This window comes from Eptesicus fuscus, chromosome 13 (assembly GCF_027574615.1).
Source record: "Eptesicus fuscus isolate TK198812 chromosome 13, DD_ASM_mEF_20220401, whole genome shotgun sequence".
Classification (NCBI taxonomy): Eukaryota; Metazoa; Chordata; class Mammalia; order Chiroptera; family Vespertilionidae; genus Eptesicus; species Eptesicus fuscus.
This window is the reverse complement of record NC_072485.1, coordinates 55,347,351-55,491,529: the sequence shown is the minus strand read 5'-3', so window position 1 is coordinate 55,491,529 and position 144,179 is coordinate 55,347,351. Positions and strand designations below refer to the sequence as shown.

General features: G+C 45.9%; 1 long non-coding RNA gene across 3 annotated transcripts; it reads right to left on the bottom strand.

Moving 5' to 3' along the window:
- Positions 1 to 70,069: 70,069 nt before the first annotated feature.
- Positions 70,070 to 126,456, bottom strand: LOC129151227 (uncharacterized). Of its 3 annotated transcripts, none has more exons than XR_008557963.1 (3): positions 126,137 to 126,296; positions 103,262 to 103,376; positions 70,070 to 70,299 (listed from the first exon to the last, which is right to left on the bottom strand). It is a non-coding gene; the product is annotated as an uncharacterized LOC129151227 (long non-coding RNA). The 3 variants fall into 3 exon arrangements; XR_008557962.1 differs by lacking the exons at positions 70,070 to 70,299; positions 126,137 to 126,296 and adding exons at positions 94,765 to 94,908; positions 126,320 to 126,456; XR_008557961.1 differs by lacking the exon at positions 70,070 to 70,299 and adding an exon at positions 94,765 to 94,908.
- Positions 126,457 to 144,179: the final 17,723 nt, after the last annotated feature.

Below are 144,179 nucleotides of genomic sequence, written 5' to 3'. Positions count from 1 at the left end.
CTGCTGTATGCCTACAGCCCGGCACAGAGCTGTAGTAGGTGCTCAATAGACACCTGTGGGAAGGAAGGAGGGGACAACGTGGGGGAGGAGAAAAGGTAGAACATGTACCACTGGGGAGAGGTGTAGATGGGCAACCAGAGGGCAGTAAGCTTCCCTTTCATTCGTGTCACAGGGTCTGTACTGCTTGGGGGAGAGAAGATCTCTAGAAATATCTGTGAGTCATAAAAGAGAAGAGGGATAGACAGGGAAATGAGAGGAGACACACAATACACAGCAGCCTTGGGACTCAGCAAGAGAGACAGAGAGGGCTGCAGATATGAATGAGGGCAGACACGCTCAGTCCCTTTGTCCCGACTGCTTCTTCCAGGTTAGCATTCATTAGGAATGGCTAAGGCTCTTTATCCCTGTGTACTACGGGAGGGTAACTGGAGAAGTCCCAACCAGGCAGTTGTTCACTAAGTAGCCACTCCTATCACAGAACTCCAGGTTGTTCCATCTTCTCTGTCCCTAGGTCCATACCTTATTCAGAAATTGCTACAGACCTCCACCCCACCCAGCAGGTCCAAACAAGCACCCGCCAGTTGGCATCCACAGTGTGAGGCATCAGATACCCCGGGCACAGGCCCATCACATGCACGACTCTGCTCTTGAGAGAGGGAATCAATGCCACTTGGTGGACACTGTATGTGACCGTGACCCTGCCCCAAACCAGACCCAGTGAGCCAATCCAGCGCGTGATTTCACTGTGAATGACCAAGTTGCACAGGTTATGCAGACAACTCTTATTAATTCAAAAACTCAGGAGACCAGACATTAATTCAAAAGCCAAAACTAGACTACAGATGTGCCAGTTTCTAATTTTTTTTATTAACGGGGCATTTTTCTTGTCAGCTGGGAAATAGCAAAGGTTCTGAATTATGCACTGCTTTGAATAAACCATTAATGGATTAGGAACGTTTTTTGCCATTCATGCTACAGGACTTAACAGATGACCTCGGGGCTTAGAACCAGTGATTTGCTCGGGCCGGCTCTGGCCAGAAAATGACAGACCAAGCCATTTTCTGGCTACCCCATGGTTTTCCTCCGGTGCTCCGTGACTCGGAGGAGCTGGCTTTAGACACTGATAAACAGGGAAATGAAAGGGGGAGGAGATGAGGTGACACTGCGGTTCTGAATGCTGCTGATTACAAGTGACCCTCGCCATCAGAGACTCAAATCATCGTATGATGTGCAAGGACATCGGCTGCTGGGCGGCTCCCAATGTGCCTGAGGAGGGGATGTTTTAAAAATCCGTACATACCACACTGCCACTCACCCTGCAGCTCCACTGTGTAACAGCACACGGACTCCCAAGCTCCCCGCACAGACCTCACTGTCCTCGTGAAAGGTCTTTTCTCCTCCATTCCAAACACTTAGGCAGTTTTTTTGTTTGTTTGTTTGTTTTTATGAAGTCCCAGTGTGAACTGAAAATGAGGTGATTGTCAGGTCAGCGTCCCTTCCTGTCATGCCCGTCCCTAGAAAAGCAAAGAAGGCTCCTCGCTGCCCTCCGCTCAGGATGACTGCTTGGCTCTCACCACAAATCTTCAGGGGTGAGGTCGACGCCAGGGAAGATTGCAGAAAGAGGAGGAGTCCCTGGAGCCCACGGTTGTTTTCTTAGCACAACCACTGACTTGCTCTGGGCCGGACCCTGTGCCAGGCACTGGGAACACAGAAGGCACTGCTATGGCCCAGCCCTGCCCTCAGGGATCACACAGCCTGACGGGAAGGCAGACATGAAAACAGACTGTAATAATAAGGAAGTACCCACCCCATGTCCCCCACTCCCAACTTCCCCCCCCCCCACACACACACACACATTCCACCCCACTGCTCACTTTGCTCTCAGTCAAGAGAGAGGAGGGTCAGGCCTGTAATCAGGCAGTCTCCGCCTGGGAAGATGGAGACAGATAGGCATCGAAGTGATCTCCCTGGGGGGGTGGTACCCACACATTCTGCCTGTGGCTGTCACTTCTCATCTCCCACATTCCTCGGAATCCTCTCTTGGGGGCTCTTTCAAGAAGCCCCTACTCCACTTACACCACTGTGGACAAAGCCCTGTGTGTGTGTTTCCTGAGCACAGAGCCCACTGGGCCCAGCTCCCCACACTGGGGGCAAAGACCGGGATAGCTTATCAGACCCAGGGGCTGGCGCAGGGAATGAGCATGGAAGGAAGTAAATATAATCGGTCGATTTCAGGCTTTCTCAAAGGCTAAGTGAATTTAATAATCCATAGTTCACAGCTGGAAAAAAATAACCACACACTGTGTACAATCCTGAGTGGTTTATTTTACAGATAAATAACCACAGTCTAAACAGCTCTATTTCCTCAGCCATCACTCTTAGAAAGCAGATTGTCTCTCTGGCTTCCTTCTCTCCTTCACAGACCTAATCTCATTGCAGAAGAGGTCTTTTTTATACAGCTCATCACTGTGTGAACAAAATAGAAAACATATGGTATCTACTGAGTGCTTACCATATGCTAGGTAATATGCAGCATGTTATACATACTTTATTGCATTTAGCACTCATAATATGAAGGACTGTTGTCTCATTTTGCATGTGAAGAAACGGAGGATCAGAGAGGTTAGGCAACTTATTCAAGTTCATGTAACTACTACTCATAGCCCAGAGCACAAAACAGAATGTCCAACAAAAAAAACTGTCCAACTAAATAGCCAATGGCCACCCCTAGCAGCACCATGTACCAGATGGAAGGATCCGGAACTCCCAGGGCATCCTGGCCCTGGGTGCCCTTGCCATCTCTCTCTCTCTGCTGAGGAGGGAGATGGCCGCCACTTCTAAGGATATTGCTTGTAGTGTTCTAACCCATACAAATAGACAGGCAGGCCTGGGGAGGAGGGGGCGGGTGCTGAAGTAGCACCCGGGCCATATTGATTGCCTTTATTTTTCATCACTTGTGGTGGGTAACACCTCAGGCACCCAGGGTGCCAGGGTGTTTGGTCAGAGGAGAGAAAAGAAAGGTGGGATGGTGTGGATTCCTGTGTTCCAAACTGTGTCTCAACTTTCATGTCTCACTGCGAGAACCCAGCAGGAGGACCAGTTCATGGACCATCGTGGACAAAGAAGACAGAAGGAGTATTCTTCCTGGGACGTTTTCACAAATCAACCCAAGTTCCTAGTTGGTCCAGAAAGTGACCTTCTGTGACTTACTCTAATAAGTCCAAGGAGATATGGTGTCTGACCATGAAGCAAGCTTATCTTCTAAGTCAGGGATGCTTCATATCTCATCTGATAATTCACAGATTATTACCTCATAGCTCAGAATATGATAAGGATTATTAACAATGGTAATAATAGCAGCTAACTAAATGCCAGACCCTGAGCCTCGGGCTTTAAATCCATCATCTCATTTCATCTTCCCCCAAACCCCTGTGAGGTAGGAATTACTATCTCCACTTTGCAGATCAGGAAGCCGAGGTTAAGCACTTTTGTCCTGGTTTCTCAGCCAGAAATTGGTAGACCTGGGATGTGAACCTATTCTGTCAAATTCCAGAGCCCAGGCTCTGAACATATGCCCCACACAAGCTACTCAAATGAGGGTACGTGGAAGTGCTTTGAAAACCATGAAACGGGGTGCAAATGTCCATGGTTATTGGGGTCGACAGAACAGTCTGATGGAGAATCTAACAGGTAAGCTTTGAAAAGAATCATCCCACTCAATCCCAGGGAAGCCACAAGTGAGGATACTGCCAGGGTCTTTTTTCCCAACTGGTTTGTCTACCTAGAAAAGGCTTTTGGGTCAGGATGAGAAGGAACATCACCCTCTTTTACCACAGGCCTCTGGGCAACAGTGAGTCTCAGAATCCCAAAGTGGGTGCAAAACTGCCTAGATTCTGGGGGAGGAGTACACAGAACTCCCTTCCAACCCACTGGCAGCCCCCTAACCTCACTGGTCCATGTTGTGTTATTTTTCTCACTGCCCACTCCTCCTTGGACAGAGACTGAATCACTGATGCCCGAAGCACTCTTTCGACAGAGGCGCTGGGCTGACACTGGCTCTCTCTCTCTCTCTCTCTCTCTTCACCAGGCCCAGGATATATAAACATCTGTTCCACAGAGTTGTCCACACAGACCCAGGTCTGAGAGTCGAGGAGCCTCTAGTCTGTAGATGTGGATGGGCATGTTCCAGGGGGTACCTGCCCTTCCAATGACCTGGTTCTCTCTGGCTCCCTCAAACCTGAAGAGCCCTGAGCAGTTCAGCCGTTTGCATTAATGACGACAGCGGCTGGGAGCGGCACTCTGTCTGAGATGCAGTCCTCACTCTTGTTATCAAATCCCCTAAAGCAATCGCTAACCCCCTGTGTTCACCTGGCAGGCTGCAAGCAGCTCATTAGAAGCAGAACCCTCCCTCCACAAGTCAAAAACTCCGTTCCCTGGGGAGCCGCCCATTGAAGCAGATAAACCCTGAGTTGTGTCAACTTTCATTTAGACCCAAACAATCCCTGGCCCTGCTCTCTGTGATGGGGGAGCCTTGGTTAATGACATGAACACACAGAAGAGCTGGGAGTCGAGGAAAAAAAGGACACAAAATTAGCATTTTTTGGAAAAGTGCCCTGACTGGGAATCTAACTGGAGGAAACCTTTTGATGCACAGGATGATGCTCAACCAATGAAGCCACACCAGCCAGGGTACAAAATTAGCACTTAAATTGCCCCCTCCTTAAAAAAAAAAAAAAAAAAGAGAGAGAGAGAGAGAGAGAGAATGCTAGGAGCCCACAGTTATGATGGGAGTGGGGAGGGGGGCATGGAAGAAAGAGTTTCCCAGCCAGAACCAATATCCCGGATCCTAAGCTGCAAACAGGACTACTTGGCTCCATTTCCGTTATCTGAGGCCGAGAAAGAGGATTGGTGGATAGAGCACTAGATATTCAAGTTGCCGTTTTCCTTGCATCGCTTCCTGAAGAAATTCTACAGAAATGAGACTGAGTGCATTAAGAGCTGGAAGAAGTCTTAAAGATACCCAGTGTGGTGAATGAAGCACAGTGCCTTGGAACTTTACACCACGAAAATATTGTTGATGCCCATATTGAGGAAGCTGGCTATGGCACAGAGATTTGGGCCCAGTGACTTAATCTTTCTTTGTGCCTCAGATTACCATAACATCACCTACCTTGTACATTGTTGGAAAGATAATGAGTTAGTTGTTCTATTGAAAGAATCCAGTATGGTACCTGGCACGTGTGGCTTCCCTTCATACCCTTTTCCCTCTCATTAAAAAATAAATAAAAATGAAAGGATCAGAGACAATATGTGACTTGCCAAAAGCCATGCGGTCAGTTAATGGCAAAGGTCAAGCAAGTACCACTCTACTGGCACTCTTTGCCTTTTTCCAGCTACATCCTGAAATTCTGCTGACTTAGCCTTGGTGAATGGATGTGGTTCAAGAGACAATAGAGTCTCTACCCAGTCCCAATTCAAGTCTCAGCTCCACAACTTTCTGTGTGGTTTGGGGCAAGTTTCATCGAGTCCCAGGTATCAGCTTCTTCCGTAAAATGGGCATCATAGCAACTTGATGAGGTTTGTGGTGAAGGTTAAACAAGTGATCACCCCTAGTCCCAGGCCTGGTGCATCCCTGGTGCTCAGGGTCCTCTCTCAGCCCCTTCCTCTTCATCGCTGCACCTCCTTGTGCCCAGTGCAGGGCTCCAGCCACACAAGGTTCTCAGAAGACACATATTGGCCAGTAGGACTGAAACCATCTTCCAGAAGACTGTGGCCTATTCGGCACCAAATTGTGAGTTTGGCCCTGTCTTCAGAGCCACATCACCTCAGCTTCCCACTGCTCGACTGCCTTTCTCAAACCTGGGCACCCTGTCCTGAATCTATTTCATGCCCCTCTCCAATGTGAGGCACACCACAGTTCCACCTCCCGTCCACTCCCTGTCCCATTCTCCCATCCAAGTACTAACCACGCCCGACCCTGCTTAGCTTCCGAGATCAGACGAGATCGGGCGCGTTCAGGGTGGTATGGCCGTAGACTGTCCCATTCTCCATGACACATAATGATGACAGTGATAATGAAGATGATGGAGACTGTGAAGATGGTGGTTAACTTTTACTGAGATTACTCTGTGCCAGGCACTCTCCTATTCTTTACATGGGTTTTCTTACCCAAATGATCCATTTTATAGCACGGAAGTCACACAGCTAGCCAGTGACGGAGCTAGAATTCACATTCAAGCATTCTAATTCCAAAGTCCACATGCTTAACCACTTGAAAAGCCTAACAGAGCCTCCCAGGGAAGGTCTTACTCTGAATAACAATAAATTGTAGCAACAATAGCAATAACAGTGTAATTATTAAGGTGACACTAGCTGCTATAACAGATAAAATCCAAAATCCATTTCTTGTTCATAAAAAGTCCAATGGTGCAGGCAGGGGAGGGCTGGTGAGCCAGGGCCTCTGCTCTGCAGCCATTCAGGCCTCAGGGTGATGGATGCTCAGCTGTCCCAGCACGTGGTTAAACTGCAGCCAGAACATTTTATGAGCCGGGCCTGGACGAGGCATTTTATCACTTCCACCCACATGCCACTGGCCAGAACTTAGGTGCAAGGCTTTCCCTAGATGCAAGGAAGTTCTGAGGAATGAAGGCCCTGGCTGGCCACAGCAATCACTCTTCATGGTGGAAGAGGTGCACTAGTATTTGATGGACAGCTAGCCATTTCTGTCGCAAGCAATAACAGCAGCAATAACAAAGATGGTAAATGTTGAGCACTCACTCTGCATGTACATCAGGCTCTGTGCTAAGTCCTTTATAGACATTATATCTACTTTTCACACTCTAAAAGATAGTTATCATTATTTCTATTTTATAGTAAAGAAAGTGGACATTTTAAGAGATGGGAAGAATTTGCACAAGGTTACACAGCTCATGTGTGGCAGGTCCAAATGCCGAACCGGATGTCTTAGTCTGGGTCATCTAGAGAGCGGAGCTTCAACAGGAATCCACGTGCAGACATGGTTTGGGAGGTGCTGTCCCAGGGCAGGGAGAGTGAGGGGAAAAGGAAAGTGAGGAGAAGAAAGGGACACAAGGGTGCAATGAGATGCCTCGCTGCCTCACAAGCTGCTATGGGACACAGCAGGCCTGTTGACAGGTGTGTTAGCTCAGCATGTGGGACTTTCTCCAAGAGATTTGCAAAGACAAACTGGTGCGCTGCAGGGAGAAAGATGGGGAGGATTTGCCAATCTCCCCCAAGCTTCTTCCTTCCCATTGGCCCAAGTCTGTGGAGCGTGGACTCCCTTTACTTCTATGTTGTATCATTCCGTCCTGTCCCTCTTCCCTGCCCCCACCCAGTAGGCACCGAGGAGTCCAGGAACTCCATCCTGTAGCGTGGCATTCCATCCAGGTCTCACAATTAGGAGAGACCCAACAAGGATAAGGGCCACCATGTAGGGCAGGGGTGGGGAACCTTTTTCTGCCAAGGGCCATTTGGATATTTATAACCTCATTCGCTTATCAAAACTCACTTAATATAAACGTATGTTGCTATGAGAAAAGCTCCTAGAGTTATTGAATTTTGAGTCCTGCCTGCAGTTGCCTTGGCAGGGCCAGACTAAATGATTTCTCAGGCCTTATACCGCCTGCAGGCCGGACATACCCCACCCCTCTGAAGTAGCGGGTGGAGGCTGTGCTGACCCAGCACTTCCGCTTGGATTGTCCAGCAGGGTGCTGCCATGTGGCAACAGGACTTGGAGGTGACAGTGTCTTCAGAAAGAGAAATCTGGGAATGCCCAACGTATGTCTCACCACCAAAGCTCATGCTTTTTCCACGACTTTACCTGGCTTCCCTCTCAAATAAGATGTAAGCGTGGGAATTGCAGGCTCTTTGGCAGGGAGATGGGGAGACCTCTTTGGGCAGGAGTGTATCTCAAATCTCACCCCATAAGGGATCACCTTTCTCCCCACAATGGAAGCAGCAGCTGAAATTAAAACTCTAGCCACACAGGGCAGTCCACCTGTGTGGCTTCTTTGGACAAGGGAAATGAGCCCCGCGCCTGAAGATGGTGCCTGAGAGGGAGGGGATGATACTGTTGATGTAGCCCATTGCCACACTCATTTTCAAGGCTGGGACTCTGGGGCCAAGGCAGCAAAAGGGCATCTTGTCTAAGTTCATGCAGCCAGTGGCGTCAGGGTGGGGCCAGAGTTCTGGACCGTTTCAATGATGCCACCACCTCCCAACATCTCTGCAGGCTTCTGCAGATCACCCCTCCTCACACCTTCCAACGCCTGGGCACCCTCAGCAACAGAGAAAACAGTCACCTCCCCACCTTTGAGAAATGCTCCTCTTTTCTAGCTACCCCAGTACTGGCACGGAAGTCATTTCTTTGGGGAAAGCCCTACTCTGGGGTGAATCATTTCACCTTTGGTTTTGAGGAATTCCAAACCCACAGACATAATTATCCTTGTTCATCAGCTGGCCTAATCCCAAGAAGTCAGCAGTTTACTCGTCTGCCCTGCCCGCAAAGCCAGATAGGAGAAATGCTCAGGGAATCGGAATGGAGGCCCAGCGTTCCTCAACCCATTAGCATTCCTGGGAGGGTCTCTGGGGAGGTAAGGAGGAGGAAGAACACAGATGGGAACGTCTGCGGTCTCCCCTCCCAGTGCCCCCGCCGCCCTCAGAGCTCCACTCCGCTTCAGCCTGGAAGGTCCCTGTTTCTGAAACTGGAGGTTTCTCGAAAGGAGGAGAGGCAGGCCCAAGCAGGTAGTTCCCAGCCGCCCAGCTCCCCTGCCAAGCCATTAGGAGGAGGATTAAGATGATGGGGCATCGGGGCGGTCACAATTAGGCCAGCACATTGCTATCTCTGCAAATGGCATGAGAGTGTGATCTAACAGCTCATTATTGATGGGGAAAATGAGATAAGGACCCCTTCTGTGTCCAAGAGGAGCTTCAGTACCAAACTGAATATGTGCTAATGCTCGCTTTCAGCCAGTGGCTGACAGAAGGGTGAATTCCACTCCGGCCCAACTTTAACCTGCCCCCTGCCCTCCTGCCCTCCTGCCCTCGCTCTGAAACCAAGGGAGGAAATGGGCTCTGATAAAAGCACATTATCTGCTGTGACCCACATCCTCTCCCTGAGAATAACAGCCATAAGAGAAGCCTCACGTCTGTTGTTTCACAAAGTGGTTAAAAAATAAATAGCCAGTCATAGTCCTCTTTCTAGCATCAGCTTTAATGCAGGAAGAGGGAACAGGTCATTTCAGAAAGTCTAGGAAAAAATAATATGGGAACTTCAGTCCTCTCTTAATCAGACCTCAGTTTCATGTTCCTACGGCTGTCTGTACACAGGGCACTGCCAGCCCGTGGGAGGCTGTGTGTGCCCATGTTCATGTGTGTATCCCACTGTCCCTTCTGGCTCCCCTCCAATCTGCTTGCTTCAGAGCAACCAGTGTGATTGATCACGTTTCTCCTGCTTAAAACCTTTCAGTGGCTCTCACTACTCTTAGGCCGAAGATCAAAATCTCTAACGTGGCTGGGAGACCTCACGGGGGACCTTTTGCAGGTGCCCAGTCTTATCTCCGGCCACTCTCCCAGCCAGTCCCCAGGGTCCAGCCACACAGGCCTTTTGCTGTGTCTTGGAACACACTCTGCTCCTCTCTGTCTTGGGGCCTTTTCATCTGCTGCTCCCTCTGCCCTTTCTCCCTTTGGAATCTAGTGCAAACAGCAATTTCTAAGAAAGCCTTCCTTGTCCCCTTCAGGTCCCCATACATCACCCTCCACATCTTCTTTGTATCTCATGACACCATTTTAATTACGTAATTGTTTGTGTGGTTAGTTATTTAATGCCTGTCTTCTTCATTCCACTGTAAGTTCCATGTCAGCAAGGTCAAATGCATTTTTTTCCTACACTGATTTCCAGAACATTATGTGGCCTGAGTTGCGATGAGGCAGAGGTGTTTCCAGATGTGTGTACAGCACAGACTAAAGAAAATCACTTGAACCTCTATCGGGGGCGTGGGGGGAGTGTTCAACCATTTCCCCATTCATTCCTTTGTTCAGTCAATTACCAAATACTCATTGAATGTCTACTTGATGCCAGGAGATGTGTTAGCTGGACACTGCGGTCCAATCATAACAAGACAGGCACGGGTCATGCACAGGCACGGGTCATGTGTCTTGTCCTTTACAGAGTCATTCTGGACCCTGGCATCTCCTGAGGTGAGTTATTGCTCACTCCTCTGTGATCTGTACCTATCTTTCACATTCCACCATGCTTGACTTCACCCATGTGCCTATTTTCCCCACAGACTGAGTAGACCCTGAGGCCCGGGCCATTACCTGCTTATTGTGCATGCTCAGTGCCTAACACACTTTAGTGTCTCCAGCACCCCTGGTGCCAAAGATATGACTGATGGAAGAATGGAAGAATGCATGACTGAAGCTGCAGGAGACTCCTTCGGACAATCATTCAGAGGCATCACCTGGCCCCTCCCCCTGGACCCCCACTCTGTTCTAACCATACTGACCCCAGCTCCTTGGACAGCACTAGGTGTGCTCTTGCACAGGCTGTGTCTCCTACATAGAAAACCTTTCCCTTTGTCCAACTTCAACTCTTGAATTAAGTATCACTCCCTCCAGAATGCCTTCCCTGTCCTCACCATCAACACTTCCACCTTCACCAGTCATCAAACCCAAGCTATGTAGGAATTTCTACCATGGCTTCCCATACCTCCAAGGCTCCCCCACCAATTGTCTGTCTTCCCCACTATACAGTAGCTTCATGCAGAAGCTACCTTGTATAGCAGCCCCCTTGCCTGGCACGTAGTAGGCTCTAAGTTAATTTTTTAAATAAATGATTGAATAAATACTTAAGTAGCAATTGCATATAGAGACAGAATGCTTCTAATAGCTTGCCTTCAATTACATTACTAAGTAGTAAAATATATAGGCATTTTGCTGAAGGTCTGCACAAAAAAAAAAAAAAAAGGTAGATTCCTTTTTTAAAAGTTCACATTTGGAATTAATTTTTTAAACCAATTTGCATGTTATTCTCAATATCCTACATCAGTCTTGGCCATACCTGCAGGCCTGGGTAATGAGGACTGATGTTCAGATGAATCAAAGATTAAATCATGCTTGCCGCATGTAAGAAAAATGGATTCTGACATTTTGTAAGGATTTTTAACAAGGGTTGGAACAAGAGAGGATTTCTAATTAACCCTCAGTTACCCAGGAAATTACACCCATCACAACATTCAGTCAGAAAATATATTTCTTGATTGTTCATTGTGTGAGTGATAAAGGGCGAGATATGTGAGTGGGCACGTGTTGGGAGCAGGAAGTAAACATGGCACCATGTGGGGCCTGTTACAAAAGTTATCCCATCCAAACCTAACAGCCTATTTATGAGGTCAATATTATCACCATCACTTTCATAGTTGGGAAAACAGACTCAGAAAAATTGAGTAATTTTCCCAGGATCACATAGCTCAGTGGTCAGCAAACTCATTAGTCAACAGAGCCAAATATCAACAGTACAACGATTGAAATTTCTTTTGAGAGCCAAATTTTTTAAACTTAAACTTCTCCTAACGCCACTTCTTCAAAATAGACTCGCCCAGGCTGTGGTATTTTGTGGAAGAGCCACACTCAAGGGGCCAAAGAGCCGCATGTGGCTCGAGAGCTGCGGTTTGCCGACCACTAACATAGCTGATCAGGCTGGAGACAGGATTTGAGTTCAGGTCTGCGTGAATCCAGTCTTGTGCTTCCCATAGCTGCCTGACTTTCTACCAATCATGGCTGAGATGACTGTGGGGAGAATGATCAACAAAGTCAACAATACTAAGATGGCACAGAGGTTAGATGCATGCGAGAAAGTGAAGTTCAAACCCCACCCTGCCACTAATTATGCTTCAGACATAGTACTTAACCTTTGGAAGCCTCAGTTTCCCCATCTGTAAAATGGGATAGTAATTGTACCTACCTTATAGGGTTGTTGTAAAGATCTAAGAGATTATCCATGTAGGGCATGTGGGGGACATTAAGGCACAATGATGCCAGAATGAAGGACTCTCTTAGCCTCAAGAATCAAATGGTTCTAGGACAAGGAATGGGATGGTGATGCATCAGAAATCAAGCAATGAGTCCAAAGTAGGCTCACTCTATATAATTGCAAGGCTGCTAAAGGGCCTAGCACCAATGGCTCTTCATTGAACAATTCATTTGAGAAACACTAAATTACTAATGCTTATGTTGGCATTGACAGAATATGATATTATGTGGGAAAGCATACATATTGATGACTCAAACAATGATTCAGAAATCTCAGGCTCTAATTAGAGACATATTAGAAATACCTTATTCAATTTCTTTTGCCTGTGTCTTTTTCATGCATGCACAAGAGTGATAGAAAGCTATGTCTAAACAAATATAAGAGAACGCTTTCAACAAGTAGAAAAATTCTAGAATGTATCGAATCATAGTTTATTGGCAGTAATTTTTTTCTGAGAGGTACATAAAATCACAGTGAATTTTACAACCGATGGCATTTGAGATTTGATGAAATACAATAATTCACAAACAGATGTTTGGTATATGACCCATTTGTGAGTTTCAGCTGCCTAAAGAAAGACTGCACCCTAAAGTATAAAGGACTGCTCTCATTTATGTCCCTAATATTTATGTCTCCAATATTTCCCGGAGTTAATTTTGCCAGAAAATGAGGGTGCAGAAAAGATACAAGGAAAGAGGATGAAAAAGAGAAATGAGCGGTAATAGTGTGGGGGTGGTACTAGAAGCCAATTTTCTATAATTATCATTTGCACACACGGCCAATTCTGATAAGAATAAATAATTAGAAGGATGACCCCATGACATTTATCAAGCAACAATTCTATTGTATTTACCACATATGATTTGTAAAGAAAGTAGATTTTGAGTAACTGACAAATTTACAGCGATTGGAAATAAAAGATTTTTCTGGTGAGCTTCAAATAACCAGATACTTATAAATCTTGGACATTCCAGCTAAATGAGAGTTGATGGCAGTAGCTTCATCTCATGAGTGGTCACTGTCTCCTTTGTGACAGATCACACTATCTAGAATGCCATTTGCCCTTTCAAGTACTTCATTCCTGTACTTCTTCTGACCATAATAGTAAGAGAGATTCAAATGACAATGGATATCTTCATATATAAGATCAATGAGTATATTTTTGATACTTGATGGCTCATTTATAACCAAGTCAAGGTGTTGACTCCCACCTCCCAGTCCAGAATAATTTGGTTGTTCAGATAAATTTTTTTTTAAAAAAAGGTTAAAACAGTACGTGCCTCCTAAAGGAGCTAAAAAAGCAATGTGTTCCACAATAACTTCCTGTAGATTCCAGGATTCTAGATTCCATGCTTCCCAGGGGATTCAGCTCTTTTCTTCTTCCTAAGGCTGCACTGCAAAGCTCCTCGCTTCCCTTCTTCCTTCTAAGTTCTTATTTGTCTTTTTCTAATAAAACATTGGCCATTCTGACAGTCAATTCTTCTCTGAAAGTTGCTTTTTTTTTTCCATTACTAAATTGTACAGAAATGACCCCCAATGCCACTTCCTACCTTTAGGGACCAAGATGCCTTACTATCTTTGATGTCCATATCATCAACAGCTACTGATCACCTACCATAAGTTCCAATGTCATTGATAAACTTGAATATGCATCTGCTGAGACACATGGGAAATCACACCTTCTGTTTCTTATGACAGAGACCACCAATATTTGTGTCCCACTCTCTTCTTTGGCATCCCTGTCCCATTTCATGCAAGGGAGACCATGGGATTGGTATGCACCAATGGAGTATGGGCAAAGTGACCAACACCACTTCCAGACCTGGCACCTAAACCTCCTGCATAACTCTTCATGCTTTCTCTTATTTTAGTATCCTATTGCCAGATACTAAAGATCTAGTGGATTACTCTGGGAAGATTGGTCAAGAATGTCACCAACAATTACATGGTACAGTGAGAGGGTAGGAGCAGACCCAGTATGATGTATATGATGAGAGAGCCTCAAGATGGAAGAAGCCTGGGTTCCTGAATGTACGTGTGGAGGAGAGCCCCCTACTGACCCATTTGAAAACATAGCATGAGTGAGAAATACACCGTTATTGTATTAAGCCATTGGTATTTTAAGGTTTATCTGTTATAGTAGCTAGCACTACTTACTTTATTTCTACTTCCTAAGAACTTTTTTCTCATACAGATTTTATATGTGCATAGATAGTTTAAATGTTTCGATTGGATTTCAATCTTTTGAAAAGCAATGATCTGCCTTTGAATCGCGGGGAAATGCAATTTGCCAACAGTGGTCACAACTGCAAGGAGTTAATACAAAGTCCCCAATTAGATTCAGGAGCCTAATCGGGCAGTCCCCATGGAGCTAATTTCTTTCAACAAGCAAGCGTGTTGCCAGCTCACAAAATGTTTGGTCCATACTGCCTTTCAGTTCAGCAGATGGGGGTTTTGATATAAATTGTGTTGGCATTTGCTGCTCTGAAAATAGATTTGCTTTTTCCTGCTTCCAAACTCAGTTTTAAAAAGCAACAAGTTCCACCCCCTTCCTCCCATTAGGCAGGTCACAGGGCCAGACCTCTGTTTTCTATTAAAAAGTACAGAAATAAAGAATCTAAGCATCTCAGGCTAGTGGGGGCTCTTGAGCTTTGCCTTGTTGCTGTCCTATCAAATGCAGAAATCCCTTCTAGAGCATTCCAGATGGAGCACCCAACCTCTGTTTGCTCACTCTCTTTGATGTTGAGCTCACCACTTGACAAAGTAGCACACGCTAGTGCTGAGGAGCATTGTAATTAGAAAGCTGAAATGGCCTTCATAATAGCTCCATTCTTTAGTCCCATATCTGGCCTTTAGACATACCTCCCCCCAAATGCAATCCTATCTCTACATCTCTCTTTTCTCATCTCTGCCCCAAAGCCCTCTCTCCTCCATACAGCACAATTCCTAGGGCCCTTCCTCAGCATATATCCATGTCCTATGAAAACTGAAGTGGCAGGAGCTGGCCACAAGTCTGACAAATACCGAGAGGAATGGGGTAAACATGCAGTGTGCTCAGGGCTTTATGGCTCTGGGTGAACTGGGCCCTTTTGATGGAGTGTGAATTGTCTGAGGACAGCAAGGCTCTCTTCAGCTCCAGGAAGGTGCGGAGAAAAATGAAGAGAAGAAAGCAAGAACTTGGGCCTCATGGAAACCCTGGAGTGGGTTAGCACCAAAAAATGTCTTGAAACTATAGGATGATTCCAGCTCCAACGCAGTTCTAAAGGCTGGGACACCTTAGCCGCTCCTCAGGGGCCCCAGTCCTGTCTCCACTTCCGCTGCTCCTGGTCCTGCCCACCAGCTGCTTAGCCCTCCACTGCTCAAGTCTTTTCAGCATCTGCTGACTCCTCCCTGGCTTACAGTTCCTGGGGTCCGTGATGCCTTTTAGCTTCTCCTGCCTGTTTCCTCTGGGAGTGTGTGGTTTGTGGTTTTCTTCCCCAAAAATACTCTCTATGACTTAAATTCGAAATTTCCACAGGGAGAGAACTTGTGTTTTCACTTAATCACCAACAACCTGTGCACACACAGTATTAGCAGCAGGTTGTCCCATCAGCCTCTGGCCAGCCTACAGATCAGTTCCAATTCCCTCCTCTGACCCATCAACAGAGAGGAGAGGGTGGGCCCTGGGATATGAAGGAATGCTGTAAGGGTCTTTAGCAAGATGGGCCTCTCCTGGCTCGAACCACATTCACGAATCTGGGCTTATCGATGCTTTTGACAGCCACGCCACACAGTAAGCCTCCCAGTTATTGGAAAATCCCCAAGTCGTGTTTTCACAAGCTGCTGCTAAGCAGCCAGTCTCCACCCTGCACCTGTATGTACAAATCTTTTCCTCGGACCGTTCCTCTTGGTAGATTCTGCTTAAGATCTCAGGCCTGAAAGCTTCTAGAACTTCTCTCTCCGCCCTACCAGAACCATGGCGGGAGGAAGCAGAATGAGAGGTTTGGAGTCAGCACCCAGCCCCACTTTGGCTAGAAAAACTGTTTAACACGATTAAATTCCAGGTAAGACTTTGTCAGAACAATGGTTTCTGAAACAAAAACGTAATTTGAAAACTAGGGAGGCCAGGCCTCCCTCAGGCTTCTGTGCTCAGCGGTGGGTCTCATTTTTCAGTGCATCGAGATGCACGGAGTGAGTACACAATCCTCCGGCCTCCTCCTGCGCAAGTTGAAGCCTCGGGAACACTCCATGGCCCTGTCGCTGCTCCGGCAGTCATTAAATACAGCAAAGAGCTGGGGAAATGACTGCCAACCTCTTTGCTCCAGGAAGCAAAAGCCCGCTGCGCTTCCCTGCCTAGGACTTTAGGCAGCACCCACCCAGCAAGTCTTGAAGGAAGGGATGAGCTGTTTATCGATGGCCCACCAGCCCCCGGGGCAGAGGGACCATGTGCAACCGGTTGCTGGCAGCTTCCAGGCAGGATCTGAGATGGCCCTCCTCCTCCGAGTCTGTGCTGTCCTTAATGCAGCTCAAGTAAGGCATCTGCATCGTAAAGGCTTCGCAGGCTATGGAAGGGCTGTTGTTGTTTCCCGCTGTGTCTGAATCTTGGCTAAAGCCTCAAACTAAACATAGTGGGTGACAAATAGCCCATGCTCTAGAGAATGCTGGACACACCCGGTGTCGCTTCCTGAAAGATGGCAAAGCTGGATGTGAGCCCCCTTCTCTGTTCAGGCTGTAGAAGGGGAGAGAGGAGGGTGCTGACTCCCCCGACCCCCTCCCCGGCCTCCTGAGGGGCCCAGCACAGTGCTGTGCGGAGATTCAGGATCAGCTCAGGAGGGGAGACTGGCTTCTTACCTCCTTTGGCGGATGTGTGCTGAGTTCCAGAAACTGGTAAAAACAACCCTCTCATGTTAATGGAGCAGACAGAAGGGTGATTACACCTATGCAATATGAGTTGCAATTATCCCCCTCGTTTGTTGCTTGTCATTTCTATTTTGTTCATGGCGTTTTTTACTTTTATGTAGTCACATTGATCAATTATTTCCTTCCCGACCTCTGGATTGCCTCCAGGAGTGTATGTAAAATGAACCCTGCCGCCCAGGGCTGAGGCGGCCGGGATGGCCGGGCAGGGGACAGGGTCGGCAGGGGTTAGCTGCTCCCTCGCCTTTCAGCGGGGAAGTGTGCACTGTCCACGAGGGACAGAGAGCCGGTGAAGTCCACTGTGCTTGAATTGTCTCAAAAGGACCCAGCTGCAGAAGGCGGTGGGAAGAAGGGACTGAAGCTGGCAGGACCGGCGAGGTCTGCTGGGGGTGGGGCCCAGTCCACAAAAGGGGTGGGGCTCAGAGGACTCCATGGAGGAGGCGACTTTGGGAAACTGCCCTGACAAAGACAACTGGGAAGCAAGAATTGCAAAGAGCATGGGCTGCAGGAGAAGCCTGCTTCTGTGTCCTGTGTCCCCTACCCAACCCCGAGGAGCTATGCCAGGGGATAAGGGAGGGAGGGGTGTAGGGAGGAGTGGAGCAGGAGAATGACCTCACAGAGGGTGCTCCCCTCCCACACCCTCACTCCCTGTGCTCCGCACCAGGCTGGAACTGATGGCAGGGACCAAGTTTTAAATTGCATATCAAATTAAAGCTTTCGATATAAATTGGATTAGTTGTTCAAATAACTCGAGATGAGGTTTCTTTTTAATGCCTGAAAGGAACTGGAAACTATGAGTGTCACCAAGTGATGATGTGGGACTGAAGGCCCTGGCGGGAGAACAACAAGGGGCTTTTCTGATGGAACCCGCTGTGTCCAGGCCGCTGGAGGAGCTGGTTGAGCTGTGTTCAATCTTCCTGAGCCTTAGACGCCTCCCCAGTTAAATGGAGATAACAACACTCACCTCCTAGAGGTGTTTTTTTTTTAATAAATCTTTATTGTTCAGATTATTACAGATGTTCCTCTTTTTCCCCCCATAGCTCCTCTCCACCCGATTCCCCCCTCCCCATGCCCTTACTCCCCGCCACTGTCCTCATCCATAGGTGTAAGATTTTTGTTCAATCTCTTCCCGCACCCCTCACATCCCCTTCCCCCTGAGAATTGTCAATCCACTCCCTTTCTATGCCCCTGATTCTATTATATTCACCAGTTTATTCTGTTCATCAGATTTTTTATTCACTTGATTTTTAGATTCAAGTGTTGATAGATATGTATTTGTTGTCACTTTGTTGTCCATAATTTTTATCTTTACCTTTTTCTTCTTCTTCCTCTTCTTAAAGAATACCCTTCAGCATTTCATATAATCCTGGTTTGGTGGTGATAAACTCCTTTAGCTTTCTCTTGTCTGTGAAGCTCTTTATCTGACTCCTAGAGGTGTTTTGAAGGTTAAAATGAAAGCAGTGATGTAAGTGTCTGGCACTTGGGGGTGCCCAGCCTATGTCTATGTCACTAAACAGGGGTCCCTCCCTACAATCTCTGAACCAACAGTCTTCAGAACAGCAGAGCTGGGGAGGCCGTGGAGAGCCGTAGTCCACCATCCTCGCACTACACAAGACAAAACTGAAGTTCGGAGAGGCTAGGGTCCAGCGGCCTGAGGTCACCCAGTAGGTTCATGGCAGAGTCAAAATCAGGACCCATTATCTCCTGACCCCAGAACCAGCCTTCTTTCTACCAAGCTCCGGGCACTCCTGCAATAGCTCAGTGAAGGTCTGTTGATTGGTTGATTGACAAGTGACAGAGGCCCAGCCCCCTTGGTAGTGCCAGGAACTGCCAGATAAATGAAGGCATTAGCACACGTTTTCACTCACCCAGCAAACCTGCATCAGGATCTGTGAGTGGAGCTGGATGTGGATCTGGGAACCACCAGCTCTGTCCTCACTGAGCTCCCAACCCAAGGAGGGAGGCAGCACTCTGGGTGTGCCTGCGGATGCTGGAAGGTCTCACGGAGTGGTCCATCAGCTTGTGCAATGGATGGGCAAGGACGGAGGGCCATTCAGGATTTTTCCCTGCCCGCTATCCCCGGGAGACCCCTCTTTCAGGGGTATCCAATTTTTAGTTCCCTAACTCTATCATCAGGCTGGCAGAAGGTCCTCCCTCACCTGGCTTTTGTCTTCAAGTACCTTCTCACACTGCACACAAGTCAAGGTTCTTAGGCAAGAGCTTTCTTGACACAGATGAAGAAAGGATTGCATGGGAAAGCATTTGCCAACCACTAGTTTGCACATCTCTGCTCTTTTCATAATTTAACAGTCCTGCTGATCAACCCTTCTCTTCCCACCCTGATTCTCTGCTTATAAATTTTTACAACAGGAAGATCACTGTGAGTGGCAGTGAGAAGAGGGGGCTGTAAGGCACAGGGCTTCCCCGAAGAGAGCAAAGCAAACAGAACTCAAGGCTTAGCTCCTGGTCAGCGTATTAAACTTCACATTCAAGTAACATCATTCACACAGTGATCTCAAAGCACTGAGGAGGAAGGACATGAGCTGCATTTTTTAAAAATCAGGTAATTTTAGTCTGAATTCAGTGTTCACTTAAGTAATACCAGGGATAAGCACTTACCCTTTTGGGTGCAAAACCAATTAAATATAGCCACGGCAGTACAGGGGCTTGAATGTGCCAGGGAGATAACACCCCCGTGATGGCTAATGGGAGCCCCTATCTGCAGCTGGCAAAACTTTCAGTGGCTCTCAAAGCTCAGAACTGAAGGACTGGCCACTAGCCAACCCCTTCTAAGGCAAAGGCACTGGGAGACAGGACAAAGGCTTCAGAACAAACTGGGAATTGATGAGAAAGAAACCACAGAAATAAAGATGTATTTTAGAAACAGCACGCCTACACTTACCCAATTATTTGATATTTTCAGGTAGGATGATGATCCAAACTTAAACCAGGGATTGCAAATCTGGGGTTCATAGGTCAAATCTAGACCATGTGTGTTTGTTAGTCCAATATAATGTGTATGTGATGTGAACTAGTTGCCAATATTAAAAATTGGAGTACTTAACAAAAAATATGACTTCTGGATTTTATTAACAACTTGGAAGATCTCAAAGATTTAAATATTAAAAAAGGAAATTATTATATGAGAAGAAGAAATCATTGAAGAATTATTTTATAACCTCAGCCTAAAGAGGGCTTTTATAATTTGGACCAGGACCCAGAAGTTAGAAAAAAAATAATTGATAAATTTGACTACATAAAAATCAAAAACACCATAAGCAAAGTAAAAAAAGACAAACAACAAACTAGGGTGAAAATTGCAACTCATATTGCACAGACATAATCCCCAATATATGAAGACTTCAAGAAATCAATAAGTAAAAGATCAACAATGCAATAAGAAATAAGCAAACAATATAAACTGACAATTCACAACAAATGAAATACAAGTGGCTTTATGTACTGAAAAGGTGTGCAGCTCCGTTCATAATTTTTTTTAAATATTGAGATGCCACTTTCCATGTGTTGGAATGGCAAAATCCAAAACCTTGATGATTCCCACTGTTGGCAGGACTGTGGGAGATTGCTGCGCCTCCTCCAGGAAATTAAACAACAACAACCACTTTGTGCCACAGCCCAAAAGCCATGTGACTTTCGATCACATATCCCAATGACTACTAGCTCCCTGGGGAGTTTCATACCTGGATTCTGAAGATGGAAAACGGGAACTTTGGATCCTATTTGGCATTTAACTTGAACAAGCTGCTCTCCTATAATTAGGCAAGGGTTCTGGTTAGAAATCAAAGAGTTTCCTCAGTAATCCTAGTTGCATGTGTGCTCTGCTATTTCTTATTCAGAGAGAGGAAGAAGGGGACAAGCAGCCAGAGAGATGGAGAAAGTCAAGCTCCATTCACTAGAAGCCGAGCAGAGATGCATATGCTTTATCTCATTTCTTCCCCACAACAAGCCCAAGCTCATTGCCATCCTCTTTTTGTAGAGGAGGAGACAGACCCAGAGCAGCCACGGGACTTGACCTTCTTTGACAGATGTGGGCAGGAAGGAGCTGAACAAAGAAGCCACAGCCTGGGTTCATGGGAGGAAAAGCTTAGTTTGATGTGGGTCTCTTTGGCTGAAGGAGTGAAAGAAATTTGGAAGTGAAGGGTGTCCTACTCAGCTGCTGAGACGTCTCAATCATATTGGAGCAGGGTGCCACGCCAGCGACTTAATTTGTGCTTTTCTTTAATCCTCTTCTTTAGGGAGAGAGGTGCCAAAACCAGTCTTAAATGGCTGCTCTAAGTAAAGGAAATAGCAGTGGTGAACCCCTTAAATGCCACTGCTTCCTCGGATTAGAGAAGAAGCATGGCCGACCCTTTGCACTGCATAAATCATTAAGTCCCTGGACAACGACAACATGGTGGGGAGGGGGTGGGATCAGATAGGACCTCAAGAGGGATACAAATTTCCTGCTAACCCAGTAGTTTGGGAGGAGTCAATCAATTCATTAGGAAAAAAAAAGTGGTAAGATTGTGCTCTGAGCTGTGAAGAGGTTCTCACTGGGTATTTGGTTTCCCTCTCCCCAAACCCAGAGTCATATTCCTCTCTTGGAAGTTCGCCATGATAGACACTGGGATTCCTGCTGACCTGAGCCTCCTCGTCAATGGAGCCACTTGTGGGTAGATGTTGTTATCCTTGGCAAGGGAATATCTTTGGAAACCAGGGGTTAGAGTGAAAGGCCAATATTTTTTCTGTAAGTAAGGAGCATCCCTGATTTATTTCTCATGGAGTCCTTCATGGAGTATCGGGTTGTGATGCCAAAAATTCCCAGAGAAGGGTGATGGGGGAGAAAGCCATTCAATGGCCTGGGAAAGCTGAGCTGCCGTGGAGACTGAAGCAGCATCTCTTCATCCCCGATGCCTCTCTCGTGACCCCTCTGAGCACTTCTTGGGGGAGAAATAACTCTTTATATCTAGAGCTGTGATGCAAAATGGTTTTGTGGGATGCTCTGATCACCAACTGAAACCACTGAGAAAAGGAGAGGGTAGGCAGGAAGCTGTCCAATGTTGCAGAAAACCACATTCCCAGAGTCTCTCCAAACCCAATCTTGTGTTTCCTTTCACCATTACTCAAAATCACTGAATTAGAGTTGTCCAAACCGTGCCTGTCTTTGAAGCGGTACCACCTCGGCTAATCAAACCTTGCTACATCACAGCCCCCAGCAACTCAAAAGCTATCTAGTTCCCTCTGTCTTTAAAACAAAACGGCAAAGGATAAGAAAACAACTTCACCCCAGGGCTTTAGACAATAACTTTTAGTAGGTTTCTTGGGCTTGTCATCAATAAGGAGCCATAAGAATTGATGTTCAGAGTTACAGGCCTGGAGTCCTTTAAAAACCTCAATCAGGAAAAAAAAAATTATATTGAGTCTTACACTCTACAAAAGTATGAAAAGGAACTCAGAACTAAGCAGGGCTGAACCCAACAGGGTTTTCTGGATGACCATCCATTATCCAGAACCATCCCTGTCCTCAAGTTTAGCAGTTACTAGAAGGGGCACTATAACTTCCCATTGCTGAAGGCATGTTTCTTGGCCACTATTCTGTGACATCAAGGACCAGGACCACATAAAATATACAGAAGACTGAATTACAGAGGTGGAGTTCTAGGTGAGACTATAACCAACAAGCTACATGTCCTCTAATCCTCCGTCTCTCAGAGGATTACCTGTAAGACAAGCCAGTTGAATCAGCACAGGCTAACCTTGGATGAGAGGAAAGAGAGACAAGCGGAGCACTGAGGACTATGCAGTTGGAAGAAGGAAATGGCATTTCTGAAGAAGGGTGGAGCATGATTAAAGGCATGTCAGTGGTAAAGTATGTTGTTATTTTCCTTGGATCTGGTGGCCCTAAACCCACTCTTCTTGATTATGGACTGGCTGTTCCCTTCTCCAAGAATGACATTTCCTTTCTTCTTCATGTGTCTGAATTCTATGCACCCTTAAAGGTCCAGTTCAAAAGTCATCTCTTCAATCTCTCTTCTATGAATAATTTCTTCAGTGAATTATTCCAGCACTAATTTGTACCTCTATGACGATTCTTATCACTATGCCTTATATTAAAATACTAGAGGACTAGTGCATGAAAATTCATGCACTGGAGGGGGGTCCCTCTGCAGGGAGTGGTGCTCACAGTCTGGGAGCCCTCAGGGGTGGGAGGCAACCTGGCGATCAGGGGAAGGAGACGCCCCCATCACACCTCTGCTGCTGCCATTGCCAGCAGCACAAGCCTCGGCCAGCCCTGGTAACCTGAGCCTCGGGTGGCCCTGGGGGGCTGGGGGGCTGACGGGACTGGGGGATTCCGAAGGCAGGTGCGTGGAGTGGCCGAACCTGCCTGGGGCAGGCCCAGCCATGCTGCACACCTGCCACCCTGGCAGGGCTGAGGAGACTGGGCGCCACCATCTTGTGGCTGCGGGTGCCACCATCTTTGAGGGCGTGGCAGTCAATTAGCATATTCCCTCCTTATTGGTTGTGGACACCGCCATCTTTGTGAGGGCATGATGGTCAATTAGCATATTCTCTCTTTATTAGATAGGATTCTATACTGAATTGTGGTCTCCTAGTCACAGGATGAATTCCACATTTGTATACCTGATAATGCCTAGCAGAATGCCTTGTGCATAGTAGATGCTCAAATTGCTATGAATGAGTGAATGAATGAATGAAATCTCATAATCTCTGGACATGGCAAATTTACTCTGGTTTAACCTAAATACTTTAAATATTTTTATTTTGAAAGTCTTGCTTAGATCTTCTTATAAAAACACAAGAATAATCCCATTCTAAATTCGATGGCTTCTTTAGTTACGGGTCCCTCATTTGACCACTTCTCTAATTTCTGACAGTCAGATCTTGGATGAGTGCCACAGGCAGTGCTCTTCTCATTGCTCTAAAATAAATGTCCCTAACAACATTTCAGCCCAAGCCTACTGGGAAAATTTAATTCCTCTCTTTCAGCCCCACCTCCCAAGAACCAGAAAATAATACTTAGAGAACAATAATCTTTGTTCAACACAAATAAACAGCAAAATAATACCAATGGCTTCTTAAAGCTGTATATTAGCCAAGCTGCAGAAAGTATCTTATTGATCTTATGTGCTTACATAAAAATTAATTTGAAATTGAATAAGGCCAGAGCTCAAAATTCTGCATGTCTAATTTCCCTGCCAAGGCAGCTCATACAATGAATAGCTAAACATCTAAGAGTATTAGTTATTAAGGCACAGCATAGAACTCCATTTAGGATTTCCCATTTTGGGGGAAATAATATCGGGCTCTGTGGCTTTAAGGGTAATCCACTAACATCTCATCTTTGGGGAGGGGAATTGGAGCTACATGGACTTGATACTATTTTACTATTCTCAGCTCAAGCTTCAATCTCTAGGGAAGTGCCCAGTTATTTCCGGACCACAATGGCCCATCTCAGGCAAGATGGAGAAACCCATCAGAAGTCTCCACAGCCCCAGATGTCCCTGCAGACTCGCAAGCAACTCAGAGGAAGGAAACACTTACACATCAAGTCAACCTGACTGCTACCTCTCAGCTCCCTGTCACTCCTCCTCCCTACCTCTGTTCCCTGAGGGTGGCTGTGTAAAATAGAAAGATACCGAACACCGGAGTTAGACAGACATTAGCCAGTAACTTCCAGCTCTGAGCCACAGCTCCTCCCATTATGCCTACCTTGTAGGATTGTGTCATGAGCTAAATGAGCTAACGTGTATGTTGCACCAGGCACAGAGTAGATGCTCAATGAATGTTCTCCCCGGTTAAGACAGAACCTGAAGTTTCAGTCCAGCAGTTTAGCAGCTTCATTTATTTCCCCATAAATAAAATATTCACAAGCCTCTTGCCTGTCGAACCTACTGCACAGTAAATCCTTGAAGGAAAGAGCTGTGTCTCATTCACCTCTGTGTTCCCAGCACCCTGCACAGAGCCTGGCACACAGCAGTTAGTGAGAAATGTCTGTAGAACCAATGAATTAAATAATGGAAAAGAACAGCCACCAGTTGTTGGGTGCTTACAACGAGTGCTTGACACACATTAGCTCACTTAATCTACACCACAACCTTTGAGATAGACACTGTCTCCATTTCACAGTTAAGGATACAAAAAGTCAGAAAGGTGTGGTACGGGAACTTCCACAGAGGATCTACAAATAATTGGTAAACCCTATGAAATTACCTATATTCCACCTTTTAAAAGTACATAAACAAGTATTTACTATGTGTCAGGCACCAAGCTAGGCAAACATCTCACACACATTATAACTTAAGTGTGATCACCCTGTGAAACAAGGAGAATTATAGAGGGAAAACTGAGGCCCGGAAGGATTAAGTAACTTGTGCACGGCTCTCAACCATTTTAGACTTGCAACAGTGGCCATTTCAAATGGATCAACCAGATATTAAAGGGAAAGCCAGGACTCAAGCTCAGGCCTCTCTGCCTCCAAGCCCCTGACACGCTACCGTGCCTCTTGAATAAATGAATCAATAAGGACAGGAGGAGAGAGGGGAAGAGCAAGAGCAGGCAGAAGAGAGAGAGGAAAGAGGAATGAGAAGGGACGATGAGCCCAAACACTGAACTATCTGGGAATTCCAAGGAGGCCTGGTCTTTCCGAATCTTCTGCTGTGGTGGGGGCCTGGCTGGTCTGCACACCTGCAGTTTGCAGCCAGTGTGTAAACAGCCACAGGCAGGCCTCTCCTTTGTGCGTAGCCCCAGAAGGGCCATGAGGATGCTTTCCTGTTGGGTGGGAACAGGGCTCTCCAGTGCCGGCCCATCCCAGGACCCCGGGCAGGTGGCCACACTCTGCGGGGGTTGGCAGCACAGGGGCACTGCTTCCCACTGCTCTCCGGGACAGGGGCAGCCTCACCCTCAGTTGGCAGCCCATGAAGCCAGCCAGACCCAGCTCCCTGTCCCACAGGTTCACTCACAAAGGCCTTTTTAAATTGCTGGTGCTTTTGTCATAGGAAGTCGGGCCAGCCCAGTGGCAGTCAGGGTAGACCACGCCACTGCTCTTCTCCCAGCGGGCGCTGTGCCACTGCAGCAAGGACTGACTTGCAGAACCAGGATGAGGAGGGATGGTCCTCAGAGGAAAGAGAATGGGACTGCGAGCAAGGAGTCCTGGGTTCCAGGTACGACTCTGCTTTGTATGTTCCTTTAAGCGAGTCCCCTTCTCTCTCTAGGGACAGAGACGGACCAACTGTGGGCCTGGGGCTTGAACATCTCTTTTAAGTCTTATAAACTCAGTCATGCAGAAATAAGGCTTTTCATTACAGATAAGGACCCTGCAGCTCAGAGAGTTAACTCACTTGTACAGTGCCACGCAGCAAACAAACAGGGAGCTGGGATGTGACTCCAGGTCGATCTGACTTTGAAACCTATGTTCCCGCCACTGCCCTGTCAGGCACTCTGCTCCCTCATTTGTAGGCAGGAATGATGGCCATTATCTCGACCTCCCATTATTGGGGCAAATCTGTCCCTTACGACAACCTCTCTCTTAAGGCACTTAATGGGCTCTCGAGTGCAATATCAATGTTGGGAGTCAAGATCATGATGCTGTTTCTCCCCTCATCTCAGGCCTCAGTTTCCCCATTGTGAACCAAGGGAGCCAGATTAGTGTTTCCCAAACTTCCACCTTCATGATTTTATACCACATATACTAATACTTCATGCTTGACTTTAAGTCAACTTTAAATCAAGTAGTTTTTTAAAATGTAACAACACCCTAGGCGATAATCCACATGAAATCAAGGATTGAATGCACCAATTCTATTCTTTCCTAATACACAACAAAATAAATTGATAATCAAGCTACAAACTGTTCATTCAGGTGATACCTAGGAGCATCCCCCTCAGAGGCAAGCAAGCCTTGTTTGGGGAATAATGAACTCCGTGACCTCTAAGCTTCATTCATCCCTTGCTCTGTGAGTCTCAGCCCCCGCCCCCGCCCCCTGCGTGGATGTGGATGTGTGCCTTGGACCTGTGTCATCTCCCAGCTGTGTGGTCTGGTCCTCCATGATGGATGCCGGGATGGCATGGAGGCAGCTGTGTGATGGGAACCTGGATGGCAGCAGGTGGGCGAAGGCAGCAGAAGTTGATCTCTGAGAACCCAGAGCATGGTGTCCAGCTGAGACGCAGGCAGAGAGGGGGCTGAGTGCCTGGGGCAGGAGCAAGAAGAGGTGGAGAGCACAAAAGGGGCAGGGTCCCACTGCGTGATGGCCCCTTCCACGAGCATCAAACCCAAGTTCTGGCTTCCCATGGTGTGTGGCTAGGGAGACAGGTGGCCAATGCCTTCAGGGACACAGCATCATCAGGGGTCTAATTACAGGGGTTTGGGGGGAGGCCCCACCAAGCACCCTGCCACACGCTGTGGAGATCACCCTAGGTTCTGTTTTGTTTTGCTTATTAGCTTATTTTTTTCTCTGTAGCACAACATGATAACAGAAAAGTGCCCATCACAAGGGCATAGATGAATGGAATTTCAATAAATGAACACTTATGTAATCAGCACCCAGATAAAGAGATAAAACATCAGCCTCATGGTAGAAGCCCTCTCAGTCTCCTTTCTAGCCACTACCTTGCCCCAAGGGTGAGTGCTGTCTTCAATCCTAATACCAGAGACTGGTTTTACCTATTGTATACTTAGGAATGGAATAGCTCAGTCATAGTATATGTGCATCTTCAGGGTTGGTAGATATTGACAGTTTCCAAAGTGGTCACACCAATTTTCACTCCTGCCAGCAGTGTGTGAGAGTTTCAGTTGTGCCTCATCCTTGCCATTTTTCATCTTTTTAATTTCAGCTTTTCTGAGACTCACCTGCAGTGATTTTTTTTTCTCTAAAGATAGTAAGAAAGCTACATGTTTTCCATATCACCTATATTTTGGTATTAACCAAACTGCACAATAAGCACATAGGTTGACATCATTGCTAAGAAACAATGTGGGGTAGCAGACAGTGCCTAGACTCTGACTCGGAAGACCTAGCCTTATGTTTGCTCGCCAGCTAACTACCTTGATGCCATTAGGAAAGAATCACCACAAGTCTTTACAAAGCCCCCACTCAAGCCCTTGCTCATTCATCTGACTCTCACAGCAAACTGATGAAGGCAGGCAATGAAGGAATTATTTTCAAAAGCTAATATAACTTGCCAAGCGAGTAGCAAAGACAAAATTCAGGCCTATGTTCTGATTCCAGTCCAACGTCCTTTCACTGAGCTTATACTGACTCAATTCACTTATTCTTCGTTTTAAGAAGGTGTTAAACTACATGATCTCTGATGTTCCTCCCACTTTACATATGGTGGATTGGTTTATTTCTAAATGTATGAGTGGTTTACTCACTCAGTGTATAATCAAGCGGCAGGTCCTTGCTCTATACTAAGAGGAAACTGAGCCAAGTTCATCTGTTGACTCAGATGCCAAATAAAGCAGATCTTTGTGACCACTCAGCTGCTGGAAATGGCAGAGACTCAGCAAGAGGAAGAGTGTATAGAGGTTACAGCTCAGTCACTGAACTGGTAAAATGTGCTCTACAAACACATTTTATTATTCAAGATTTCCTGCAGCTAAAGAGTATCCAGCCATCCACTCATCCATGTATCCAATCAATAAACCATCTACCTATCCTTCCACCTTTGATTCAATAAGCATTTATTGAACACCATACTCTGCCCATCCCTATACTAGTTCTGGGGTAACAGAAATGAATCAGAAACAATCTCTGCTCTGAAGAAACTCTCAATCTAGTCAAGTGTCTCTCCTTCTAAACACCTCTCTATACTCTCAGCTACTAGAAGGCAAGGGCCTTATCTCACCTCTGTCAGGCCCAAATCATCTACTACTAAGACTAGTAGAGTATTGCTAAGATGTATTTGATGAATGAATTATTAATCCCCAAGAATTCCCAAGAAGAATTGGGAATGTTCATTTCTATCATCCCCCATTTCTTGTCATTGGACTAGGAACCAGGTCTTGGGGCTCTGCCAGCCATGGCCCCTTCCTCATACCAACCAGAGTGCAGAAAGGAAGGAGCACAGCCTCCTCTCTCAGTGGTCCGATGGGTGCAAACAGCTGGGGAACGAGTTCACGCACATTCCGTGAAGAATGCTATTCATGAGGTCCTTTCATATCAGACACGTTTCCCAAGTGAGTTCTAATTGGCCTCATGATGGATGTCTGCAATGTTTTTGATGAGGCTCACCTGCAGTGCTTTTTTTCTCTAAAGGTAGTAGGAAAGCTACATATTTTCCAAAAAGCAAATGATCGTCAGACAGCATTTCAACAACAAAGATGAGCAGAATATTGTTCAGAGAAGGTGGGCAGCTTGCAGGCAGGGGACATAAAAGAAGGGGGAAGGAATGCCAAACTGCAGCACAATGTCAGGTCCCCCAACATCACTGAACACCCCCCGCCAAAAAAAAAAAAAAAAAAACCTCCAGGGCTCAGCTCCTAGCATTCAAGACCCATGTCTGCCATCAGATCTGTAATACTCTCTGAGCACCTATTATTTGCACCTCATGGCTAGATGTCAGCCTTACCTCCTCTACCTTCCAAATGTCATTAATCACCAAGTTCCACAAGCCATCTATCTCGGGAATCCATGCCCTGCTCTCATCCCTACAGCCACCTGAGGCCCTCCCACCATCCTTCTCCTACCTGGACTCCCATAGCAGCTGTCTAACTGGTCTTTCCGACTCTACTTTGACTCTCCAGCAACATAACAAATACAAATCTGATCACATCGTCCCCCCTTTCGAAAATCCTCCAATGGCTTTTCATGGCGCTTAGAAAAATAGTCCAAGTCCATTTTATGGTCTGCAAGAGCCTCCATGATTTGGCTACTGCCTCCCTTCCCAGCCCATCTCATCCTCTTTTCCTTTTGGCTCCAGATACATTTGGCTCCAGATCCATAAGCCTGTCAGTTCCCTAAATATGCTCTACTCTCTCTTCTACCATCAGACCTTTACGGATGCTGGTCTCTTCCTGGAATGCCTTATCCCTGCCCCTCATCTCCTAAATCACCCCATACTCATCCTTAGATAAGAGTTTCAGCTTGGACAACACTTTTACAGTGAACCCTTATCCGAGCCCGAGATGAGAGGGGATCAATCCCTGTGCTGTGGGCCTCGCAGCAGGGCACATTCCCCTTTGGAAACGCTCTTCCCACTGGTAACTCTCTCTGTGTCTAGCCTCCCTCCTAGATGGTAGCAGGCACCATGTACATCTTCTCCATTGCCAACCTCCGCCCCTAACATGCAGCCTCCCAGATGGGAGGCTCTGGATAAACACTGACGAATTGAGAGGTCAATTAAGTGATAGACTGATTAATTGAAAGCACTGAGCTTGGTGTCAGAAGAAGGTTTTAGAACAGACACCAGGGTTCCTTTCCAAACTCTAGTCTATAGCCACACATGTCTGAGCCTTCATTTCTTCATCTTTATGTTCCTGATCGTAATACCTGGCTTTCCTGCCTCATACATGTTGTACGGAAAAATGTGATACCAACTGTGCAGGTGCTTCACAAAATGAAACTGTGCCAAGCAGGTGGACACAGCAGCACGGCTGTGAGTCTCTCCTCTGGCCCCTGCTCACCCAGATGTCCTTCCTTGTCCCACTCCCCATCTCTTAGTGCATCCCTAGGGCAGCTTAGGATCGAGCTAAGAGCCTCTTGATAAATAATAAATAGGACACAATGAGAAGGAGAAAAGCCCGAAGAGATTTACAGGAGACAGAAGAGAAACACCCGAGCCAAATTCACACAAAAATAGCTCCCGGTCCTCTGTGTCTCTGGGGACATGTAATGAAGGAGAAAGACCCTTCACACATGTGGGTAGGCAATGTTTTCTTGTTGCTAGAAGGTCTTCTAGATGCCCCATAACCCAGCGGCTTTCAATTGCTCCAGCAATTCAAATGAGCGGGCAAGGTTGTCGGGCTGAAGCCCCTTCTGCTGCTGAGGTGATGTTTTCAAAGTGCAGATCCCAGAGCAGCGGCGGCGGCCTCACCTGGGAACTTGTTACAATTCAGGTTCTCAGGCCAGGAACTTGGGGGTGGGGCTGGAACCGCCTTCCAGGGGAGCCTGCTGCACACCCAGGCTGAGACCTGCTGTGCTAATTGGCCAGAGAAGAATGAAAGCGAATGGGAGATGGGGTGGAGGCTGACCTAGGAGGGGGAATGTTCCCTCTAGCACCACTACCACAGGCACCACCGCCACAGACTCCCCTGTATTTCAGAAGAGCTGGAGGAAGATTATGTCAGCTTGCTCTGTGCACATGTCCTTGAGTCCCTTCATGGACAAGAAAAAAAAAAAAGGCCAGGAATTTGGGCAGAGCCTTGAGAATAGGGCTCTAAAAGCAAACAAATGCCCACGCCTGCCTGCGCTTCTTCCTCCCAGTACCTCTGGAAACCCAGGAATGAACTTCACAGCCCTACTCACTCTCCAGGGCCTCACAATGGAGAGGAGGGAAGATTACAAGTGAAGGGACCAAAATGTGTTGATTGTGAGTATTTCAGTGTTAACATTCGCCTCCACCTGTGAAGGGAAATCCTGCATTGCCACTGTGGTTACCCCGTCCCATCCATTAAAGAGAGAAAACTCGCACTTTTGCTGGGGGAGGGACTAAATCCATGCGCACGTGAAAGGAATAGAGAACAGAATGAAGGAAGAAGCAGAAAGCCCTTGCACTTTATGTGTGGTGAGATTTGAGGTTTGGGGCAGAGAGAGAGGCGTGGAGAGGAGCGGTGGGATGTAAGGAAATTGGAGGGGAGGGAAAGGCACTTTTGCCAAACATTGGGGGAGATTATAATGAGCATCTTTGGTGTCCCCAGGCCATATAAGTAATGGATTTTCGTTGCTTTTTAATTTGAATTTAATTACTTTAAAATTTTCATTTTGATTGTTAATCCTTAGATATAGCGATGTTCCAAAATTAGATCCTGTGCCTCCCTAGTTACATCAGGGTTACGTTATGCTCAGACGATCACAGCACCACTGCACAGCTTCAGGCACAGTGCGCTGGGCACAAGGCACTCTGCCCCAGCCAGACAGCAAGGCTTCTCCACAGAGGAGACCTCGACACTGGGCACAAAAGGCCAACGTCTCTCCCTCCGAATATTGTGAGTGATAAGGAGCACAGCCCTGACCTCTTTGGACAGGTAGTATTGGCCTTGACTTCAGGAAGAATTTATGACTTAGCCAACAGAGCATGCCTGGCTTCCTGGAGCAACTGTTCAATGGAGTCCTCCTTCTTACCCCTTGCCACGCCGCTGAAGAATACTAACTCTCGTCTAGAAATCTGGTCTCCCACTCCCTCTGTCTGGGTCTTTGGAAAATCACCGTGTCCCATCAGCACTCCAACTCTCCTTTACTAAGAGCTGGGCCAGGTTTAAAAGACAACTGAGAGCCAAATAATATGTCATTCCCACTTTACAGACGAGGAAACTGAGGCTCACCTGGTACGTGATGGAGCCAGATTGAACCCAGATAGAAAGTGTACCAAAGTCTGCTCTCTTATCTATAAGCCCTACTAACCCCCCTCCTCTCCAGCCGTCATCACACACTGTCCTGGTCTCTGTCCCCTACACAGTAATGACATTCCTAAGTGAAGAGGTTTCTTCGTTTAAGTCCTCACCCCCAGCACAGCGCCTAGTATATACCAGGTGCTCAGGAAATGTCAGTCTCGTGTTTAATTAAAGGAAAGAGCCCTTCTTGTGTCAAGGAAGCCTGGCACGAAGTGAGATCTGGTCTTCCCACACCGTGTGAAGTTTGATGTGGGGAATGGCACATGGAGCCTGTCTCCAAACATCAGCCCCACCACATAGCAGTCCACCCATTAAACCTTCATTATTTATGTCTAAAAGCAGAGTTTTCTTTGGGGAGTTATCAGCACAATGCAGTGGTCAAGGATACACATGCTAAAGCCAAGTCCCTTTGGTCCTAATGCCAGCTTAGCCATGCCTTAGCCGTGTGGCCTTGGCTACGTTAGTCAACCTCTCCATGCCTCGGTTTCCTTATTTGTAAAATAGGGATAATAATATCTGCTTAGTAGAGTTATTATGGAGATTGAACGCATTAGAGTTTGCAAAGTGCTTAGAATGGTGCTCGCACACAACACTAAGTGTGCGCTGAATACCTAAATCAGGCAGGGATTCGATGGAAACCAGCCGAGTCAGAATGAGCTTCCTATGAGTAGATGAAAGGGAGGGAAAAGGCCGAGAGGAGGGTGGCAGAAGTGGTCTGGAACAAAAAGTTTGCCACCTTTAGAATGTAGCCAAGGCCGCCTGGACTGTTTATTGCTCTTGGGAAGGTCCCAGCACAGGAAGGTCCCCTTCTGTCAGCAGACCCCTGAAGCCAGGCAGGAGAGGGAGGGGGCGGGAGGGAAGCAACCCCACAGAGGATGCTGGGCACAGAGGTGCTAGGAGCATCCTGGGCCCTCTCTGTGGGTCTGGTCTCCTGTACCCAGCAGCCCTGGAGAGACACCAAGAGAAGCTCCCGGTCACTAGTCTGACCCCAAGGCTCCCGCTCCCCCCTACTGAACCCTGAGGCCTGTTCCACATAGAACACTCAGTCATTCCTCTCCAACTCAGGGTCAAATATGATCCCAAACTTTGGAGTCAACTAGACTTGGGTAAAATTCCAGCTCTGCAACATATTTTGTGTGACCCTGAGTCAGTAACTACCCTCTCGGGGTCTCAGTTTCTGCAACTTTAGAAGGGGGTGGGGTAATAAAGTCCACCTCCAAGGGTTTTTGAGAAAACTAAATGAAATAGCAACGGTAAATCCTGGGGCATGGAACCTGGAGCATCACAGAAGCTGTGTGAAGATTTGCTGAATGAATGAATGAATGAATGAACGAATGGACAATCACACAGACTAGAGTCTGAGACTCTCAGGGCTCATGGTCCCCACTGTTCCATTTAGAGAGGAGACCCTAGCAGTGGGTCACTTCTTCCCCTTTCAACCTTGCCAAGGCCCCTCCCGGAGCCCAGGGCTATTTACACCTAATTGATGGGAGGATGGAATAGCTTCACCGCCCAAGAGCACTTAGGAGGAGGCAATGGGGATTGATTCGAAGTTTCAAAGAAAATCAAGCTCTGTTCATGAAAGATTTGGAAAGACAACGCCTGAATTAGTCTCCACGCTTTGTTAAGTCTGGAAGTCACACTGAGTAAAAACTGGTGATTGAAGAGGAGAGTCTTTCTTCCTCTTTTCTAAACCCTCAAGCATCATTCAGTTTTTGCTTTTGCAGATTAAACCCACCATCTTTCCAGCTTCCCGGAGGCCCCAGCTGACACTGGGTGGGCCAGTGATTTGCTCACCAAGGGAAGCTGATGTTCCCAAAGGGGGAAAAAAGGCGTGTGATTTACATGGCTTAATATACTCATTAAAGGTTTAATTGGAGTCACTTTGCCACTGATCCTCCAACAGCCCCCTTTTTCCCCACATTTAATTAACATAGTAACCTTTAGCTTCACAACCAATAAAGAAAGCCAAGTATAAAAGAGGGAGCTCTATCCACTCCCCTGCCCTGATCCTAGCAGGCAGTTTATAATCCCAGTGGGACTAGTGGGTTCTCCGGGGTGCCTGTCTTCAGTTGGAGTATTAACATCCTCAGAAAAAAAGTGTCTGAGTCATCCAGGCCCAGGATCAATCCCTAGCTCTGTCATTCACTAGCTGTGACTTGGGGCAAGATACTTAATCTCTTTAGCCTTAGTTTTCTCATCTGTAAAGTAGGCATAATAATTAAATGGGTAATTCATAGGGTGGTTGTGAGGTTCAAAGAAATGTAACATTTGTAGGGAACTTGTCACAGCTCCTGGCGTGTGGTAAGCATCCAACAAAGGTTTGCAGTTTGCTCTTACCCTTAATGTCACAACTGTGGAGTGTAATGAGTTTTGGGGTAGCAGGAACTGGACTGCCATGGGACTTCCCAAACAATGATACGTTGACATTTTGCCTTATAGAGTCACCAAGTTTCTGGGAAACCACGTAAATATTTCTAGCAAAAATTATTTGGAGTGACTGCACACAATGACTTATCCATACCTAATCAAGGTTCAGAATACTGTAGCTGCTTGGCATGGTCCCACTAGGTCAGCTGTCCCTCTCCCAACCTCCCCACTTCCTGCCCTTTCCCTGCCTGCCTTGCAACATGAGATATAAATAATTAATGCTATCCAATTACCTAAGCCAAAAATAAATAAAGCTTCAAGGGTGTATTGGATTTCCACACGAATCCACCGCTAGGAAGATGATGCATTCCATGTGCATGTGTCTGCATCCCAAAAGCCATTTGTGATGGGGCCGCTCAGTGGGTACCAGGGTTAGTTACAGCTCGCTTCATTACAGTGGCATCGGGACAGATGGGAACTGACGACGCTGGGCTGTTTTCATAGGGAAATGTGCACCAAGTCCCAGGTGATAAATGGGCTTGCCGACAATTTGCTGGGAGCGTGCATCTTGGGAGACTCCTGAGGTCATGAAATGTCTGCTGTTAAGCTACACAATTTTCTTTACTTATCAGCCTCAACCACATCGCAGACACATATTTGAACAATGAAACAAAGGAGGACACGCATTATCAGGCCCCAGCCGGAGCGGGAGGGGCACTAAAGCCAGCCAGTGCTGATTGGACAAAGCCCGGGCCACACTGAAGGCCCAGTGTGAAAGGGAAGGAAGGCTTCATTTTTAAAGTGGCAAGTTGAAAGGGGGGCACACGGGGCCTGTGGGTGGGTGTGGCGTTCTCTAAAGAGTACAGGTTCCGAGGGCTGAGGTCATCTACCACCTCTACAGCCTCAGCAGCTAGCTCCATCCTCCACACCACAGCCTCAGGGGTCTCTCCAGAATACAAATTTGATGTGTACAAACATCCATGGCTCCTCATTGTTCACAAGAAAAAACCCAAACTCCTTAGCATGAGTACAAACCCATGTTGTGGACCTTGATTATCCCTTTGTCCTATTCCATGCTCCCCCGACACTTCATTCGTTCAGACGCCTGCGGGCCTTTGCACATGCCATCCTCTATTTAGCAGCACTCTTTTCTCCACTCTTTCGTCGGGCTAACTCCTAGTCATCCTTTATGTCTCAGCGAAAACTGGCCTCCTCCATGAAGTCTTCCCTGACCATCACTAAATTCGGACTCAATGCTCCTTGTCAGCCTCTTACAGCACAGCCCTGTTCAGCTGTATAGTTGATGCCTCACTACTTGTCTGTAGACTATAAGGTCCACGGGGGCAGGGTCTTCCTCATTAGTGATATTTACAGTACCAGGAACCACGCCTGGCACAGGATGGATGCTCAAAACGCCTATAAAATGAGGAGTAAATATGCAGAGAAAGAACCTTCACACCAGCTAAGGCAGCAGTCCTAAGTGGGCCTCACATTCTGCCAAGGTCAGGTCAGGACCCCATCTCCTTCCCGCAACCTCTATCCAAAAGAGTCTCCGCCTGACACTGAACGATGGAGATCAAGTGAGTTAACAAAGTTGAAAACCATATAGGACACCAGAAACAAAATCCCCAAATAGGGGAGCAGAGGTGGGCGTAGGTGGTGTGAGAAGCAGAAGTTTGGGGCCAGAGAGATGAGAGAGGGTTCCAGAGAATCAGGAGCCGAGGGGGAAAGAGGTGACTCCCAGGAATTTCCCAAGACAGTCATGAGCACATGCTGCTGCGTTTAGGGGTGTGTTTTAAAGGCCAGGAACAAATCAGACCCTCTTGCTACAGGGTGGTCAGGCAGTGAGGCACCAGGGAGTCCAAGAGAAAAACAAGCTTGGTTAATTGCAAACAAAAACAAAAAGAAAAGGCTGAGTGAGGGGAAATAGGAGGCAATGTCTGGGAATGGATAGTTCCAGAGGGAAGTGTCAGAGTGTCTGAGCAGGCCAGCCTGGAGGAGAGAGCCCTGTGGCCTTCGTTCTGTCTGCTCTGTGACTTTAGGCAAGTGGCTTGCTGTCTCTGTGTTCTTTTGTTCTTCTGGAAAACATTCCCCTCCATGGTTTACTTTGCACCTTGTCATTCTTCCGGTTGCTTTCCCCATTTACACTCTTTAACCTCGCCACACCTTATTAGCTAGGCCCCTCATTTAGCAGATGAGGAAACCAAGGATCAGAAAAATAGAGCCACCTGTCCAAGCTCACTAGCTAGTGGGCGGCCATGCTCAGACTCAAATCTGCTGAGTCCAGCTCCTGCACTCCCCAAGCCCAGCAGCTGCCAGGTGGCCCTGGCTTCCCCCGGCTGTGAAGTGACAACACAGAAGCCAAGCCAGCTGGGCAGACCACCAGACGCTGGCAAAATGTGTTCCACCTCTGCCTACCCACCAGGCTCCCAGTACCTCTTTCCTGCTATTTGTTCTTTGTACCCAGCATCAATTGCATATTCCACCGCACCCCCAATGCCATGCTTCTACTCTGTCTCCGTGGCCCTGCCTTGCCTACTTAATAAGCAATCTTCACCAGGGTAATGATGGGTGGTAACAGCATCATATGACATTCCTCCTTGATAGCCCTTAGCGTTTTTACAGGGCTCTTTTTTGAGACCCAATGCTTCACCCAAAAGCCTAATCAAAATATAGAAAATGAGAACAGCCACTGCCCGCCGCCCCCCACCCCGCACACACACACACACACACCACCCCTACTCTGTGCTATGAAGTGGCAGACTAAAGCTTCCAACCTAGGCCTGGCGTATTCCATTGTGTCAAGCTGTTTCCCAGCACCTGTGTGTATGCAGAGGGGTTGGGCGCTTTGCTGGTGGTGGGCAGCGGGAGGGGTTTGCAAGATAAACAGACCTTTGGTGGCCTTCCCATCACTCCTCCACGTGTGGGTAAAGGCAGCCCTGACTGCGGAAAGAGCTCCTGCACTTCAGTAAGGAAGGGATCATTTGTCACAGAGGGAGGGGCCAAGACCCAGGTGGGAAAGGAAAAGGGGAGGCAGTCGGTCCAATGTCAGAATGTGAGTGAAAAACTATCAATATCCTGGCAGGCACCTCCCAAACAGCTGCTTCCCTGTTTGTTTGGCGGGGGCGGAGGGGGGGGGGCGGGGGGCGGCGGGGGGGGGGGTGCTGGTAGTCTAAAACCAGCAGCCTTCAGCAGACGTGCCAAGGAGTGTTTCTCTTCTAATTCATGAACCTTCAGAGGCATCGGGATTCTGGGTTCTTTTGGGACAGTGATTACCAACTCCTGTCTCCCAGGGACAAGAGACAAAATATCTAGGATGGACCAGTCAGCGGCCTGTGCCTCAGTCCTCGGTCCACCTTCCTCCTAGTCCACTGGCTTGTGTAACTGGAACTCCCAGTGGACGGTGCAGAGAGAGGAGAGAAGGCAGGTGCTCAGCAATGAGGTTTTGACACCAGCCAGACAGCACTTCCAAATTAAAACTTTTTCAAAAATGAGAGAAAAAAGGCATCTTACCCTCTGTTCTTCTACTCCCTGCTGAATAGGAGTGTGGGTTTAAAATTTAGTCATGAATTCATTGGAAGGAGATAAATCATGGAGTAAATGTTTAAAGTGCAAAATCACTGAGCTCTTGGGTTGTGATCACTCAATTTAGCATAAAAATTAAGAGCTGGTGTTTTCCAAGAGCAGAGACAAAGACGCATTTAAATTTTTTTAAATGACAGATGCCATTAATTTTTTAAAAAATAATCTGATTTGCAATGCAGTATACAATATAAAAAGGTCTCGCTGCTCTGATCCCAGGCTTAGAGCTGCAGACACTGTATCTATGCAAGCATCACAGAGAGCTGGAAGCTGCTTCCTCACCACTGGTCTCACGGGCCTAGAGGCAACTGCATTCTGGTCTTTCCCACCCACAACTCAGGGTGGGAGTTCAGGGAGTCGCCTAGGTGAGAGGAGAGAGACCTGAGCTTGGTAGGGGGAGCAGAGCTAATTGCATCCACCCACATCTGTCTCCTTCACTACCGGCAAGTTCCTTCCCTTCCGTGGGCCTCACCAGCGCCTCACTTGGAATGAGCATTGCCTCTTGAATTGAATTGTGGGTGGGAAATATCAGAATTTATATATGGAGAGAGGGAGAGAGAAATACTCCATAAATGTTTGCTGAATTAGCAAATACATGACAAGAGCTGGCATCTATTGAGCATTTACTGTTTGCCTGTCACTGTTCTAAGCACTTTGCAGAGATTAACTCCTCATCCTTTTAACAGCCTTATAAGGTAGGTGATGGTAAAAAAAAAAAAAAAAAAAAAAAAAAACAAAAAAACCCACCCATATTTCAGATAGGTAAGCAGAGGCACAGAGAGGTTAGATAAGTTGCCCCAAATCCATACATTATAAGTGGCTGAAGCCAGTTCTGGAGTCTGGGCTGTTAACCAACAGCTATTGCTTTAGTAATAAATGAAATGGTGGAGAAGGGGGTGGCATAAAAGTTGGACCTTAAGTGACACCCTTTTTCTCTACTTTTCTCTCTTCTCTTTACATTCGCTCTGTTAGTCTTACTCTCTCCTGTCTCCATATAAGCATCCATACACTCAAATAACATATACTAGTACTTATTGAGAACCTACAATGTGCCAGGAGCAGGGCTGAGGGATGGAGAGAAATCCATAAGTGATGCACTTGCAGAACTTCTATCTAGGAAGGAGACAGTACTTAATCACATGAGTTTACTTGGACAATAAATAAGGCCTATTCATTCATCCATTCAGTTATCCAATAAGTGTCTTTTGCTGCTTACCATGTGCCAGGAGCCGTTCTAGGTTTTGAAAATGAAGCAGTAAGTATCTTTTGACACTCAAATAGACAAGAAATAGATAAGCAAACAAATAAACAGGGAAGATAATTTCAAAGTTACATTACAGACAAAATGAAGGGGGCGGGGGGAATAGACTGAGGTGGAAACCTACAAAGAGCTAGGAAAGCATATTGCCAGACCTTGATCTAGGCACACCAAGATAAAAACCAATACTTATAAGTGCTTACTATAAGCTTCAAGCTCTGAGTATATCAGCTCATTTATTATTCCCAACAAGTCTGTGTAGTGGGTGCTATTGTTATCTTCATTTTACACATGAGGAAATTTTAGACACAGAAAGATAAATAACTTGCTCAAGTCCAAACACTAATAAGTAGCAAACCTAGGATATGAACCAAGGCAGTCTTGCTTCTGAGTCTACACTCCTCAATGCCAAGCTAACCCTGTTCCACCCTCTAGAGAGGTGGTGTTGGCATGAGGTACCAGGAGCTATGTGACTCAGAGTGCGACACCAGCACTTTGGGCTCTGGCATTTTGGAGTGAAAAACAAGATTGTTGGCCTAGAGCAGAGCCCACAGTCTTATGTAGGGGGTGAAGGACCCATGGAAATCACGTGACGAATTTTGTGTGCACGTGAATGTGACCATGTTTCTTCAGGATGGCACCAGACTTGAGATTTTCAGTGTGGTCTGTGGCCACTAAAAAGTACAGTAAGTCATTCCTTTCATCATGTAATGTCCAGGAGCTCTACCAGGTAGTACTTTCGGGTAGAGTATGCCATGCCCATTCTTGGAACCCAAATGTCCACCACCCTCGATTCCATCTTAAGCAGGTCTCCCTGCATCTCCTGGATTGCCCTTGCTTCCTTTGATTTGTGATCACGCCTCCTCCAACTGCTTCGTTCTGTACATTGATGACCCAGATACAACCCTCCCTGGCCCTAATATCATTAAGGCCAAATAAACCTGAGCTGCACAGTTGTGATTTCATAAATGTGTCCAGTAAATCCAACAGTGAAACATTTTATTAGGTGGGAAATGCCATACATAAGTTATTTATTTGCCCATCAAAACGCGAATAAAACAGCTTCATTGTACAACGGTGTAGTATGATGCCGTGGCTGTCAACTCATGGCTGCCAGCATGGTCCGTGGGGTGTGGTTTTGTCTTTATATTTTACATTTATATCCCAAAGAAAAATAAATCCAGCCACTCAGTGCTTGGGTCTTAAGTCACTTAACATTATATGCATCTTTCAATAATGCATTAACATATAAAATATATTCTCAAAGACAAACAGAGAGAATTAATATTTAATGGGCTACAAACCACAAATGTCTTTAGAAGCATTGATTGCTTCCTAAATCCATTAGGTTCTATTTTGATCTCCAATGGCTGGAGACAGTCTGCTCTGTGGTAGGAGTTATTTTGGCAGCACAATCATCTAGAGATGGCCAACATTCCGACGACCTTCAGCCTTTGACACTGAGTGCTAAATAAGCTCTAATAAGAAGACACAGCTCCTGGCACATCCCTGCCTGTCGTCATGGTTATAGATTAGCTGTTCAGAAGAGATGCTCTTGTGTGATGAAATCTGATTCATCAGGCATCAGGCTAATCCAACGAACCCACCAAAAGGTCAGGTTGGAGCTATTTTCTATCAAGATGATAATAACAAATATAATAGTAGCAGCTATCATTTATGCAACAGAGAAGGTTCATCCTGCCCAACCCTAGGGGGCACCATTCACATCATAGGGCTGGAAGGTGACAGTAAAGTGTCCTGAGGAAGGGATATCTTTTTTTTAATCTATCTCTCACAAAGGCACTATATAAGCTAATGACAGCCTCAACCTCCAATGACCGGTGAGTTAGGAATCATTTATCCCCATTCTATGTTCGGGGAAAGGGATTTAGGCAGGTTACTGACCCACCTACAGCCACACAGTTAGCCGGGGTTAATGCTGAGATTCTAACAACCAGTCCATCTGGCTTCAAATCCTGTGGTGTTTCCCCTGCACTGCCCTGGATGACATACCAGCTGGCTGGTAAGAGGGGCCAATGTGGTTCCTGGAGACTGAAGAAAGATACTAGCTGGAACCAATGGGAAAGCCAAAACATTGCTTCCTGGCCACTCAGATAGAACCTTCGGAGCTAGTAAAACCCTTCACCAGGGCTCCACCTGGAACATGACAAGGAGATCTCCAGTTCTTTGACAAAGATAACTCATTCCCCTCTTTCTTGTGATTCCCTACGACCCATGGTCTATTACATGCCCCAAAGCTCTTACTGAATGAAACTCTGGCTTTTGGGGTTTGTTTTACTATTAGAGGTCTCTCTTCAGTGCTCCCATAGCCCCTTTGCCTCCATCAGAGAACCCAATGCTCCATATTGTGAATGTCTATAACATCTCAACACCCCACAGGACTGGGAGTGCCTGAAGACAGTACTTCTGTACTCTGTCCAGCATGGTTGCTGTTGATTTTCTATTGAATGAATGAATGAATGAATGAATGAATGAATGAATTCCAAGTTAACTGGATTTTCATTCAACTCTTGCACCTATGGACAAGTCAGAATTAACATAGAGATGCCACCTTTCTCCAAGTCACCCGTCCACACTTTGTCACTCTGTCCATCTATGGGCTCAGCCCAGATCACAGATCATCTAGAAGCCTTCCCTCTCCCCTCACACCACAGAACTCTCAAACATGCTCTAATGTGAGTGACCTGGGATGGAAGAAGAGAAAATGGCAAGAAACCTCATTTTTCTAATGTCAATCACTCTTGCTTCTCTTCCTACCTCACTGGATGTTTCTCCTTTATCTTTCGCCAATGCTCCTAATTTTCCTGACATCTTAATGTTGGAGTGAGTGCCTTAGAAATCAGACCTCGCGTCTCTTTTCCTTCTGTACTTATTCCCAGTATCATGGTTTTAAATACCATTTATACTCTCGTGACTTCCAAATGTATGTATCAGGACTGGACTTCTCTGAACCCCACACTCATATTCAACCACCTCCACATGGGGGACTAACAGGCAGCTCACCCTTAGTGCGTCCAAACCCAACCTCCACATTTTCTCACACTTGCTTCTTCTCCTGCCTTCCCAGATTCATTAAATAGCAATTTCATGTTTCCACAGGCTCAAGCCAAAAACTTAAGAGTCTTCCTTAACGCCTCACTTTCTTTCATAATCTAGAACTCATCTGTCAGCAAATAGTGCTTGTTGAATATTCAAAATGTATCCAGAATTGAACCATTTCTTCCCCCTCCATGGCTACAGTTACAATTTAAGTCGCCCCTGACACCCATGAGGATCAAGGTTATGACCTTCTAGCTGCTCTCCTTCTGCCCTCACCCCTTCCAGCCTTTGTTCAACAGCGACGTGAGTGAACCCTTTCATATGTAAGCTGGATGTGGGCTCTCCTCTGCTCAGAAACCTCTACTGAGTTCTCATTTCCCTCAGTGCAGAAACCAAAGTCCCTACACTTTCTGTGAAAAGATAGCCTACAAGGCCCCAAGCACCCATTCTCCAACCCTGGCATCCAAGGGGGGTTAGCTGCACAAACTAAAGATGCTTCTCCGTATCCTGGCCACTGGGCCTCGGCCTTGTCTGGGTGCCACGAGGGGCACTACCATATAAGGTAAAGGGCAAGCTGACTTTGGAGTCAGACCTGGCTCCAGGCTCAGCTCTACCACTGGCCTTGGGCATTTTAACCTCTCTAAGCCTCCGTTTCCTCACCATCAGTGGAGCTGATCATAGTGCCTACAGCTTAGGATGGATGAGAAAACCTACCCAGAGTGCTTGACCCAGGATCTGTCATCTTATCCCAGCAATACACTGGCCACATGTGTCCATCCTCCCAACCCAGAGGCTAGGAGACCCCGAGGGCAGGAACCTTGTCACATTCTTCTGTGACCCCATCCACACACACGGTGCCTGGCACAGAGCGAGCCCATCAGCAAAGAGTTTTTGAACTGCATGGAATTGAAAAATACCTGGCCTCACCTTTGGTCCTACCCCCAGAAATGACCATCCTGGTAATGTCAGGGCTGAAATAAAGTGCCGCTGACTACCTCTCCAGGTTGGGATCTGACTTCTGAAGGTAATGGGAAGTAATGCAGCAGAGGGAGGGAGTTTTGAGGGTTTTTTCTTGCAAAATTCATCACAGACACTCAGCCTCATTCACAAGGGAAAACAAAGCTGTGTTTTGACTTCTAATTTATCTTCTTAATATCCACTTCCCCATGCCCTGGACCAGGGCCAATGAGTCTCAAAGATCACATTTCACCAGCGACCTTGAAAGTGTGATTCAACATTTCTTTTTGCAGTAATAAGATCTTTTAACCGAAAGTGACCATTTTATGAGGCTAATACATTACAGAAGAGCCAATAGGCAAACTGAAGCTCAGGGTTATTAAAGCCCTGGGAGAAATCAATGTGCTCTGCCCAGCATCCAGCTGCAGCTGGAGTCACAGTGACCCAGGGTGCAGGAAAGGTGTTTGCCAGGGGCTGAGGCTGTGTCCAAAAGCGCTGCTCACCCACCAACTGTGAGCGTGTCTGTGGGTGAAGGAGGGGGTCCAAATCCTTCTCCCCTGATGCGGGCAGGGGGCTGAGGCAGGCTGCTGCCCAGGAGGGGATTTGCATGCAGCTGAGAGAGGCAGGGTGCCTCTCAATCCCAAACGGTGGGTCTCACCAGAATCAAGGGGCTGGGCAGAACTGGGAGTCAAAGGGGAAACTGGGGTTCAGTATCAGTAAGCAAGGGAAGGATCCCCCAGAAGGTTAGAGAATGGAGGCAGGGGTGTGAAGTTCAGGGACAGAAGAGCAGAGTGGTGAGTGGAGCTCGGAGGGGACTCAGAGGAATGACAAGCCAGAGCACCACAGCTTCACCCTGGTGGCAGGAGCACAGTACACGGAAAAGCCAGCTGCAGTTAAGGAAACAGAGACAGGCTGGCGGAAGGGCAAGCCAGTAGTGCCATCTGCCAGGCTTGCTTCTCCAAAAGCCAGCTCTGTAGGCATCACGGAGGTTCTGGGACACCAATGATGCAGCCGCCCCTCCCACACATCTCCAGCTGGAGGGTACTGAGCAGAGTCAGGGATAGAGCAGTATTGACAAAGTGGATACTGCCCGAGGACCCATGTCCCTCTGCGGTCACTAGCCCTATCCCCATCACTGCATCCCAGCCTGGGCATCAGAGCTGTACAGGCCTAAGCTCAGCATATATAGTCCAGTCTCCCACCTTACAGATGTGCAAACTGAGGCCAAGAAGGCCAATGTACCTTGCCCGGTGATATGGACAGTGAGTAGCTAGGCTGAGGCTAGTTTCTATGTATTCTGACTTGTCATCCACTGATCTTTCTTCAATGACATATAATTCAGAGCCAATTTTGATTCAAAGTGAATTTTTCATCTAGTTTTATTACAAAATCACTACTTATTCATTGCAAGAAATCCAAATTAAATATACATGCAAAAATAGTAATAAAATGTGGACATGATGTGCCCCCCACCCACTCACAGCCACAGGAGGCAAATTTGAGGGCAGTCCCCCACACACACACACACACACACACACACACACACACACACACCCCTCCCTCAGAGAATCCAGTTCTCCCTACAACTGCCCTGCCAAGTGGCCACTCAGTTTTGACTTGTATACCTCCAGGACTGAGAGAGATCATTATCTTTGGAAGCATCCTGTCCCCCTTTCCCTAGCTCTGGTGGTCAGAGAGTTCCTCCTTTAACTGAACAGAAACCTGTCGACCCAGAGTCCTGGTTTAACCTTCCTAACACCACAAATATGTCTTCTTCCTCTTTTTATGGGGGTCCTCAAGTGTCTAAGAACAATGTCTATAGCCCTCCAAGTCTTCTCCTTGCCATGGTTCACTTGACCCTCACAAACTTCACCAGAGGCCTGAGCAGGAGAGAAATAAACATTCATTACTCCCCGCACCCCACCACGTTCCCCATAAAACAAGGGAGCAGCTTCTAGTGAAGTCATGTGAGCCCACTTCAAGAGAATCCAGTGTCCCTACGTCCAAATATAGCAGTCCATTCGTTTTTAAAGGATGATCTGCTTGGATGATTTGAGTTCTTTCGGAAAGTGAAGATTCAGCTTAGAGAGCTTCACTGGAGTTTAAATACGTTTGCATCACACAGCATTCATTGCTACACAAGAGCTTGGATCCCACTCCAAACAGGAAATGCGGGTCCCATGGCTAACCCTTAACCTGATATTAGCCACATTCTCCTCATCAATGAGCATCTGAGAAGAGATGTGAAAAAAATAAAAAGAGCTGTGTGGCAGAGAGCAGAGGGCCAAAGTCAGCACAAAGTAGAGCCTCCCACCAGGTGAGATGCTCAGAAAAGAAGGGGCACACGCTTGCTTCTAGAGACCCTGCTGACTTCGTGGACGTCACACGTGGCCATTGGTAAGGTGTGGACACCAGCAGAATGACAGCAATGGGGTGTTCTGAATGACATCACATCTCCTCACAGAAAAGGCCAGGTATAGACACCCTCATAGGTTGCACATTAATAGTAGTACATTACACACCAACTGAATACAGGCACCACCGGTACTGGTCCTGGTGTCACACATGCCATGTGCCCTACTGTTGTGCCACGTGGTTGGAATACCTCCTCCACGCATCCTTGCTGTGTGATCTTGGGTCATAATGGCAGTTGCTCTGTCCAGTGCCCAGCACATATAGCATGCTCAGGTGTTAGCCAGCGGTAGTAGCAGGTATTTAACAAGCACCAATTGTTCTACTGATTGGAAGACACTCTCTCTCCCTGGCACCTCTGAGCTGTTGAGATCAGTTATTCCTGATAACTATTATCACTTATTAGGGATGTATTAGGGACATGCCAGGCAGGCCTCTGGGCACTTTACATGCATTATCCCAGCTAATCCTCACAAACCTCCAGACGTGGGCATTTTTACCCATTGTGCTGATTGGGACACTCTCAGTTCCTGCCTGAGGCCAATTCAAAATTCTCCCAAATTACTACTTTGTGGGGAACAGCAAGGCCGGGACCCCCCTGCCGGGGCTGGGACCTGCCTGCTGGGGCTGGGACAGCTGGGAAATGAGATTCAGTCCTGTCACAGGAGCACTCAGGGGTGGAGGGGCAGAAACAGAAATTGGGACCAAAAGGGAGAGAGGCAGGAAGAGGGACAGCATCAAGGACAGAGGCAGAAATGAAAACCAGAGCAATCAGTGTGCTGGGTTTGCCTCCACACAACCTCCAGAAATCCACAGCAGCTCATCCCTCTCCTTGAGGGCTCCCTCCTGCCCTGAGCTCAGTGGGAGTTCTCTGGGGGCTCAGCCGCCTGCCCAATGAGTCACAGGCTCCTTCGCACTCCTGCAAATACAGTACCTCTTGGACGGGATGTGGGCAGATGCACCTGCCTTCGAACAAAGAGAAGCAAAGAGAAGCTGAGGCAGCAGCGCCTGCAGAGCCAGGGCCTGAACCCTCTCCGGGTGTTCTCTGCAGGCCGGACTCCACCTGCAGTAGTTGTGTCTGGATCAAGAATCCTCTCTCCTTCCTGGGCACCTGGCACCAGGAGGCCCTCCCTGGATGAATGTGCACTGAAGAATGAGTCACTGCAGGGCAGGCGCTGTCCAAGGTAGCAGAGGGTGGGCTATCTGGGGGCTCTCTCCCTCTGTGTTCCAAGGATCAGGAACGCACCCACTCAGGTGCAGACAGGGACTGGCATCACACAGGCATACGCATGGGCACCCCCTGGCAGTGTGTGCATGGGAACATGAATGCACTCTTCCTCTCTGATCCCAAAGCGCAGCACCAGAAATTTCCAGGTACTATGTGAACCCAAAGGCGTGGCAGCTGCCCGTACCCCGAAGGTCATTGGAACTGGCTTGTTTTCCCATTTCATAGACTGGAAAAGGCCTGCCTCTGACAAGTGGGGTTTAGCAGCTTCCTGCATTTCTGCATTTCCAGGGTTACTTACTGCTCAACACACTGCAAGTCATATCAAACCCCTCGCTGCCGCTCTCAGATAAAGACAACCTGCAGGCCCAGGCAGGATTCCCTGCCGCCTCCCCACCTCCTAGCTGCAGGGCTCATTTCCAGCCACGCTGAGCCTTTTTCAGGGCCTCATGCCTCCACTTCCTCGTGATGCCGCTGGGCTTTTGCCCATGCTGTTCCCTCCGCCTGGCACACTCTTCCCTCCCCTTTCACTCACTGACTCCTACTCCACCTGAAGATTTCAGCTCAAGGAAGCCTTCTCTTACTTCCCCCTTGGATGAATCTCCCATCCCTACCCTCCAATGGCATCATGACCCCGTCTGGATGTTCTGTTTCTGGGATTCCCTGTGATTACTGTTGTCACTCCCGCCGGCTTTAAACAATGTGAGGACAGGAGCCATGGAAGCTTACATTTATCATGATATCCCCAGAGTCTAGCATAGATCCTGGAACAGGTAGGTGCCTCAGAAAATACTAAAGGAATGATTGAATGAGTGTCCAACAACCCTAACAGCCCTGGCAATAGTTGCTCCAAACAGTAATTCTTGGGGGAATATGATTTTCTTTTTAAGTCAAAGGTTTTCTTTCCCATTGTAACAGTAAATATCTATACCTTAAAGAAAAATAGAAAGGAAGGGGGAAATGCCCTCTTTCCTAGGATCCAAAGTTATCCCCAAGCAGTATAGCACGAGGTGCCACTGAACAAAGCACCCAGAACGCTCAGAGGACTCAACTACTTTCCTGGCTGTGATGTGGTTCAAGGGGAGGGGAACCATGTAGGACAGTTTGGGGTTTAGAGACCCAGGATGTGTCCTTAGACCTTCCACTTCACTTTCCCCAACCCGCCAACCCCTGACCCCCACCTCATAATGCAGGTCTTCCACATTGTTGCCTCTGAGAATGCTCAGGGTTCACAGGCCAAATGGAAACAAGCTCCTGATACGATGGTCTACATCAGTGATCTTCACCCTCTTCATCTCATGGCACACATGGACTAATCACTAAAATTCTGTGGCACGACAAAAAATATATACTTTTTGCCGAGCTGCACACAAAAATAGGTATAATTTTGATTCATTTACACTGGATAGCTATTGCTGTATTGGCTGCTGTCTTTTTTTTTTTTTTAATTTGAACTCTAAAGAGGTCAGTGCCCCTGACTAAATAGTCAGATATTGCATAGTTAAAAATCTTGAGGCACACTGGCTGAAAATCACTGACCTATATGAGTTTCTCTCACATTTTCATAAGTGAGATTTGACTTTAAAAATAAACAACTTAGGTTATAAATAATTTTTAAAACAGAAGTAAGACTATGGAACAAAATAGCTCTCAATTCAGTACATTTCAAATTTAAAACAAGCAAATTGCTACTGGGGTGGGGGGAGATAATAACTAGGCATATAGGGAGAGAAAAAGGAAGAAAATCCCAGTTAAAAGGCCTGGAGGTAGTGGTTCAATTATATTAACTTCTTTCTCGGGTTTTCATCTGCAAGAGGCACTCTTCATTTCAAGAAAGAGGAATAAATTTTAATCCGAGCGCTGATATGATTCCATTGCAAAATTAAAACGCATTTTGTCAGGATTTTTTTCAAAGAAATTTTATTTTATTGACACATATAATTCCAGGCTACAGAGATAGCTTATGTTTTATAAGCCCTGTAAACAGACAAAGGGATCCACACCTTCCTCCCTAAATCAATGGAGCGCATCGAGTGGAGTGGGATGCAATGTCTTAAAGCTACAGATCAGCCCAATTTAGTTAACCACGGAAGTGGAGAACAGAAGCTTCCAGAACTAGCCAGCAGAATCTAGATACCTCCCCAGGTGCAAGACATAGAGGCTGTCTGGAACCTTTATCCAAGGCTTTCTGGATGACCACCTAAGGAAGGTGAAACTGATGGTTTTACTTTCATTCCCACAGCCGGGTGCACAGGGCAAAGCAGAATATTACAGTATCCACCTAATCAACCCCCAACATTCTGGGGAAGGGGAAGCACGACCTCAGCTAGAAATGCTTTTGCTATAACAACTGGCACAGGCTGCTTCACCATGGAACCATGTGCAAATGACGCTGAGGGATGCCCGTGCCATTCGCCAGCCTCTGCTGGAGCCATGCAGAGTCCTGCCAGCAACAGTTCAAATCCCTGCTCTGACACTCGCTCGGAATCTGAGCAAGCCACTAACCCCCCAGAGCCTGCGTTTTTTCGATGCACACCAGAAATACGACATACTTAGTAAGTATGAAGTATGCATTCGTGCCAGGCACCATGCCTGGCTTTATTGCCAGATCACATTGAATCCTGAAGGGCTGCAAATCATTTCCTACTCTTCCCATCAAAAGCTGGTGCCTAATTTTCTTATCTTTTATTTAAGTCAGCCTTCCCAACACACTTCTAATGAATAGGATATTGCAGAAGTGACTCGGAGTAAAATTTGAGGCTAGGTCATGAAAGGCAATACATCTTCCACCGGGTCCCCCTTCCCTATCCTCTCCCAATCAGGATGCTCCCCCTTGGATCCAGGCACCATGTGATGAGGAAGCCCAGGTCACAGAGAGAGCTCACATGTAGTCCAGCTAGACCCTCCCAGCTGGCTACCAGCACCAACTACTAGGTATGAGAGGGAGGGAGGGAGGAAGGGAGTGAACCTTCAGGTGATTCCAGCTTCAAGCCGCCCTAGTTGACAGTGAATGAAGTAAAGAAAATCACCCCACTGACCTTGTTCAAATTATAGATTCGTGAGCAAGATATTGTCCAAAAAAAAGATAAATATTGTCATTGCTTTATATCATTGTGTTGGGGTGGTTTGTTGTATAGCAATAGATTCCTGGGGGGGGGGGAATCTTATTATATCCATTTTACAGATGAGAAAATTGAGGTGTGGAGAGATTAAGTCACTTGCCTCAAAGAGTTAGCAATGAGCACAGTCAGGACTTGAACCACCTGGCAAAGCTTATGCCCACAACCACTATCCCTACACCACCTTCACAGCCTGATTCTCCATCATCAACCCTGATTCTCCATCATCAACAGAGAGGTCTGATTCATCGTCAGTTATCAGAAAACACTAATCTAGACTCTCTATTCCCTGGGCATTCTGGTCAAGAGATTCATGCATTCCCTCCTTTGCTATGATTTATTATTTTAGCTTCATTTAAGTATCATTTTCTCGGGGAAAGCAACTTAAAATAAACACATATCCAGGGGATGTGGTAATCAGTTGTGGGTTGAGTTGCTGAGGATGGGGACATGGGGCAGGAACTAACATTTTATTAGCATCTTCTGTGTGTACAACACTGTGCTAAGTATTTGTCATTCATTATTCTAGATATATAGAATAGATAGAGAAGAAAAGCTACTGTTGAGATTGAACTCCAGTGTTCGTTACAATGCACAGTATAAAATCCACCTCTCTCACCAGTTCCTGCTCCTCCCCAACTGCCCCACACCCCACTTATAGGAGTTAAAATCCCTATTGTTTTCTTACCTCAATGCCCATTAGCAACACCCAAATTCAAAACCATCCCTTCCCCCCCACCCCAATCCTCACTGTTTCTGCTATTTAAAGGCACAGGACTCTCTTCAGGACACACATTAATAATGAATGTCTTGTTCACTCCCATGTCCTCCTCAAATCCAAGGGGTCATTCTTAATGCCATTAATAAGGTTTAAAATACCTGATCTCCTTTGAAATTTCAAGCATCAAAACTCACTGAAGTTTTTGTTTGTTTGTTTGTTGTTTGTTAAAATAACCCAAGGATATTTTTTCCATTGATTGTTGTTGTTTTTTTTAGAGAGAATGGAAGAAAGGGGGAGAGACAAAGAGAGAAACAATGATGTGAGAGAGATACATCATTTGGTTGCCTCCCGTGCTTCCTGCACATGCCTGGATCAGGGCCAGGGATCGAGCCTGCAACCTAGGTACGTGCCCTGACCAGAATCGAACCTGCACCCTTCAGTCCACAGGCCAATGCTTCAACCACTGACTCAAACCAGCTAGAGCAAAAACATGCTGAAGTATTAACTCGAGGATGGTAAGGAAGTCATATATGAGGACAATTCTTCTGCCAAAGGTGTGTGGACAGAACAGGTAGAAACCAAGCTGAAGCCTTTGGGAACAGATGAAACTGCAGGCTGGAAAGAGACCAAGTGAAACACTGAGACAGAACTGACTGGGTCCTGAGCACAAGGCAGGGGACAAGGCAGAGGAGGCTTGGAAGGAACTCTGATGGGTAAGGCGTGGACGGGTGCCTCCTTGGAAGCAAGTTGTAGTGCAGATCACAGACGAGGTGTAATCAGAGTGAGAGAGGGCTTGAAAGGAGGCAGAGGGTACAATGAATGCTAGAGAGCAGAGGCCTTGGGGTACAAGGAACCTGGTGAGGTGCCAGACCCACCACTTACTCGTACTGAGATGCCTGTGAACATCTCAGCTTCTTCGTCCTTAAAAAGGGGAAGACAACCAGAGCAACTCCTACCGCTTGAGTAATTGGAAGGGGAAATGTTATCACTCTGCTCTTAAGAGGGGTGGGGTAGAGATTAACCAAAGGACTTATATGCATTTATGCATAACCCATGGACAGACAATAATGTGATGAAGGCCTGGGGAGGGGGCGAGAGTGAGGGGGAGGGGGTAAAGGGGGTGGGGGGTAGTGACATCTGTAATACTTTCAACAATAAATAGAAATTTAAAATGAATAAATAAATTCATATTCTAATTCTGAAAAAAGAACTACAATAATAACATCATTTTAAAAAAGATATTGCATATAAGAACTGCACACGTAGTTAACTGCACAGTAAATAGTGGCCATTCCTAACGTTCACCATTTTTACTCCCACCGCAGGACCTCTTGTATATTTTGCTTCCTCCTCCCCAGACCTTCCAGCTCCTTCTCAGCACGCAGGGTCCACTCCCTAGAGAAGCCTTCCCGCACCACGTCCCAGCCCTCCCTACTGAGCCCTTGCCTTACTTTCCTTTCCTCCTCGCAGACCAAGCAGAGGTGTTGCTCATTAGCTCTCCGTTATGAGACAATCCATCAGCCCATTCTCTCCACTCCCTGACCATTTGTTTTGATGTCTCATTCCTCACCTAACTGAAACGATATGAGGTCTTTGTTTCACTGGTTTATTGTTTCTGCCCAGGGCTTTATCTGTCTTGTTCACTCTGAATCCCCAGCGCTGGCACACAGTAGGAGCTCAGTGAATGTTTGCAGAAGGATGGAATTCAAGTGGATTATTACTTTGCAGGCAGAAAGCAGGATGAGACATTGGGGCACATCTTCGGAGTCACCTTCCGAGGAGATGAAAGCTGAGGCAGGGGGAGGTGAGCTCTTGCAAGCTCTGAAAACAGTAAAGCACCAAAGACTCAGGGGGATGTGAGCTCTTGACTTGAGAGACATGAAAACCTTGGGTCGAGGACCATCCATCGTAAAAGGCCAGAGAGAGCGGTTGGGGGAAAGAGTCAAGAGGGCCAAAGAAGGATCATTACAGCTTCAGGCCACTGGCACCTACACAGCCAGGCCCAGAAGAAGGGATGACCACAGGGAGGACGCTGGAATGGGCCCTAAGTCCCAGGAGGTTATCATTTAATTGGGCTCCATATGTAAACTGTCCCACAAATTTATGAGCCTGGAATTGTTTCCTGGAAAGTTTGCATAAATGGTTCAGATTACAAAACTCTGGCCAAAGGATAAAAGTATCACATGGGACCAGGGTTACAAGAGTAGCCTGGACCATTAAACAGATGACAGCAGTTCTACTTCTGACCCTAGGCTTCAGGGATTTTTTTTGGTCTGAGCAGCTCACAGTTGAGTGGTGTAGGAACATGGCCAGCCCCTCACTACTCAGAGCTTAGGCCTGGGGGCTGAGCAGGAGGCTTTCAGGAAGCTCAAGAGGCTTAGGTCAGCCTGTCTATGCTACAAAACACAGGTGAGATGTTTGGAAAGAGCAAGCTTTGAAAACAGGAAAGCACCAAAGACAGTTCTGTAAACATCTTTAAAGCAACTACTGTGTGCCAGGCAGGCATTGCACTGGCCTATTCATGTACATTGTGGCATCTGACCCTTGCAACAGCTCTAAGAGATGGCTGTCCTTGATCTTCATGGTCTAGATAACGAACCCTGAGACTCAGAGAGGATGAAGGATCTACTCAGCATCACAAATCCGATGGGTGGGAGAACAAGCTTCAAATCCAGGCACTTTTGAGCCCAAATTCTGTGCCCTTTTTGGTATGTTGTTGCTGCAGCCTCTGAAATGCAAGACACTCTGTGAAAGCACGTTGTACTGTCAACAGGCAACATAACATGTGCAGGTGAGTGGTGAATGTGTTTATTTCCCCAGCTCCACAGGACTAAAGGTCCTGTCTTAATAGCTTTTATCTCTCCAGGCCCAGAGCCCTGCCTTGTGCATAGTAGGTACTTATCTGATGTTGGTAGAATTGACTAGCCGGTGGGTTGTCTAGCAGGCCGTGCCACTGTGCATCTTCTACTTGACCATGGATGAACAGCGTTATGAAATTTGCTTCCATCAATTGAGGAAGAAGGCTGGTGGGTCCTTTGGCAGCAAACCAGAATGTCAGACCAAAAACGAGCCTGGTTCATAGCGGAAAACTGAGGGCACAGTAGAGAAAGCACAGCTCTAGAATCAAAAGGACTGCGATTCACATTCCAGCTTCACAGCTAGTGCTCCGGCCCTAGAAGAGGTATTTAACCTTTCTGAACCTCAGCTTCCTCACCTGTAAATGGGGATAATTCTGGATAGGGTTGTTGTAGGGTTACAGCTAACACATGTAAAGTCTGTGGCACATAGTAAGTGTTCACTCAACTATGGCTAGTGTACATTTTAGAGGTGATACCGATGGCAGAATGACAAGATTTCACAGATCCTATTTTGCCCAGTGTGCCCCACTGCTAATGCTTATTCCATCATGTCACTAGGAAAGTGGCCTTCTCCAAATCCACCAGCACCACCCACTCCTCCTCAGACTTCCCCCAGCGGCAACACCCCACTCATCTATAGCTCAATCTTTCTCTGCAGATCACGTTACAGGAAGTTTATAAAAGCTGATTCTCAGGTGGAATATATGTTACATGGGTGTTTTTAATACCTAGCAATTAAAATCTTCAGAATGAGAAAGACAATCAGCAAAGTTTCAATGTCCCCAATGAGGCTCGACCTCCAGGAAGCCAGACTCAGGACGTGGGAAGTAATGCTGGGTTTTCCAGGGGTTGGGAACAGCTGGGGAAGGTCTGCCTCTGTGAGGTCTGCAGAGATGAGCACTGTGCTTGCAGGGAGAGTCACACACGTCCCATTATCCTGAGAAACGCCAACGTGCATCTTACAGTCTGCCGTTTTATGAAGTATCCTACCCTATATAATAAAAGGATAATATGCAAATTGACCCTAACAGCAGAATGACCAGAACGACCACTCGACCAGTCACTATGAGGCACACTTACCACCTCTTGGTCCCTTTCCCTGGCCAGCAGGCTCCAATCGCCCTATGGAGAAGAGGGAACCGGGGTTGGGTGGCGGCAGGGAGCAGGGCTGGCTGTGGGAAGATGGCCTTGATCGCAGGCCAGGCCTAAGGTCCATACCCATGCACAAATTTTGTGTGCCGGGCCTCTAGTTCTAAAACATGCAAAGATTTATACTTGGTCTCTAACATCCTTAGCCCCTTTTCCTCCCCTTCCAAAGTCTGAAGTTTCTGTCTTGCAGTTTCCAAGGTTTTGCCTCCTGGATGCTGGCTACGCCTTCTGTCACTGTCATTTATTCACTTTTCCACGTCTACCATGTGCATTCCAGCCACCTGGGGATCTTGCTAAAATGCAGGTTCCGACTCAGGAGGTCTGGGAGGAGAATCTGCTGCTGGCCCAAGTGAGAGAGGCATGAGGAAACCAGTGGGTACCCGATGTCTGGGGTTCATCAGAAGGAGCCAATGTTAGCAGGTTTTTCCTCTCCACTGAGTTTTTCTTCTAAGAACGGAATTCTTAAATTAGGCTCGAATATTAAAGAACTCTATTTAAATCACATTAAAGCAAAGAGCAAGATTTAAAGAAAATAAATGACTTCTCTACAGTTGTTACTATGAACCATTTTCAGCCATCGGCACTGACATTGGAAAGGCTTCTGTCCTCTAGTTGCCGCCTCGGGACTCTCTGGGTCAAATCCCCCAGCGTCTACCCCCTGGTCCCTGGATGGCCAGCCCCGGTGCTTTCTGTGACCTCACAGCCTCATTCAATCCCCACTAGCTCCCCAATCCCCCCTGTCACTCCACCAGGGGAAGAAGATACTTTTCTGTCTCTCTTAGTTGGCAAAAGTGGGAAGAAGAAGAAAACATCCCCCAGGAGGGAAGGCAGGCTTGAGAGAGACTCAGCAGCCTCCCTCCTGCACAGCCCACCTCCCAGTCCACACTCCAGCCTCAGCCATAGGCAGTTTCTAAAACATTTCAAGATGCTGGGTCCCCAGACCTTTCCACATGCAGTTCCTTCTCCTTGAAATGCCTTCCACCCTGACCACCTCCCTTTCTTGATGCCGCCTGGCACTCTCATTCATCCCTGAACCTCAGCTCAGAAAGCACTCAGAGACCCTGGGTCTTAGCCAGCATGCTCCTCGTTACTCTTCTCCTTCAGCCACCAGGCCCCAGCACACCTGGCTGGCCTGAATCACAACTGGTTAAAACACATCAAACAGCCTGGCCGTCATGGCTCAGTGGTGGAGCTTCAACCTTTGAACCTGGTAGTCATGGTTCAATTCCCAGTCAGGGCACCTGCCCCAGGGTTGTGGACTCAATCCCGGGGAGGGAGGGCAGGACAGGGGCATGCGGCTGATCAATGATTCTCTCTCATCGTTTTTTTTTTTAATTTCTTTATTGGTTATGGTATCACATAATTGTGCTCTTCCCCCTATCTCTCGCATCATTGATGTTTCTATCTCTCTCTCCTTCTCCCTTCCTCTCTGAAATCAATAAAAATATATTTAAAAATGACAACATATCAAACAGGATAAGGAAGACTTTAAATTAGAAACAGGAAGTGTTTGTGTGTGAGGGGACAGGGGGCTCAGTGCACGAGAGACTGAGAAAGTAATTATCATTGAAAAATATGCAATGGGACAAAAATGCAGGATGAAGGGTGAGGTTCTCAACCTGGATCAGACAGTAACCACCTTTGTGGCCTTGGGAACCACCCTCACTACCCCTCACACACCTCTGCCTACCCTTCACCCAAAAGAAAGACTCACTGATCTCCCAGCGGAGTGGGGGTGAAGGGGGATCCACTCCCTCTCTCTTCTCTATTTGTCTTTATTATTACCCTCAGCTCTTCTCATACCTGATTCTCTTCCAGGAAATTATTTCTGAGCACCATGCCCCTGCCTTTGCTTTTTTTACTCTTCACCGCTGCCCTTCTGAGTCATGGAGATAATTATCTCCAACAAGCCCCAAACTTTAAAACTCACTCACTTTAGTTTTTGCCAAGTCACATTTTCTCTCTGTCAGGCCAAGATCAAAGTTGTGGACACATTCGCTGATGTTATACTATGGCTCACTGGAAACTGAAAAGTCCTTGGATCGAAATTATTTCAAAAGCTGTGCCACCTCAACCTTGAACTTGATAATACAGGCTCCCCACTGTCTCATGTTGTCTCTGAGAATCTGTTCAAGTGTATCTTGTATCTCCATTGAGATTCAGATCCCATAGGCATTTGTCGGGAACCTATAATATACCAGGATTTTTAAAACATGATTCATAAAATCAACCATAAGAGAGGTATTATTATATCCATTCCACCCAGGAGAATACAGAGGCCCAGAAAATTAACATGACTTGCCCAAGATCACATAGATAAGATATCACAGAGCAATAGTCCAACCCAGTCCCTTGCCTTCAAACCCAGAACTCTTATTATGAATTGATATCAGTTTCTCACATTAGAGCTATCATCCCACAGTGCCTGATTCAATGTTGGGCACAAAAACATATTTGTTGAGTGGATTTAACCTGTGACTTGCTTGCATTTATGCCTTTAGGCAAGTAAAAAAGCCACACCAACTTATGGCTTAAGACTGTAGTCATTTAAAATAATTTTCTTATATTGAGAAATCAAAATGGCACTATATCTAAGAAGGAATTGAAAAAAAGTTTCAACAAATGGAACAAGATCATTATTAATACCAAGAACTCCCATGCATTTATTTCCAAAGAACTTAAATTCAGAGGAAAAAGTCAAGAGGGTGGAAATATCTCTTTCCTGCTGAAGTCAGGCCCAGGTGTGAAAAAATGACATGCAGATGAAAGCACCTTGAGACTCTTACTTTAGGTGGGGGGGGGGGGGGGGGACACATTTTTTTATTTGTCAGAATTATTTTGAAATTGGTTGTAAGATAAAACGTGCATCTGAGAATCAAGAAAATACAGTAAATAACGCTAGCTAGATGGTGGATGAATTGACAAAGCTTTATTTTGCAAACTGTCTACATGCCCTTTGAAGGCACAAACTTTGTTTTACCCACCATGAACTCTGAATACATAATTGTTGGGTAAGTGCATGAAGGAATAAACATATTTATCCAGAAGCTATTTTATCACATAAATCAAACTATTTTGAACAGAATTTAACATGAACAGAAATTTAAACTGATTCCATAATAGCAATGAACTGAATCCTAGTTGATCCACCTCCTTACCAACTATGGGAATTATCAGGCTTCTTTTATTTCAACCATTCTAATGGGTATGAAGTAATATTTCATTGTGGTTTCAAATTGCATTTTTTCTGATTTCTAATGATGTGGAACTCCTTTCTATGTGCTTATTAGCCATTCTTCTATGTTCTTTTATGAAGTGCTTGTTCAAGTCTTTTAGCCATTTTTTTTGTTGTTGAGTTGTCTTTTTATTGTCTACTAGAGGCCCAGTGCACAAATTCGTGCATGGGGGGGGGGGGGTGGATGTGTCCCTCAGCCCAGCCTGCAACCTCTCCAATCTGGGACCCCTTGAGGGATGTCCCTCTCACAATCCAGGACTGCTGGCTTCCAACCACTCGCCTGCCTGCCTGCCTGATTGCCCCTAACCGCTTCTGCCTGCCAGCCTGATCAGTCCCTAACCACTCCCCTGCCAGCCTGGTCACCCCTAACTGCCCTCCCCTGCTGGCCTTGTCACCCCTAAATGCCCTCCCCTGCTGGCCTGGTCACCCCTAACTGCCCTCCCCTGTTTGCCTGGTCACCCCTAACTGCCCTCCCCTACCAGCCTGGTCAACCCCAACTGCCCTCTCCTGCAGGCCTGGTTGCCCCCAACTGTCCTCCCCTGAAGGCCTGGTCACCCCTAATTGCCCTCCCCTGCAGGCCTGATCCCCCCTAACTGCTCTCCCCTGCAGGCCTGATCTCCCCCCCCCAACTGCCCTCCCCTGCTGGCCTGGTTGCCCCCAACTGCCCTCCCTTGCAGGCCTTTTCCCTCCCAACTGCCCTCTCCTCTGGCCATCTTGTGTCCACATGGGGGTGGCCATATTGTGTGTTGGAATGATGGTCAATTTGCACATTACCTCTTTATTAGATAGGATTTGTAGGACATCTTTATATATTCTGGATGGAAGTCCCTTGCCAGATGAATGCACTCTGACTATTTCTCCCCAGTCTGTGGTTCTTATTCTTGCAATAGCATGTTGTTAACAAGCTTAAAACAAACTAATGCGCATCTATTACATCTCCAGCTCAAAGGGTAAGAAAGCCCGGTGAGTGTACCAGCCAGAGAAGGCTGCTCCATGTGCTTCCATGTCAGATGCTTATAGTAAGGCGAGGAGTCATCACTTTTCATCCTGTGATCCTCAGTCTGTCCAGAGAAGCTCACAGTCACTGAGCACCTGGACAGCATCACGGTACACACGGACCAGTGGAGGATGGGATTTGCAGAAACAGAAACACTTTCTGGGGCAAAGGAAGGGGTGTGGAGGTCCTTGCGCACAACAATACTCACAATATTAACCATTCACAACCAGCACCAACTAAACCACAAACGACAGCAAGACAACCCCATCTAGATATGTCCACAGATACCCTGTGTCAATTCATTTGTCTTTGTCTTTCATACTGTCCAAGTCAATATCTGCACAAGGTGATAAGGGATGTTCAATGTCACAGCTAATGCAGGCAAGGCCAAAAAAAATAATTTTTATAACTCAGGTTTTTCTCTTTGCCAAAGTAATGCCTGTTTACTATAGAAAATCTAGAAAGTGCAAATAAGCACAGGAAAGGAAAAAAATCAGAAACTCCACTCCCCAGAGATAAACATTTTAATATCTTAAGGTGTATCATTTCAGCCTTTTTTGTGTGTGTGTCTGTGTGTGTGTGTGTATATAGAAGGTGTCCCAAAAAAATGTATACATACTTTAACAGCTGATAGCTCAATTTGGGAAATCAAATGTAGTTTAATAAGCCCTGCCTTTGTAATTATTCAAATTGTGTGTATACTACATTTTTGGGCTATATCTGTGTGTGTGTGTGTGTGTGTGTGTGTGTGTGTGTGCTTTTATTTCTATTGTTAAAAATGGGTTCATGGAATACATACTGTTTTGTAATGTGCTTTTCCATTTTTTTACTCTGAATATGTTTTCATGTGATTGCATGGCCTTCTATTGCATAATGTGTAATGACTGGATGGTTCTCAATTGAATAGATGCACGACAGTTTAACCAATTTCCTATTGCTGAAAATTTAGCTTGTTTCCAATTTTCCACTTAAAATGCAACAGTAGGATAAACATTTTAGTAGCTACATCTTTGCTCATCCAAGATTATTTTCTTAGAATAAATTCCTAAAAGTGAAATTTCTGGGTTTACAGCTTCACAAACACTGTAGGTTTGATACATATTGGACAACTGCTCTCTCATTAAAAGGATACACCTTTTCACATTTACTGAGCACGGATGCAGCAGGCACTGTGCTGTTTCCAAACTTCACTCTCTCCGCGTCCATTTACTGTGGTAGAAAAGCAGACTAAGGTACTTCTCAGGGCTTTTTAAAAGGCTCTATATTACTGGGGGTGGAGGGAGCTGACTAGTATAACAATACTAATATCGCATTGACTTAACCTGGTAAAGATGGTCTTTTGCTTGCATCAGAGTCCAGCAGGGGGGGCCGCTGAGGGGGTGTCCCATGTAGTCATTTAGGCTTGCAGGCCCCTTTCACCTGTGATCCTCCTTCAAGTCCTCTAGGATCAGGGATGGGAGGGCTGGGGATGGGGCAAGCCTGAAAGAGGCACACACCCCTTCTGTTCATATTCTGTTGGTTAGAATTCATTGATGTGGACACACTTCACGGCAAGAGCAACAGGACATGCAGTGAGGCTGAGAGCCCAGGAAGACAGAGAAGATACTAGTAACCTCAGGAAGGGTCTGTCACAGGGTTGAAGGCAACTGGGTTTTCCAACTAACCCTCCGTTAACGAGAAAAATCCACAAACCCCTCTCTCAGCCCAATATAGAAGTTCGGTGCAGATATTTTAGGGGCAAGCATTGCGTGTTCAATCCCAGGTCTGCCCTCACAAACGGTGTACCTTTGGGGGTAGTAACAGTAGCAACAGCTAAACAGTTACTGAGTGTTTGCTACATATGAGGTGGTATCCTACTTGATTAAACTATCACACTTTGGAGTCAGACCACCTAGGTTCAAATTCTGGCTCTGTCACTTACTAGCTGAGTGGTCTTGGGCAAGCTCCTTAACCCCTCTGTGCTTCAGTTTCCTTATCTGTAAAATGGGGCTAATAATAAAGCCCCTATTTAGGTGGTTATGAGGATTAAATGGGTAATACCTATAAAAGCACCTAAAACAATGCCTGGCACAGAGCAAATCTCAACTAATGTTAGTTACTATTGTTGGGATGGGGTGGCAGTATTGTGCTAAGTGCCTTGGAGTTACTAGATTAGACTTCTGTAACGTGGGAGAGAAAAGGACTTCTTCTGAGTAAAGTTGTTAATGGGAAGCACAGCCCAGCCTCCGGCCGGAGTGAGCTGCTCCATGAATGGCAGGCGCTGCTAGACTCCCCCAGGAGTTACAGTTCCTCAAGGTCGGCACAATCGCCTCACCCTACGCTGCTGTCAAAGTCACTGGCAACAATCCGGGCTCCCATTCAGTATGGGCCAGAGGAAAGGCATTGTATAACCAAGCCTCCTGCGCTCACCTCCGTCCCATTGTACACGGAAAACATGGTGTCTTGAGCACATTATTCCACTCGCCCTCCCGCCTCAGGCTCTGCTCAGCTTAGATTAAAAAGGCACTGCCTTTCCCAGCTGCCTTTCTGAAATATTCATCCTGCAGTCAGAGATTCCAATGCACAAAGCAGTCCCCCCACCCCCGGAAGCCCAGGGGACTTCTCTTTCCCACAGCGCACCCACCAGGGGGCCAGGTCTGTGACAGGCCCACCGAGCAGACTGTGGACGAGTCCTGGCCAGGACCCAGCTGGCTGACGTAGGACACCCTGCCCATTCAGCCTTGATTCTCCCAGGTCTTTCTCAGTGTCTCAGCTCCTCTCTGCCTGCAGAAGCCCAGTCTGGACCTCTAAAGGAACCCTACAAGTTCTGTGTCCCCGTCACCTTCTCACACCCCCCTCTCTCTCTCTGGCCCCCAAGCCCAGTTGTGTAGGCATCTTAGTTAAGAATATCTTTTGGAACCAAAGAGCCAAATGACCAATGAGTCTGCATTTGGTTCACTTACCCAGGTTGTCCTGTCCCTCTCCCCCCCCCACACCCCAGGACACCAGCTTGCTTTAGAGCCCCAGCCTGCCCCCACCCTCATCCCATATCCCCTCCTCACTTCCAGCCCCCTGTTCTCTGGGCAGGAAGTTGGGTCACTGTGAGCCACCCCTCCCTACAGTGATCCAGGGCCTCCCCATCTTTCATGAACTGCTCCGCATGCTGGTCAGTAGGACACAGGCACACAACTTTTGAAAGTTCATCAACATCTGGACCTTATTTTGCCATCTACCTTTCATTCGTTCACTTAAATATGAAGTAGTTAAATAAATATTTGAATTAAATACTTCATTTAATAGATGCCTCTGTCCAGTCATTATGCTAGGTGTCAGGAAGACAAAATCTAGTAAGTCATACTCAGGACTTCACAAAGCTCCCCGTCCAGTGAGGGAGACAAGGATACAGGCAATAATGAAATAAAGTCATGACTGTGACAATGGGGGTCAGCACAGAGGAGAGAAACTCGGCGGGTCAGCAAAGGCTGAGCCTTCAAGGATGAGAGAATCAGTTAGGCAAAGATAGGGGAGCCAGGAAGCGGTGGGAGGGGGGGTCTTTCCGAAGCTGAGAGAGCAGGGGTGGAAGCAAAGAGGCAAGAAACAGCAGGCAACTATTATGAATTGCAAGAGCTTATTGTTCAAGATAAGAGACAAAGAGGAATGAGGAGCAGGCAGCCTTACCTCATGGTTTTAGGGAGTCTACTCAGCTCATTTTGCCCCGACTTTCTGGTTTTAGCACTGAACGTCCCATATCCCAGGACCTCCCCCCAATCCTGGGCAAAGCAGGGTGCTTGATCACTGTGGTCTAGGAGCTCTTTGCCCAGCTAAGGAGCTTGGACAACTGACACGATCAGATTTGTATTTATAATTTATGCAGAAAACCCACTCCAACTGCTCCCGCCTCTCGGACAGTGAGCACATTGGCCACGGGGTTCATATGCTCAGAGAGCATTGACTACCAATGCTTCGCCATGAAATTGAAGGCCCTGCCACTTCCAAGGTCGCGGAGGTAACTGCAAGCAGCTCTCCCTCCTGCACACACACTTGCCTCCTGGTAAGGTCCTTAGAAGCACTGTGCTTCCGAGCGGCCCAGCAGATCATAGAACTTGGAAATTCCACAGATAGCTCAAGCATGCCATGCTTTTCCCAGGCAGGTGCAATTTCTAGGTGGTGCCTTCCAGATCTTCAGAGCCACGGGGTGATAGATCTAATGCAAGGGAACAGCAGCAGCCTAAGGAACACCAGTCTGGAGAGAACCCTACCATCACAAGCCTGAGAGACAGCAACATCACCGCATCGTGCTCAAATCTCATTAAGGCCAAATAGATTGTTGCCAGAGTGGAGAGATGATGTACTCTATTATTTATCAGTTTTGTTTGTTTGCATAAAAAGACTCCACTTACATGGTTAATTGCAACTAATTCAACCACCAGGGGGTGAGGAGGATTAGATGAAAGGGATGTTTTGTGGAAGAGCCTAGAAGGTAAAAACCGCCGTGGCACTATTTATCCCTTCTGCCACTGCAATACCCGATATTAATTATATAACTTCATGTGTGTCTATAATTATAGGCACTACAGCTATCCAAGTTATTAGGGAAATCTGTTTTTCAAAATGGTCTGTTGGTGGTTCGGAAGAGCTTGCTCAGTTCTTGGTGCTGGTGGAAGTTAAGAGGTACTTCCTGGGAAAGGCAGGTGAGCCCAGAACTGCTGTACTGGATTCTGTGTGCAGACGGCAAAGCAGTAAGGAGGATGCGAGGGGCTCAGTGGAGTGCCAGCCAAGCAGACCGTCTGAAGTGAGACAGAAAATAATCTCTGGGAAACATATATGGGGCTCAGGGTCAGCAGGATCAGCAGGATGCTGGGGGAGAGGGTCAGGGCGGCGGAGGCGGCCACGCCCAGTAGGCATCCAGGTGGTCTAAGGCATCATCACCCTCTCTGGTCCTCCCATCCCTGCCCTCTCCTCCATAGCAACCACTTGGGAGTTTCCTTCAGGACATAACAGAAAAATGGAGAGAAGATAGACATTTTCTATGGTTGGTTCACATTCAGCATGTGAATCAAGTGTGAGGAATGGGCATGAATTTCTTCCAAATTTCACCAACCACTGTCACGGGTTCCCAGTATCCCATCCCAACTACATGCCCCTCTTCCTCCCAAATAGCAGGTCTTACTCTCTAAGAAGGTCTCTCCCCTCGGCTTCTCCACCCAGTCATCAGGGCGTCAGTGCCCTTGCTCCCTGCTCTGCTCCATCTACCTGTCTGACCTTGAACCACACTGCAAGTTCCCAGACGCAGACCTCACTGGCCCACAAGCAGTTCTCCAGACAGCCCTGCCCCCTGCTGCTTCAAGACTCAGCTTGGGCAGCAACATCTCCAGGAAATGTCCCTTCCCCCACCCCAAACCCCCCCAGTCCTGCACACACTGGGGCAGGGATTCAAGAGAGATTGAGTCATTTGCTCAAGATCCCACAGTTAATGAGGGGTGAAGCCAGGGCTGGAACTCAGGACCATGGGCCCCCACAGACACAGGTGCCCGGTACTGGGACTGAGGAACCAGAAAAAAACACAGGAAAGGCCCTGCCCTCAAGGAGCTTGGAGGCTGGTCTGGCCAACGCCCTGCCTTCTGGATGCTGATGCACAGAAGGCAGAACCCCCTTGGCAGCTTCTGGGATTGTGTGTTGATCATCCATTATTTCAGAGCAGAAAACCACAGTCATCAGGGAAAACTTCATGGAGCAAGTGAGGCTAAAGCTGAGTTGAGCATCAGAAGTGGCGTCAAACCTGTTCAGGCCCGACACCCGGAGGCTCTGGAAGACAAAGCAGGGCTTTACAAAAGAGAGCCTCTGCCCTGCTGGCGAGTGCCCTGCCCCACCTCCACCCAGCTCTCCATCTGCCATTCCCAAAGCCAGTCGCAAGGAGATGCTTTCATCACAACCAGCCCCCTCCGAGCAAACAGGGCGGCAGGGCTCCTTATTAGAGGTGCGCCTGATCCCATGCGTGGCGAGTGGCTCTATCAGCGATTCAGTGTGCGCACAGGGCGCCACCGCCCTGCGTCTGCCCGGGGACTGATAAGGTGCCTCTCTTCGGGTTTTGACAAGCTGCAGCATGAGAGGATGCGTCAGGGGCCCCACTGAGCCAGAGGCACGTTGCCAAGGAATAAACTCAGGGGGAGAGAAACAAAGACGGCGGAAACAATATCCCACAGCCGTGAAGACGGGATGTGAAAATGAGGCAGGCTCCAGCCTGTTTTCGGATGGCCTGAAACAGAGTCCATTACAACTTGGACGACGAGAGATAAAAAAACATGCGCAGAGGGGCCAGGGCTGTGATAGCCCAGGCAGAGGGAGAGAAATGTGTTTGCGGTACGCATCACTTCACTGCGCATGGAGCTTGTCTCCTATGCATGTTCCACGAAGCCCTCTCCTCTCTCCCCAGAGATGCGCTGTTTGCTCAGGCCCCAGACAGCTCCGCCTCGTCAAATGCCATCTCTTCTGGTCTCCCACCTGCCTCCTCCCAGCCTCACCATCTTAATCTATTCACAAGGCTGTTACCAAAACAGACCTTCACACACTTCCTATCACTCTTCTCTTCTCAAGCTGTTACACCCCAACGCCCGTCTTCTTCAACCTACCCCAGCGAAAATGACTCTTCTGTTTTCCCCAAAGGCATGAAATAAACCTGAAATCCTGGCAGTCCTGGTGGACCCGATGCCCTGGCAAGCAGACCTGGCTTGTCCCTCCCAGTTAGTCTTTTAACCTGTCAGAGCCTTGAGTCTTGTCTGGAATAATGGACATGCAAGTACTTTATTCTCAATACCTACATCATTTTTGGAAACTTCTTCCAAATCCAAGACCTATGATCAAACCAAGTCCGCAATCCCCATCATTCATTCATTCACATATAGGAACGTGAAGGTAAGAGGGTACAGTACCTCTCCTGAGGAGCCCAAGGCCAAGTGGAGAGTCAGACATGCAAATATCCAAACACAGTGAGTGGGGAAAATGTGTATAATCCAGGGCTCTCTGGGAGCTGAGAAGAGTCCCTATATCTGCCTGGGAAGAGGCAGAACAGAGCAGGGGATAAGACAGAGGTTAATGGATGGACAAGGTGGGCCAGGTTTTCCAGATAGAGGGAAGAGCTGGTGCAAAGACATGAGGCTAGAAGAAAGCATCTAAGCCCCTGACGACATTCCTCTTTGCTCTGTTCTTGGTGCCTGCTTGGGACAGTTCAATCAGTACTTTTAAGCTTTTTAAAGATCCAACCCCTTCATATCATGATGAAAAAGCAAGGCCTAGAAAAAAGAGCTTGCCCAGGGCTCAAACCAGGTCTTTTGCTTTTTGTTGGGGGCATTTTCCCCACCCTAGGTGTTCACAGCCTTCTCTAAGCCACCTCATCACTCAGTCCCGGCACTGGAAATGCTCTCCCTTCCTAAACTAGCTCCACCCCCCTACTTTCTTAACAACTGAGCTCAGCTAAGAGCAATATAAAGGGTAGGCAGACAAGTGGTGCATAGGAAACCTGTACCACCTAGGGAAATAAGTGCTTGTTAAATATACATGCACATCCAAAACTCAGCTTTCGCATCACTTCCTCCAGGAAGTTTTCCCTGATGACTGCCCCAGGTCGGGTGTCCCTCATTGGTTTTTCCAGAGATCCAATGCTAATGCCTGGACTTATCACACTTCACTACAATTATCTACTCATTTACTGCCTTCCCGGTGAACCTGGGAGTTCCAGACACAACATCTAGTATATAGGAGGTCCTCAATGAATAGTTTTAGATGGATGGATGGATGGATGGATGGATGGATGGATGGATAAACCTATTTCTTTGAGAGACAGTTGAGATTGCAGAAGAAGCTTAAAACAGGAATGAAAGGATCTGGATTCTAATCCTGCTCCACCACCCACTAGCAGTATGACATTGGATAAGTCTCCCCACCCCTCGAATCTTCAATCTTCCCTTCCATGCAGGGGAATCTAAGTGTACCCAGGTCAGCGTTTGCATAAAATTTGAATGTGATCATTGAAATGTGAAGGTGCTTTGTAAACTACCAAATGCTGTGCACACATTATCCCTATTCACTGATTCGGATGTTTTGAACAGCAAGTAAAAGAAACCCATTTTACATTAGCTTGAAACACAAGGGCAGGCATTGGCCCACACAACCAGAAATGTACAACTAGGAAAAATGTTGAGCAGAAATAACTACAGAGAGTAGAAAATGTGACTTTTCTAAACACGAGATTTTTCTTAAAATAATCTCCATAAACTTGCCATTTCCCCTGAGACCTGTCTGCCTTTAAACCAGCAAGCTTGTAGCTACCTGTGAGAACAAGGCTACCTGTGAGAAAAAATGTCCAAGGCTATAGTGTAGTCGTGCATTTCAGCAACAGGTCAACCCTCTACACATTTCATCCTTTTGTCTAGACTCTCCAGAAATCCCCTCCAACTTCCCCACCAAGATATTTATAGTAATAATTGTGTTTTTAATAAAAAAAGAATCTTGTGAGGAAAGGCTAATAAAATGATCGTAAGCACTGCCCCACCATCATCACCACCAGAGGATAAGAATAGTAGCTATAGGAATGCCAAAAGAGAATGACATGGGATTCCTTTGTTGAGACCTTCCAGGAGAGTTTAGTGGTTTATTGGGTAGTGTGATAGGACCGGAACACCTGCACAGGTGAAAGCATGAAGCTTTAGAGTAATTCTGTAGATAAATTCAGGTCCATCCAAGTTGTAGCATTCGGCGGTTCGTGCACAGAGACTATAAAGTGTACCCCCCAAACAGCCCGGCTGATGGATATTTCTAATATCTAATGTAATAGGAAGGAGAGGCTGTGAGGACAGTAAATTTAGACTGGTACAGAGCAAGAGCTGAGCTGGGGAAGGAGGAGGGAGTTACTGAAATTCAAGCACTAGGAAAAGAACAACCCAGAAGAATTCTGTTGGGAAGGAGACAAGGGAGTGTCTTGAGTTGCCTGCTTTCTCGATGGGTGGCCTCTTGTTTCCCGGTCTGTACCCAGCCCTCCTCTGGGATGAATTTAGACATGTCTGATTTTGAGCGACTGCAGCAGGGAAACAGCGCTCCTTTGGAGACTTTTCAGCCATAACTTCACAAAAGAGTCTTTACCCGAATGCGTGGAACCACGACTCATCAAGTCCGAGGGAGTCGTGGAGGAACAACTGGCCGCCACAAACCAAGAACGTGGGCAAATGAGTCTTCACTGAGTGGCTCCAGGTGGCCAGCCTTGGGCTGAAATTTGGAAGGGACATAGAAATATAAGAAACTGTCATTTTCAATGTGGCTACACAGGAGGACAGCCAGGTCCCGGTCCTGATCCAAAGGCTGGGTGAGACAGGAGCATTCAACCAGGAGGGACAGATATAATCAGTCGGTCTTTGTGTGCCTGAATAACTGCCAATCAGGGCAAGGTCCTGATAAAGGGACAGGCATCAAATGCAGAGAGAAGAAGCAACCTCACAGGGCAATTGAGTGATCTGATGGGCACTCACCGGCCAGGGAGGCCAAACAATTGGGGAACAGGAGGGGGAAAGGTTATGTATCCTGAATGTCATATTCTGAACTGTCCTAGATGCCTGATATTTCCAGGGTCTAGGCTTCTTAAAATCAAGAGATGATTTTAAAAAAATATATAAAGGAACTGATCCAGCTCAACAGCTTCTGGTTGGATTCTCTTGGCGTTTCTTGCTATTGTGCGATTAAGACATGGATATGTACAATATATTTGCATAATTGCAACATAAAAGTTCAAAACAACTAGCTTCTGCCAAAGCACACAAATGACTGAGATCTCCCGACTGTGTGTTATCTGAGGACGCGCTGTGGTGCACCACAACTGTCCAGTCGACTGCTGCTCACCCATCACCCCGTTCCAGGCACTATGACAACATCGTTCAGCTCACATACCAGGCCATGCTCCATCTGAATCAAATACAGTGATGAGGTGTTTCTTAAATAGATAATAATTTTTAAGAATAATTCTCTTTGGATGCATTGAATATTTAGATTCCTAGATAAAGAGTCATCTAGTGGAACTGACAAAGGATTATGGGTGACAAGTTATAGTATACACAGTATGTATGAAGTCAGAAAAGCCTGTGTTTTGGGGGAAAAATCAGGTCAGCCATACATTTGGTAAATTATGGTCATAATCCATTGTCATACTCGCTCTGAAATACACACACTGAGTTTTGCTATCTGGACAGCAAGAAAGATCTATCCTTGTTATAAGTTATAAATTATTATTGAAATAACTCAATGCATTGTTTTTATGTAGGTGATCTTGATTAAAACTATTACACCTTTTCTGAGGGAAAAAGAAATGCCTGTGGTATGGGGCATAGTATATCTCTCAGCCTCTGCTTCCTCACCTATAAAACTGTGTAAATGATACCTACCTCTCATATTATTCTTTCCTTCAATCTCTAACAAATATTCACTGGGCCCGGTCACCTGCAGCCACGTTCTAGGCACTGGTGCTATAGCTATGAACTTGACAATGCTTTTGACTTTGTAGATTTGACATCTCAGGGGGATGGCAACAAAGAGACAAGTACGTAAATAAGCATGCGATGTCATTTCAGGCAAGATAAGTGCTATGGCCAAAAAAAATTTTTAAAGGTCGGGTAAAGGCATAGCAGGAGCAGGGGGTCCTGTGGAGGGGCTGGCTTAGATGACTTGGTCAGAGAGGATCTTGCAGAGAAGGGGCCCTGGATGAAGAGTGAAGCAGCCATGTGAATCCTGGGGGAACCACTTTCCAGGCAGAGGGAACAGTAGATGCAAGGAACTGGAGGTGGGACTACATTGGCAGGTTCGAAGAACAGGTGATGTCTTGGGCCTAAGGGGGGCAATGAGAGGAGAAGGGGTCAGAGGGGCACCCCGAGGCCAGACTTCCTGTTAGACTCCAGGTGAGTATGAGTCTGGAGCACAGGTGCACAGTTGGATCTACAGACATCAACTGGGGAGTCATCAGCTTAGAGATGGACAGTAAAGCCAGAGGACTGGACAAGATCACCCACAAAGTCCTAGTGAAAAGTAAAAATTACTTAGGACTGAGCCTGGGTAACCGGACATTCAGAGCAGGAGCCAGCAAAGGGACACTAAATGTGAAACAATTATTATGGGAGAAAAAAGCAAGAATATGGACATTGTAAGGAGAAAATGGCCTGTTTTGTGGGAATGGGTATGGGGTAATGTGTATAAAAGTTTCAGCATAGGTTCAAGCAAAGAGTCGGCTCTCAAAAATGCGATTTGCCTCCCCTAGGTTTAGAGAGAATGAAGTATTGCTGGATTTAAAATAAGGAAGAAATCAGTGAGAAAGAAACAATATTCCCTATCCCTATAAGAAGAAGAAGGAGGAGGAGGAGGAGGAAGAGGAGGAGAAGGAGGAGAAGGAGGAGGAGGAGGAGGAGGAGGAGGAGGAGGAGGAGAAGGAGGGGGAAGAGGAAGAGGAAGAGGAGGAGGAGAGAGGGAGGGGGAAGAGGAGGGGAGGACAAGAAGAAGAAGAAAAAGAAGAAGAAGAAGAAGAAGAACAACAACAACAACAACAACAACAACAACACAGTAACACTGGTTAAGGTTAAAATAAATTTTTCCTAGAAACCCCGACAACCTAAAAGCCAAATGCTGTAAAATGATTAGAAGGCACTGCTGATGGGGCCAGGAGGTCCTGGAGCTGGTTTCTACAGCCATTCCTCCAATTACTCCCAAAACCTCCCAGCCTGGTCTTCTCCGCCGTCTTATGGAAGAGGGCAGGCTTTGAAGCAGGGTTCAGCCTGCCTCAGCCTGTGTGCTGTCCTTCAAGCACAAAGGAACGGGGACTCGGTGTTGGAGGCCCCGCCCTCCCCTCCCCAGGCATCTGGAAGGAGCACTGACAGCCCGGCTCCGTTGCCGTCCCCCCCACCCCCCGCAAATCCCCCCATCTCAAGCCAGCTAGAAAAGAGATCTTGCTGACAGCCATTTAGTACCCAGGCCACGCTCCATCTGAATCAAATACAACCCCAGCTGCCATCTAACTCAGAGCAAATGTGGACCCTCCAGTGGTGATCTGAGGGGACAAAGTAGCAGAGAAAACTTCCAGACCTCAGAGGATGAAGGGGCCTCATGGAATAATCCTCCGTTCAGCACTTTCCAGCTGAAATGTGAAGCACATGCACACTTAGTGTCTCACAAGATCCTGTGGCTTAAATAAGGAGGCTTCCCCTCCTTTACAGATAAGGAAACTGAGGCACACAGAGGGAGACGGGCCTTGCCTGGGAGGATGTGATACACTTAACAGCAGAGCTAGAATTATATCCAAACTTCTCGATTCCTTGCCTACAGGGTTACTATAAGGATTAAATGAGATTTGGAAACAAGTCTATACAGGATTCCCAGACACCAGGCCTCACAAAGTAGAATGAGGACAATCGAATTTTGGAGCCTCCACTTAAATCCCGACTTATTAACTACAAATCACTGAACAAGTTGCTCTGAACATCCCCAGATCTCATTTATCTTATCTAAGGGTACCAATCTTCTTCTAGGATTATGGTCAAAATTAAATATGAGATTGTAAAGCACACGGTACAATCTCTGGAAATAAGTAATTAGTCAAGAAATGTTAGCTTCCAATGGGGAGGAAAAAGGAGACATATGTACTACTATTTGTAATACTTGAAACAATAAAATTAAATTTAAAAATAAAAATAAATGTTAGCTTCTTTCAGGAACAATAACAATATTTCCACCAAATAGTTCAGTGGCCTTGGACAAGTTGCTTCCCTTTTTTGAGATGCAGGTGTCCTCCCCTGTAAAATGTGGGGAGGTTAAACTAGGCTGAGTCAGAAGGTGATTCAGAATGTAGACGGGGAGGATTTCAGTTCTACCTCCTCTGAAAGTTACTTAAGCTTCTCAAAACCACATTGCCCCATTGGTCAAATGGAGATAACGAACAGAACCTACCTGCTGGATTTTTCTGAAGATTGAACAAAAAGATGCAAGTGGAATTCTTAGTAAAGAATAATACAGAATCAGTGCTCAATAAAACTTGGTTAATGGGGTTGTTTACACTTTTCTTCTGCACTTCTTCTCCAGTGATGGCAAGGATTACAGAGGACAACTTGCTATCTGAGGCCCCCAGTTTCCCCATCTGTAAAGTGGGGGTTTGGACTAGATTGTCTCAAGGATTCTTCATCTCTGATTTCTAGGAAACTACAGGCATCTCAAGGAAACACCTCTTCCCAGTGGTGGGTCCTCCCAAGACTCAACTTGGAAGCCACATCTCTGGCACCTGTCCCGTTAACATTAACTGTCAGTAAGCCTGGCCTTGGAAGCAACTTGCAAATGATGAACCTGTGCACGATGGGGAGCCATCAAGAGGGGCGCCATGTCTCCTCTGTGGTTACCCAACCTCATCCTCCCCGGCTTAGCACATTCCAGGACCCTTTCAGGACGCAAAATGTTTCAGAAGAAGGAGGGGACTATTCTCCTTTCTTTCTTCATAAATAAATACTTTACTCCATGTAATTACTCAAAAACATCTAGCAGAAATATCTGAGGAGTGGGCAAACACCTGCCACAAAGCTGTGTCACATGAAGCCTTGACTCCTCAGAGTCCCCCGGTACCAGATGACATGCTGTCAGCTGCATGTGGGTAAACAGAATCAGACTCTGCTGTGGAGTTTCAGAAAAACTCACTGAACAAAATGTTATAATGCAGCTTCTTCCCTTCCCTCACCTCCCAAGACCAGTTCAATGAAAAGACTTGTCCAATAAACAGACTTAACCATTTCCTCATTAGCCATTTTTTTCACCCATTGAGGCCAAATTGGTATTTGATGCAACAGGGGAATGTGTTGAGTACATTATTAATCAGGCTCAGCAAAGGAAAGGTCATGGGGGTGACGGGCACAATTACAGGATGTGGGCAAGGGGCCAATGAGAGCGCATCAGGAGGAGGGGAGATCGATGGTTATGAAATTATGGAAGGTTATGACTAGTTGGAGGTAACTGAAAGGCTGACATTCTGCTCAAACCAGACACGTGCAAGGCTTTCATCTCCAACTGTCTTCAACTGTCTATTATCACAAGGAAAACTTCAGCTCCAAGGCAGCCAGAAGCCCGCAACCAGGTCTTAGTAACGAGAGTCACTCGATGCAGGATATTCGATTGGAAGTTTATCAGACTGGTTAGAGCTCCAGCAAGAAAAGAGATGTCAAGGTGCCCTCGGAAGGAAACTAGGCTTGTTATCTTTCGATCTCCAGATGCGGCTGCTCGATATTCTCAATAACCTCCGGAGCACATGGGTCTCAGAAAGACTTTTCCAGATAAAGTGTGCTGGGGTCTGGAAACGGCCCCCAAACTGCCTTAACTGGGCATTGATTCTTTAGAATCAATTGCATTTCATTCCACAATGAAATGGTAGTGAACCATCGAGAAGATATCCCTAGGCACACCACTCAAAGGAAATCTCTAAGGAAGTCACAAAAGTTTGCAAAGGATGCTGCAGCAGAAATGAACCACACAGCATTAAACCTTCAATTGCTGTAAACAGGCATGGCTACAGATTTATTTTTAAAGGGAATCACATTAAGCTATAACTACAGAGAGGACTCTCCATCTAGTTTATCAAACAGAAGAGTAGTCCAAGGCCAGAATGAAGCTGGGTTCATTTTATAAAGGTGTTTAGATGATTAATCTGAATCATCAATGAAAGCTTTCATTAAGTTGCACCCTAGGAATTGATTTGCAATGGGTTATTCCCATGTGCTATGCAAACTTGCTGTAGAAAATTAGTCATCCTAGACTCCCTACAGAATACAGACATGACATCCGGGCATCTGTTAAGTTTACTCAAAAACATATGCAAGCCTTTTTTTAAAGAACCATAATTACATCCTGCCGAAACCTCCAAGGACCCTGCTAACTGCCTTTGTATTACAACATCCATTTCCCACTTAGGCAGGCTCTGCTATTAGAAGTATGTTACAATATGCTTGCTCCTGCGGCACACTTTCTCAGCTGGAGTCTGCCAATGGTCAAGGCCTTCCGTGCTCAAAGATCAGACTTGGGGGAAGCAAGAGTTGTAGGGTGGTGTGTGTATGTGTTCTTTGTTAAAATATGACCAGGAATGTAGAACTGAAAGGCAACTTAAGCATTAATCCAGGCCAAGTCTCATTTTCATAGGGTACCACTGAAGACCAGAGAGGGAAGTGGCTCATCCAATGTCACACAGCTCAAATCTGAAGCAGTACATGGTACAGTGATTAAAATCTTAGGCGCTGGGGTCAGACAGACAAGTCCACCATGCTCTCTCTATCACTTATTTGCTGTGCGACTTTGAACAAAGCTCTTCACTTCCGTGAGCCTCAGGCCCTTTATTTATAAAATGGACACTTTCACGGTACATGGGATATAAGAAGTCCCAAAGAAGCATTAACTGTTAATATCCTTTTCATTGTCACAAACAGGACCTCATGTAATCTTCATGACCACCTTATGAGGGAGAAAGGGCTGGGATTACCAGCCTCATCATACAGATAAGAAAACTGAGGTTCAAAATAGTGAAATGACTCTTCCAAGGCCACACACACCCCTGGTCCAGTTTCTTACAATCCTACTGAAGTAGATGGGGAGCACAGCCCCCACTCAATGTGCCACCAGTTTTCTGGACTTCACCCAGAGACAAAAAGGGAGGCCAACAGGAGCCTGCTTGTTTGTGTCTACACAGAAGCAAAATTAGCATGGCCACCATTCTCAGGGCTTCAAATCCCACAGGGACTCTGGGTCCAGCTGGCTGTTCCCTGCCCAGAAGAAGGGAGGAGGGCAGTTTTATATCCAAACCTAATAGTGGATGTTGGAGCTATACATGGGGAAAGAGCATATTACTGCAGGATCCTACTTCATATTTTAAAGCTGACATCAGCGTACTAGTCAATGCTCCAGCCTGCCCTCTTGACCCCCAAATCTGGCCTTTGGGAAAAGTCTAATTGCCTGCTCTGAGTGACACCAGAGCCATGTGAGTGATAAAGTTATAGACTGTCACTTTGTAATTATGTGCCCTAATGGAAAGAGGACTACATTGAATGAATGCACAAGTGAATGAATGAATGCACACCAGGGTTATTTGTACTAAGCTCTGGAGTGCAATACAGTGATGTCTCCATTAATGCATCTTCCGGGAACTCAGTCCCTGAAGGATGTCAATCAAGAACAGAGTCACAAAAAGCTGCAGGGAGTAGGCCAGGAAATGACAAACAGTGCTGTGAGGCCTGGACTACCGGTTCCGCCTCTCTAGGTGTGACAGTTTGGGGCCTCAGCGCCCTTGCCTGCACAATGATGACTCTGAATTTAGAGACCTAAATATCAAAGAAGGAAAGCACCCAGACCTACGAAACCTGCTCTAGATGGTACAAGACTTCAGAGGAACGTTCTAGCAGCTACTAAACTGTAGCTATTAGGCTCTATCTAGTCGCCTGCCTAATATTTGGGAGTGATGGGATGAGGGGGGGGGGGGGCAGCATGAAGCTGCCATGTATTGAGCTCTTACTGTGCACCACAGGATCTCAGTGCTCTCTTCTCAAAAAAAAAAAAAAAACACTAAAATCCCTGAGAAGTGTTATTTTCCTCATTTTCAGATAAGAAAATGGGTTCCGAGAGGAAAAGCAATTTGCATATGGTCCAATCCTAAGGGCTGCATCCAGGGTTTCATCCAGGGTCTGCTGGATTCCAGATCCAGCTCTTCCCAGGACACTCCCTGTCTCTTGTCCACCATCAGCAGCCCTGGGAGGCCCATCCAGGGACTTGAGCCTTTCCTCACCTCGATCACCTAGGGGCTCCTCTGCAAACGGGCTCACAGGGAAAGCTGCTGAAAGGTGACCCTGCTAGGGGAATTGAGCAGGAAGAGGAGTAGCCTGGCTCCCCTCCAGGTGAGGGAAGGCCATCTGCTGCCCTTCTTCCATCTACCCAGAGGCTCAGACCTACAGGGGCTGCGCAGAGGGTGCAGGATGGGTCACCAGGCACAGCTGCTGCAGCTGCTGCCTCTCCCAGTAGATCTGGGAGCCGCCCTGACGTCATGCCCACTGGTAACCCGACCCCTAATGACTGCTCCCTCCTCCCTCTCCTGGGCCCATCTTGCAGGCACAGGGGAGAGGTCACCCCTCAGGGGAAGGGGCCAAGTGGAGCTCCTTTCAGTGGCTGCTGAAATGAGAGATAATTTTGGTTATTGACATCTCCCTCAGGACTTCCCTATTCTCAGAGCTGTTCCTACTTCTCCCTCTCTGGCTGCTTCTAGAATGAGACCTGCTTCGCTTCACACTAAAAGAGCAAGGCGGGGGGAAGAGGGGGGTCCTCTCCCTTGGGGCTTATGCTCCATATTAGTTGGCCAAGAGCAAGACTCAGGTTTGGTTGGGGTGTTTTACTCTAGGAAGATAAACACTTGTGAATAAACACTGACAGGCACTCTACAAAATGGATCTAAGCAGCAGCCAAATACTAAATTTATTTTTTATTATGTTTTTTAATTGATTTCAGAAAGAGGGAGGGAGGAGAGAGAGATAGAAACATTAATGATGAGAGAATCATTGATCGGTATTGATCGGTTGCCTCCTGCACACCCCCTACTAGGGATCGAGCCCAAAACCCAGGCATGTGCCCTGATAGGAATCGAACTATGAACTCCTGGTTCATGGGTCGACACTCAACCATTGAGCCACCGTCCAGGCCAAACACTAAATTTATTTAAATGCTATTCTAATAAAGCAGACAGAAGGAAAAGCATTTGAAACCTCTTTAAATCCACTCTGGAAGATAAAACACAAGCATGAGACTCAATCTCTGCTCTCTAGCATCTTACACTCTAATTGGGAACATTCCCACTAGCTCTGCTCCTGGCTGACATTTACTAAATAGTTACTGTCTAGTGGGTACCTGCTAAGTACTTGTATTTCTCATTTGATCTTCATAATAAGCCCAGGATATAATAGCTATTGATTTTCCCATTGAACAAAGAAGGAAGGTGAGGCACAGAGAAGGGAAGTCATTAGGTGAAGGTCACGGAGTTGGGATTTTCATTGTTTGATTCCACAGCTCATGCTCTTAACCTATGAGTGATTCAACGAAATACAGGCATACCTCGGAGGTATTGCAGGTTCGGGTCCAGACCACTGTAATAAAGTGAGTATCACAATAAAGCGAGTCCTAATCTTTTCACTTTGTGGAGGGTCTTGCCTTCAATTTGTAAAAAAAAAAAAAAAAAAAAAAAATCTGTGAAGCACAATAAGGTGAAATGAAGTAAAACAAGGTATGCCTTTAATGTATCAGGTAGGGAAAAGATACAGAAAGAGTTGAAAAGAGTCAAAGAAGAAAGAACAAGAGAAGAGATAAGGTAAGGTTTTGAGTGGATAGAATTGCAAGATGAATCTTGAAGAGAGGCTAGAGATGGCTGGTTGAAGTAAAGAGGGGAGAGGAAGGAGAAGATGGACAGTTACCACAAGGAAAGCCAGTCCTGTGTGAGATGGCCCACACACAAGCCACAGTCTGCATCCTCTGTCATCCATATCCATGGAACTTGGGCTCTAAACCCACCTGAAAAAATACCGCAGACAGGTTCATTTCTTGTTCATTCTCTCCAAAAGAGGAAGAGATGTGAATTTCTTGCCCTCAAAATGAAGCTCAGGTACCCTTCACAATAAAATTTTGCCCAGAAATCTTCCTCAGAAGGTAGAAAAAACAAAAGTTAAAATATTGTTATGTGGGTAAACCCAGCTTTGCACTGTGGACAAATTCATGAAAAATAACAAGAGATCACACGTTTCTAAGTTCTCTGAGTAAAAGAACTCCATGATGACATCTGTAAAGCAAACCAATATTTCCTACAATAGAAAACGTGTCCTTAACTCCTGTACCTTGCAAAGCAGGATGCTTGTATATGAATGCTGCTGTTATTACTGCTATGGCAGCACCTGTCTGTTCCAGGTCACTATGCCCACCGTGTCGTCCTGCCCTAACACATGTTGACCGCTCACTGTGTTCTGGGCAGATACTTCGGGGACACAAAGATGCCAGGACAGGCTAACAGAAGATGAAGACCTACTCACACAGAACCAGGATCAAAGTTGGAAGACAGGGAAAGACAGGGTGTCATGAGCTGCTTTTGCAAAAACCAGGCAAGGAGGTTCATTTGGCCTAAGAAGATGATGCCTGGCCACCTGCCTGAGACATAAGTGGGTGGGCATCTCTCTGCCAGGAGGTGGGGCTTCCTGTGTGGGGAGGCAGCAATGGCAGAGTAGATCAGAGAACCAGCAGTGACTTCTCTGATATTGTGATATAATAACACAACATATTTGGTCTTCATCCCCAGTTCCTGGCACAGAGCAGTGTATTTCCTCAACTGAGGTCTGTGTACCCCTGGTGGTATACAACATTTTAGGTGCTATATCAAATGAACTTTTTAAAAATTTCATACCCATGAGTTTACTTTCATAGGTATTTGAAAGAAAAATAAGTAGCCCGTGAAATTCAGGGTTTCATTGATACTGCTGTAACAAGGCTAAATTTTTTAAGTGAGTCCATATAAAGACAGACATGGGATAATAATAAAAGGCAGAAATGGGGTCAGTGGTATATTGATGTCTGATAATGGTGATAATGGTATCTGATGAAAAAGGGCACAGCCTTTAGGGTCACGCGGAACTGGCTTCAAGAGCCATCTCTACCATTCCCAGCTGTTGGGACCGTGGGAAAGTTACTAGCCTCTCCGAGCCTTTATTTCCCTATCTGTAAAGTGGGAACAATAGCACTACCTCTCACATGTTGTTGACGTGAGGATTAAAGGTGATAGATAACGTACCAAAACCACCTGCATCACAGGGTCCCAGCAGTTGCCTGTCCATCTCTGCGCCTCTAGCTCACCCCCACTCTCCCATCTACAATACCCTCACGCATGTCCTTCCCCATCACCTCTACCTCATGCTCCTTAATCCAGCTGAGACCCATGATCTCTCTGGGCCCCATTCTGGGGACTCAGGGATTCTCCTCACAACATGACTCCAGCAGGTGAATCCCTTCTGCCTTCTCAGTCGTGTCGATAATAGGATTCAGAGACTCCATAGGAATCCAAATGTGAAGCTCCTCCAGGGACATGAGCAGAAATTAGATTTTTTTTCAATTACCATAGGCAAAGGGCTTCGTGTTATTCTAGTAACGCAAACTGCTTATTTGCCATTTCCCTCTTTGCAGTCCTACACAGGCCCTGCCAGTGATTGATGGCCGTAGGGGAGACAGTGCACACATCCAGCACTCGCAGTTTCAAGCGCCCTTGATCTCAGTCAGCAGTGAGCTGGCTCCTGGGCTTGGCGTATGGAACATGGAGGGTGGTCAGGGAGAAAGACACTTTGCAGCTGGGACTTTGCCCTGTCTTCTAAGCAGAAGGATCCCCGATAAAGTGACCCACATACCAAATACCAGCAAAAGGCTAGACCAAGAAGTCAAAGAATCTCACACCAGTCCAGCAGGCCCAAGGAAAGACAGGACTCACCCAGTCATTGCTGTCACTCCAGGTGACACACTGGGATTGGGACCCAAGTCCTCTGGAGTATGTGACTTTTCCTCAGACTTTTACAGACATGGGACAGTGGTAGACCCACTAAGACCGAAATAGGTAAGTGCAGTTTCTCATGGCTTAGCATGAGCTCAGGGACAGATTTAAAAAAAAGAATTCACTGTGATCACACCAATGCAATATACCAGGGCTAAGTACTTTACATACATTATCTCATCTATATATATAAAAGGCTAATATGCAAAGTGTCCCCTCGAGAGTTCGACTGGGAGACCAGGAGTTCCATCGCTCGCTATCTACTTGCGCTGACCACCAGGGGGCAGTGAGGAATAAAGGAAGGCCCCAGCCGGCAGCCAGAAGGCCCCACTCGGCCCTTATCGCCCGTCAGACCTAGGAACCCTACACATGCATGAATGTCGTGCACCAGGCCTCTGGTTTAATATAATCCTACAAGGTAGAAACTATTAGTATCCACATTTTATTGACAAAGCATGAGTCTCAAAATTGTTAAGAAACTTTCCTAAGATCAAAAAGCTAGTGAATTCTGAGACTGGGATTGAAACCCAGGTTGTTCTAATCACCAAAGTTCTTTCCACATTACCATCCAGCTCCCTGTTTCCATTGTTGAAAGCTCCCTCTTCCCTAGAATATCCCAGTTGTCAATTTATGGAACCTAAGTAGATATTTGTTTCATTATTCATTTAATGCCTGGTTGCTCCACTGGGCTGTGAGCTTTGTGGAGGCAGGGACACTAGAGTGAGAAAGACAAACATTCAACAGATGATTCCATCACTCCAGAGTGACTCCTCCTCTCTGGTCTCCTCTTTCCATCAAGTTCTACCCAACAGAGTAGATGTCAATCTGTGCCTGCCCACCCCTGCCTCCTCCTGAAGCAATCTACCCTCAAAGGCCAGGCTCTGTACCATGTGACCTGCTCCCACCCTAGCCATATTTGGTTGGACCAGAAACAGACACCTAACTCTAGAGTGGCCAATCCAGAGACTGGTCTTTCTCTCGTGACTTGCTTTTAAAGTGGATAAAACGAGCTGGGTCAGTCAGGTTACCTCATGAATATGAACAAGAAACACAGAGGGAAGTTCTCAGTGGACAGTGACATTGAAAGAGGCAGTTTGTGATGGTAGGGGGAGGTGATGAGGGTCAGCCTTGAGGTTGAAAGGGAAGAGAAAGGAACTGTGCATGGCAGCAGAGGGAGGTGTTAGGCAGAAGAGAAAAAAACTGGATGCTCCAAGAGAGACAAGAGAGGATGTGACAACCAAGGCGAATGCATGGCAAGGACATGGAGTTGCCTTACTTCCTGACCTTCCTGAAGCCTGGTGCTTGAAATTCTGCACATGTGTCCTTTCTATTAACAAACAAAAACAAACCTTTTTTTTTTCTAAGAGAATTTAAGTGAAACACTTCACAACTTTAAAAAAAAAAAATAGACTTTTTGCTAGGCTGGTATGGCTCAATGGTTGAGCGTCGACCTATGAACCAAGAGGTCATGGTTCAATTCTCTGTCAGGGCACATGCCCAAGTACAGGCTGGATCCCCAGTGGGGGGCATGCAGGAGGCAGCCAATCAATGATTCTCTATCATCATTGATGTTTCTGTCTTTCTATCCCTCTCCCTTCCTCTCTGAAATCAATAAAAATATTTTTATTTTTTAAAACAAGCTTTCCTCCAATCCATCCTGAAGACCCCTGATTTTGGTGTTAACAGAGGTGGTCACAGATTTTAATCCATTCTGAATGTAATTCTCAACTTCAGTGAAATTAGAATCACTGAAATGCATGTTTAAAATGCAGCTTCCCCAGAGATTCTCATGAGGTGGGTCTGGATCAGGGTTGTTGCTTCAGGCAATTCTGAGGAAAATGCTCCAGGACAGAACTTTGGAAAAACCCTGCACTTCATTACTTTTAATTAATTGTATTGTGAAGTTAATTAACCATCAAACATGCTTTGCCCAGTAAAGGTCTGCGTGGCTCCAGGGTGTACTAGTCAGTGTTTGCTGCATAACAATCAACCAAAAACCATCTTAAGGGATTACAAAAATAAGTGTTTACTTCTCAGCCACAGGTCTGCATGTTTGCCAGGGCATCTCTGCCTCAGGTCTGTTCCACAAGTTTCTGAGGCCCAGGATGGAATGGCAGAGTTGGCTGGGACATGTTCTTCTCATAGCGAAAATCAAAAGTTCCCACAAGAGCAGGTGGAAATAAGTTATGCTTCTTAAGGCCTAGGCTTGGCACTGGCACACTGAACTTCCTTCCATCCACACTCCACTGGTCACGCAGGTTACAGGCCATGTCCAATGTCTAGGGAGCAGAAAAGCGCCCTCCTCTCACAGGGGTGTGGGCAAGGAGGAAACGACTACTTAGCATAATCATCTAAACCACACCAGGCACAAGGCATTCCAGGCTAATGGTGGCCCCTTTGATCAAGGGAGGGCGCTGAGTTGGGCTGTACCAGAATCAAACCACCCTGGCTGACCCTCAAAGGACCAACCTTAAACAGCACCTCTTTGCAAAAATCTATTTCTCTTAAATTCATCCCATTTTTCAGCAACAATCACCTGGAAAAGCAATACCATAAACCTAACCATATGTACCTTCTCTTCTAAGTAAGGAGGGCCCAGGTGAGGACAGACATTTCTAATCAATGGCTGCATCATTCGTCTCCATTTCAGAACATGCCAGGGGCTTCAATAGGACACGTCTCCCTCCCTGCCTCCTCATTACTTGCTCTCGTAGTTCCTCCCATTGTGCTGCAACATGTAAGGGCATATTTTGCACTGATTTATTCAGTACATTCCCATTTTTGGTACATCTGAGCCACTGTTCTCGCCTCTAATCTCACCTCTAAGTGATCAGCACACACAGACATCAATGAAGTGACCTAACAGGTCACCCGTCACCATGGACCCATGAAACTCAAAGGAGAAAGGAATACCTCTGCCAGGGGCTGGGAGATAATAGATTCACAATAATGAAACCGGGTCCTCAAAGCTAAGAAAATGCACACACATAAAGACACACACGTGCAGAACAAATTCACCACTAAGCAGTCCTCCCAGACACCCTTCCTCCCATTACAAAACCAAAGACAACTAAAGCCCCCTTTCTAGGATGCTGCTGCTCTGTGTCACCAAGAGTCTAGCTCAGAGTCAGAGGCCAGACCTAACTCGCCCACTCACCCCCACCCCATTCAGATCGTTCACCCTCATTCATTTAACAAAGATATACTGATCATCTACTGTGTGCCAAACAATGTACTATGTGTTAGGAATGTAGATATAAACATGAAACTGAATGGCTAGGGAAGAAGGGAGACTTCGAGCAATTGACTAAATGCAGGTTTACATAAGTGAGATGCCCAAGATGTAAGAATTACAATTCTTTGTTCTAGTTTTTAGCTTTCATGAAGATCTTCCCATGTCATTAAGGATTGCTGCTTATTGCATTTTTTTAATCATATCATCAGTGAAAAAGTTTGAACTTAAACTTAAACCACACACTCCAAGGGAGCCTCTCCTCTATAATCCACGCTTTGGGTATGTGTGGAGAGTGGAGGGGCCTAAAGGAACCTCACTCACTTACCTAAGAAGCTATCAAGAGCCTGGATTCTGAACATCAAGGCATCGTGTGCCCAGTGCTCAGACTGGTACCTCTGTGACAGCTTTACAAGAGATGAAAGCCATAGGATCTTACAGGTTGTAATCAAGATGTCGACTCCTGTCCATCAAATCCCACTGTGCCCCAGAGGTTCAAGGGAGCATGGATGCAGGAAACAGACAAGGCTTAGAGTAACCTTGTCTGTACTAACTCAGAAATCCCAGTACACCCAAACATATTACTCAACCTCTCTCCCTAACACAGTTATAAAGCTCTGTTTCATTCCCCAAATGACCCCCAGTTTCCACAACAGGACCCACCGTGATCTGGCTCCATCAGTCCCCACCCCAACCCCAATCCTTGCCTCTGCTTCCTCCCCCAAGTGAACTGGGAAAGCAGATGCTAGGCTCCAGTTGCTCCCTCCCCTCAGAAGAGACTGCACTGCACCAACATCTACTCCTGCTCTGCCATCCACATCTCCTCCTAAGTCTCTTCCCAACTCCCACATTCTTCTCTTTATAATTATCCCAAAGAGAAGGAAGATTAAAAATTAATGCCCTGAGGATGGGAGTCAGAGATGTCATTATTTTGATTCAAACCTCGGGCATGGAAGAATCTGATCTAAGCTTGAGAACCAAAGTAACCTCTGGTGAGTATTGGAAACCCGGATTAATTGGAATTTACCTCTAGATAACCTGATATTTATTTTCCCTGGTGCTGGAGTTTTAGAGGATGCCACAAAGTATGATAAATGACATTCATAAAACATATTTAAGCAAAAATGCAAGTCACGGGGCGGTGGTGTTTTGAAATCCCATGAAAAGTTTAGCCTAATTCCTACATGCAAATTGTAATTTAATGTGGGAAATGATGAGGTCAAGGTAGTTCCTACTGGATGGCTACACAAAAGAAGATTTGGTTGTTTGCATGTACTGTGCCTCTACAGCAGAAAAGCTGACTTTCTTTTAGGAAGACACAGCAACAGAAGTTTAAACTACAAGGAATTTTACATGAACCTCAGTTAATCAGAAACATAAACTCAAACTTGCAGTAGTCACCCATCCCTCCCGCCCCCTACTTTATTCCCCAGAGATTCCACCTAGAGGATTTTGCCAAATGAGGAAAGGGAAACATGATAAACATTATAATAGATACCACTTAATACTTAATTCTGAGCTAAGTACTCCGTTAAGTACTTGAAGTGCATTTTTCTTTCATAATCCTCACCAAAGGCTTCATTATTTATCATCATTTTCAAGATGAAGAAGCAGAAGCCAGAAATGATAAATAAATTAAGGTTCCAAAGCTGTGCTATTAACAAACACCAACAAACTAGGTGAAGCTGCCACTCTCTTCCCTCCAGTTAAAGACCATTCTTTAGATAGTTTAAGAAAGTAATAGATGGCGAAATAATAGAGACCAATAGGAAAAAATGAAGTCTAAATGGATCAGATAAGTAAAGGGGCATTAACGAATATGCCAACCCCAATACCTACAAAGGATGCCAGCTGGGAAGTTGGCACTGCCTCCCCCTTTTTGTTATATCTCAGCCCTCCCTTGTGCTGAGGACTCTGTAATTTGGTTCCTAACAGCCAATTGGGGATCGAGCTGGAAGGCCAAAATAAATTCATTTTACTTATGTTCAGAGGTATCCTCATGCAATTTATATGAATCTTTCACCTATAAAGTGCCTGGATTATTGTTTAACTTCTAGCAACGTTAAGACCAAAAATAACCTAACTTTTCCAGCGTCATTAAAATCTGATCCAAAAATGCCTTCTTCTTTCCCGTTGAAAATTAAGCTAAAATAACAAAATATCAGCATTCATTTCTGTTGACTGAGGAATACAGGCTTATTCCCTGAAGGGTGACCTTATACTGAAGGAGAAGAAGACTAGAGATCTTCACCCTTGCTGTGTGACCTTGGGCAGGTCACATGCCTGTCCTTGACTAGCTTACCTCATTCACCAAATGGAGAGAACACCAATGACTCTATTATGACAGTTACAGGAGATCACAGTGCACCCAGGCTGCATCAGACAGTCATGATCTAAAGTGCCACTGGGCTATTAGATACCATTCTACCAGACACAGGGGGAGAGGCTCTGAACCTTGGAGACACCTGGGATTCAAGCCACAAAGGACATGAGTCAACCATTGATGGCCAAATTCTGCTCCTCCAATTCTATTCCCTTGTGTCTGTGCTCATTTTCCCTTCTCTTTGTCTTAGCCCAGAGTAGAAGCTTATCACCGAAAGCCATGTCAATTCTATGGTCTCCTAACTAGTCTCTCTGGTTGCAGGCCCTCTCACCTACACTACTACCCTCACCCTGCCCTATCCACCTTAGTTTATTCTAAAATCGAATAGCACCACTTTCAGGTCATTCCCTAACTCTGAAGACTAGTGTTTTCACAATGCCTGCAGGATAAAATCCCAACTGTTCACATGTCTCTCCATTCTCTTTCCTCGTCCTTTTCACTCTTACATTTGCTTCCTCAACAAATGTTTACAAAGCACCTACCAGGTGCCAGGCAGTATTCTGGAAGCTGGAGAACAGACCTAGTGTCTGCCCTCTAGGGCAGGGGTCCTCAAACTTTTTAAACAGGGGGCCAGTTCACTGTCCCTCAGACCGTTGGAGGGCCGGACTATAGTTAAAAAAAACTATGAACACATTCCTGTGCACACTGCACATATCTTATTTTGAAGTAAAAAAACAAAATGGCAATAACACCCACATGTGGCCTGCGGGCCGTAGTTTGAGGACGCCTGCTCTAGGGGCTTACAGTCTGGGTCATTGTAAGCAACATACCTTAAGCCAACTCGCTATCACTGTACACCAGTGTATTAGTCTGCTAGGGTTGCCACAACAAAATACCTCGGACTGAGGGGCTTAAACAACAGGAATTTATTTTTGCACCGTTCTGGAGGCTGGAAGTCCAAGATCAAGGTATCAGCAGGTTTGGTTTCTCCTAAGGTCTCTCTCCTTGGCTTGCAGATGGCCTCCTTCTCACTGTGTCCTCACATCACCCTTCCTCAATGCCCAGAGGCCCACTCCCTACCCCACCCCCATGTCTCTTCCTCTTCTTATAAGGACACCAGTCATATGAAATTAGGACCCCATCCTATGACCTCATTTAACCTTAATTACCTCCTTAAAGGCCCTATCTCCAAACACAGTCGCATTGGGGGTTAGGGCTTCAACATATGAATTTAGGGTCAGGGAACACAATTCAGTCCATGCTGTGAGCTGTTTGTCTCCCCATCGCCAGCCCCAGTGTGCTTCTCACTCAGCCTCTTATAGGCAGAGCTCAAATTCCACCTCCTTCGGAGAAACACCGCCCCCGCCCCCGCCCCCCGGCCCCCAGCTCCCACCTCTCCAAGTCAGATAGACACTTACCCAATGTCATTGACATTGCTGGATGAATTAACTGACTCCTCCAAGACACTGGAAGTCTCAAGAGATTGGGGACAGTATCTCAACTCACTATTACAGCCTTGGTGCCTCATACTGTGGCTGGCTGGCATATAGTAGGTACTCAATACATAAATGTGGGATAAATGAATGAATGATAAATGAATGAATGATGGGCTGACCTGGTACTGTCTCACATTCTCTGCATTGAAATGAAGGCAGGGCATTGGCCTGGTGCCTTTGCTATCCTCTCTCCCCTGATACCTGAGTGGGGCCTCGAGACCTACTGAATTGAGTTGCTTCTGGCTACAGTGTCTTTCCATCCTTCTTCAGTGACATGTGAAATGTGCTGTGGTAGATCCTCAGTGTCCATCCCCTGAGTGTTTGGTTAACACCCCCTCCATTCATACCAGGAAGACAGGCGGGCCATCCAGGAAGGAACTGTCAGGAGGAAGATCAACATGTAACTGCTGCCACCTCTGGCTCCAAAGGGGCAGCAGCAGCACAAGGCCAGGCTGAAGAGGAAGCGGTTCAGCCCATCTGGAAAGATGTCAGGGAGCTGGGGCTGGAGCTGCATCCTCACCTGTGTGAGCATCCACCTACCCAAAGCCCCACATCGTCAGCACCTCAGAGCTCGGACCGCTAGGGCAGAGGACACTTACTCTAAAGCAGCTCAGCCTCACCACGGCCTGTAACCGACCTTGGGAAGGGTGGTAGCCTATAGCTCTGATTTGATGAATGACATAGACATAGTTTCTGGATGAACAAACATCTTAAGATATCACCCAGGCTAATCCCACTATGGAGTGTGAGTGTGTGTGGGTGTGTGTGTGTGTGTGTGTGTGTGTATGCATGTGCACTCCTGCAAAGAAATTGGCGGATACTATTTTTAAAATAAAATCCAGTTTTAAAAATTTAGAGATATAATCCTAATGGCGAGGTGAAATTACAGTGCTGGAGTCTCGCAGATAAAATAAGTAGTGGGACCTTGAAGAAGTCCCTTCATGACAGCTTTTGCATCTGCGAAAATGGGTTACTATCTACATCAAGATTCTTGGGGGAGGTCGAAATGAGCTCAAATGAAAGGAACGCCTAGCACACTCCCTGGCACATAGCAGTTGTTCAATATGTCAGTCACTTCCCCTACCTTTAGCCTATTTCTTAATCCTTTCTGAGGAATTCACTAAATCTAGTCATGTGCGCTTGGGAAAATTACCTTAAATATGTGTCTTGTTTTCCTTCTTTGTCTGAAAAGAAATGACCACTGCTCTGCTTCCACGAGTACTAGCCAACTGAGAGCGCCTCTGCTGCGAGAAGCACCCCAAGGTGTCATTGCTTCAAGTTGCTACGTCCAAAGGGCTGCAGGTCCCCGTGTGCTGCAGCATGGCAACATCTTAGATGCATCCCTCTCCATCAGTCTAGCGACTGTCTAGTAACTGACATAAATTCTCCTGCTTCTTCCTTCAAAACATTGCTTCGGTGAACCCTTTTCCTATTCCACTCACCAGACCACCCCATTTAGCCTCCCCTAACCACATGTCCGAATCACTGCAGAGAGCTCCTAACCATCTCCTCGAATCTTATTTCTCCCTCTTCTTTCTATAAGAATGGACAGCATATTAAACCAGTCCTTTTGTGGGGCCAGACTCAGCCTCAGGACTACAGGGAAAGAGGAATTTCAAAGCAACAAGTAACATTTACTCATTCAACCAATAATTATTGGGGCCTACTGTGTGCCAGGGGATGAAGAGACGGACAAGACTAGTTCCTTCATCAGTGAGCCAACGATCTGGTTCAGGGCTGTAACATGTGGAAAAACATCTGGCCACAAGGAGAATGTGGTGATCTGCTACCCTGGCTGCACTTGAATGAAGTATCTATCAAACATGAGGAGGATCCATTCTTCATGGAAGATGGATAAGCAGTCTGGGCGGGAGGGCCTTCCGGGTGGACACAATGCATAAGCTAAGACTCAGAGGTGGGGTGGGGAATGTGAGGGTTGTTAAGGAACAGTGATCCGAGTTTGGCAGGAAAAGATTTGGGTAAGACAGAATGGGAGACTATAGTAGTCAGGGCAATTCCCACTCATTGATGACTTACTGTGTGCCAGCACTAAGCACCTTACAACCTAGGACTCAGTACCACCAGGGAAACAGCTCAGGGTGGTTGCAGGACTTTTTCAGGTTTGATGCTGAGGTTGACAAGACTCCAGTGAAATTCGAGCTCTCACCCATTGCATCCTAGAAGTTGGGCACAGTATAAAGCGCCAGGGTGTCTTCGGAGGAGGTCATGGGAAATCACTGAAAAGGATGCTAACAGCTGGATTCTGGGAAGAGTAATCTGGCCAGGAGTGGAGGATGGACTGAAGAAGGAACAGAAACAAGGTTATGCTGCCAGCCAGGCAAGAATTCCCGGACCTGAAACTAGGGTGGCAACAGTGAGACTAGAAAAAAGAGACAGCTGCCAGATACTCTCTGACATAAGAGCGATATGCTCGTGACCAGATAGAAAGGTCGTGGGCTTGAGGGGGAGAGGAGGTCAAATGATTCGGAGCTGTAAGCACCAGTGACAGGGAAGCTGGGGATGTCCTTAATAAAGTGAAGCAGAGAGGCTGATGGGACGAGAATAATCATACATTCCCCTTTGACAGGCAGGATTTGGCCATCCGGAGCAGTTCAGCCAACCCTGGAAACTTTAATTACCCCAAGCCTGAGTTCACCCTCTCCAAAGTCATTTTTTTTTTAAACTGTCTCTAGGAGGCTTTCATGCTGAGAAGCTGACAGCCAGGAGAATATTCAAACTAAACCGTTTTTGTCACTACTCAGTCGTCAAGTGTCTAAAGGCCCCTGAACAATTCCTATTTCACAGGGTTCATCCTCCGTGGGAAAGCTCTGTCTGTGAAGGACAAACTTCTAAGGAGGAGGAGAGAAAAATCAATCAAAAGTCGGTCCGCTGACTGATCAATAGGTGTCTGCCAGGGAAATTCCACTTCTCCCATCTGCGCTAGGGAAGTGGTTCTCACCGCCTGGAACAATACTTAGCTCGCTGAATTCTCTCTGGGGCAATTGGCAATCCCGTGCTTCTCTGGGTTGTTCCTCACTTCAGCACAGAATTTGAATTTGACAAGTGCTAGGGATGCATCGGAAGTTACTGTGCATAAGTGGTACTAAGATAAGTCACCACGGGGGAAGTTTTGAAGGGCACCCGGACCTGCTGCGGAGTGAGGGTGACACGTTCGTGTCTGAAGTCAGCCATCTGACCGTGCCATGGCCAACTGCTTCTCGTCACTGAGGTCTCCCCTCACAAGACTCTACCTCAGGGAGGCAGCCCCCCCACACACACACAGCCAAGCAGCTAAAATGAACCCTCTTGGGGGCAAGAAATGATCTATATCTTAATCTGTGTGGTGGCTGCACAGGTGTCTAGGAGGTACAAAAATTCATGAAGCCGTAAATTTAAGACACGTGTACTTTACTGGATGTAAGTTATACCTCAATGAAAAAAGGAAATTTAAAATAATCACACATATGAAATGCACCCCTCCCTGGCCCCATACACCACCATGCCTTAATTCTTTAGAGCATGGACCACTGCCTGGAAACAGATGCTCTAGTCACTTGCCTGTCCTTTACTGTTCAGAGAGGCACTCTCCAACACACAGCCACATGTCACATGTGTCAGTTTAAGTTTCAATTAATTACAACAAAATGAGACACACGGGCCACATTTCAGGTGCTCTGTGGCTAGAGGTGGCCAGCGGCGACTGATGCGCACAGTGTACAAACAGGACATCACCGCCATTGCGGAAGGCTGTGTGCACAGCACTGGTCCAAATCATAAGCCTTAGGAAAGAAGGGACCTTGTCTGTCCAGTTTGTAGATAGATCCAAGAATGGTGCTTGGCACACAAAGGCTCTTCCTAAATACTTGTTGAATAGAAGAATAAAGGAATTTTTAGTACCAAAGGAAATCACAGAGCAAAAACAAAAACACCCTGGAAACACCCTAAGTGTATCTCTATAGGGATTAGTGAAATACTTTTGGCACATTCTACAGTGGAACTCTATCCAGTCATTAAAAGCCGTGAGGTAGGTGTATATATAATGACTTACACAGAGAGCCACACTACATTAAGTGAAAAACAAGCTTCTTAAAAATGTATGCAATGTGATTCCATTTTATTAAGAAACAGAAATCCAAAATAGTCAGGAATGCTATATACCAAACTGTTAATAGCAGTCACTGCCGGATAGAATTAGAGGAATTTACACTCTGTATTCCTCTGTAATGTCCGAATGCGCACTGAGTATGTATTACTTGAATTATTTTTTAAAGACTTAAAATCACATGCAGTCCCCTAAAGAACAAAAGAAAAGAAAGAAACCCACATTGCAAACAGTCCCAAGACTATATAAGACATTGCTTGTATAATTACCAATTGCCAAATGCCTTACCAACTTTATTTCGTTTCATTGTAACAGTATTCCTGTAATTAAGTACTATTGTCCTCTGATAAACATGTAGAATCTAAAGATCAGAGAGGTGAAGTAGCTTCCCCAGGGTTGCACAGCTAGCACACAGCACAACTGCCATTGGAACCAGCTCTCTGGTTCTACAGCCCATGGCACACTGCACTGCAGAAAGCACAGGCAAATACCCACAAAGGGTCAGATCCCAAGGAGCCCTGAACCAGCCTCTCCATCTATATGAAATCCCAAAGAAGGACCAAGCTACAACAAGAGGCATGACCCCTACCAAACCCTAGAGACAGTGGCTTTTCCTGCTCAGGACAGTAGGAAATACAGCAAAATTGAAGCTGGCCACGCTCTCTCTGCTTTGTCTCCCCAGCTTATCCCACAATTGTCCTTCATTTGACCAATCATTGTCCAAATTTGTTACTCAATTTTCCTTGAGTAACAAATGAAACACACACACACACACACACACACACACACACACACACACACACACACACAGCAGTGCCACAAGGACCCGGTGCCAGGGAAGGCTCGGTAACTTAAGCATGCTGGTGGAGGCTTCCAGCTCCCCGGCAGATGCCTCGATTGTGCCTTTGTTGGCTTTTCAGCCAATCCCCCCTGAAGAGGAGTTTCCAACTCCCCGCTCCAGGTATCTGAGCCAAAACACTGTAGAGTCGCCTTTCAGCTCCCTGGACAAGACATTCCAGGATGCATGCCGGGAGGCTTGTTCGCTTCACACTTGACGCAAATGGGGGAGGATGTTTACCCACAACACACACACATGCACACACCAACAGAAGCTGCTGACGCCAACAGAAGCTGCTGCAGTGGCGGTATTTCTAGAAGCCCAGACACTGTGCTCGCGCCATATGTAACTTGATTACAATGCCTATCAGGGAAAACAATCTAATCCCTCCTAAGCAAAGTTTCAACTGCTGCCCGGAAAATTCAGTAGGAGATGAAATGTAATACTCTATTAAACCTTATTTTGCCAGCACAAGTGAGAGCTCACTCAAGCGTGGAGAGTCATTAAAATGGATCTTACATATATCATTATAAATTTAATAATCACCATGACGGCTAGAGTTCAAGTTAAAATGAATGTCAGCTGAGCATGACCAATTGATGTTACCCCAGCTGCCGCAGAGCCTCACTTGGGGTTATATTCTACTTCCAGAGGCTCCATGGTACATGTGGACCCAACACAGCCAGAGCCAAGAACAGATGGGAAATGCAGACATCGACACCTAGCCAAGGAGAGGCCGTCATAATTGCATATTATCTTGATATACCAGCCCAATTAAAATTTTCTACAGTGTCAGAGGTCCCAAATGTCCCTCCACTAAGTGTCTGCATACCAAATTTGGCTAACACTGAGTAAAATGCAGTCCATCCCGGGTTCTGTTCACAACAATTACCGATTTTCCTCCTCTCTCTCAGAAAGCTGCTGTAGGAACAGGAGCGAACAGGTCTAGCAGGTTACACACTGAATAAATCAAACACCACAGAACAAATTTCACTTATGTAGGTGCCTACGGTAACAGGGATTCCTCCCGCAATGTGGTAAAAGGGGTTTCAGGGGTGGAAACTTTGTTTTAGGAATGGAGTCAGTATCTGTGCTTTTAAGATCTAGTTTGTTTTCATTATTTTAACCTTTGAAAGTCAACTCAAAACCTCATGCAAATCCTTCCTTCTCTCTCTCTCTCTCCCTCTCCCTCTCTCTCTCTCCCTCTCTCTCTCTCTCTCTCTCTCACACACACACACACACACACACACACGCACACACACACACACACCCAAGCCATCTAAAATTGTCAGGAGGAGTTTTAAGGCTAGTTTTCACTTCTGTATGCATTTCACACCAGCAAGAAATGATGGTTGAGGCTTATGAGGAAAGCAGATACTCCATCCCGCCCTGAGAGAACATCACAAGTTTTTCAATCATCCCCAACATTTCAAAGGAAATATCAAAATGTATGTTTACATGAACACAGACTCTGGCCCTGCTGGAGCAGCGTTTAACCCTTGTCACCCCACACACACACATCGAACCCTTCCTAGCAATTCCCCTGGAGTGAGGAGACACAGCTTCAGCTTTCTTCCTAGACAACCAGCCACTCAATGCTACTCCCGAATGTGTCTGGCTTTTCAAGACAAGTTGAACTTTAACTGGTAGACACAGGCCCTGGGCAACTGTGGCTTTCAAACCAATGACAGCAAATGACCTACACGCAACAGGCCTTTTGAAGAGGCTGTGACTTCCTCACAGATGGGACCAAAAAGTAGGATATGCTTTTGATCCGCGAACACAAGAGCCAGCAGACCACGCAGAGAATAACTCAAACAAAACCACCACCGTCAGGAGCGCCACGTCCAAAAGGTGCTAAGCGTGTGTGAATCCCAAAGGGGTTTCAGTACAAATGAGCTCATATCTGACTTAGAGAACACCGACTCTTTTCGTTAACGCTCTGAACTAAAAGCTTATAAATTATGGCCTTTCTGGCTCCCAGGACCAAATGTTTCTCTTCTTTCTTTCTCTCTCCCCTTGCCCACTAACAAGTCAAGGCTTCAAGCCCAGCACTAGGACCTGGCAAATCATGAGCCACCACTCTGCCTGCCTCACCAGAGAAAGAAACACAAGCACAATCAACCACAACAGCATTGTGACAGCCACCTGGGCTCTCTGACTCATGCTTAGCAATTCCAGCGCCACAAGCCAAGCGACAAATAAAAGTTCTGCCACTTACCCTCTTTTGGTCTTCCAGGCCATGGGTCACCAGCTTTCTCTTCTGCTGTTGGCCGGACTCGGAAACCGGTTCCATTTCCCAGAAACGAAATGCACTCTTCTCCTTTTCAGCGATGCTTCCAAATCCACAAAGAAAGAAAATAACCCAGGCAAAGGCGAGGCATGCACGCCTCCAGACACAGCTCCCGCCAGCCGAGGAGATCCACGCCACCTCTTCAAAGGTCTTCCCCACTTCTTACGATCCACGCGGGAACCTCACTCGCCATCGCTGCCTTAGCAATGAGGGCGGCTGCTGCGGGCATCATGAGAGCCGGGGCTTGGGATTTTACTTTAGTTCCACGATTGGCTTCCTGAGAGCCCAGAGGATAGATTTGGGCAAAGACGTGTCCATATCCAGGGGCACCAGCCACATTCCTGCCCCAGAAACCCTTTCCCTCACTGTCTCCTTGGCACCGATAATTTATATGTCAATAACAATGTAAATGGGCATTTAATCCACCGAGCTGATAGCATCCACATCCCTCTCCGGCAGCCTCTGACTCCCATAAATCACCGCAAACCCTGCTCGCAAAGCCGCCCCTCACAGTTCCTGCCAGCGTTCATCACAGAGGTTGCTCCCCTCCTGGGCTGTCAAGTTCCTCCATGGAGTGAGACCCGTACCTGAGGGGGAAACGTGCAACAGTCAGAGGTGTCTCCTGCGGAAAAGTACAGGTTTGAGCTGCTATGGCCACCATCTGGATCCCAAACCAGGCAGCAGCCAGCGATTTTCCTCCGAGCCTTTCAGTACTCCGAGCGCATCCATGGACAAGCAGCCGGGGGGACCTCATGGGCTCCCCACTTCTCCAGGCCAGAGACACACAGAGGACCCGGTTCTTGAATAAGCGCACTGGCACCGGGATTGCGTTAACTTTCCACCCTATGAGGCGTGTGTAATCATCGTCATCATCCCAAGAATAAGGCGCTCAGGTATGAGACAGGGAAGCAATGGTCTGGGAAGCAAAAAGGCATCGACATTTTTCCCCAATTAGAGCTGCGGGAGCGGAGGGTGGCAGGCGAGACACCAGCGTCCACTGGGAGGTGAAAAAAGGAGCAGCCTGGCTCGTCCAAGGGCGGAAGGCCACTGTGCTACAGCTGCACCTCCTGACTGACGTCACAGAGCTTGGGGGGGGTGGGAGGAAGACGCGGAGGGAGGAGATAGGAAGGACCTCCGCACCAAGGAAAACATTTTGCAAAGGGTGCACCTTCCACAAACAGTCTGAGAGGTGAGGACATATTGCAGAATCCCCATGAAGAGGCACCAATAAATAATTATCAATGCCTCTTCCCATAGAACCAGGAAAGAAAGGGGGGGTAGGGATGAGGGGGGGTAGGGATGGAGGGGGGAGCTTTTTTCTAAAAGGCACTAGTCTCTTGCCAGCATTTCTAATCAACACACTAGCTGTTCTGTGATTCAGGCCACGCCAGCCGCCAGGAGAGCTGTGGCCAGATCCGGCCGCAGCGGGCACTAGACAGAAGCCCTCAGACCCTCCCTTGCAGCTGTCCTGACCAGTGGCCACTTTGGAAGGAGGCCGAAGCCATCCGCTATCACAAAGGGCTTCTCTGCGCGGCTAATGCCAAAGCAGGTTAGAAGGCGGGTGAGAGACGCAGCCACAAAGGGCTTGTGAGGAGGGGAGGAGAACAGTTTCTCTTGGAAGAGAGAAGCTGCAGAAAGCTCGGGGCTTGTCCTACACTGCATGAAACCCTCGGCCAGAGCAGATTTCTACAAGGGAATTCCCAAGTCACAAATGTTCTGAATTTGGCCAGAATCGATGAGAACAGAACGTCCAAAAGAAGGAAACCTCATACACCCAATGGGGCTGACACTAGAGGCAGCATGAGAGAAGCCCTGGAAATAGATAAGCTTCCCGAGATACAGGCGCCCTCTCGTTCCCCACCACCACAGCCCCTGCAAGGGACCCCTGGCAAAGGTGAAACTTCAGATCCATTCTTTATAGCTCCAGATCATGATGCCCATAAACTGGCAAACTGGTTCCAAGTATTACCGTTTCCTGAGTCTAAACTGAGACCTCAAACTGGAGGACTTGGGTCTAGATTTTAAGTTCAACTCTGCAACTTAACTCATTGTGTGACCTTGAGCCAGAAGTTAACCTCTCTGAGCCTCCGTGTTCTCATCTATGAAGTGGGGTTAATGACAGCACATAACCGTGGAAAGATCAAGATCACCGACTGACAGAGTAAGTGAGCAAAAGGTAACTACTAGCTTGTACTGAACGCTTGCTATATTCATTCATTCAACAAATCTCTATGAAGGGCCTGCTGGGTGCCAGCTATCTTGTTTCAACTGGGGATTCTTAGGCCTGTGTTAGAGATGAGTCAATTGAACATAAGGAAGGTCCAGTAACTTGTCTAAAGTCACCCGGGTAGGAAGCTGTAGGGCTGGAATCGGAACCCACGTCTGACTTCACAGCCCTTGCTCATATCCATGCCTCTCGGGCAAGATCACTGTTATTTGGCTTTTCACAAGCAGCCTGAGTCCAGAGTCCACACTTTTTACAGCTCCTGGCTCTCCTCATAAATAATAATAAAGGAGGAGGGAGATGAGTGCCCAAAGGGTCTCCTACTTAGAAGGGCCTTCCCCCGAGGAGCTGCTTTATGCGTAGCTCTGGGCTCCCTCCATGTCTGCGAACTGCTCTGCACTCTGCACCAGGCCCCTAGCTCTCTCCCGGGTGAGACCCTGTCACATCCCATCATGCCAGCCGGCGCACACGCCCCAAGTGCACAAGGGGACAGACGTCCTCGCCACAGAAATGCCTCCCCATCAGCGGGGAGTGGGAGGATGTTCAACACCTCCTGCGAGCCTTTTGGTGTTTTTTCCTCCACCAGGTTCTGGGGCTGTCGCTGTCCCGGTGCTGGAGCCAGGGTGAGGAGGGGTTACCCGAGAACGGGGAGAAGCAGGGATGCGGCTGTCAGCTAGCTGCCTTAGCCGATCTGTTTCCTGGCTGCGGACGGCAGACTTCATGAGAGCAATCCTGATGCAAAAGCTCAGATTTCTCACTGCCCAGAGAAATCTCAGGAAATGTAAACACTTGAATAAAAAAGAGCGGAAAGGCAGGGCTAAAAGAACATTTACCTCGACTGTTGAGAAGCCCACGTGTGTGCTAAACTGGTCACTAAATGTAGCCACATACCAGCAGCTGCTCTCGGTACCAGGGGTCAGCCAGGAGCAGTGCCAGGGAAAGGGGAGAAAGGAGGAGACTGGGCCAGGTTGCTCCGTAAGATGGGTCGGGGAGTATGTAGGGCATGATCTGCTTCCCCTTTAAGTCCACAAAACAAGTCCAGCTGTGCTGAAGACCTCCTGAACACACTGCAGGGCTTCCCCCTGCCTGGTCCAAACATAACCTACAAAAGGCTTCAACTTCCCACTCCACCTCTGCCAAATCCATCCTGCCTTCTGGGCAATAACCAAGCGGGGGGTAGGGGGAGGGTTTACAAGAATGGTTTGGAGGTACAGCCCAGGATGTAGGGGTCCAGGAAAGGGTTTGGTCTCAGATGCAGAGGCATCCTTCTGAGAGTGCCACAGAGTCCCACCCTGCAATAGAACTCCACTCCCTGGCAAATGCCAAGTTGGGATCCTAGGTACCAGACAAGTTATAGGCCAGACCTTCCCAGGTACAATGTACTCCCTCCTTCTGCCCGGGTGCTAGATTCGTGAGCCCATTTTATATGTTTGACAAAATATCCTTCTTAAATTCTTCAAAGTTTTCCAGATTGGGCAAAGCCCCTCTGGCCTTCTCACTTCTCTACCTTCTCTCTAGCTTCTCCGGCACGCCCCCTCCCCCCCAGCCTTCCTCCCCCAGGAGGCTCTGAGATTGGGGAAATGGTTTTAAACCTGGATTAAAGGCTGGGGGTGGGGTGAGAAAGGGAAGCCTGACTTGTTTCATCTTATAACTGGAGTTAAGCTTCTGATGTCAGGATGCATCCGTCTTTCCAATGGTCTCATTAACATTCATCACTAATATAGCATTTTTAATTAGTCTTCGTTGGCAACAGGGGAAAGGGAGGAGTTTCTTGGAAACCTAGCCTTTCATTAATCAATCAATAAGTTACATAATAGCTGAGAAAGACAGCCAAGCAGACACGGTAGTTTCTGGGCTGGGTTTTTAGATTGGGGGTCTTTGCTCCCGAAGGGAGCCCGCCTCGCCGGCCACTTCTGCGAGGGCTCCTCCTGCGCCAAGGGCTGACCCACCCGCCAACCCTGGCGCCTTTATTTGCGCACGGTGAGCGGTGAGCGGTGAGCGGTGAGCGAGCTGAGTGTGCACCCGCCTCTTCCTGAAGAAAAGAAAGGATCGCACACAAAATAAGTCGCTAGGGCCCCAGCTGGGTGGCGAGGGCTGCGGCTGACCGCAGGGTCCCTTTGCCCGCGAGAAAGGAGTCGGCTCAGCGGAGGAGGGCACACCCGGGAGGCGCTGTGACTCCTGGCGCTCTGGCGCCCCCTCCCTGTCCACAGCCCTCGCCCCTCAGCCGGAGGCTACTCGGAGCCAGGGAGAAGGAAAGCCTGGGAAACAGGGGGCCCGGCTTAGTTACCCCCACTCAGGTCCACCTACACACACACACACACACACACACACACACGCACAGTGAAGAGACTCAAACACAGACTGACACAGGCATAGTAGACACTCAGAGATCCAGACATACACACGCTCAGACTTATATGCAAGCGCGTGCTCACCCGGGCACGCACACACGCGCGCACACAGAAGCTCAGATCACACACGAGGAGGCACATCCATCCTGAGAGGGACACGCACAGACAGGTACCAGACCGACATTCAGAGGCAGAGAGGAGTAGAAAACAGAAGCACCGACAAAACACACACACACACACACACACACACACACACACACAGATGCACAGACAAGCACACAGGAAGGAGAGACACACACAAAAATGAAAATACATAGAGACGCAAACAGAAGGATCCACAAACAGCAATACTCAGACACAAGTACCCGGAGAGGCGTTCACAGACACCCACGCCAACAGCAAACACAGAGGGGCCCAGACGTGAGGATACACCCAGAGATGCAATCACGCAGAGGGGGAACGCACAGACACAAACAGAAGACACCCAGAAACACAACAACACGCACAAGGAGATACACCCAGCCTCAGGCACGCACCACCAGGGGGACACACACCACTCTAGATGGGGGCGTGTGCAGTGTTGCCAGAGGTCGGGAAAGTGCGCCGCTGAGCACGCAGAACCCGCAGGGAGCACCTGGCTGCCTGCCCCAGCCCGCATCGGCCGGGGCGCACTTTCTCAGAGCATCTCTGAACAAGGGCCCGCCAGCCCTGGGCGTGCGCGGGTCGCTGTGCCTCTGTCTGCGGGGGTCTCTGCTTCCACCGTGCAGCTAAGGAGGCCACAACCCTCCACCGGGATCCCGAAGTGGAGGTTTGGCCTCTGTGCCCCTTGTGCTGTGCAGGGGGCCAACCCTCTTCCCGCCAGCACGCGTCCCCCCCACCCCCACCCCCCGCCCGCCCTTCCCAGCCCCAGGAGCCCGGCACAGAGCATCTCCAAGTCCTCTCCTCCCTGCTCGTCCTGTTAGGAAGCAAACTTTCCCCTCGCCGGTCCCAGCACCGGGCAGCATGGCCCAGCCCGGGCCCCCCGGAAGACCGGCGCTGGGGGCTCCTACCTGCGCCCACACGCTTTGCACAGCCACAGTCTCCAGCCAGTCTCTACAGCTCGGCCCGCGCTCCTCAGCCCGGCCACCGAGGCAGCCGCTCCTTGCCCTCCCGTTACCCGGGAAACCGCCTCCTCCTCCCTCCCGCCAACCAACCAGCACCGTTCACATGGCATGTCTCAGCCAATGGGCGACCTCACCATTCCGGTCCCCTTCCAGGGTCCGGAGCCCTTTCCCGGGCTAGGGGATCTGAGAGGGGAGCAGGGGTCTCTATAGAGCTGCTGCTACTCGAAAGTGTCACCCTGGGGGCAGGCGGGGGGGGGGGGGGGGGCAAAGAGAGTCATCGGGTCCCTCCTGTTGGCGCTCTTCTTCTGCGTGACAGACATACCTGACACTTTAAGGAAGACCCACATCACTGGAGAACACATCAAGGGGGAACAATTCAGGACACCACTAAATCCAAAAGCCCTATGGACCTGTTCCCACCGGGGAGCTGTCCAGCCTGTGAACACCTCTGGATGAGGCGCTGGCATCTCCCAAGACATGGCTTAGTCTTAGTCCCTCTTGCAGAGCTCTGACTGGGAGCGAGTTTTTTCCAACACGGAACTGAAACTGCCTCAGGGCCAAGACCCATTTCTGCCCTCTTGGGCTCGCAGAGCACGGCTCCCGGGGCTACCTAACAGTCAGACCTTCAGAAACTAGAATGCAGCCCATCCTGTTGCTCAGGTGAGCTTTCTGCAGCAAGTTCATCATTCATCTTCTGTCTTCCCCAGATCCATTTTGAAATCAGAGAAGCTTGTGCTCAGCCTTGTCCCTCTACCCCTCTTTCACGCCGCAGTCCAGTATCTAAGTGCCCAGGAGGGAGGAATTTTAGGATCCCAGCACTATTCTCAAATAAGACCTGAACTGGTGAAAACAAAAATTCTCTCATCTCCTGAGTTGAGGTTAGGTCCCAAAACATGGAGTAAAAGGTGAGACTGACATGTCCAGAGAGGCACCAGCATGGACACTTCTGTCTCTGGAAACCTCTTTTTTTCCCTCCTATTTCACCCTCCAATCAAAACTTGCTCTATCAAACAGGGTGTCCAAGGTGGGGAGTCCTATTGAGCCTGGCAGGAGAGTGGCCTGGCCTTTCCAAAGCCTACAGATGCCACCAGGTGGCAGGGTGTGTCCACAGCCACAGGCAGGTCTTCCCACACCACTACCTAGTGAGGATAACTCCTGGGGACTGGGGACCCAGCCAGTTCATTAGAACAGGAGCTCAGGGCACAGGCCAAAGCAGAAGGCCAATCCTGCTGCTGGGCCCTGGTTGAGGGGTAGGAGATCTAGGCTTAGGAAATGGGTACACTCATCTGCCATCAGAGCAGGATGGATTCATGAGATCCAAACACAGCACCCAGCCAGATCTGTGCCACTTCCAATCACCACCACCCAGTCTGGTGGTAGGAAGGTGGCAGAGCCTCCTGTTATTGAGAGCAGAGGGCCCAGCTGCAAGATGGCTGCAGAAAGGGAATAGCAGCTGGGGGCAGAAGGGCACCCAAACACCTACATGTATGTCACACCCCTGAGTGCTGCCCCAGAGGGTTCACTGAGACTGGTCACAAGACAGAACCATATCACTTTCTTAGCCAATTCCTGCAAGTGCCTCTAAGGTCGTGCAAGGATGAAGACCAGAAGGGGAATGTAGAAGAGTAACATCATGAACCAAGTTACAGGGAGTGTGATATGATTAGAGGAACACAGACCTGAGTCAGACCACCTGGGCTAGAATTCCCTCTTGGCCATTTATCAGCTTTATGATCTTATCTCTGAACCTACAGTTCCTCATCTATAAAATAGGGTAGCTAATATTCCTCCTGACAGAGATATTCTGAGGATCAGATGTGATCATGGATGAGCACATGCTTTGTAAACAATAATGCACCTTGCAGAGGAGAGGGGTTTTTACAATAGACCCAGTTTGCCTCTGTGATGGTTAATTTTATTTAACCTTTATTGTTGAAAGTAATACATATGTCCCCTTTATTTCCCTCACTGGCCCCCTCCAGCCTGCCTCCACCTCCTGCCCCAGGCCTTCACCACCCTATTGTTTGTGTCCATGAGTTATGCTTATATGCATACAAGATCATTGGTTGATCCCCCCATTCCGCCTCCCCCATCTTCCTTCTGAGATTCCACACTCTGTTCCATGCTTCCACGGCTTTGGATCCACTCCATTCATCAGTTTATTTTGTTAATTAGATTCTACTTATGAGTGAGATCAATTTTATGTCAACTTGTTTAGACTATGGTACCCAGTTTTTGGTTAAATAGCAGTCAAGATGTTGCTGTGAAAGTTTTTTTTTTAAGATGTAATTAACATTTAAATTTAAATCAGTCGACTTTGAGTACTGTGGGTGTTCCTCAACCAGTTATTCAAAGGCCTTGAGAGAAAAGACTGAGGTGCCCCAAGGAAGAAGACTGCAACATCAGTTCTTCCCTGGATCTCCAGCCTGCCCGGGCAAATTTTGGACTTTCCAACACCACAATCACATGAGCCAATTTCTTTAAATGAGAGAGAGAGAGAGAGAGAGAGAGAGAGAGAGAAATAGATACATATCCTATTGGTTCTGGTTCTCTGGAGAAAAGTACAGCCCCTTCCCAGAATGATGAGGATTTGCCAGGCAAATCCAAAGAGAGGATATAACCAACTGGCCGGATTTGTAGACTGATCATGAGCCTACAAGTTGTTGGTATATATTCCCCCAAGTTTGGTCCAAGTGGGTGTCTTATTTTCACAGGTGGTTTCGATCCACTGCTCTAAACAACAACCTTTCACCTACTAGAGTCTGTTGGCCAGCACAGTGGGAAAGAAGATGAAAAATGTCCCTTTCTGCCTTATCATTTTTGGATTGGTGAACTTTCATTATCTTTGGGGACCCAACTCTAAGAATTTCCCCTAAAAGTCCTTGCCAGAATTGGTTGTTCCCTTCTCTGGAATCCCATGGAATTTTGTACTCCTTTCTCTCTTTAATAGCATGTGCCACACCACAGCATAATCATCGCTTTTTGTGTTCGTCTCCCTAACCCATCATTCACTCATTGATCATTCACTCCATCCTGCAACAAATTTTATTGCCAATAAACATTCTGAGATACAGCAGTGGTCAAATAGCAAAGGTCCTTGCTCTCATGGTGACATAGAGGAAGACGGAAAATAGGCAAATATTTAGTAGAGATCATTCAAGAGAATAATTAGAGCTCTGCATAGAATATAAAAATAAGATCGTTTGATAGAATGACCGGGTGACTACCTTCAACTGGGTAGTTGTAGAGAAGAAATTTTTACCTGAGATCTGAATGATACAAGGGATGCATCCATGCAAGGACCAAGAGGAAGAATGTTCCAGTTGCTAGTGCAAAGGCCATGAGGCAGTCAGCGCACCACCAAGCGTGGCGTGTTCCTGGAGCAAAACGAAAGTCAGTGTAAACAGAGCAGAGTGTTCCCATCTGTCCGGGGAAGACAAGCCCATGGAGATAGCAGGAAGCAGGGAGTGTTCATTTCTTCCCTTTTCTGTATCCCTGCATGATACCAGCTCTCTCCCCACTCACCACATTTCCTTTCTATTAAGACTTAGCTCAATTTGTCTCCTCCAACGTGCCAGACTAACGTCACTCCATACTCCCTCACCTCACCCTTTCCTTCCACGCAGACCCCTTCGTTTTATATTACGTCTATGCGACTATGTTTTTTGCTCCTTTAGTCACTTAGTTGATAAATTTCACCAAGTGCCTACATGGACCAAGAACTTTCATGTCTGTGCCCCATGATCCCATGGATGAGAACACGTGAAGAATCAGGAGCTCTCTGAGAAGTCAAGAGAGATGACACAAAGGTTTTCAATAAAGGATATGGACTCTCAAGTCTTCACTCAGACCCTGTATCTCTTGGTTTACTCCCACATTTCATGGGGCTGGTTATTTCATTTCCAAACCCATGGCAAATCAGAGACAGGCATTGATGCCCACACCTGGCAAACTGACATCTGTGGGAAGATAGGACAATCTGTCAACAAGAGAGGAGACTCACAAACCTATGAAAAACAACCCAAAAGGTCTGGGCAACCTGGGACCATTTAGTGAGTGGGCGATCAGTCTCACACATCACATGTGTTATTCCATTACATGGATCCCTCATAATGCTGACTCTGAATTCAACAAAGGTCTTATAAGGCAAGGAAGATTTTAGTATGCTAGGAGGCTTTTTATACAAATTGGCTCAATGGCATTTAATGGATAAACCCAGAGCTACCAAGGAAGTTCAATGGTCAAAAATGACCTGAATTCTGGACAGCCAGTGTTTTATATGGTAGGTTGATTAATTACAATTCAGCAACTTTAAGATGTGCCAGGTGCTTTAAACACTTGGCTTCACTCAAGCCCCAACATAATTCCAGGAAGTAAGTACTGTTATTATCTTTATTTTCTGAAGGAAGAAAAAAGAGGAAACAGACTCAGAGAGGTTAAGTAACTTGCCTTAGGTCACAAAGCTGATTAGTTGACAGATCTTTTACAACCAAATCAAAAGAGGGAAGATAAAATAGGCCGTACCTATTTCTTCTTTTTTTTATGCCTCATAACATTTAGCATAGATCTGGACATATAGTAAGTTCTCAAAGTAGGGGCTCAGGGTTCATTCATCTAAGAAATTTGTCCCGGGAATTGTGCCATTGTCCGGAGAAATATGGAGAGTAAGCCAGACACAGACCCTGTCCTCAGGGTGGTACAGCATGAAGAATGGATAAGTCTACTCCACAGTTTCGAAAAAAAAATCAATTTGCTGTAATCCTATTAAATGACTCTCCTTCTGGATCTTTGGGAAGCAGCTGAAGTTTTCCTCTTGAAAAAAAATGTGTCAGATAAGAATAAAAGTAAAGGTTTGTGTATGAAGAAAAGGCATCTCCCCTACCCAAGCCGTTCCCCTTTCCTGGGCAGATTGCGGCCCTCACTGTGAACTGCCATCCTCCTGCAGCTTCACTAAAGAAGGACTTAATGGAAGTCACTGCAGCATCTTCATCCGCAGAATGGTTGTGGTGGGGGTGACGGGGAGGAGAGAGATGGATTGGCTGTGACATCCTCAAACTTTCCCCCCATCATCCCTCACTCAGCACCACCATGGTTGAGTAGCTAGAGTAGATGTAAGGAGCCTGTTTACCCGAGTGCAAGTGGGTTGAGACAATGCCACATTGTATGAAACAGACAGTGGTGGGAAGGGAGTTTATTGTCAGCTGGCAAGGGGTGGAGGCGGGAGGGGGGAAGGGGCGGGGGGGGGGTGGACTGGCTCTGGTTTCCCAGCCCCAAGTGGCTGGCACTTCTGCAAGCTTGGGCGGATACTATAAAAACAGGCCTGCTGAGAAACACCCACGGGGGGCATGAACACATCAGTGGGGCTGTGGAGGAGTCAACTGTAGAGAAAGGGGCCCGGAGTGGAACATTCTAGGGAGGTTGAAATGAATAACAAGCTACCTTAAGAAAGAGGGGGCATATATGTACTGGAAAAGGAGTTGAAACTACAATTTTAAAACAAATCCAACAAATACTTATTGAGTTGCCTACTATGTTCTATGTGTGCATGGTCATCACCCTGGAAATACCACAATGAAGATGATGGGTAAGTTTCCTTCCCTCAGGGAATTAATATTCTAGCAGTGGCATCAGTCACTAAGCAGAGAAGCAAGTAATTTGGATAATTTTACTGCCACAAAGGAAGTAAAACAGGATGATGTGATAAACAGTGACTGAGGCTGGGGTGAGCAGCATTTCATAGGGTGACCAGGGAGGACCTCTCTGAGGAGGTGACATTTCAAATTAGACCTGAAAAACACAGCCAAGTGGAGGTCTTGGGGAAGACCCTCGCAGACAGACTAAACAGCGAGTGCAAAGGCCCTGAGACCACAGTGAGTTTAATGTATTCAAGAAAACTGTGGCTACAGAGTGGTGAGTGACGAAAAGCGTGTTATGAGATTATGCCACAGAATTTGTTCTAAATGCAATGTGCCTACTCTTAATGCAATTAAGAAGGCCCAAGAAGGTTTTAAGGGGAAAGGTTTTCAGAAGGTTGTTTTGGCTGTGTTGTTGAGACTGTATTGAAAGAGAAAGCAGAGAGACCAGTTAGAAGGCCACTGAAGTCACCAGGCAAGACACAATGGTGGCTTACAGTGGAGATGGAGATAAGAGAACAGGTTTAGAATATATCTTGGAAAGGAGGCATGAAGGCAGTGGGTGGGGCAGGAAAGTCAGCAGGAACCTTGGCAGCTTTGAGAATCATCCACTCTCTCTGAATGTCTCCTGATTTAAGCTTCTCTTTGAACATCTGCTCCACCCTCCTCTCTCCCCAGTGAGATTCCCCTATTTACACAATGAGTTTCTGCAGACCTCAGCTTACCTGCTGCTGCCCCACCGAGGCCTCACTCCAGCCTCAGTAACACTGCTCACTGGGATCAGTGCAGTTCAGGTACTAGAAGGAGGACCTGATTGGCCCAGATCATTGCTTCATGTCAGAACCACTGATGGGTTATCTACTTTCTCTTGGTCAGGTGCTAACCTCTGGGGCAGGTTGGTGAGGGTGGGCATGTTTAATCAAGGCAGGGGCGGTGGTGTGTCAATCTCTAATACTGCTGGCAACAATCAGCAGGTCCAGTGGTAACCCTAGCTAACACTTCTAACACTTATTGCTCCAGGCTCTAAGTCTTATAAATAACTCATTTACTCCTCATGACCATCCCATAAAATACATACAATCATTGTCCCAATTTTGCAGATAAGGAAACAGGCACAGAGATGTTAAGTGTTTTTTCCAAGATCCCACAGCTGGCAAGGCATGAAGATTAAAAATCCAGTAGTTTGATCTTGGAGGCACTGTTAAAACCCTTTCTAAGTTCTAGATCAGACATAGTCAAGAAGGATCATGAGCATAGATGTTGAAAAAAATAGGAATAAATGCTGCTGCTGCTGCTGATGATGATGATGATGATGATGATGATGATTTTATCCAGTGAAGCCAGACGGAAACTTCTTTCACTGCCTGGTGAGCCCCAGATCTTCCATCTACTATTTCTGTGATCTGGGTAAAGAGCTATATAACGTCTTTGAGCCTCAAGTTTCTCATCTAAAAAAGAGTTAATAACATCTACCCTAGCTATCTCATAGGTGTTGTTGGTCAAGCAATCATTAAAATGCCATGGGAAAGATGTGCTGATAAATTTCTTCTTTGGGAAGAAAGAGTAAGAACAATTTAAGAGGAAGAAGAGGTCTAATATAGAAAACTCTGTGTCTGAAGACCTGGAGATGTGAGCTGAGGAACCAGCCAGTGATGTGGAAGTGGGCAGCCTCAAGTGCCAGGCTTCTTCCTAAAGACCATGGGAGCCACTGAAGGGTTTTAAGCAGAAGAAGGAGAATGCTGCATTCAAATGAACTACTTAGGAAGGTATTTCTGATGACCAGTGTGAAGAATGGACTAGAGAAGGAAAGACTGCAGATGGGGAAACAGGAGGTGGCCGCAGAAATGTAAGCTAGAGAGGGTGAGGATATGGGCTCAAGCAATGGCAGAAATATTTAGGCATGTCACCAAAAGAATGGGGGGAGTCCAGGATCCCAGTACATCCAAATCTAGAGCAGTGGTCTCCAACCTTTCGGACCTCACAGACCACCAGTGGTCTGCAGACCACCCGTTGGCATCTCTACCATCTAAAAGAGAATAGGTGTGCCCGACTGATATGGGTCAGTGGTTGAGCATGGACGTATGAACCAGGAGGTCACAGTTTGATTCCAGGTCAGGGCACATGCGTGGGTTGTGGACTGAATCCCCAGTAGGGGATGTGTAGGAGGCAGCAGATCAAGATTCTCTCTCATGATTTATGTTTTTCTCTCTCTCTCCCTCTCCCTTCCTCTCTCTGTAATCAATAAAAACATAGTTCAAAAAAACAAAGGAGAGTAGGTATGTCCTCCAGTATTTTGAGTGAAAGTTTCACAGTTACTTTATATCTGAATAGTGTTTGTTCCTTGGGTGTGTGACTCTCAGTTGGCATTTTGTTCCTTTAAAATCTTCAAAGGCAAGGCTCTTTGCTTTGATGACAAGGCCCATTCACCCTAGTTACTGTATGTGGATCATGACCTTTCTTGGGAAGGCAGGTGTGTGAGGCCCTTGGCCTGACTACTTTGCATAGTACAGTGGGGGCATTTGCATTTCCAGAGTCTTGTTTCTCCATTGAAAAGGGGCCCCATTCGATTTTATTTTTGTCCTGTGGCATCAGATGAAAGTGGAGTGGACATCAATGCAAATTCCTTTCATCTCACAATGTGCCCAGTGGTCTCACTGCTCCAAGCCCAGCAGGCTGAGCAAGGACACGTAGAAGAAAAGCCCCATTTGATTCTTTCAGACAGGTTCCTGGCTGTCTCCTGCCTGGTGCTCACATACACGCATATGCATGCACACAGATGTACACAAACACATGCACACACTTGCACATATGGACACGCATAGCAGTGTAGCCACTGAGCCCCCAGGACCCACCCCTCGCACTAGTCCTTCCTCAAGGCATCTTTGAAAACTGGTGATGCTGCCACTCTATGCTTTTGTCTTCTCCCCAGGGGTTGCCTGATGGAGCCTACATACTTCAAATGCCCAAAGGGGAAAAAAAAAAAAAAAAACTACCTTCTTTCTGGATCAGTAGGTTACCTTTGTCAGGGGGAAAGAAACAAAAATCTACCCTTTATGGAGAAATATATCAATGCAAGTGCTGCTGCCAGGAACTGCCTTCCTTTACCTGCAGGACTCGCCCCTGGGGACGGGGTGCTTGGCTCTTTGTGGCTCGTAAGCCAGTTCAGGAAATAGCACCATGAGCTTCAGAGAATCTCTGAATCCAGAGATTCCAGCTCTATTAGACCTTGTTTCTGAGAATAATTGTTAAATACTTGGGTCCAACTCCAGCAGGCTTACTAAGTATATGGGGATAGAAGGTAGGATGAGCTCATGATTTTTAATTGTGGGAACAGTCATATTTGTCACCAGACTGAAAAAAGCACACAAACCTTTTTAAAGTAATAGTAACCACTATGGGTGAGGGCATAGGGAAACTAATCCTACAAATATGTATTGAGAACTTACTCTGGGCTGTACATTTCCCCAGGCTAGTGTCACTGTGGAATAGTAGATAAATGGACACATCATTGCTTCATAACATGTACATTATACATTTACTGTCCTAGAAATGTGCATACCTAGGAGGGAGAATGCATCAAAAGTCTTAAAATGGGCCTATGTGCCCTGGGGTTGGAAAATGACGCACCCATATATGTACAAAACTATACAGTTGTTTGGAAGAGTAAAAAATAAGGAAAAAAACTAAATTTATATCACTAATGAACTATTTAAATTAGTTATGGTCCACTTTTACAACTGAATACTACCAGTATACTACTATTAAAATAGTGTAGAACAACATTCATGGATTTGGAAAAATGGTAATGACATATTGCTACACAAAAAGTCGATTACAAAACAAGAGGCAGTGCATGATTCCGTTTGTTTCAAATGGATGAAAACAATTAAGTTTTTCATTTAATTTAGCAATATTGACTGAGCACTTACAATGTGCCTCTTCCCTGGGGTTGCAGATGTGAACAAAATCAGCCACGTCCTTTCCCGTATGGAACCTGAAGTAGTTATCTTTGAGTGGTAGAATTTGGGGTAACTTTCATTTTTTTCCATTTGTTTTTTCCATTTGTTTTTTCCATTTGTTTTCCATGTTTTTCCATTTGGGGTAACTTTCATTTTTTTCCATTTGTTTTTCCATTTTGTTTTTCAAATTCCATTTGAATTTGGGGTAACTTACATTTGAGTTTTCTATGTCTTCTAAACTGATCAAATATTCTTTTTCAAATGACTTTAAAGTTAAACATGATTTTAAAAAATAAACTGTGGAGATACCATTTGTAACTTGGGTTGGAACATGGGCCTTGCGCATTAAAGCCCACCTCGCATGTCCTTCCCCCCTCCCTCTGAGGTAGTAACCCAGGAGGGCCAAGCGTGGTGCAGCCGGAGGGCAGAACCTAAGACACAGGGTGAGACAAGGGTCAGTGCTGAAAAGAAGATGCCACCGCTCTGGCCAGGATCTAGGGTGAAGCAGACACAAAGCCAAGACAGGGAGGCAGGGAGAGGAAGCCCAAAGTGGGAGCCAAGGAGCAGAAGTCTCACCTTTTTGCCATGAACAGGGCTCAGGTGTCTCAAGCCGTTTGTGCTATCTAGAAAGTGCCTAGGGGGCCAGCAGGGGGGTATAGACACAGGGTCGGGTGGGCATCTTCCGCTACCTTCTTAAACTCACCAGCATCTGATTGGAAGTAAAACACTGAAAACCATCCAAATGCTCCATAAGGTAACGGTTAAGTAAGTTAAGCTCCTTTCAATACGTGTCCATATCAAGAAGGCCAGGTAAAAGTTTGAAGTGTTAGCTAAAGTTTTTTGTTTTGTTTTTCTCTGCTTTCAATTCCCTAGAGAGTTGGAAATGGAGTGAGAGTATTAGGTATGGGTGGGTACTCTGAGAGGGAAGTCCTGTGCCCCACATAGTCCCTCCCTCCTCCAGCCCCAAGGCCAAGCTCTGGAAGGAACAGAAATAATTTTTAAAAACAGGGATGGGGGAATAAGTGATTTTTTAAATTGATGTTATCCATTTTTAAAAGATACATTTTTCCAAAGAAAAGTCTTAAGGGTCACCTGGGAGCCTTCACAAAGCAGACATCTCCCCCATCCCAAGTCCATGTCTGCGGGAAATGGTTCCTTTGCTTCCTCTGGAGCAGCAACCCGTGAACAGCAGCATTTTCACGATATGGAAAGCTGACAGGGCCCGGGGTGTAAAGATAAAAATACAGGCGAGCAGCAAGGAATAGGAGAGGTGCTAAGATTCAAGCATCAGAAGCAACTGCTAGAACCTTCCTGAAGCCACATCACAGGTAAACTAGGTCAGATGGAAGGCTTCGGTTACACAGCCCGAGTGGGGGTGCAGAGCCAAGGCAGCAGGAGACAATGAGGGCATTCTGTCCAACGGGGAGGTCATCTCCCTGCCGAGGTTAGAGGCATAACCCGAAGATATAACCCTGTACTCCGTACCCTCATACCCAGAGGGGCGGAAGAATGATCTCTGCAGAATATTTTGAAAAGGAGACAGGTAAGAAGTAACATGGCCCAAAAAGAGACAGTTGGCATAGTGATCTTAGAGCCTGACAGACCCAGATTTGGTCCCAGCTAACCACATACTAGGTATGTGACTGCAAAACCGCCTTTAACCTCTCTGAGCCTCAGTCTCTCCATCTGTATATGGGACCTACCCTAGGGGATTTGGGGAAGTATATGAGAAAATGCTTAGTACATAAGTGTTTGAGCAATGTTGGCTGCTATAGTTTTTTTTTTAATCAGAATTTCTAAGCATAATTTTTTAGAATAAACTAAAAATGTCTAATGAACCACAGACCCGTGGAGAAGTTTGAAATGAATATGCTCCTGTTAAATGCTTCTTGCATTCACTGATGACTGGAGTACCAAAGTGAGAGTGCAAAAGGGGGATTTTAAAAAACCATAAAACCCAATCAGGAAAATGGAAGGCCGGCCCAGCCTGTGTGGCTCAGTGGTTGAGCTTCAACCTAGGAACGAGGAGGTCACTGCTCAATTCGGGGTTGTGGGCTCAATCTCCAGAAGGGGGAGTTCAGGAGGCAGCTGATCAATGATTCTCTCTCATCATTGATGTTTCTATCTCTTTCTCTCTCTCCCTTCCTCTCTAAAATCAATAAAAATATATTTTTAAATATATTTTATTGATTTTTTTACAGAGAGGAATAGATCGATGTTTCTCTCTCTCCCTTCCTCTCTAAAATCAATAAAAATATATTTATTGATAAAAATATATTAAAAATATATTTATTATTAAATAGAGGGATAGATCGATGTTTCTCTCTCTCCCTTCCTCTCTAAAATCAATAAAAATATATTTTTAAATATATTTTATTGATTTTTTACAGAGAGGAAGGGAGAGGGATATATCCCTCTCCCTTCCTCTCTGTAAAAAAATCAATAACATCAATGAGAGAGAAACATCGATCAGCTGCCTCCTGCACACACCCTACTGGGGATTGACCGCAACCAGGGTACATGCCCTTGACCAGAATTGAACCTGGGACCCTTCAGTTTGCAGGCCGACGCGCTACCCACTGAGCAAAACCAGTTAGGGCAATAAAAATATATTTTTTGAAAAAGAAAAGAAAAATGGAAGACCCAAGGGAGTGACATGGGAAACACCAGCTCCAGGCTACAGAAGGTTTTGAATAATAGGTATCCACCCCTGAGTATATGTTTACTCAGAGGTCCTCGCCAATTTATGAGCAACTTTTTCTTCAGTTATTGAGACAAAAAGGATTTTCAGGTCACTCAGAGCAGAGTCTAAATCCTTGCCCACATCACTGAGTGTGGGACAACCTCAGGTGAACTTCTCTTGCAATTCAATGTGTGGCTCTCTCACAGGCATCTGGGGGAAGAAGGGGCCACTGGGTAAATGGTTTCTTCAGGCCACACAGCCAAGCTCAAGAAATTAAATTCCAGATCTAAGCCTAATGCTTCCCATTCTCATGATTCTTAACATTGTGGAGTGTCACTCCTGAAAATCTGATGAAAACTGAATCTTCACCAGAAAAATGCACATGTGCAGATGCATCCACTCTCTTACCCACTGTTTCAGAATATCGATGAAGCTGCATGAACATTCTAAGATCTAGAGATAAAATGGATCATGGCAAGACTTTTTAATCCTTGGACAAAAGCATTTAAATGAGATCTACTTAGGATAAATGATAATGTAAACACACACACACACACACACACACACACACACACACACACAAACTAGTGCACAAATGCATTTTCTGTAGCAAAGGCCAGCTGCTCCCCTTACCAGAGTTTTTGCCTGACCCTTACAGATTTCAGGGACTCATGTGGTAAAGCCCGATTTTCACTCACATTCCAAAATCTAATCACTCCCTCCTGTAATGGCCTTCCTTCCAAATGTTTACCGTTCCGTGACATCCCCAGGCACAGCGCAGTGGTCCCTCCTAACCAGCTGGGCAGTCAAAGCAAGCCCCCTTGCAAAGCTGTCAGGCCGAGGCAAGAGGTTACATAATTCTAATTAGCAGAAGCCCCACCAACTCTAAACAGCTCTCACCACTTCATCATCTCTCCCCTCCAAGGAAATAATCACAATTGCCACCAACATCCTGGAAACAAAAGCTGACAAAATAAACATGGTGCTGGCCGGGCAGACCCCAGGATTAAAATGTAATCTCAAAATAAAGTCTAATAACTTTCCCCATTTTGAACACACTTGGAATAAAATTAGCATATAAATCAAAACTTAATTAGGACATTGTAACAATGAACAGTGCAGGCTGGTATTAAGGGTTCCAGGCCCAATACAATGCATCAAATAAACACAGTAATTAAAGAACAAAATCAGGGCAGTCTCCTGGTAATCAATCACCCAGCCAGGTTCAGGGTCACCTCTTTTTTCTGTCTTGTAAATCTTGCCTCCCAGGTGGTTTCTCCCAAAAGACTTCATGCATCTTCCAGGCTGGCCTCTGGCACATCTCCAGCTCTTGGTTCTCAAGGGGAGTCCTAGCACTGAGCAGGGATGTAAGAAACGTGCAGGTTGCTCAGAACAGTAGCTTGTTTGTTTCTAGACTAAAGCATTTATCCTAGGCCCTTTAGCTGTTGATTTTGTCCAATCCAGACAAATACCTGTCTAACTCAGAAAGCCAGGAATCCTTAAGAAATGTCTTTTCTACACCCCAACTTCCTGCCCCAGGGCCTTTGCACAAGCAGTTTCCTCTCCCTGAATGCCCTTCTCCACATGGCTCTCTCACTTCATTCAGATCTTTCTACCAAAATCTCACTTCATCAGAGAGATCTTCTTCGTCCCTCTTAAATAAAACAGCCCTTCCTATCACTCTAACTCTCTTTGCTTGGAAGTTTCAAGGGCCACTAAATAGCCCCCTTCTGGCCCACTTTAGCTCTGATCCAGGAGTGAAATAAGAAAAAAGGCAAGGCAGATGGGAGAACAGAATGTCAGCTTTATTCCCAATAGAGTGGGCATTACACAATGGGGCTTATACCTGTGGGCAAGTGGGCTTCTGGGTATCAACTTGCAGACCAGGCAGATGGACCCACCTGGCACTAGGTTTAGTAGGAGCTGATGAGGCTCATCAGTGAGGCCCACCAACGAGGCAAGGGTGGGGTACAGTGAGGCCTTTCCATGCAGAGAAGCAGCACTTGCAAAAGCCTTGAGTAGAAGGCCTAGTAGGAGAAGCCCCCAGTGACCACAGCACTGGAGTGCGGAGAGAGCAGCGAGAGGCCACAGATGAGGTTGGATATGTGGGCAGTGCCAGATCAGTCAGGTGCCAACAGACCTTACCCTTGATCCAGCCCAGGGGCTTCCATTTGTCCAACAAAATGTTGTTAAACCAACGGTTCCTCATGGACGGAGAGTGCATTGTGTGAAAATGTGGTTAAAGTCCAGAAACTGTCATCATTCAACCACTCAGTCATTCAGAGACATTGACTGGGTGCTTCCCATGGGCCTAGCATTGTTGCAGGTGTTGGGGGTACAGCCCCATCCCCCTGGAGCACATCTGAATCATGCCTGGGGAGAGGAAACTCGCCTCTGACTGACATTTTCTTTCCTTCATTAGCATGGGCTGTGGGCCAGGAGCTGTGTTAGGTTCTACATGGAAAGGTCTGGTTTGCGTGTTAACTGACAAATCAAAGGCTTCCAAAATCACAACTAAACCTCCTAGTCACCAAAATAGATGTCTCTTAACAATCTCAACAGCCACTTACAGGATTTGAAACATTTCTTAAGAAGCTAGCATAGGATAAGTCATTTTTGGCGGCTCCATAAAGAACTTTGCTAATAGAATCTAGGGTGGTGAAATGAATGCCTACAGACCTGCAATTCATTCTGCATAACATTTACACGCTCCTCTGCTGAAATCTTGTTCAATGACTTTAGTCAGCAAAGCTCAGCCTGAAGGGGAGGTGTGTGACAAACAAATTGGTCCAAAAAGGCATTTTCAGAATCTGTCTTCATTGCCTCGTTTTTTCTTGTTGTTTTTTTTTTCTATAAAATGTAACACGTGGTATCGTTGTGCAGGTACCACTGACACTGTGACATCTTGGTTTCTCATCGTGCACAACTTAAAAGCTAAACTCTGTACGGCCCTACCCTACATCACCTGGACACCCTTCATCTGAGATACGACTACTTCCTCCTTGCTCACTTCTCCAAACTGCCCCCAGAGCCTTTCTCTTGCTGTTCCTCTGCCTGAAATGCTTTTCCCTCAGGTTCTCCCATGATTTTCACTGATGTCACAACTCAATGACACCTCCTCACAGAGGTCTTCACTGAGCACCTTAAGGTTCCCTACCTTTCACACTTAACCATTCTTTAAAATCATCCTGCTTTTTAAATTTATTTACTTGTTTTTACTTTAGCCTATCTCCCCCTACTGAAATAAAGGCACCATTTAGAGCAAGGACCGTGTCTTATCACCAGTGGAGCACACTTATCTTGGAAGTTTTGTATGAAACTTCCTGGGTTGCTGAATCACTGCTCGGAGGAGAGCTGCCAGATAATCATGAATAATCACACGGGATTTCACATGTGATTTGGGGATTTTCCTATTAGATCAGCAAGCACTTCCTTAACTAATCCAATACAGGGAGGCCATTTTCTATCAGGTCATTAGCACTGCTCTCATTGAGTGGTTGAAATCTTTTATATCCCGGATAGAAATCCTCTCCCTCTGTTATGCAAGTTGTGAATATTTTTCTGGTGGTCTGCCACTCACCTTTGACCTTTGACCTTTATCTTTTGTTGTACAGACATTCAAAATTTTTATCTAGTCAAATCTCTGTCTTTTGTATCATACTAGAGACTTTGTTATTTGCTAGAAAAAGTTTCTTATATACCAAAATTATAAAAAACACTCTCCAATATTTCCTTTAGTTCTTTTTTATGTTCTTTAAGTGAGTAGTTCATTGTCACGATGATATCTAGATTTAAAATGATACTTTTACTGTTTGTCAGATCCCTTTGTATTTTCCATTCTGTTCCTCTGATACAGCTCCGCCTGCCCCAGCATCACAGTTTGTGTCAGTATTTGGTAACATGTGTCCCCACAGTGTGCGTTTTCCCCTCAGCATTTATCAGCTGTTCTTTTATATTTACTGCTCCAGATTAAAATGATCTGATTTCACCAAAAATATCCCTTCGGGTTTTTTCTACTAGATTAAACATATGCACTAATTTAAGGAAAAATTGTTATCTTTACAATGTTGAGCCTCCCCATGCAGAAATATCATATGTTTTTGCCATTTCTTCAGTTCTTCTCTGGCATATATAAGGTTCATGATTTTCTTATATAATTCTTATGTTTTTTATAGATATTGCTATAAATGAGAACCTTTCCCATTGTGTTGCCTAATTAGATATTACTAATATGTACAAAGGCTACTAGTTTTGTATATTTCTCTTGCAACCAGTATCTCAACAAAAAATTCTCAGTATGTAATCTTCTTAGATAGTTCAGCCACAAAATCTTGTCATCTTCAAATAATTATGTCTCTTTTCCTCCAATATTCACACCTTTCATTTCTTTCTCTTATCCCATTGGTTCAGCTAGGACTCCGGTACCATTTTAACTGACTCCAAGGACAGTAGGATCTTTGTATTGCCTTTGTCTTTACCAGAGAGGCCTCTATTATTGTAACATTAAAAATGTTTGCTGCTCACTGCTTGTCCGCTTTCTGCTTTAAAACCTTCCTCCACTTCAGAACCTACCCAAGGTTTCAATGAGGAACAGATGTTGCATTTTCCGAAATGTATTTCAGTACTCACGAAGAAAATCAGATGGGTTTTCTCCTTTAATCTATTAGTAAAATGAATTCATGAACAGATTCCCTATTGTTGAGCCATATTGCCTTTCCTCTGTCATGGTATGTTGCACTTTTACTACTTTCTGGATGTAATTTGCTAACATTTTATATAGAATTATTTGCATCTACATTCTTAATTATATGTAGCCTTTTGGGGCCAGTTCTCTGGAATATTAGAAAAACATGATATGGAAAATTGTGCATCCTTGTGAATTTGGTGGTTTATTAAAAGGATACATGGCAGAAGGTAACAGAATTAGCAGGCATATCTGAGACTGGAAGTTAAGCTCTCTATCCCCCACTTTAGAGGAGTTACCCCTTCCTGCTAAACCTCTGGGATTGGAAAGGAAACCTGGAACATGGAAGAGATTCAAGCTTGGTGAATTTCACTTTGGAGATGCTGACTCGGCATTCAATCATTTCAGTAAAAGATAATAGAGCCTAAAGAGACAGCAGAAGCAACAGATGGTATCCAAGTACCTGAGGATGGGCAGAAAGAGAAATCACAGAGGGGGAAACTGTGGATATGTTTTCCTTTGGGATTTTACATGCAAAGGGAACTTCGTTTTGAAATTTAACTCCTCAATGGGATCTTAATAATGGGAGACAGTTCGTGTTCAAATTTAGAATGTTCGGATTATATTAATTTGGTTCATTGTATATATTTTTTTTGCTATAGAGCAATCTCACTGGGCATGATTTGAAATAAAAGTAGAATATAAATGCAAAATTTTGGAAAATATACAATTACCTCAAGTTTTCCTAAGAAAGAGTAGCTTGGAGTTAAGAAATGCTCAAAGCATAACCATGCTGCCCACCTGATCCCCAGAGATCAGAAAGGAGCAGAGGAGATCTCAGGTGAGCAGCCTCACAAAGGTGGGATGGGCCCTCCTGATGGGGACAGGCCCGGCTGCCCCTGCACCTGGCTACTTAGACCAGTGGGTTAGACAGAATAAAAGGAGGGGGACACAACAAGGGGGACTCTTGGCCCTCCGTGCCCAGGAACCCAAGTTCTGCCCACTCCCGCATCAGCCTCACCACTGCCAAAGGGGCTGTGAATTGGTGACTTGATGGGGTGGAGATCAAAATATTCCATGGGAAATTTCTTAATAAAGTTACTTTTCTTTGAAGGTTAATAGCTATTTACAGAGTGCTCTCTCCTGCTTCTCGCCTCCAACTGGGGCTTCCTGTCCTCAGGAAAATCTGACCATAGCTTTCTTTTTCTCTATCTTCCCTGCACTTGACAAGCAATCACAATATAGTCCATTCTGCAGCTATCCCGAAGGATGGATGAACAGACAGACAAACAGACACACAGACAGAGCTCCACCCTCTAGCACATCTGAGCTTTAAAGTTTGCTATTCTCAAGATTTACATGTAAACTGGAGAGGAAAGTGGGGAAACCCCTTTTAAATCTAAGCTAGACTATAATTCAGCTTGTGTGTGTGTGTGTGTGTGTGTGTGTGTGTGTGTGTGTGGCGCGCGCCAATATCAATAAGGTTATGCTTTGCTTCCCATTCTTGTTTCTGGTTAGTGCATGTGTCCTCAGCTGCAAAAGAAGAGAGCAGGGGCCAGCCACTGTCTGACTCTCCATCACAAGGACTAAACCTCCAACCACGTAGGACAAGAGCCAGGACTTGAACCCAGGCCCGTCCCCACCTGAGCTGCTCTCTCAGTCGCTGCATTAGACCACAGCCATGCTCTGTGGGCTTCGTCGCTCACCACTCTTCCATGTACATCTGTCCTCCTTTTTGTTGAATGTCTTGTGCTAACTCTTTCTTAGTTGGCTGAAGAGCTTCCTTAAGGAGTTATTTTTTAAAGCTTGTGTGGGTAGCATACGTTCTGGTTCTGGTGCTGTTTGGCATGTCCTTCCCACCCCCACTGTCAGTCGCTCCCATGTCCAGGCTTGACCATCTTTGATCCAGATTTCAAGGCTCAGCTCAAATATCACCACAAAGGAAAACTTCTCCACCCCTTCCTTTGTGCCTCCTTAGCTTAACCATCTCAGGCTCTAAACTGATGTGTAAGTGAACAGGTTTACAAATAAATGAATCCCCACTAAACTGTGATTCCCAAGGCAGAGATCACATCTCATCAAGTTCACATCTCTGGTGAGAGTGGCACCTGGCACAGAACAACCAAATAGTGTATAACTGAACTGAATAACATACAGGGTATTATTATAACCAATCAGGGTATTTCCATATTACTGTCAGACTCCAGGACATCAAAAATTCCTAATGGTGGAATCTCAGGCACCATAGCCCCCTAGGAGTCAGGAGAATGAAAGGAAATTCATTTTGAGCAACCTAATATACGCCAGGCACTGTAGCTGGTGCTCTCACCATCTCAAAAGAGGAGTTAGTATTTAGTTATAAAACTAAATAGTTAGTTTTCCTATTCGAAACCAATGTTTTGAGTGCTTTACAGAAATGTATTTGACAGCATTATGAGATGGATATTATTATCCTTGCTTTTCATTAAAGTAACTCACACCAAGAGGTGATGTAATTTGTTCAAAACCACAGGGCTAGAAAGTGGCCGAACAGGGATTTGAAGCCTGACAGTCTGGGTTCTGGATCTGGCTGGGCTGCTGATCACTACAGTATATCGGTTCATTCACACCAGCCCTGATAGGTACTACTCCCCCATTGCAGAGATGAGGGGACTGAGGCTCACACAACACCCAACCGACATTTACAGGAAACTGAGGATAGACACTGGCCCGGGGTGGGAAGCTAGATCTGCCCAACCTCTAACCCCACAGTGCCTCCCTTCCTGCCGCCCTGAAATGGAGCCACAGAGGGCAGCCTCCTGACTGAGCATCGCATCACAATCCCCATATGCTTCCCATGAGGTGATGTCAGGGAAGCCAGTGACATCGGCATCTTGGGAGTCCAGAGCACATAGAGGGGGGCCCGGGCTCATAGACTCTTAGAGGTACCAGTGAGCTGAAGACGGGAGCCATTTAATGGCTTCCATTTACTAAGGGCTGGCAGTGGCCCCGAGACTTTCTTTACATTTGGTAACGCTCAATTCTTTCCACGACCCCAGGAAAGAGCTGTTACCCCCATTTTACAGATAAGACTAGGCCTGGGAAGCAGGACGTTCCTGCTCAAGGTCACTTGGTCAGTGAGTGAAAGAACTGAATTTTGTGTCTGACACCAAGGGCCATGATCCTGTCCCCCTGCCCGCCTCCTAGGAAGGGCATCAATACATGGAAACCTGAGCAGACACGAGTCCAAATGTTAGCTCAGCCCGTCCTTAATCATATCATCTTGGGCAAGTCCCTTAACCACTCTGGGCCCCTGTTTTCTCATCTGTAAACTAGGGGTTCACCTCCCTCAAGTAGTCTTTGAGAGAATGAAAAAAATGAGCATTCACGGGAGGACTGGCACCCTGTAGATTTGGGTAAATGGTAACTGTCGTCCTTACTCTTTCTCTTCTTTCCTGTTTCCAACAAAGGCTTTTCTCCACCTGCACCCCAAGAAAGTCTCCCTCCTTCTGCCTTTCTTGCTGTGCTTTTAGACCACACCATTTAGTCTCAACAGTGTGAGTCCGCAAGGACTCACTTTCCAGGGGAGCAGAAGATTTGAAGAGTTTTCCTGGGTCTGGGGCTGCCCAAGCCTAACTGGCTTTTCTCTGCTCTCTGCTGCCCCCTGTTGGTTCGTAGCCTGAAGAGCCAGTTGCCCACTTTGTCCTCAGGGTTACACCTTCTATGGAGATGATGATAATAGAAAGGCAAATCCAAGTAGTTAAAAAAACAAAATGAAATTATAGAAAACAACTCTGGGGTTTGTAGACACATGTCCCAGAGCCAGCCCTGCCCTGCCATGCTTGGCTGCTTTGGGGTGCTAACGGCCCAGATGCCCTGTGATCTGAGGCTTTGACGTAAAGGGGAAACCAGGTGTTGCTTTACCTGGTTCCTTACTACATTTTCCAGAGAGAATGGGTTTGAACAAGTTCTGGAAGAACCTGTCAGGAATGTTGCCCTTTCCTCCATTCTCACCCCTATGTCAGACATTATCAGCCAATCACTTCGTTTCTTTCCTGCTGAGCACAGACCCTTCCTCAGGATCCTTCTTAACACAGCCTTCTGTCTCTGTCCCTCCATCACCTTTTTCCAGGTGATCTGGCTGCTTCATAGTTGCTCGGGGCAGCCCTGGGCTTCTGTTCTTGAATAAATAAAATAGTAGATATTTTATTTAGGAAATTTACTAAAGATAAAGTACTGGTAAGTTGAAACTTAAAAGCATTACTGAACGTGGAAATGGCAAATAAGTGAGCATATGGCTAATAACCCCTGATGTATTCTCCCTAGTATTTCTGGTTACTCCTGTGGAGCAGCTAAACTGGGTCAAAAGGCGCCTGCTGCCTCCTGGTGGGGTGATGACAGCAGAACAGAGAAGAACCATAGAGTCAGGTCCTTGGCATCCAAGGTTTCAAAAGCCTTCAAAGCTCTTGAGTTACAAGACCTGGGTTTTTGAGTGTCAGATGCCCGAGTCCTGCAAGTGTCAGGGTGTAAAGTTTATGATGTAAATGACAGATCTGGAAGAAAATGTGACCAGTCTGAGCCACTCCTGACCACTCCCCAGATTAAATATTTCTACATACTGTTGTAAGAGGAGGAGGGAGAGGGAAAACAGAAAGCTCAGATGTGGGGAGGAAAGTGGCCAGGCCTCAGGGTAGGATAGGTCTGCATCTGAGAGCAGAGACCCTGGGGCTCACTTCTGGATGAATTCTGAGCAGGTACCAAGTCTGTCTGAGTTTTCCCCTCCCAGAACCCAGCAGGGAAAGGAAGGTTGACAAAATGGTTGCAAGAAATATAACCTTCTCTGTTTGTTGTTTTGTTTTGTTTTTTACCAGAGTGGCAGAAATCTAATCCTAGTCAATACATGAAATTTATTCGGTCTGGGGTTTTGTTAGCTCTACTCCTTTGTGAGTGAAGATGAAGGCCGGGGAGGGGAATTGGGGGAGCTGTGCAGAGAGAGCCACCCGGAGCCAGTGTGCTCAGCTGCCCTTACCTTCTCCAGGAAACAAGACCTGTGAGATGGCGTCCAGTCAGCGCATGTGCTGGTGACACACCGATAAAACACCAGATGCCCTGGTGGTGGGTTTGAGCAAGCATCTCTCCCCTACAGGGGAAGACATTCTTGGAGTCAGACTAGTGTCACTCATCCACTCCTTTCTCCAGCAGGTCAGTATGAGACCTCCCACCCTATAGATTCCCAAGTGCTCTCGCCCAATAAGCCAATGGCAATTAACAAGAATCCTCTTCAGGTGCTCAAAGGACCCCTTTCTGTGGCAACCAGGAAAGAAAACCTTCCTTCTTGCTTGTTGAGAGAGAGAGAGAGAGAGAGAGAGAGAGAGAGAGAGAGAGAGAGAGAGAAAGCAGGGCAAAGAGTAAACACATTTGCATTGGTCAAACCTTCAAAAAAGTAGCCACCCAAAGGAAAGGAGGAAATTGAAATTAAATTCAGCTTCCTGGTTTGTGTCCATTTCCCCTGCAACTTGCTAAAAAAGAATCTCCAGTTATACTGGACTCCGTCAATTGGGAGTTTAATTGTTGGTAATAGTATTTCCCTGTTATTCAGGCACCACGCAGATAGCATAACTATGATTTAACCACCCTTGCCAGAAATCACAAATTTGCATCGTGCATACTGAATGCTGAGGCTGATTAGCACAAAATTTAATTTTCTCTAATATCAGCCCAAGACAAGTAGAGCGTGAAATTAACCTGATGTGTTAATATTGTGCTTCACAGTTCCGACTGTACCCCGTGGAGGTTCTCACTGGAGACAGGTGCCGCTCTGCATGGGGAGGAACTTTAGCAATCAGTGCTATCTAGGGGCAGAATGAGCTGGCCCGGGAGGTAGGGTTCCCCGCAGCTGCAAGAGTTCAAGATGGCATTGGATATTACAGTGGGGATTAAGGCTAGTACCTCTGCGATCCTTTTCAATACTGGGGTTCCGGGACTTTAAATCGTAAGATGCTATTATCTAAGACATATCCTCACCAAATTATCTAAGACATATCCTCACCAAAAGTCTTTTTGGTTTTAGTCATTCTGTTAGTAGCTAATTCATCTTTTTTTTCAGTTTTATTGAGGTATAATTGACATATAAAATTGTGAGATATTTAAAGTGCACATCATGGTGATTTAGTAGACATATACATTGTGAAGGGATTCCCACCAGCTAGTTAATTAACACATCCATCACCTTACATGTTCATCTTTTTCCCCCTTTGGTGAAAACATTTAAGTTCTACTCTTTTAGCAAATTTCAATGTTATAATAATACAGTGTTATCAGCTATAGCATGTTTTATATTAGCTCCTCAGACTTCCTCATCTTATAGCTGAAAGTTTATTTCCTTTTACCAATATTCCTATATTTCCCCCATCCCCAAGTCCCTGGCAACTACTATTCTAGTTTCTGTTCCTAGAAGTTTGACTTTTTACTTTTTTTTGGATTCCACATGTGATACCATGCAGTATTTGTCTTTCTCTGTCTGCCTCACTTCACTTTAACTAATTCATCTTTCTGTCCCTGATGTACTGGGTCAAAGTGTGTGCCATGTGATCCCATCTTTCTTCCTGGCCAATAGTTTCCAGACACAAGCATTTGGCCAGAAGCCAGGTAAATCATAGGACAGCTACCAACTGATAACACCTTAAGAAAAAAAGTGAGCTGAGCTGGCCCAATTAGATTTCCTCTCTCAGAAATTAAAGAAACATGGCAAATAGAACAACAGTCTTCAAACAGGAACAAACAATGAAAAGCTGGAATGGCTATGATTAATCAATACAAGCCAAAGATATGAAAAATTATGGAAGCAAAAGCTATAACAGAGAGACAATCCAGGGAAGAGGGGGAGAAAACCAGCTGAGGCCAGAAAATAAAGAAGCGGGTACCATGAAAACAGCAGTGAATCAGAGCATAGAGTCCAAGGCCATGTTCTGAGGTCACTAGAATGACCTTGGATCCAAAACCACCCTCCAGTTCCCAGCTCCTTAAGCCCTGGAATAGGGCCTTGAATCTCCATGTTCTTGGATCTCCATTATATTCTATCTCCCTTTTCTTTCAATAAATACCCTTAGAATGAACCCCTCATTTTAGTTCAACTAACCTGAATGAGCCTCTGCTTTTCTCAACCAAAAACATTCAATTGTCATGCAGTATCAGTGGTGTGCTGATAAATGCTTAACAACCAACTCTGGTAATGAAAAGCCCTGATTTGAAGTGCTTGCCAATAGGAGTGGTGTAAATACTCCTACCATTGGTATTCCAAGCTACCAATATGACATCACTGAACACAGATGGGAAGAGATGGGAAACAGCACACTATTATATAGTATTTTCACCACACAGATACAATAAATGTAAGTAACCTGAAAAGCACAGATAGTAGTAAAATACTTAGTTGAATATTTATACCCAATGTGGATATAATTGAGTATTTATTATCTTTGCTTTAATATAATTTATTTGTGAGTCTATATCATTTAATTTTATAATGGTTGTGTTTAATAACTAGCCTACAAAATTCTTGAAAATCTAACACTGCTGAAGTAGATGCTCACTAAATGTCTGAATCCTTCCCTGCCTTCTGTGCAAACCACACTACAGCAGACTCCTCATGGAGCAGGGTTCAGCTGCCTGGCTCCCAAGCCTGTGGCATATCCAAACATAAGCACAACGAATCATGTGATGAAAGTACTATATTCGATTTTCCACCGTAGATTTCCACTGGTGATATTCTAAACCATGGAAATAAATATGTCATGGCTATATTTACCCAGACAAAAGCTTGCTACTTTTTGGTTTGGGAATTGGTTGGTTTTGTCTAACAGCAGAATACAAGCATGTAGTATGGTAAGTGGTCTCAGGAACTTTGACTCACCACAGTGGTCCCTGGACAAAAATCCAGCAAATATCTGAGCTCCTTCCACATGCCTACCACTGTGCCAGGCACCGTGGTCACATAAGTGCAGTAGAGGCTGTAGGTTTTGCCTTTAAGGACTTTCAACAATAAAGATGCTGATGTTGAGCGCTGACACTTATTAAGTGCTTACTGTATATGAGATTCTTTTCCAAGACCTTTATGTGCCTAAACCCAATGAATCCTCACAACAACACTTTCTGGTCGGTACTATATTATCTTCCCAACCTTACAGATAAAAGAAAGCTGAGGCATAGAGAGGTTAAGTAGGAGCCTAAAGTAAAATACAGCAACCCAAGCATCCAAACTCAGAGGCCATGCTGCTAACCATTGAGCAGGCTCACCTTAGGACAGTACGATACAAATGTTGCTGTACTAGCAAATAAAGAAGACATGGAGAGGCTGTGGATTCATACATTCAGATCAGAGAAGGAAGTGGCAAGTGTAGGCTGGGCATTCTCAAAAGTTAACTTTAACTGGCCATTGGACAGGTTAAAGGAGACTTAAAAGATTGACCAGATTTGGGAAAACCAAAAGGAAAAGGTGGGTACCTTTGAGGGGAGAAAAGTTAAGAGAAATGAGCACCATGTACCAGGGCAAGTGAGGTACCTGCAGGTGTGCCCAGAGCAGTGGGAGAGGAGGCTGGGGCAGGAGGGTGAGGCCAGATGACAAAGGGAGGGGTCACAAGGGAATGTGAGGACATTACTGGGGTGATGGCTATGTGCCCTATCTTGATTGTGATGATGATATCACAAATGTACAATCTATTAAGACTTATTCAAGTGTACACTTTAAGTATGTACAGTATATTTTGTGTCAAGTAGTATTGTTTTTAAACTGAAAAATAAAGACTCCATGTGGCATGATTCAACGTATATGACCGTCTGGAAAAGGCAAAACAGAGGCAACAAAATGCCAGTAGTTGCAAAGGCTGGGAATGGGGGAAAGGGTTGATGACAAAGGAGCATGAGGGAATTTGGGGGAGGGGAGTAATGTAAACCCTCTACATCTCGTGTCCTATATCTTTATTGTGATGGTGATTACATGATTATATTCTGTTGTCAAAACTCATAGACCTGATATGCCTAAAAAGGGTGACTTTTACTGTATGTAAAGATACATACCAATAAATCTTACTTTAAAAAAGGAAAGCTATTACACACACACACACACACACACACACACACACACACACACACACAATTTGTTTGCTAACAGAGGTCAATAGATAAGTCCCCCTCCTCTTACCTGAAATGCTGGAAAAGTCAGTGCAGGCTGCCTCCCAACCTGTGTCTGCACTTTCCTGGGGTTTAAGTCTTTTCATATCCAATATGTCATTTGCGCTAGTTGCCAACCCTAAGAGGAAGGGGTCGTGTACTGCTCGGTGAATGAGGAAACTGAGGACAGAGAGGTTTAAAGACTCTCACTCACCAGTACGCAATTCAGAAGTGACTTCTAGTCTGGAGCTCTTCCCATATGTGCCCCCAGCTTTGTGGGGTCCTTCCTGATCAGCAGTCCATGGTCTTCTGTGTCCAGAGGGGAGGAATCCACATCAAGGTGCCCACCTGCAGGAGGCCTGCCCACTGCCTTCAAAATCATGGTGGGACCAGTGTGATGTCATGCTGACAGCATGGGGTACAACACATAGGAGGATGTGATGAGCCACCAGAGGTGGGGGTAGGGTGGGCAAAAAGGGTGAAGGAGGTAAAAAGATACAAAATTCCAGCTGTAAAATCAGTAAGTCATGGGGATTTAATGTACAGCATAGTGACTCTAGTTAATACTGTATTAAGAGAGTAGATCTTAAAAGTTCTCATCATAAGAAAAATTAATTTCATAATTATGTATGGTTTCAGATATTAACTAGACTTATTGTGTGATCATTTCACAATATTTACAAATATCAAATCATCATGTGGTACATCTGAAATAAATATAATGTTATATGTTCATTATATCTGAAATTTAAAAAAAAAAACTTTTTTAAGGATATGATGAAAAGAATACTTCACCAGCTAGTTAATTAACACATCCATGGTGTTATTAACACCTCAATGGTCTTTCTCCCAAAAAACACATCACCCCAGTCTTAGCATGAGAAAGACATCAGACAGACCCAAATTGAGGAAAATTCTGTTAAATACCTGACCAGTACTCCTCAAAACTATCAAAGTCATCAAAAACAGGGATAGTCTGACCAGCCTGAGTGGTTCAGTGGTTGAGTGGGAGGTCAGGGTTTGATTCCCAGTCGGGGCACCTGCTGGGGTTATGGACTCAGTCCCCGGTGGGGGACATGCAGGAGGCAGCCAATCAATGATTCTCTCATCATTCATGTTTCTGTCTCTCACTCCCTTTCTGAAATCAACAAAAATATATTTAAAAAAAAATAAACAGGGATAGACTGAGAAATTGTCATGGACCAGAGGAAGCTAAAGAAACATAAGAACTAAATGTCGTGTGGTGTTCTGGATGGGATTCTGGAACAGAAAAATGACATTAGTGGGAAAACTAACAAAATCTGAATACAGGCTGGAGTTCAGTTGACAGTAGTAATGTGCCAGTGTTGGTGTCTTCGTTTTGATGAATGTACCATGGTAATGTAAGATATTAACAACAGGGAAAACTAGGAAAGTATATGAAAATTCTTTGTACTCTCTTTGCAACTCTTCTGGAAAACTGAAATTATTCCAATATTAAAAGTGTATTTTTTTTTAAGATCACTAAAGGCACTAGATGCTTTGTTCTTCCTATGGAATCTTTTCCCAAGATGGAAAAAGAATTTTTATTTCTTAGCCAAGAATTAATTTCCAAGACAAAGATAGGAGCTTCTCACCCTGACTGGTTTGGCTCAGTGGATAGAGCGTCGGCCTGCAGACTGAAGAGTCCCGGGTTCGATTCCAGTCAAGGTCATGTACCTTGGTTGTGGGCACATCCCCAGAAGGGGGTATGCAGGAGGCAGCTGATCGATGTTTCTCTCTCATCGATGTTTCTGACTCTCTATCCCTCTCCCTTCCTCTCTGTAATAAAAAAAAATCAATAAAATATATTAAAAAAAAAAAGATAGGAGCTTCTCGGCTTTGACTCAAAACCCCCAGGGCAGCCTGTTAGTGGGGAATCATCCAACTCTCCCCCACTGGAGCCCCTCTGCCTTCCCCATCAGCAGCACCACCTGGCTCCTCGAACTCAATAAAGGCATCCTGGGCACCAGAGAGCCAAGGGTCAGAGGGCAATGGCCGCCTCATAGGATGCTCTCTTGAAGCCCCACCGGTCAGATCTGCTCTGAGCAAGACCAACGTTGGGGGAGGGGTGTCCTATCTGAGGCCAGTGGATTTCTAGTGCTCCCTGTGAATAAAGAAGTGAGTGTGTGTGTGTGTGTGTGAGAGAGAGAGAGAGAGAGAGAGACAGAGAGAGAGAGAGAGACAGAGAGAGAGAGAGAGACACAGAGAGAGAGAGAGAGACACAGGGCCTCAGGAACTGAACACCAAGTAAGGAGGCTATGCTGAGTGACCTGAAACAGGCCCCTGGAAGTAATCTCTCAGCAGGGGAGCAGTGAGTCCTTTTGGAAACCAGTAAAGCAGAAAAGTGATGTTGACCAACCTATTGTGCAGGCCTTTTTTATTGTGTGTAAATAAATGAGAGGCCGACACTGTCCCCTGCCTCTCCCTACCCCTACCCTCTGTCAGCCCTGGGTGACCAATTTTCCACTCACCATTAATAGCTCCTTCACGGAAATATTTTCTTTCTTTTTTTTTTGTTTTCTTTTTGTTGTTGTTGTTGTTAATCCTCACCCAAGGATACTTCCATTTTTTCTGCCCCAACTGGAATCCCACTTGCAACAGAGGCATGTGCCCTTAACTGGTATCGAACCTGGGACCCTTCAGTCCACAGGCAGATGCTCTAACCACTGAGCAAGATCAGCTAGAGCCAGAAACTTTTCTTTTGACTTGAGAAATCACCAGAGCTCTCCTGCTTTCTCTTTTCCTCTTCCTTCTTCTCTCTACCTGTCTGAAAGGATTATTCTGCTTTTCAAATGTGGCCACTCACATTGAAGCCTTAGCCCTGCCTGCCTCCTCCCCACACCTTGTGGCAGCCTCAGCCCACCACACACAGTCCTGCCCGCTGTGGCCCAGAGCATCCGGGTCAGGTGGTCTGCGGGCCCAGCTCTCCTGCAGAGAGTCTGCAAGGGCATCGGGATAAAGACCAGTCATCCTTTGTTCAGAGCAATGTCGACACCTTCACTTATACAATGTGTCCTTTTCAACTGACTTTTTTAGGGAAAGAGAATTTTGCATGTGGGATCAGACAGGGTCCGATCAGAAAACAGAAACCACATCATTTGTTTTAACAGAGATAATTTAATATAAAGAATTGTTCACTGCCGAAACCGGTTTGGCTCAGTGGATAGAGCGTCGGCCTGCGGACTCAAGGGTCCCAGGTTCGATTCCGGTCAAGGGCATGTACCTTGGTTGCGGGCACATCCCCAGTAGCGGGTGTGCAAGAGGCAGCTGATCGATGTTTCTCTCTCATCGATGTTTCTAACTCTCTATCCCTATCTCTTCCTCTCTGTAAAAAATCAATAAAATATATTTAAAAAAAAAAAAAAAAAAAGAATTGTTGACAATTTACTGTGGAAACCACTGATATACATATCCAGATACAGATACATATGCATATACATATACAATACATATATATGTGTGTGTGTGTGTGTGTGTGTATATATATATATATATATATATATATATATATATATATTCATTACATTGTATACCTTACATGTCAATACATGTTGACATAAAATGGCGTGGGGGTGGATTGTTCACCAGGGATTAGAGAACCGAAAGGCAAATGGGGAATACTGAGGTTTCCCAGAGATGACTGCACGAAGCAGCTCTGGCCTCCAGGGCTGGAGGAACAAAGGGGAGAGTGTGGGCTGCTCACAGAGATGGAAGACAGACCTCTGAGGAGGGCACACCAACTGCCCCGAGCTGGGAGTCTCCAAGGAGGGACAATGAGACTGGTTTTGAGTGTGAGAAACATGGAAACCAGAGTTACTTGCTCTATTGACATCAACTGCCAATGCGAAGGTAAGTTGGGGTGACGCTATCAGGAGGAAGCACATCTCTTCCCTCCTCCTGCTTTTTCCACCTAGCACCCCCTACTGGCAGAGCCTAATTTTGACCCAGCTGGCAAAAGAGAGAGGGGTTTGCAGAGTCCCAGAGCCAGCATCACAGAGCAGAGTATAAAAAGTAGGTATGAATTTGAGACACAGTAGTGTTATAACCATTCAGAAGCTAATAGAAACATAAGGAATAAGAGGTATAAAATTTACAGTTTATCAAATGACTGTCCCATAGACAACCTGTGTGTGAATGTATATGTGTGTGAGTGTGTGATACGTGTCTTTGAATAGTAATGCATCATGATTCATGGTAGCCCCCTATTTCTAGTAGTATCTAACATGTTCTAAGAAGTTGCCAAGTATGGAGCAAGCACCAAACTCTTCACATCAGTGATCTAATCCAGCACTCACAAGGACCCAAGAAGGTAAATACTAAGAACACTGTAATTTTATAGATGTGGAAATCAAGAGAGAGGTTAAGTAGCTTGACCCTGATGCTCAGAAAATAGTAGATCCAAGACCCAACTCCATGAAGCTCATGCACAGCCCCTGCATCACCCCTTATGTACTGGCTACCATAGCTACGAAGACAACTCCTTCCCCTCCCCCTTCCCACTAACATCAGGCCCTCTTCCAGCGAGAGGGCTAACAGATTCCTCAGCACTCTGCTCTCCTGTGCCGTACAGCTCCAACTCTGTGGTATATAATTAAAGCTCACACAGCATTGAAGCACATATACACAACCACAGCATTGAAGCACATATACACAACCACACCACCAAAGGAAAAGCAGAAGAGTGCTCATGCCAGTACAATAATGTAATCTGCAGGCAATAAAATTATGATGTGGAAGTACATGTACTGACATGGAAAAAAAATAGCTAACATTTAATGAGAAGTTCTCATGTAGTGGGCACTATTATGGGCTTCTTTGTATGAACATATTTACTCCTCACAAATAACTATATGTTCTAGTTTTTCTACAATAAAATGTTTTTCTTATAATATTTTTTAAGATTTATTTCTAAAGAAATGAGTGTCATCCCAGGGAAAATGATGTGGCAATTGGGACAATTCCTAATATTGGGGGTGGATAAGAATAGGAAACTTGTGTTTCCAACACACACGTACAACAGAAGAGAGATTCAGAAGCATCTACATCCTGGCAAGGTAATAACATGCTCCCTGACAATCATCCCCACACCTGAATAAGCCCGGGGCCAAATCCCAGCATTATTTTAAGCATATTCCCTTCTCCATTGCACTATAGGGAGGTTTGCAAATTTATTGAACATGAGCATGAGGATTCTGCTTTGAAACTCATGCCACCTCAATTCTAATCAAGATGACTTGGTCCCTCTGAACATCCGACATCTGCGTGCTGGATAGATTGTTGTGGCGGCTGTGATGTTATCCCTTTGCATCCAGACTCTTCTCTCCAATTCCCCAAGCCATGCGTTGCCTTGGAAACATCATGATTCTTATAGAGATCTAAGCAAAGGGAAATAATAAAAATAATAAAATCTTACAGTTGAAGTCTATCTTTCATGCGACCGAGGCAGGTTGCTAAACCCTTCTTTTAGATTAAAAGACAGGCAGGCAGAGTGCCTCATACCATGTGTCATCTTGATAATTAACAATTAGAGAAAACACATTGATCTCTGTTCTCTGGATAATTTAGGTCAAAGTAGTTTTCCACCAGAATTAAGAGGGTTTCCAAGGCCAACAATTTAATGAACAGGAACATATACTCTCATATCTAACATCACTGGCATGAAAGAGACCTCTGATCTGGGAAGCAACAAAGCCTCTTGTCATTATAGCATCAACTCACATGAAAAAAAGGTCTGATGTAATGCAGTGACTCTTCCCTTTAGAGTGGCAGTCGGCAAACCTGTCCCTAAAGGGCCAGATAGTAAAAATGTTCAGCTCTGCAGACCATATAGTCTCTATCTCAACTACTCAGTTCTGCTGTTGTAAGGTGAAAGCAGCCATATGTAATATGGACAGGAATGAGGATGGCCTTGTTCCAATAAAACTTTATTTATAAAAACAGGTGGAGGGGTAGATTAGACCCATGGGCTGTAGTTTTCAAACCCTTGCTTTAGGGTATAGACTGAGGATCTATAAGATGTATCTACAATAGTCAAGGATTACCCTGGAAGAATTATAAAGCTGGCAAAGCTGTTCTCACTCATCCTATGTAATAAAAGAGTAATATGCAAATTAACCATCACTCCACTACAACTACCAGCCATGCCCACCAGCCAATCAGGAGTGAATATGCAAATAAACCCAACCAAGATGGCTACGCCACAGAGAGCAGGAGGGAGGCTTGAGTTTCCCAGGCAATGGAGGAAGCCAAGCTTTCCGCCTGCCCTTGCCAGCCTAGGCCTCCACTCAAGGCTACAAAGTTTCAATGATAGAAGATACATAAATCCAAACAGAAATGGCGGCAGCCACAGAGCTGGAAAGAGTGGGAGGCTAGGGTTGCCCCCGGCAATGAAGGAAGCCAAGCTTTCTGCACACCCTGGCTGGCTCAGGCCTCCACTTAAGGCTACAAAGTTTCAATTATAGAAGATACCTAAATCCCAACACAAATGGCTGCCGCCACAGAGCAAGCAGAAGGCTTGGCTCTGCTCCAGGCTACAAAGTTTCTATTGTAGAATATAAATAAACCCTAGATACCAGGGCCTCCACTTGGGTTGCCAGAGGGCGTGGCCAGCCTGCAAACCACCACAGGCCCCTCGCCAAGGCCCACACCCCAAGGGAACCCCCACCCTGATCCAGGACACCCTTCAGGGAAAACCAGCTGGCCCCCACCCATGCACCAGGCCTCTATCCTATCTAATAAAAGAGTAATATGCAGCCGAAACCAGTTTGACTCAGTGGATAGAGCGTCGGCCTGTGGACTGAAAGGTCCCAGGTTCGATTCCGGTCAGGGGCATGTACCTTGGTTGCGGGCACATCCCCAGTGGGGGGTGTGCAAGAGGCAGCTGATCGATGTTTCTCTATCATCGATGTTTCTAACTCTCTATCCCTCTCTCTTCCTTTCTGTAAAAAATCAATAAAATATATTTTTTTAAAAATTGTTTAAAAGAGTAATATGCAGATTGACCATCACTCCAACACACAAGATGGCTGCCCCCATGTGGACACAAGATGGCCACCATAAGATGGCCAGCAGGGGAGGGCAGTTAGGAGGGACCAGGTCTGCAAGGGAGGGCAGTTGTGGGCGATCAGGCCAGCAGGAGAGGGCAATTGTGGGTGATCAAGCCTGCAGGGGAGGACAGTTAGGGGTGACCAAGCCGGCAGAGGAGGGCAGTTAGGGTGACCAGGCCTGCAAGGGAGGGCAGTTAGGGGCAAACAGGATGGCAGGGGAGCAGTTAGGCATCAATCAGGCTGGCAGGGGAGTGGTTAGGGGGTGATCAGGCTGCCAGGCAGAAGCGGTTAGATACAATCAGGAAGGCAGGCAGGCGAGCAGTTGGGAGCCAGCAGTCCTGGATTGTGAGAGGGATGTCTGACTGCCCTCGAGGGGTCCCAGATTGGAGAGGATGCAGGCTGGGCTGAGGGACACCCCCCTCACACACACTGTGCACGAATTTCATGCACCGGGCCTCTAGTTTATTCAATAAATGTGTGTGACATTCCTTTAGTGAGCCAGGCTCTGGTTGGAGCCTTGCAAATCAGAAGGAGGAAAGTATATCAAGTCCCCAGAGTTTAAATTTGACAGAGGAGGACAAACTAAGCAAGTAAACAAATAAACAAACAGGAAATGTTCTGATAATGATGCATGATATAAAGACAACAAATAAAGGAAATGAATTAGTTGGCGGGAGAAGGGAAAGCCCAGTTTGGATGAGGTGGTCAGGGAAGACCTCTTGGGGGAGATGATTTTGAACTCAAATCAGAGTGAAGAGAAATGCACAGACCTGGACAAAGAGCAAGCTATCAGGCAGAAAGAACACAAACATGAAGAGCCTGGTGACAGGATCAGACTTAGTGGGTTTGAGGAAGAAAATAAACAAGGAGATTGTGGTTTGAGATGAGGTTGAAGAGGTGGTCACATGTCATGGCAGGCAGGGTCTTCAGAGCCATAAGGCCACGCCTTCACCTCACTTTGCCACAATCCAGCAGTTCTGATTCTCACTGTAACCCCCATGGACACTCCCAGGCTCTCCACCTTCCTCAGTTCCCCTGCTTCCATCAACTGTGGCTAGATCTGGAGGTGTCCTAAAAACACTGAGATGGAATAGGTCCCCCAACCAAGGAAAACAACCTCTTTCCATTGGAGCCATTGAACATAGTAAAGTAAAATAAACTAATGCAGTAGTAAGATTTAAACACCTGATCAAATGTTTTCTTTCCATCTCCCTTTGTTTAATTCTTTATTGTTTAAAGTATTACATATAGCATTACATATGTCTCATTTTTCCCCCCATTGACCTCTCCCCAGCTACCCCCATCCCCCAGCACATGCCCTCGCCCCACTAGTGTCTGTGTCCATTGGTTATGCTTATATATATGCATACAAGTTCTTTGGTTGATCTCTTACCCCCCACCCCCAACCCTCCCCTGCCTTCCCTCTGAAGTTTGACAGTCTGTTCGATGCTTCTCTGTCTCTGAATCTATTTTTGTTCATCAGTTTATGTTCTTCATTATATTCCACAAATCAGTGAGATCATGAGATATTTATCTGTTTCTGACTGGCTTATTTCACTTAGCATAATGCTCTCCATGTCCATCCATGCTGTTGCAAATGGTAAGAGTTCTTTCTTTTTTACAGCAGCATAGTATTCTGTTGTGTAGATGTACCAGAGTTTTTTAATCCACTCATCTGCTGATGGGCATTAGGCTGTTTCCAAATCTTAGCTATTGTAAATATGAACATAGGGGTGCATATGTCCTTTCTTATTTCTTGGGATATATTCCTAGAAGTGGGTTTACTGGGTCAAATGAGAGTTCCATTTTTAATTTTTTGAGGAAACGCCATACTGTTTTCCACAGTGGCCGCACCAGTCTGCATTTCCACCAGCAGTGCAAGCGGGTTCCTTTTTCTCTACATCCTCACCAGCACTTGTCATTTGTCAATTTGTTGATGATAGCCATTCTGACAGGTATGAGATGGTACCTCATTGTCGTTTTGATTTGCATCTCTCAGATGATTAGTGACTTTGAGCATGTTTCCATGTCTCTTAGCCATCTGTATGTCCTCTTTCAAAAAGTGTCTATTTAAGTCCTTTGCCCATTTTTTGATTGGATTGTTTATCTTCCTTTTGTTAAGATGTATGAGTTCCCTATAAATTTTGGAGATTAGGCCCTTATCAGATATAACATTGGCAAATATGTTCTCCCATGCAGTGGTCTTTCTTGTTGTTTTGTTGATGGTTTCTTTTTATTTTGATGTAGTCCCATTTGTTTATTGTCTCCTTAGTTTCCATTACCCCAGGAGCTATATCGGTAAAGATGTTGCTACGACATATATCTGATATTTTGCTGCCTGTGGATTCTTCTAAGATTTTTATGGTTTCCTGTCCTCCATTTAAGTCCTTTATCATCCCTTTCTTAAAGTCAATGTTTAGACCAAGAAGAATAAGGAAGCAATCAGCTGAATGCTTCAGGGCCATGTTCACCAATTTTTTTAAAGGAAGGAAGGAAGGAAGGAAGGAAGGAAGGAAGGAAGGAAGGAAGGAAGGAAGGGAACTAAACTCCTTTAGTTCTGTCAAGGACAACAATCTCCAAACTAGAAAGCATAGAATATGCATGATTATGAAGAAATGGAAACACAGGGTAGAGAACTAGTAAGACAATCAAGCTATTTTAAATGAGATATATGGATGTACCTGTCCAATTTTCCCAATACCATTTATTGAAGAGACTATGTTTACTTCATTGTGTGATCTTGCCTCCTTTGTCAAATATTAATTGAGTGTAATGGCTTAGGTTGATTTCTGGGGTCTCTGTTCTGTTCCATTGATCTATATACCTATTCTTGTGCCAGTACCAGAATGTTCTGATTACAGTGGTTTTGTACTATAACTTGGTATCTGGTATTGTGATCCCTCCAACTTTGTTCTTCTTTTTCAAGATTGCTACCGCTATTTGTTTGTTTGTTTTTTTTTATTTCAAATAAATTTTTGGAGTATTTGTTCTAGATATGCGAAATATGCTGTTGGTACTTTAATAGGGATTGCATTGAATCTATATATGGCCTTGGGTAGCATGGACATTTTAATGATGTTAATTCTACCAATCCATGAACATGGCATATTCATCCATTTGTTTATATCTTCCTTTCTTTTTTCAACATCCTGTAGTTCTCCAACTACAGGTCTTTTACCTCCTTGGTTACATTTATTCCTAGTTTCTCTTTCTGAGAGTTCATTATTTATGTATAAAAATGCCATCAATTTCTGGGTGTTAATTTTGTATCCTGCTATATTGCCAAATTCATTTATTAAATCTAGTGGGTTTTTAGTGGAGTCTTTAGGGTTTTCTATGTACAATATCATGTCATCTGAGAATAATGACAGTTTTTCTTCCTCCTTTCCAATTCGGATGGCTTTTATGTTTTCTCCTTGTCTGAATGCTGTGGCTAAGACTTCCATACTATGCTGAATAAGAGTGGTAAAAGCGGACATCCCTGTCTTGTTCCTGTTCTTAGGGGAAATGGTTTTAGTTTTTGCCCATTGAATAGTATGTTGCAAAAAAATGAAACTAGATCACCAACTTACCCCATATACAGGAATAAATTCAAAATGGATAAAAGGCTTAAGTGTAAGTTGTGAAACCACAAAAATCCTAGAAGAAAGCATAGGCAGCAAAATCTCAGACATCTTTCATAACAGTATGTTTGCCGATACATTGCCTAGAGCAAGGGAAACAAAGAAAAAAACAAACAAATGGGACTACATCAAAATAAAGAGCTTCTGCACAGCAAAAGAAACCATCAACAAAATGAAAAGGGAGACCACTGTACGCGAGAGCATATTTGCCAATGTTACATCTGATAAAGGGTTAATATCCAAAATATATAAGGAACTCGTACAACGTAACAAACGGAAGACAAACAATCCAATCAAAAGTGGGCAAAGGATCTAAATAGACACTTCTCTAAAGAGGACATACAGATGGCCAAGAAACATATGAAAAAAATGCTCAAAGTCATTAATCATCTGAGAGATGCAAATTAAAACAACAATGAGATATCACCTTACACCTATCAGAATGGCTACCATCAACAAATGACATGTGCTGATGAGGATGTGGAGAAAAGGGAACCCTAGTACACTGCTGGTAGGAAAGCAGACTGGTGCAGCCACTATGAAAAACAGTATGCAGTTTCCTCAAAAAATTAAATATGGAACTGCCATTTGACCCAGTGATCCCACTCCTAGGAATATATCCTATGAAACCCGAAACACCAATCAGAAAGTATGTATGCCTCCCTATGTTCATAACAGCACAATTTACAATAGCTAAGATCTGGAAACAGCCCAAGTGTCCATCCATAGATGAGTGGATAAAAAAGCTGTGGTACATTTACACCAAGGAATACTATACAGAATTTAAAAAGAAGGATCCCTTGCCCTGTGAGACAGTGTGGAGGGACCTGGAGAGTGAAATTATGCTAAGTGAAATAAACTAGTCAGAGGAAGACAAGTATCACATGATCTCACTTCTATGTGGAATCTAATTTAAAAAATAAACTGACGAACAACGTAGATCCAGAGACATGGAAACATGGAAGAGACTGACAAGTCTCAGATTGAAGGGGGAGTCGGTGGGTGGGTGGGAAGAGTTTAACCAAAGAACTTTTATACATATATACATAACTCATGGATGCAGACAATAGTGTAATGAAGGCTTGGAGCAGAGGGTGGGGGCAGTCTAGAAGGGGTCAATGGGGACAAAAGGGGGACATCTGTAAAGGGGACTTTCAACAATAAAGATAAATTATTAAAAATCAAATCAAATCAACGAGATGTATGGGCCACCCACACCAAAAAACCCGAGGTAGGGAGCACCTCCGGTACCAGCATTGTAATGAACTAGGATCTGTGAGACCAGGAGAGGAGCTAGGAAAGGCAACCAGGCATCTTTCAGAAGACACAACCCATAAGTTGAATATCAGTCCCTGGAGAAGTCCTATGAAGGGTAATTAAATAATAGGATTTCATGAGTAAGAGGGAAGTGGTAAGCAGCATGACCAGCATGGGTTGCTGGGAACAAATGTCACAGGATCACCCTCATGTCTTTCTGTAGGTTACATTCAGCAAATGTTTACTGTACAACAACAAAGTTCTCATGCCAGGGATAGATTCCACATATGAACAAGACAGACAAGGTGTCTGTTTACATCAGTGGAGATCTTTAGAAATATGCCACTGGGCTCTCTCCTTGATCTTATCTTGTTTCAACATTCTTTTCAGTAAGTTGTATGAAGGCATGACTACTAACCTATGCATCACAATATAGAGTCCAAAGTGGGTTGAAACTAACTGAATATGAACAAATATTCAATCTTACACACGATAACTCTAAAAGTACAGGATGTAGTCTCCTAGTTTAAATCATTAATTGATCACAGACAAAGAGAATAGGAAAAGGGGCATGAGTGGATGAGAGATTTCAATAAATTTTGGAAGAGGAAATATTAATGGAAGAGTAATGGATAATTTAGCAGACAGAAAAAAGGCACAAATATTTACAGGGGAAAGTAAGGCAAAAAAGATTGTCAGTGTGCCCTCTGGAACCTTGGAGAAGCTCAAGACTTGATCAAACCTGCCATGAAGGGCAGGGGCAGTGCAGAGCTGCAGATGGTCTGTATCTGAACTTGGAACCCCTGATCCTTTTTTCACCAGAGCTGCAGAACCCCAGCAGCTGGATATGTCCATCACCCCTGCCCATCACCACACTTCCCCAGGGAGGAGATCAGGAAATTCTTCTCTGGAGAATCTGAACAGTCTCAAAGAAAAGACTGTTACATACTGATATTTGGGTTTCTCCCAGTGCTAGCCTCCCACCCAGTCACCCAAGAGTGGTCTCCCAATTGACAAGCCCCATATCCATACTCATACACAGAGCTATCCACCAGCCCTTTAATTTTGCCTTATTATAAGATAGGAATGGACAACCAAGATCTTTGACAAGAGTCATCAATGTAGAGAGAAGCTAAACTCAATCCGTAGGAAAAAAAGGAAACATTAAAAGACAGGGTCCTATGACCTTGATTAAATTTAGCTTTAAATCCTAGCTCTAAAAATCACCTCTCTCTGCTCCCTTCTCCTACCCCCTCAGTGACCTAGTCTTTCCCTTGATAATCAGCAACACCTGAGGCAGCAAAAGACAGTGGCCTGCATCTGACTAACGATCACAAGGTCTGGACCTCTGGCAGGCTGAAGATTACATCTTGACCGAAATTATGTTTCAGCTCCTGAGCCCTAAGGTGGAACGACCCCCTGGTTACTTTCCCATGAAACCAGACAGAGGGACGCCAGAACAGACCTCAGAACTGTCCTCAAGACCTAAAGAAATGATTTATTACCCTTACCTCACCTCCGGCCAATCAGCTCCCACCACACATAAAAACCTATAATCCATGGTGTTTTGTGACTTTGCCCTAAATAATCTGTAACCTACATGTCATCGTGGAGTTCAGGCTTTTGAGCACCAGCTTCCCGTTCTCCTGGGTGGTGCCATTTATAGTAAAGTAGCCAATATTTCTCCTCTGCAATTCTTGGTGGTTAGTGTTTGGCTCTGCTAGCGTCAGTGAAAGAACTCTGATAATAATATACTGCAGGAAGCAGACTTATCCTGCAGTATATTATTATATCCGTTTCCTAAACAAACAAACAAAAAAACTGACACTTGCCTATCAAAATAAAAAAAGAATGTTATAAGAGATGTAATCAAATAATAAGAAAGAGCATTTAAAATTAAAAATATAATAGTATATAAAAATGTTAAGTGATAACCTGCTTAAGCAGATGAAATAGTTGGATGATAAAGTTGAAGAATCTTATAAAAAGTAAAGCAAAAAGAGACTGAAAATATGGGGACAAAAAAAAGACTCAACATTTGAAGCAGGAGGCCCAATATCCAACTAACAAGAATTCCAGAAAAAATAGAAGAGAAAAAAAATATAAGGAAGAAACTTATATGAATGAATGAGTCTCCAGGTTGAAGGACCCACTGTGGGCCCAGCACAATGATGCCCTCACTAAGCCTTCTCACAGTGAAATTCTGAACCCTATGGATTCAGAGAAAACCCTATATACTTCAGAGAGGAACAAAGCTCTTACAAAATATCAAGACCACTGACAAAGGACTGTTCTAGAACACTATTCTAGAACGGTACTTCTCAAAGTATGTGGTGAAGGACTTTACTTTGTTTCCAGTCTATCACTGACTGTTTCTTTTATAAAATAAAGTACAAAAGAATTGCTAGGAAAAATAAAAATTTAACAAGACGTATAAAGGCCCAAATTTTATTATCAGCTTCAACAGACATAAAAATGACACAATCAAATTAGTATAAAAGTTTAGAAATGCTTACTTTCAATTTCTTTACTTATCTCCTCTCACAGATGAATGACAAACAGTTTGCAGATTGACAGTGGTCCCTGGACCACACTGTGAGTAGCAATGTGGTAGCAGAAATGCCTTCAGGATTCTAGCTCTCAGACTGGGATTCTATAACCAGTCTTGACGGGAGCAGAATGGAATATTGAGACTTGCAAAAATGGAAACAGTGTATTCCCATGAATCCTTACCTAGGAAGCTACTAGGAAGCGTTCAAGCAAAATGAAGGAATAAATCTAGAAAGTGTGAGACAAGTCCAATCAAAGAGAAGTAAAGGTGGGCTCCTCCAGTCTCTCTGTTCCAACCTGGACCACTGGTGTGAGATTTTCCACTTCCCTCCCCCTCCCCCAAAACCCCCTTCCCACAGAGCCACCCTATTCCCTGCCTTTTAACAAGCAACCCCTGCAGCCCTTCAACTTTAAACCCACGGGCATGAACCTGCGATGGGGCTGTATATGTGCATACACCAGAGAGAAACCACGACAACCAGGCAAGGAAAGTGCCAGAAAAAGGAGGGCCTTGATTTCACCTGTGCCTTTGCTGGGCCTTTCGTACCTACCTGAGTCTACCCAGTGATTCCAATGGGCTCCCGTCCTCCCACTAAAACCCAGGCGCACATCTTGAGATGGATTCTCTTTGAGATGGTCACAGAGGCAAGCACAGGTAGTGACTGTGAGGTCCCCGGTCTGGTGTCTGCTCTCTCTTAATGTTCACACTTTTCTTTCCATGCTAGCAGTCCTGGAGAACAATACAAAGTCTACAGTATTTGCACTCTGTTTGAGCTAACACCACATTTTCTATAATTATCCCTGCGCTGAAATCATTTTCTTGTATGCTTTTTGAGCAAGAAGAGAGGAGTGTGTGTGTATGGGGGTGGGGGTGGGGGGGAGAGAATCAAATTAATTGCTTGGCAACAAAAATCTAATTAATCAAAAACTGTTTTTAGTCATTCAGAACCTCTTCAGCCCATGAAAATAGCAGCCAAAGGGAACAGGAAGAGTTAGCTTGTAAATAATAAATAAATAAATAAACACATAAATAAATAAATAAATCAGGTGCTTCATTAAACAGCAGTTTCCATGAATGTGCAAGTGGGAGGCAAGATAGCATAAGGATCTGAGCAGGGGCTTTGGAGTCAGTCTGAGCTGGGTTTGAATCCCAGCTCTGCCATTCCTGCTGCATAACCTTGAGCAAGTTACTCTGTCCCTTTGGTCTTCAGTTTTCCCATCTGCAAAATGGGGACAATAATTCTCTCATAAGATCAGCGGAGAGATTGAGGTGATGTCTGTAAAATGTTTGCAGTCTGTCACCTGGAAAACACAAAGCATTGGTGATGAATTAACATCACCAAGCACTGCTGCTATTGCATAAAGTATATACTTTTTTTTTCTCAGACTTTTCAAAGCTTTTAAAAAGCTTTAATAAATGTGTTATATTTTCAGGAATATATACTAAAGAAATAATAGGAGATGTATTAAGACAATTAGCTGTGGGTATCCTCATGATGCTACTGATTCTAATAGGGGGAAAAAAGTGATCTAAATGTCCTAAAATAGGAATTGGTAAAATAAACCATGGTACACCCCATAAAATGAATAATTACCATTTAAAGTGGTAGTTTATTGATGGGAGTATGGGGAGGAGGGGTGGGAAGCCAGTTACCAGTCTGTAAAGTATGAACCATATTTATTTTGTTCAAAATTTAACAAAATTTTACATATATATAGGTGGTTTTTCTTTTTTCTTTGGGCATTTATTTTGAGTATTTATTTTCTTCTCTTGACCGTCTGTATTCCAAAATTTCTTTATAATGAACATAGTCTTTGTGATTTAAAACTTGAAATTTTATTTCACTTTTTATAAAGACAAACAGATTTCCTAACTCTACTCAATCTCAAGGCTCTCTGAGGTGACCCTGGGGTGATTAAAAGCCAGCCCTGGCTCTGTAAACACAGATGATGCAGTTATCTGGACTCCGGCTGGTAGCCTAGCTCCCTGATGGTTTCTACAAAAGCCGCCCGTGCTGTAACTCCGGGCAAACAGGCAATAGCTCCTGTGAAAGAAATAGTTCCACCCCAGTGTTAACTCGGGTCAGCAGCATTAAGGTGGGGTTTGTTTACTGAGCCATAGCTGCCTGCTTGTGTCTTCTTTGGGGAGGAGGAGCAGGGGACCCTGTTTGCCTGCCCTTTACCCTCCCTTTATCCCTTTCTCCTCTGGAGAGATTGCCGACTCTATCTTCCCCGCCTCTCCCCGCAGCTGTCACCTTCCCACACAAACAGCCCCTGCTCCCTCTGGTCCTCCTCAGGCAGTGCCCTGTGCTCCGCTCAGGAACCTGGAGCCCTTTCCTGACCCCCCGCACCCCCTCTAAGTTTGCCCCACTCCCTCCTAGGAGGAAAGACAGTTCTCATGTCAATCACTTAGGGCCACATGAATTATCTCCACTCTCCAGCCCAGTGTGCAGACAGAAGCACTGACTCAAAGGAGTGACCTCAGAGTTTGACACAGCCCTTCATAGTTTGCAAAACCCTCTCCTCTCCAGGGTTTCCTGCAACCTTCACTACAGCCCCTGGTGGGGAAGAAGGTGGTGCTATCGCCCCATTTTACAGATGAGGAAAGTGAAGTGAGGCTGAGAGGTGAAGTGCAGGTCTTAATCCAGCTGTCCTGATGCTCCATGCCAGGTCCTTACTACTGAGCTAGGCAACCAGGTCAGAGAGTCCTCCTGCAGTGACTCTCATTAGCAGCTCACTGCATCATAAGACAAAACAGACTTGTGATTTTTCACAGAATTTGAGATCAGTTTGTGGAGTACTGCGCTATAAATAAAACCAGAATTGCAAAGAAAGGAGGGAGGGAGGAAAGGAGGGAGGGAAGGAGGGAGGGAGGGAGGAAGAAAAAGAAAGAAGGAAGGAAAAGAGAGAGGAAAGAAGGGAGAGGGAAGAGAGAGGGAAAGAGGGGGAGAGAGACAGAGAAGCCAAAAGCAGATGTATGAGCAAAAGCTCACTACCCAGTCTTAGCACACTATGCCTATATGATTCAAGCCCTACTCCCATGACCAGTCTCAAGACTATGGTTTCAGGGTCACATCACCTCCATGCAGTCCATGGAAATCCCCAGGAGATAGGTCCCCAGGCTCTGAGCATGGCTGAGCAAAGCACAGGAGGATATTGTCTAAGAGCTGAAGGAAGTTTGAAGACATACCTTTGGGGCTTTCAAGAATTTCTCAACTGAGACTCTTGCAAGGTATGAAGCAGATGCCATAATAAAATGTCATCCTGTTGAATCTCTAATGGAAGAAATAAACCTTGAAGCAAAGCAACCATGAAATGGAACATTTCAGCTACAAAGGTCAAGGAGAAACAGTAAATAGGAACGTGGAAGAAGAAGAATAAAACCCCCAAAACAGCTTGACTTAGATATTTGATATTTATTCATTTAATTCAACAAACCCTGTGTGTGTCCATGGCTGGGTCTCCTGACTCACCATCTCATGGGTGTTTTTCTCCAGGTTCCTTCATGTGACAGGTTGTATTTTCCAAAAGCAGCCAGCCACAGAAATATTCTTGGTCATACATTTCCTTTCTAAAC